The sequence below is a fragment of the Cricetulus griseus genome, chromosome 4 (genome assembly GCF_003668045.3).
Source record: "Cricetulus griseus strain 17A/GY chromosome 4, alternate assembly CriGri-PICRH-1.0, whole genome shotgun sequence".
Lineage (NCBI taxonomy): Eukaryota > Metazoa > Chordata > Mammalia > Rodentia > Cricetidae > Cricetulus > Cricetulus griseus.
Window position 1 is genome coordinate 230552999 of NC_048597.1, and position 135619 is coordinate 230688617.

Genomic DNA, 135619 nt, shown 5'->3' on the forward strand with positions numbered 1-135619 from the left:
TTGGCTTCATCCCAGAATGCAGGGATGGTTCAACATCCATCAATGTAATCCACCATATAAACAAACTGAAAAAGAAAAACCACATGATCATCTCACTAGATGCTGAAAAAGCCTTTGACAAAATCCAACATCCCTTCATGATAAAGGTCTTGGAGAGATCAGGAATAACAGGAACATACCTAAACATGATAAAAGCAATATACAGCAAACCAACAGCCAACATCAAACTAAATGGAGAAAAACTCAAAGCGATTCCTCTAAAATCAGGAACAAGACAAGGCTGTCCACTCTCTCCATATCTCTTCAATATTGTCCTTGAAGTTCTAGCTAGAGCAATAAGACAACAAAAGGAGATCAAGGAGATACAAATCAGAAAGGAAGAAGTCAAACTTTCACTATTTGCAGATGATATGATAGTTTACGTAAGTGACCCAAAAAACTCTACCAGGGAACTCCTACAGCTGATAAACACCTTCAGCAAAGTGGCAGGATACAAGATTAACTCAAAAAAATCAGTAGCCCTGCTACATACAGATGATAAATGTGCTGAGAAAGAAGTCAGAGAAATATCACCCTTTACAATATCAACTAATAACATAAAATATCTTGGGGTAACACTAACCAAAAATGAGAAAGGCCTGTATAGTAAGAACTTTGAGTTTTTAAAGAAAGAAATTAAATAATATACAAGAAAATGGAAGGCTCTCCCATGTTCTTGGATAGGTAGGATCAACATAGTAAAAATGGCAATCTTGCCAAAAGCAATCTATAGATTCAATGCAATTCTCATCAAAATCCCAACACAATTCTTCACAGACCTTGAAAGAACAGTACTCAACTTCATATGGAAAAACAGAAAACCCAGGATAGCCAAAACAACCCTCTAAAATAAAGGAACTTCTGGAGGCATCACCATCCCTGACTTCAAGCTGTATTATAGAGCCATAGTCCTCAACTTGGTAATTGGCACAAAAATAGACAGATTGACCAATGGAATTGAATTGAAAACCCTGATATTAACCCACACACCTATGAACACCTGATTTTTGGCAAACAATCCAAATTTATACAATGGACAAAAGAAAGCATCTTCAACAAATGGTGTTGACATAACTGGATTCGGACATGTAGAAGATTGCAGATTGATCAATATCTATTGACATGCACAAAACTTAGGTCCAAATGGATCAAAGGCCTCAACATAAATTCAGCCACACTGAATCTCCTAGAAGAGAAAGTAGGTGGTACCCTTGAACAAATTGGTATAGGAAACCACTTTCTGAACATAACACCAGTGGCACAAACAGAGATCCACAATTAATAAATGGGACCCCCTGAAACTGAGAAGCTTCTGTAAGGCAAAGGGCACACTCAGCAAGACAAAATGCCAGTTCACAGAATGGGAAAAGATATTCACCAATCCCGCATCTGACAGAGGGCTGATCACCAAAATAACAATGAACTCAAGAAGCTAGCCACCAAAACACCAAACAATGAAATTAAAAAGTAGAGTGCAGAATTAAATAGAGAATTCTCAACAGAGGAATCTAAAATGGCTGAAAGACACTTGAGAAAGTGCTCAACATCTTTAGCCATCAGGGAAATGCAGCTCAAAACCACTCTGAGATACCATCTTACTCCTGCCAGAATGGCTAAAGTCAATAACACCAATGACAATCTATGCTGGAGAGGGTGTGGAGAAAGAGGAACACTCCTCCATTGCTGGTGGGAGTGCAAAACTTGTGCAACCACTTTGGAAATCAGTATTTTCTCAGGAAAATGGCAACCAGTCTACCTCAAGATCCAGCAATTCCTCTCTTGGGCATATACCCAAAGAATGCACATTCATATAATAAGGACATATGTTCAATCAACTATGTTCATAGCAGCATTATTTGTAATAGCCAGAACCTGGAAGCAACCTAGATGCCCCTCAAATGGATAGAGAAAATGTGGTACATTTACACAATGGAATACTACTCAGCAGAAAAAAAAAAAAAAAAACAATGGAATCTTGAAATTCACAGGCAAATGGATGGAACTAGAAGAAACCATCCTGAGTGAGGTAACCCAGTCACAAAAAGATAAAAATGGTATGTACTCATTCATTTTTGATTTTTAGACATCGAGAAAAGTATTACCAGTCTAAATCCACATTGCCAGAGGAGCTAGGAAACAAGGAGGACCCCAAGAGAAGATTGCATAGTCCCTCAAAGAAGGGGAGGGGGACAAGAACCCCTGAACAAAGTGGGAGTGGGGGGACGCAGGGGTGGAGAGGAAGGAGGTGGGAAGGGAAGAAGGGGAGAGGGGAGGATAACAAGAGGACTGAGACAGGGGAGGAATAGAGGAGAGCAAGAAAGGAGATGCCTTGATAGAGGGAGACAGTACAGGTATGAAGAGAGGTCTCGCATGGGGGAAATGTTCGGGGATCCATAGGGATGACCCCAACTAAGAATCCAAACAGTGGTGGAGAAAATGCCATTGATGCCTTTCCCCTATAATGAGAGTGGTGTCTACCTTGGTTACCATTCCTAGAGCCTTCATCCAGTAGCTGTTGTAAGCAGAAACAGGCACCTACAGTTAAGAACTGAACTATACTAGTGGAATCCAGTTGTGGAGAGGGAGGAGGGATGAGCAAAAGAGCCAAGATGGTGCTGCAGAAACCCGCAGAAACAATTGACCTGACCTACTGATAGCATGGAGACCCTAGTCATAACACTTCGGAAACAGCATTGGACCAAACCAAGCCCTCTGAATGTGGGTGCCAGCTAGGAGGCCAAGACAGTCTATGGGACCTCCAACAGTGGAGCCAATCTTTAACCCTAGAGCACAAATGGACTTTGGGAGCCCATTCCCTATGGAGGGATGCTATTGCAGCCCAGATACAGTAAGGAGGGCCTAGGCACTCCCCCAAATGATATGATAGACTTTGAAGGTCCCTGGTGGAGGGCCTCACTGTCCATGGGAAGGAGTTGGGGGATGGGTTGTGGGGTTGGTAGGGAACATGGGAGGATGTGAGGGCGAGGGAATGGGGGTGGGATGGATATGTAAATGAGTAGTAATTAAATAATTTAAATAAAAATTTAAATTAAAAAAAGAAATTTCTCAAAGTCATATTTTGGCATGAAATACCTGTGTACCAGGTATTCTCATTGGTCAGTGCTGAGAGGGAACATTCTGTGGTTTCTATGGCTTTGTCTTGTTACTTGCAGGTGGCCTGTTGTTCATAGATACCAATAGTTTTCAGAACTGTATTCTGGAGACCATAGAGGAGGTTTTGGTCTCCCCTGGAGTTTCTTTTGTGGCCAAACAGTTCCCAGGAACCAAGTACCTAGGAGGCTGGTGGGGGGAGGTAGGGGAGGGGTTGGGGGTGGCATCGGGAGTTTCTTTGTGTTCAGTTTTGGCCCTAGGCTCCCAGAGACCAGAGGATCTAGAGTTTCCTTGTGTTACAGGCCTATGTGTCTTTTCTGTAGCCTGTCATGGCTTCTAAAGCAGGGGCTGAGTAAGGGTCTGGTCCCTTCATTTCAAGAAGTGAAGCTTTTTAGTTTAGTCTACCCCTTTCAAAGCACAGTGATCATTCTGAAATCAGGCATAAAGAAAAGAATGGAAGTGTTGATAAGTTGACATCTAAGATAGTGAAAGATTGTAAGTTACAGTCCTATATTAAAGATGCACTGTTGGAAAGACATTATCACTACCTTTTTTGATACATATATTATTTTAATTTCTGTGTATGTGTTTTGTGTATGTGTGTGCATATTCATATTGGTGAAAACAAGGATAGAAAAGGATGTTGGATCCTCTGGAACTGGAATTATCAGACATTGTAGGCTTCCCAACATAGATGCTGGGAACCTAACTTTGGTTCTCTGCAAATGTAGCAAGCATTTAGCCAGAAAATTTTTTCTTTACTGCCACCACATGTCACACCAAAGACCTTTCTAGTGTCTACTTTTGGCATTGGGGAAAAGAGAGAGAAATAAAAGACATCTCTGGTTGATGTTCCAAGTGAAGTCTAAGTGTCTTCAAAGGTGTCTGCACAGATGGACCCAAAGAAGTTCTTCAATTCCATGAGCTCAGCAGAGCAAAGATTGTTAGTACAGGAAGGACTCTCAGTCTGGATAACTGAGAGTTGATCCACTTTATTAAGATAAAAAAAGAAAACAGACAAATTCACATGATGGATGAATAATGGCCATAAATACAGAGTGTTTTCAGCTACACACTGCTCTGTGTGACTTATATACCTTTTAGAAAACATGATTATGTAGAGGTGAATGAAGGTGGTTGTAAGTGATGTTTGTAGGAAAGTTACAATTACTTGCATTCTATGGATGCATCTGACACTGAAACCCCAGCGATGTCTGCTCAGATTCCTTGTACAGTCTAGGGTTGTCATGGCTCACTGTGAGGAACCTTAGATGCTGAGAAAGAATGATCTCCTTTGGAGCTACTAAATCCAGGTAGTACTTATAGTGTAGTCAGAGAACACAAAAATTACATACTCACTGTGGCTTTAAAGAAAAGAGTTCTAATCTGTCACGTTAGGTGCTTCAAAACTTTCTGACACTGGTTGAGAAGCAATTACCCTCTAGTATTTTGTTTTCTTTTAAGAAAAAAAAAACCAAAAACAACAACAAAAAACAAACAAACAAAAACAAAACAAAACTGAAGAGCCTATTCGGCTCCTCAGAGTTACAGTCAAGTTTCTAATGACAGTTTACCTTAAATTCTAGGACTTTCTAGAGTCAAGAAAACAATGATCTTCAGTACTAGCCTTATCCCCTGATGACAAGGAGGCTACAAGGTATAGGCTTCAGATGGCAAAGAATGGAGGGCCTCTCCTAAAGGATGTGGTCCCCTTCCCAAGGCAACCTTCTTTTTCTAAGCTCCCGAATCCCCTTTACAGACTCAGGAGGCCCCAGACCAGCACTCCAGCCAAGGAGTTCCCACCAGCAGGCAGCAACTGTGAAACAGAGGGCGGCTGACTTCAGTCTCTGGGAGGTCCATTCTTAGGCCACTGGGGAGGAGCCTCCCCTCTTGAGGCGATTCCTGATGAAAGTCCCCAAAGCCACCAGGGGGATACACATGGTAGATGAAGCCACCAGCAAACCGATGACAGCTAGCGCATGTGGGGGGTAATCCTTGGTCACCAGCTGCCCCTGGGAGAAGAGACTGAGAGTTAGGGGACGGTCCCTCCCATCAAGTCCAAGAGAACCGTTCAACTGAGCTTTCTATGAAGGGGAAGACACTGGAGTGAGAGGAGGACTGTGTGCTCCACTACCCTGCAATTCACAGCAAGCCTTCAGAGAGACCATGCCCATTTTCTCTGTATTCCACGAAGAAAGATAATTCTGACCTTTTCAAGCATATATGAAAGATCACATATGAAGCTCTCCAAGAAAACAATTTTCTAGTACCTTATTCTGAGGCCTTAAATGTTATGTAACAGTTAGCCCAGACTAGTACTTTCTGTGGTGGTAGAAATGTTCTGTATAAATATGGCTAGTGTAGCATGCCAGAGGAACGGGTACTTCTGGGAAAAGGTCCAGTGGGATGCTGTGGGGTGACTCTTGCTCTCTTCATGCATCATGGTTAAGAAACTCACAGCCCAGCTCTGCTGCACTAGACTGAGCATCTGGGAAACATCTCGATGAAGTTCCCATGCTATCACCTGTGACCTTCTCACACCACAGCAACGGTTCCCTGTGTTCTGAAGTGACCTTGTGGGCTCTGCCCTGCAGGAGCATCGGGTACCTGAGTGGCGTCCCAGGCTTGGTACTGTAGCGTTCCTGTGAGGATGTAGTCGCTCAGGTAGAAGACAAAGAGGCTAATGATGAGCACTGGGCTCACAAACGCCCACATGGCCTTCCAGTACCAGTTGAGGCTCCGGCCAGTCATGGCCTGAAGGTCACTTTCAAATCTGTTGGGGCCAAAGGAGAGAGCCTAGGTTTATTCATGTTCTGGAGGGAGGGGCTCCAGTTTGCATACCCTCTGCCCTTAGGAAGATGCTCTTCTGGTCGTTAATGATGTTTGCACATGCTCACAACCCATCTGATCCTTTCCTGGTGTGTGTGGGGGGGTTTGTTGAGGTGAAGGGACAAGGGCCGAGGCTGCCTGAGGGAAGGTGACCAATACAGATTGGGTCATGGGACATCATCTTCCTGGTGTTGGCCTTCAGAGGTCCCCAGGTGTGGACCAGAGGCTATTTCCCAGAGAAGGTGGGAGCAGGGTACATGGGGGAGGGGAATGCCAGTCCCCTCAGTCCACAGGGCTAGGGTGGCATTCCCTCTCTGCCCACCCCACTCTGTACACTAGTGATGGTTCCAAGTATTCTTTACTGCTTCTTAGAGATGGTCTCAGAACAGTCACTCTGTGCTTGGAAGGGCCTGGCCTTGGTATGGAAGAGCAGGTAGAGTGGAGCAAGAGCAAAGCTTCTAGGCTGAAACTCAAAGGGCACCCTCTGTGTTCTCATCGTGGCCATATTCCAGCTTTCTCCCTTTTTCTTACTTGGTTCTCTTGCCTACACAGCAACAGTCAGTCCTATAGGTTATGATACTCATGTGTAAGTATAAAAGTACTTCAGCACTTAAGGAGCCTCAGCAACCTCTCTATTTCTCAGGACAGAGGCTAGAGGCCAGGGCTCTGATGGGATTTGATGGGGCCTCTCAGAGACCAGGGCCTTGAAATCTGCTCACTGGGAGGGTGGGCAGGGGCCAGATAAGATGCCATTGTCGGCAGCTGCAGCACCGATACCTGCCTCCAGGTCTGTTTTACTGTGTCCATGTATGGTTCTGTACTTTCTACTGCTGGCTGAGCTGGCCTCTGGCTCCCCACCATGAATGTGCAATGAGAACACTAGGACAAAGGTCAGAAAGTGCCATATTTACCTCTTGTTCCTCCCCTGTTCACTTGGAATAGAGAAAGATGGGAGTTAGCTGGCTGCTGCAGTGTGGAGGATTCTGGGGGCCACTAGATGGCGATGTCTCCTGAATGAGCAAAAGCTTCCTCCTGGCCCTTGTCTGGATCACCAACAGAACTGCCAGGCTCCTTTTGTTTCTCCCTCCTTCCCATCACTTTCCACCACTTCTGGGATATAACTGTGTCCCCTCTTTAGTCACCCTAGGGAGTTGAGGTTCAGGTCTCTCTTTAACTTTCTTCTACTCTGAAACATCTACTTCCTGACCAGTCTCTTTCTCCCTGAAAATCAGTGTTTTCTAGATGATCATTTAAACCTCTTCACATTGGGTAATCCAGAAATTGGTCACGTGATCTTTACTGTCATAAGCTGAGGGAGTGCATAAGAGTAAAGGATTAAAAAAGTCAGTTTGTGAATGCCACAAATTATAATCCCTCTTTTAGGTTCCGAAGCATTTTCAAGACTGAGTTCTTGGGGAAAGCCACTAACTCATCTAATAAACAGCTGGCCACTGGAGATGCTTCAGTATGTCATGAGACCCTGGCTCTTCAAGAGACAGTGGGGAACGTTTCTCAATGGACAGCCTGCCATTTAGAATGTCATGGCTGGTTTTACCTAAGCTCAAACCAGTTTAGATCATCAGAAAAATCCAAGGAAGAGGAAGAGATGGCACAGCACAGCTCTTTGACCCAGATCACATCCAAACAGCACTTGTAGTGTGCCTCTGAATGCCTTATATGACCTCACTCAGCAGGGTTGGGTGACTGGAGGGTCTGAGTTTCCCAAAGATTCCTTGTTGCTGTTGCCTGATGGAAAACTGGGAAATCCTCCACTAGTTGGTCTCAACATTGTAGTCCTAGACCACCAAGGAATATCTGAGTTCTTGGACCTCAACCCAGATCTCCTCAATCAGAATCTCTTGCAGGCAGTAGTCCAGTTTTCACAAGACCCCCCAAATGATGTGATAATGCCCAGGCTTGAAGGCTTCCTAATTAGTAATATTGGCCCCATATTGGCATTTTCTAGATAATCATTTAAACCTCTTCACAACGGATAATCCAGAAACTGGAATGAATATGTATATTCATTCCATCACCTGGGAGGCCAAACATCCCAGTGCTGGCCAGGACACCAAGGTAGAAATCTGACACATCCATAGGCTGAGTTTTCAAACTGAACTCTGGTCAGGGTTCTTGAGAAGCTCTGATGTTGGTGGAAGATCACAGAATCTAGTCCTGGAGACTAAGTCCCCACCCAGAAAGCCATGAGTATAGCAGGGCCAACAGGGAAACATGACAGGAAACAAAACAAAAAACAGGAAAAGGAAAGAAACTTTTGGATGCAGGTAAACTGAGGAAGCCAGAGATAGCTGAGATCTGAGGGCAAAGAACAAACTGACAATGCTGGCATCTAAAACAGGCATGCCCATCGGGTGAAGATGGTTTTCTTATGAGTGTGGTCCTACAGCTTATCTGCCCCATGTAGAACAGGATCTGGAAGTCTCCTTACCTCTTTAGCCCATATACATAGCACACAGCTATGGTCTCCACCAGCACAATGAGCAGGAGGGACAACGTGGCTGCATAGTCATTGAAGATGTCAAACCAGTAGTTCCCAGCTTCCATGGTGAACACCATGCCAATGGCACAGTTGATGAGGCACACCAGACCTGGAACACAAGATCACTGCTCATCTCTCTGAGTCTCCCTGCCTTTCATCCCACATTCGATGTCAACAAGAGCCACCGATCCCTAGGTGTGCTTTGGAGGGTGAGTTCAGCTGTAGGAGCTGCTTTGCAGGGGATTTCAGAGCAGGAAAAAAACCAACAGTCAGGGTGTTGCTCTTTGGGGGACATCATGATGGCTGAAAGTCTGGGGACGCTGAAGATACCAACAACTTAGCCCCAGAGACTGTGGGAAGTGGACCAAGAGGAAGGTTTAACTGTGGTGTGGGGCCCCAGATAAGGATTAGTTTGGGAAGAAACTACAGTTTACATAGGTCCTATCACATGCTGGGCTCTGGTCATGTATCAGACCAGATTAAGCCTCCAAGGTAGCAGCCAGGAATCCCTTGTATACCAGGATGGGTTTAGTGATGTCAAGTAACTCCCTATAGTACAACATGGCAGAGTCAACATTTGAGCTCTGGCCTTTAACTGCCAATCTTTCCAAGTTTTCCTCTGACTCCATAGGGTATCCATGATGTGTTTGAAAGTATAGTGGCCCTGCCCTTTCCACTGCCACACCATACAGAGTCAGACACTGAATGCCCTGAGAGGCTTACTTCGGGAGAGGATTCAAGTACTGCACTGGGAGCTGTATGCACATGTACTGTGGACCACAGAAACCCGATTTCAGAAAAGATACCAAGTGCTAGGAGGCTCTGAAGAAAGGGGAAGAGGGCACTTCCCGCTGGATGGCCAGAACATGTGATCAGATGTGGCACTTTTTCAACTATCCTGGACATAGAACTATCAGAGGCAGAGGTGGCTGGATACAGGGTTCTCATGATCCTGCCTGAGAGGGATGGTGGTGAAATTAAAAATGGGTCTCTGCGGTCCACATTACATATGCATACAGCTCCTAGACCAGCTTACCCAAGTGAGGCTGTGGTGAGTTCTTAGTCCAGCTCCCAGGGCTAAGGTATCACACTGTAGCAGGAGCACAGCTTCACTCCTACAGTCCTTCTGGAGTTGCCTTAGAAGCACGGGGCTCCTAATTAAACCCTCCAATGCTTGTCTTGCGTTTCCCCACCCACCCATGCCCCGCCTCCAATGCCTGGTGTCCTGACCTGAAATGGCCTCCTTGGGCAGGTAGCTGGAGATGACCTTGCTGTCAGTCAGAGGGGTGAGGATGGCCGCTGTGTTTCCAAGCATGCTTCCCATCCCCAGCATCAGTAGCATGAAGAAGTAGAGCACTGACCACAGCTGGGACACTTCCATGTTTTTAATGGCCTCAGTGTAGACAATGAAGGCCAGGCCTGTGCCCTGGACAGCCTGAGAGTAAAAGACACCAGTTATGCACCTGAGTCAGAGGGCACAAGGGGTGGAATGTCATAGTTTGAATGTGAAATATCCTCTACAGGCTCATGTGTTTGAACAGTATGTCCCCAGGTGCTGTACTCTTGGAGGTGTGCATAACTGTAACACCAAAAGTAAAAACCCAGAGAAAGATATTGCGGTTTAAGCTTCAAGCTGGAGGTCAGAAAGGCAAATCAGCCAGCCCCTAACTCTTACTTCTACCTCAGTCCAAAAGGGGTGACTCTATTTCCACAAGGTCTCCACCAAGCCTCACAATGCTGCCTCTCCTCAAGGTGGCTGGAGACTAAATCTCATAATGCAGCCTGAGACACTGGGTTACTATCTTTTATATACCTTACTAGAGCTGGGATTAAAGGCATGAGCTCTGTTAGTCTTTTAGACTGATTCACTCTAATGTAGCCCTGGGTGGCCTTGAACACCTGTCCTCAGAGGCTTTTCTTAACTACAGAGGAAGATTCCACAACTCCTTTACTCCTGTTTCCTTCAGAAACCATCTGGCCAATGCTGCCAAGTTCTGCCTTTTGAGTTGGAGCCTGTTCCCTGTCTTGAATTATATTTGCATAACATTTTTCCCCTTGCAGATTTTTAGAATTTTTAAAATTCCTTAAGCAATTTCCTTTTTACAAATTGTAGGATTAACTGGGTGGGGTCTTGCCCCGAAGATAACACTCCCTTTATTCCATTTCACATCAGGCATCTCCTTATCTCTTTGTATTTCTTTTTGCCTCACTTAATTGTTTTTCATTGTAGCCCCACATAAAAGTGATTACTAATAACCATGCAATAGAGTTAATATTAGGCTGTTTTGAAATCTCCTCTGCCAATAAAATTAGTCTAAATGTTTCAATTCAGGCAGAAAACATGCACATTCTTTGCCAAAGCATCAGAAGAATGGTCTCCAACACTGTCAGTAATATTTTTGCCCTCTGATTGAGCCTGAGCATCCATAACCCTCATTGATCTCAGCACTGCTGTCCTCCAAGTTCGTATTATGATGATCTATTCAGCCCTACTTACAGCATTCAACACCTTTGCTAATCCGATGTCCCAAAGTCTTCCATATTCCTTCAAAAGGCAGCATGGCCAGCCTGTCACAGAAATAGCCCACTCCTTAGTACCAACTTTTGTCTTACTTACTTTTCTGTTGTCACAAGAAAACACTATGACCTAGGCAACTTATGAAAAAGAAAGAGTTGAATTTGGGACTCATGGTTGCAGAGGGTTAGAGTCCATGATGATCATGGGGGAAGTGTGTCAGCAGACAGGCAGGAGGCAGGAGGCAGGAGGCAGCAGGCAGCAGGCAGCAGGCAGCAGGCAGCAGGCAGCAGGCAGCAGACAGCAGGCAGCAGGCAGGAAGAAGGCAGGCAGCAGACAGCAGACAGCAGGCAGGAGGCAGGAGGCAGTAGACAGCAGGCAGCAGGCAGCAGGCAGCAGACAGCAGCCAGCAGGCAGCAGCCAGCAGGCAGCCAGCAGGCAGGAAGAAGGCAGGAGGCAGCAGGCAGGAAGAAGGCAGGAGGCAGTAGGCAGGCAGCAGGCAGCAGGCAGCAGGCAGACAGAAGACAGCAGGCAGCAGGCAGGAAGAAGGCAGCAGGCAGCAGGCATGATGCTGGGAGAGCAGCTGAGACCTTACATCCTTATTCTTAAGTAGGAAGCAGAAAGAGATAACCACCCCCAGTAACACACCTTCTCCAACAAGGGCCATACCTCTTAGTCCTTGCTGGGGACCAAGTATTTAAACATACGAGATTATGGGGACATTCTCATTAAACCATCACAGATTCTCCCCACCCCCCTTTTTCATTTTTTATATTTATTTATTTATTTATTTATTTATTTATTTATTTATTTATTGGTTTTTCAAGACAGGGTTTCTCTGTGGCTTTGGAGCCTGTCCTGGAACTAGCTCTTGTAGACCAGGCTGGTCTTGAACTCACAGAGATCCTCTGCCTCTGCCTCTGCCTCTGCCTCTGCCTCTGCCTCCCGAGTGCTGGGATTAAAGGCGTGTGCCCAGCCACAGATTCCTTTTTAGCAACATAGAAGGAAGTAGAAAGAAAATGAGCCAACCAGCCAGTCATACAAATAAAGTGATGCCATGGAGATGGTAATGTGCAAACATAAAGTTATGAGACCTGTGGAATAGGAGGGGAAGATTAACATAGATCTAAATGAAGATCTTCAAGGAGAAAAGACAGAAACAGAGGCAACAATTAAGAAATAATACATATGAACTTGCCAAAACTGAGAAGAAATCACGGATTCATAAATCTAGCAGGTTTAATATTACTTAGACTCAGGCCTGGATTAGGTAATAAAAACACATCTATGCTAAATTCACTAAAGATGCCAAAGACAAAGGGACATATTTAGTGAAACCAGAGAAAGGACTGCTCATTTACAAGAATGAACTGGGGCAGACAAGACAGTTTAGCAGTAAAGGTTTTTGCAGGGCAGGTCTGAATTTATGTTTCATCTCTAGAACCCAGGTAAAAGTAGGAGGAGAGAGAATTGGTTCCTCAAAGTTGTCCTCCACACAAGTGCTGTAGCATACATACACACACACACACACACACACACACACACGCACGCACGCACGCACGCACGCACACGCACGCACGCACGCACGCACGCACGCACGCACTTAACTTAAAACAAAATAATAAAAGATTCACCAGTAACAATTGAAATCAGAATTATAAGGGAAATATTATCAAAGTGTTGAGAGAAAATAACTGTTAGCATAAGAAACCCTACTCTTGGGACAAGTTCTTTAAGAAATGGGGCCAGGGGCTGGAGAAGTGGCTGAGTGGTTAAGACCACTCACTGGCTGTTCTTCCAAAGGACCTGGGTTCAATTCCCAGCACCCACATGGCTCACACAGTGGCTCACACAGTGGCTTACACAGTAGCTTACAGAGTGGCTCACACAGTAGCTAACTCTAACTCTGGTCCCAGAGATTTGACAGTCTTTTCTGACTTCTCTGGGTACTTAGAATGCACATGGTGCATGTAGACAAAATACACATAAAACATTTTTTTAAAAGACTATGATAATATATTGCCAGGCAGTGGCAGAACACACCTTTAATCCCAGCACTTGGGAGGTAGAGGCAGGCGGATCTGAGTTTGAGGCCAGCCTGGTCTACAAAGTGAGTTCCAGGAGAGCTAAGACTACACAGAGAAACCCTGTTTTGAAAAACAAACAAATAAAAAACAAAACAAAACAAAAAGAGTGAAAGAAAGAAACAAATACATGGGGCCAAATATGGATGTTTATATGGAAGCAAAATCTAACAAAGTTTACTGTTCTTAAAACTTGCCCTGACAGGCATGATGGCACACACTTTTAATCCCAGCACTCAGAAGGCAGAGGCAGGCAGGTCTCTGTGAGTTCAAGGCCAGCTTTGTCTACAAAGTGAGTTCCAGGACAGCCAGGACTGTTACACAGAGAATCTGTGTATTGAGCACACCCCCCAATAAACAAACAAACTTGCCTTATAGGACAATATTTTTAAAGAAGATTTAGTTATGTTTATATGTACATGTGTATTTGTGTGTCATGTCTGTGCAGGTTCCCACAAGCCCAGAAGAAAACATGGGATTCTCTGGAGGTGACTTGGAACTACTTGACAATGTGAGTGTTGGGAACTAAACTCAGGTCTTCTGGAAGAACACCAAGCTTTTCTAACTGCCGAACCATGTCTTCAGCCCCACAGCAAGGTATTTTAAAGTTAGCCTTCTCTCCCAAAGACAGCTGGAATGCAAGAAAGAATACACACACACACACACACACACACACACACACACACACACACACACACATCCATCCCTGGGGACAGGGACTTATCTCAGGGCCTTGTCATCCTATGTTTGCAGTGTTTAGAAAGTTATGGGCTTAAAAGGCCTGAACTGCATAGCAATCATATTTAAAAAGGAAGAGTGGAGCCAGGTCTGGCATTCATCTGTAATCTCAGCACTCAGGAGGCAGAGGTGGGAAGATCAGAAATTTCATATCATTCCTCTGTCTTTAAAAAAGCAAAAAGGAAAGACAGGAGAAAGCAATCTAAAATTCTTACATTATTTGAAAGGGAAGTAAAAATACTCTCCAACATTAAGCTGTGTTAAGTTAAAGATTAATTGAGAGATTTCAGGAAGAAGACATAAAAGTCCAAATTTCAAACAGCAGAGAATATAGTAGAAAGGAAAGAAAATAACAAAGAGAGAATGGAAGGGACAGGGGAAAGAAAGTGTAAGAAAATCAGCAATTATAACATCTTAGACATAGAGCCAATCTCAAAAATAAGTGAGGAAAAACCAAGTGTCAGAACCCAAAGAAGGGAACTGAATACCAAAGCAAGTTTAGAACAGGTGTCATAGATGCCCAAGTGGGGTCTAGATCTTGAGGCCTGGATGTTAGCATCTTGGTGTCTGAGTTGTACAGGGATGGATGGTCAGGCCATAGACCCTGTAAGCAGGGATCAGGGTTAAACAACTGTGCTGGTTAAGTTTGACACAACTTGACACAAGCTTGTCCTCAACTTAGAAAATGCCTCCATAAGCTACAGGGCATTTTCTTAATTAGTGATGGGTGGCGGTAGCCCATTGTGGGTGGTGCCATCCTTGGCCTGGTGGTCCTGAGTTCTATAAGAAAGCAGGCCGACAAGCAGCACCCCTCCATGGCCTCTGCCTAAGTTCTTGTCTACAGGATTCTATCTTGTTTGAGTTCCTGACTTCCTTCAGGGATTAACAGCAACATGGAAGTGTAAACCAATTAAACCTTTTCCTCCCCTGCTTGCTTTGGGTCATGGTATTTCATCATAGCAATTATAACCCTAACTAGAACAATAAGCAACAGGAGGAAAGTGTTGATTTTCCATGGACTGACATAAAATGGTTAAACCCATAAAACAAAATACCCAAACCAAACAACTACTCCCCAACCTCACCAATAAGCCAGGGCCATGGAACCTCTATCCTAGTCTTGAAAGTATTCTCTAGAAGTAGTCCACAAAAATAGTAAATCTAAGAACTAGTCAGTGTGTTCAACTAATACTTTGAATTTCACGGAGTTCAAAGTACAGGAAAACAATTGTGCTTGAGACTCCAATAAAAACAATAATAATAGTGAAACAACAATAAAAAGGGCTGAAATACAGATATTGAAAAGAAATGTGCAAAATTGTATCTGCAGGTAATAGGGTAGTTTATAGAGAAAATAGAAGCAATCTATAGTTGTGAGAATTGATTAGGAATTTCATCAAGATTTCTAGCTATAAGATTAACATACAAAAATTTTTATGTTTCTCTTGCAACCAACATAAACAATGATAGAAATAAGGAAAAAGACACTATTCACAAAAGCAATGTAACAGAAGATATAGGTGAATGAGAGAAAGTGTGTTACTAAATCAAAATTCAATTCCAAAGAACTGAAGATGGAGGGAGAGGCAACATTCTTCCATATCCCCACAAAGTTTAAAGAAAATCCTGATCTATACCTGAAGAGTGAGGTGGCAAGAGAAGGCCACAGTTAACAGAGAGTAAGAAAATATAAAAATCTAGAAATATTGAATGTTAGATTTACAAAAGAAATGACAGACTCTAACTCAGAGGACTGTCCAGAATAGCAGGAAAAGAATGGGGAGTCTTGCCCCAGGGCCAGAAAAGGAAGACATGAAGATTATAGGAACTAACAACAAAACCTAAGCAAACAAAAAACCTGAGAGCTGATTTGTGTTGCTTTGTGAGGCAGCTGTTTGGTTTGCCACTGGCTGAGCCTCCTCCAGGGATGGGACCATGAATGGAACCATTCCTTGAAGAGAGCCCACTGCCAGAAGAACAGAAAATTCAGAACGGTTAAATCTCTAAGCCCCAGGGATCCCACCACCAATGTGGCAAGCAATGGCCCTGGAAACTACAAAGAACACCAGGACTGAACCGAAGCTGACTCAGACTCAGAGGCAAATATGCTCAGGTAGAACTGTGGGTCATGTGCAGAAAATCAGTCAGCAGTGTCCCCAGCAGGAAAGACAAATTAAGTGTTGCCCCCCATCCCTCGTCTCCACTCCTCAGAGACTAGAACACTGAACACCATATGTAGAAAATGTGATCCCAATCAGAGACAGGGCTTATAGCTAGCAGTGGGGGCAACCTCCAGGGAATACAATCTGGTCTGACCTGTTTTGAGCTACAAAAACTCCTCCTCCCACACACCTATAGAGTCAGCCACAAAACACAGCTTAGAGCTTGGGGAAAAATCACATTCATCCCAGAAGGAAGGTGGATTTGCTGATGACATATTTTTAAAAAGATTTTTATATCTATCAGTGTTTACTGCATGTATGAATTTATGTGCACCACATGTGTGTCTGGGCCCATGGAGGTCAGATACCTTGGAACTGGTGTTATGGATGGTTGTGAGCTGCCACGTGGGTGGGAACAGAACTTGAGTCTTGTGAAAGAATAGCAAGCGCTCGTAGCCACCCCTGACATAATATATTTTATTCTGTTTTATTTCATATGTACTTTTCAGTCTTACTTTTGTCTTTTACTATTGGTTTTGTTTTAGCCTTCATCTGTGGTGATATATTATTTATGATCTAATAAAGCCACTGTAGATCAGAATACAAAGCTAGCCATAGCCATAGAAGCTGGGCAGTAGTGGTGCACACCTTTAATCCCAGGACTCAGGAGACAGAGGCAGATGGATCTCTGTGAGTTCAAGGCTACCCAGGGCTACATGAGAAGTGAATCAGTCTACAAGAGAAACAGAGCTCACACCTTTAATCCCAGCACTAGAGAGGTATATAAAATAGGAGCAGGCATTAAGTATTCAGTCTTTGGCCCTTAGTCTCCAACCACATTGAGAATAGGATCTCCCCAGACTTGGTAGAGGTAAGAGGTCTTTGGCAGCTTGGATGCTTTGCTTCTCTGATTCATTAACTAACAAAGCCCATCAGTGCCATAGATAAATGTATAAACATACAAACAAACAAAAGGTATGCTTCTAAAGTGAAAATTAGAAAAATACCCAGAAGGCTATTAGCAGGGGACAAACAAAATAGCTGTATATAAATTTTGTGATGAAATAAATACAGCACTTAAAATGAGTGGTTGAAGTTCCACATGTATTATGATGGACAGGTCTCAAAGAAATTCTTGAATGGGAAACATTATCTTCCAGGAATACTCATTCCTATGGACAACTGCTAACAAAACAATATTATGTATTTAAGTCTTCCCCTTACTCTGTGAATGTGTGTGTGTGTTCCTAAATATTTTCTTTGTGCTATTGACTGTTTCTTTTATTGCACAGAAAGTTCTTTCTTTGATATAATCGTACTTGTTTTTACTTTTGTTGCCAGTTTTGGGGTCTTATCCCAAAACATACTTACACAAACCTGTGTCTTCAAGTGTTTTCCCTGATTCCTCTTAGACTTTTCATACTTTTGGATTTTTGTACAGCATGAAAGATGGGGACCTAGCACCAGTAATTGGTAAGACAGTTTTCCAATGCATTCTCTTGGTGTCTTTGACAGAAATCATGTGATTTTCTGGGTTCCCTAGTATGTTCTACTTGTCTCCTTATCTTTTCTCAAGCCAATACCAGAAACTTTGTACATGGCCTTAAAAATCAGGTATTAATATGACCCAGTTTTGTTCTTTTTACTTAGTTTCTTTGGCTATTCTGAGCCTTCCATAGTTTCATGTAGATTTTAGGATTTTTTTCTGTTTCTATGAATAATATTGTTGGTAAGGATTGCATTGAATCTGTAAACTGCCTTGGGTAGTATAGACACTTAAATAACAATAATAATTATTATTCTGTGGTGGTTTGAATGAGAATAGTCCTCATAGGCTCATGTATCTGAATCTTTCTTTCACAGTTGTTGAAGGGAGTATGTCACTGAGGTAGCCCAGACTAGACCCAATCTTTCTCTTCTCCCATCTCCCACACCCTTTTACTTCCCCCCTACCCTTCCCCTCTCTCTGCCTCTTGCCTGTGGTCAGATATAAGCTCCCAGCCACTTCTCCAGCACTCTGCCTGCCTGTCTGCTGCCATGCTGATAGTCATAGACTCACTTTTGAAACTGTAGACAAACCCTCAATTAAATGCTTTCTTTGATAAGTTGCTTTGTATACATAGCATCTCTTCACAGGGACAGAAAATTAACTAAGGTGTCTTCTATCCCATGAGCACAGGGTATCTTTCCTTTCCTGGTGTCATCCTGAACTTCTTTCATTAGCATTTCACATTTTTACTGCCAATATCTCTCATTTCCTTAATTCTATTTATTTAGACCTCAAACAATTGAATAGCAAAGAGTCCAACTTAAAAATGGATAAATAAATGGCCTATACAGACATTTCTTTAAAAAGATACAAGGGGATTGCAGAGATGGCTCAGTGGTTAGGAGTGCCTGCCACTCTTGCAGAGGACCTGGGTTCAGTTCCCAGAACCCACATGGCAACTCACAACCACTGGTCATAGCCCTCTCCTTACCTATGTGAGCACCAGACATACATGTGGTATACATATATACATGCAAGCAAAATACTCATACATGTCAAACCAAATAAATACATCTAAAAATTTAAGACACAAATAGCCAGCAAATATATGAACAAAAAGTCAGCATTATTACTCTTCAAGGAAATACAAATAAAAATCACAATTAGATATTATTGCAAAGGAAATGAAAAAAAATCATTGTGTCAAGGATATTGCAGCACTCTCATATTTACTGCAATATTCCTTTAAAAAAATCCAGGATATGACAACAACCATGGAAGAGTGAACATACAGGGAGAACATATGGTATATATCCACAAAGGAGTACTACTTAACCATAAAAAGAATGAAATATTGTCATGTGTCAAGGTAGAGAGAAGTGCAGGTGTTGTGTTAAAACAAATCAGACACAGACAAATACTGCATTTTTGCACTCATTTGTAGAAACTGATAGATGAACTTCAAAGAAGATGGGAAAGGCAGGGAGTGAAGACAGAGGTTAGACAAGAGTCACTGAAATATAGGAATTAGAAGCAGAAATCACTGTGCTGTGCCCAGTATTGTAGGCAACTCTAATCTACAAAAATCCATGTGATATGGCCAGGTGTTAGTGGCCCATGCCTTTAATCCCAGCACTCAGGAGGCAGAGGCAGGTGGATCTCTGTGAGTTTGAGGTCTCCAGAGTGAGTGCCAGGATAGGCTCCAAAGCTACATAGAGAAACCCTGTCTCGAAAAACCAAAAACAAAAAAAAATCCATGATACGTAAAAATAACTAGAAGAGTTGCCATGTGTTTCATACTTATATTAAGTCACCAGGCCCATCATAACAGATTTATGTTAATAAATATATTTTAAAATCAATGTATCATGGGCATAAAAATGTAAGGATTTTTTTCTACAATGAGTAAAGAAAACTTGTTATTAATTTCAGGGACCTTTAATTGTGTGTCATTAAAAAATTTGTTTGTTCTATATAAAAAATCTATACATTAAATAACATAAGTTTACAGTGTTAATTTGAGAAATGGAAATATTGGTGTTTGTGTGCTGGATAGTTTTATGTCAACTTTACACATTCTAGAGTTATCTGAAAGGAAGGAACATCACTTGAGAAAATGCCTCCATAAGATCTGGCTGTAGGGCATTTTCTTGATAATGATTGCTGGGGGAGGGCTCAGTCCATTGTGGGTGGTGCCATCCATCCCTAGGCTGGTGGTTCTGGGTTCAATAAATAAAGCAGGTTTAGCAAGCAATAAGCAGCACCCCTCCATGGTCTCTGCATCAGCTCCTGCCTCCACGTTTCTACCCTGTTTGAATTCCTGTCCTGATTTCCTTCAAAGATGAATAACAATATGAAAGTGTAAGCCAAATAAACCCTTTCCTCTTCAAGTTGCTAGCAATAGTAACCCTAACTGAGACAGTGTGTTACCTTATCCTTTTCCTTTCCCAAGTTTTTGAAATTTCAAAAAGAGATGAGGAAAAGGAGGGAAAGCTCAGACTTTAGGAGAACTTTCAGATGAAAAGGATTCCCAGTAGCAGCTGGGAGAGCAGGAGTCCAGTCTCTCTGATCACTGTTGCAGGGGAAACAATCCAGTTTCCTGTCTTCATGGACTGGAGGAGAGAGGCAGTCCCCACCCTTTCCAGGCCTCTTACCGTGTTCAGCTCTGACTCCAAGCTGCAGTTTCTAATGTGCGGGAACACGTCACTGTACTTGCTTGGGTAGGTAGATGCCAGGTAGTCCTTCACTTCCTCCAGGTTGTTGGCTGTCAGAAAGCCATCTTCAAGGTCGAAAGAATTGGTCAGCAGCAGAATCACCCTGCAGAGCAGACCATCATCTTGACATTCATGACTAAAAGGCCATTGGCTCTAAAACCTGGGAGGAAATGTGGGCAGCCTCTTCCCTCTGCCCTCTTCCCTCTGCCCTCTGCCCAGGGAGGGAAGTTGACAGGAAGGGCAACTCTGGATGTCTGTGCAGAAGAGATGAGGACAAAAACTCCCTCCCAACAGGCTACTTGACATCTGGATAAGTGGCCTCTGATGAGACTGGGTGGAATGCTGGAAGTATTCAATACTTTATAACCAGATTAGTACCCATTGTTGGTGACAGCACTTGAATGTAGCTAATGCTATTGAGGAACTGCTTAGAAAGAAAGTTAGAATCACTTAAATATACTTACTTATTTTGACACAAGGTCTCAACTATGCCACCTTGGCTGTCTTGGAATTTGTTATGTAGACCAGGCTAGCCTCAAACTTAGAGATTCACTTCCCTCTGCCTCCAGAATGGTGAGATTAAAGGCATGCACCACTACATTTGGCTTAGAATTATTAAACTTAATTTTATATCACAGTGCAAACTAAATGATTTGCATGTATACTGACTTCCATTAATTTCAGTTCTGGTTTAGAGATGGCTACTTATGTAAGTGACCTCCCTACTGGACATCTTAGCATCTGAGAGATTGTCCTCTGTTTTGAGAGACGCCAAAGACAGTAAACTGTAGTCTCTGAGACTTGACTAGAGAGGTCTTGCTTACACTTGAGATGAGGAATGTGACCAAGGACATTGGCATTTCTTTTTTTTTTTTTTTTTTTTTTTTGAATGCCCCTTTCTGCTAAGTGCAATGCCTACCTTAAACTGCCTGTTCCCTGTAAGGCAGGACTTAACTTTTTGGACCGTCAGAGTCTAGTTCTGGTAGAAAGCAGCAATTAGATAGTTGAGGAAAGAGAACTGAACCATACATTGTAGACCTCAATACTGGTGTCTTACGTCTACCCCTTGACTTCTGAGAACCCAGTCCTTCCCAGTCACCCTTCCAGCTCAGAGCTTTGGAGCCTTGCCTTCCCTCTCAAGGCCCAAGGTTCTGAGGGAAAACTTAGACTCACTTGTTTAAGCAGTTTTCATAGTTGAAGGTGGCCTTGAAGCCATAGATGGAGAAGGTCACAATGCTGGCAAATATGGAGGTGGAGCTGTTGATGATGGATACAATGATGGCATGCTTCTGGCAGTTGTTGGAGGGTTCATTGTAGCTGGCAAAAGCAATCAGGCTGCCAAACCCCAAGCCCAGTGAGAAGAAGATCTGCGTGGCTGCATTGATCCAGGCCTTGGGGTTGGCTAGCTGTTCCATCTAGAAGGCCAGTAGGGATAGGGATGAGGAATCCTGGGTTCTAATCCCAAACTCTCCCTCCCAGGGGATGGAGGCTCAGAGATGGAGAAGAAATTACTTCCAACACACAGGCAGTCAGGATGACTTGGGGCTGGAATCTAGGTCCCTGTCCCAGACTGTCTCCAGTGTATTCCCTGGCAGGTAAACTACTCAGCAATCTTCCTCTCATACCCTCTATGGCACCCTACCCATGGAGAGTGCAATTGAATATTGTCTGGTCTAATAGTCCAAAACACATAAAACCTCTAAGTCACCAGCCAGGCAAAGCACTGGTCTTAACGCAGAGAAATTTAGGTGATATGACATGGATGTGGAGTCTATCTAGTCTGAGGTGACTCCAGTACTGGCACTTAAGGCTTATGCAACAAGAGTGTACATTTTAAAGGTAAAGTCATCTGATTCCAGCCACAAGATTTTTTAAAGCAAAGAATATGCCCTACTCCAAATACAATAGCATTCCCACTGAAGAACACTGGTTAGGGTAACTGGAAAGAAAAAGTTAAAGAGGAGATCATGGCAGCCTAGAGGGAAAGGGTATAGATGACTGGAGAGATGTCCATGGTCCCTAGCTCAGTGGAGAGTCTGGACAGGCTTTGGGTGAGAACTGGAGCAGGAAGACCAGAAGGAAGGCACAGGCCTTGGTAATCAGGAGCAGTGAGAGCAGCAGGAGGGGGTGCAGAGAATTTAACTTCCAGAATGTACAGGGCTTGGGATGACCTGTCTGAGGAAGAAGTTCCAGCTTCCAGGATATCCATAGCCTTTAGCCCAGTCTTGGGCTCACACCAGCCCTGCTGATTACAGATCTTACCCCCTTTTGCTTTCCTCCCAGGCATCCCAGAAAGGGACAGTCCCCTTCCCTTGCAGCCCATACCTTAGGTGTAAACATGTACATCAGGCCATTGGTGGCTCCATGGAGTGTAAGGCCACGGACCAGGTAGATAATAAGTACACAGTAAGGCATTGATGCGGTGAAGTAGACCACCTGTGGGCATCCAGGAACACAGTAAGACTGCTGGAGAGGTAGGGATGGCAGGGCAAACAACCATCCCCACAAACACCTTACTTCTTTGGTGTTTAGGCTGTATCCACAGCTGCTGAGAGCTGCAGGTGGCACTGATCCTGAGTAGGACACAGGGTCTGAGTATGGTCTGGAGAAATGCAGGATGGGATGTAGCTGCCATATCTGTTGCCACCATGAACCTTCTTCTTCAGTGAATGAGAGGCAACAGGTACCCAGTTTCTCCTTTCCACACTCCTCCAGCCCCTCTGTCTCTAAGAAAGGCAGGAGGAGCCCACACAATGTGTGAGTCTCTCTGTTCAGTATTTGAGCCAAATTTGACCCTGAGCTTTCTGAGGTCCCAAGAAAAGCAGGAAGACCAATCACTTACAATTTCTATGTTATCTCTGAAGGAAAATTAGCTCAGTGTCTTTTGGGGCAGAACTGGATTTTCAGGATGGGAACTGAGGGAAGCCTGGCTCACATGTCCATAGGCAGAAAGCAGTGCATGGGACAAAGTCCTACAATAAATGCAACAGAAGTACTGATGGGATTTTGTGCATTCTTCATAAATTCTATTTGATTAAGCCAATCTTCTTTCCCTATTGACATGCTTCATAATTTAAGGACATGTTCTTTGTTGCCTTGGCAGGGGAATCTCAGACTCAGGGTCACCCTGACTTCTGAAAAGACTCAAAGTAAGGGCTTTCAGGTGCATGTCTGCCTAGCCTGGGTGGGAAATTTTGGGTAAACCACTTCCTATGTATGCCTGGATAAAGCAAAAAAAATTTTTTTGGGAAGGTTGTTTTTGTTTTATCAATCTTCTTTTAGGTTATATCCACCTCTAAGAAATACAACTAGTGATCCATGTCTTGATATGCTTGAATTAAGCTCAGTCTTCCATTTCCTCCTTGGCATAGCATGATTCTTCATGAATTTCTAAGGCTGTCAGAGGACACTGAGTAGAATGTAGGATATGTGTTTACCATGGCTTCTTACACATTTAGGAGACTAATAAATATACCCAAGAATCTAGTATGTCAAGCCAGATAGAGACACAGATAGATAAGGATCCTTTGACCAGTGATCTGCAAGGAATTCAGGGACATGGGGGAGGGCTGATCCTGGTCCATAACACTGGGCACTTAGAGGACACCCAGGCAAAGCTCTGGAATTTCCCTTCCCCACCCAGTGGACCATGTTTCTTACAGGCTTTCTGGAGTCCTCACAAAATGGCTCCCTTCTTTTTCTTGTGGGAAGGATGGTTGGGCATGTGATCTAGCTTAACCTATCAGGAGAAATAACTTCTGACCAATAAGTAAAAATCCAGAGGAGAATAAAAGAGATTTCGACAGAAAAGGAAAAGGCAACATCTTTCCCTATACATGGAACTGCTGGGGCATTTCTGTCACAGCATCAGCAGAGAAAATAGTGAGGACTGATGTGGTATCATGTCCTGGCTCTACTTAATTCCACAATTATAAAAGGCTTGGAGAGAAAAGGACTTTTTAATATCCAAGGGTATACACAGGGCAGATGCTGCAAGGTCTGAGCTCAGTTGAGAAAGAACACCCTGATTTTTCTGCTCATCTGTGAGGCTAAGATGATGGCCATCATGGGGACTTAGAAACCAATGTAAAATGTCATACCAGGCACAACACTGGGGTTGTCACGCAATATCTTAATGACATAGGTTATTCTAAGCTTGATGCCTCATGAAAAAACAAATAAACACGTCAGTGCTGGAGAAGGCAGTCAGGTGATCAGAAGAGTGAGATCTAAGGGATTCTCAGAAGAAAAGAAACTGGAAGTGACTAAGTTACAAAAGACATTAAGATAACATTTATGGTGCATGTCACCAATAGGATGGGAAGACCTTGGAGTTAATCTGGGCTATGTCCTGATTCTGCTATCCCTGTGATCTTGGGAAGACCAGTTCACCTATCTAAGCCTTTTCAGAGTGTCATCATGTATCTACTCTGAGGGGCTGTTACAAGAATAAGACACTATGGTCAACTATGGGTTTACTTTGCAGAGTAGCTGAGTATGGACCAGTCACCCCAGCTTGAGACAGGTGCAGGTGATGGAAATACAGCAGATATATCAGCCCCAGGAGGAATGGAAACCTGGGCATCCAAAAGGAAAAAAGGACTTAGGCAGATAAAAGGCCTAAGCTGGGTATTGTGACACATGTGTAGCCTATAATCCCAACACTCAGAAGGCTGAGTCAGGAGGATTGCTGTGAGTTTGAGGCCAGTTTGAGCTGTACAGTGAGTTTCAGGCCAGCCTGAACTTATAAGGAGACACTTTCAAAATAAAAGCCAGAACAAAAACTAAAACCCCAAACCACAAAACAATAATTCAAAACAAAAAAACAAACCGAGGAAGAACCCAACCGTTCTGGTTGCCATTAAGTCCCTGAAAGCACTTTGAAATGGGACCCCAATTCCAACTATACAATAAAGTCACCAGAAAGTGGCCCATCTGTCCATGTTGAGGTCCCTCCCCAGAACAATAGCTCTGGCATTTGAGGGGGAAGGACTAAATAAGCAGATGTTTGAAGATCTCCAAGAAATGCCCTGGTATGGCTAGGGCTTCTCATTTCAGATTCTGTGTCACAACTTTAACCACTTCTGACAGCCTTCACTGTCAACTAGCAGAGGGAATGCCAATAACACCAGCCATGCTTTCTGACCCACTGAGCCTTGACTCTAGACTGCAAGAGACAGCCCCTGGCATCGACCAAGGCCAGGGCTGAGGTGCTACTCATCCACCCACCCATTTGCAGCCCCATCACACTCCACAGCCCACCTTGCCAGTTGACTCGGTGCCTCTCAGGATGCACAGGTACACCACCAGCCAGGCCAGGGTGAGGCACAGGGCTGGCTCCCACTGCACCCCTCCATTCTCCTGGATAGATGGTGAGATGTTGAGTGTTTTCCTGTACCAGAAGTACTGTGTTGATGAAGCCTTTTCACACTCCTCATCATAGCCTGTGCGGTTACCATTCAGTGGGCAGACAGACCATGGCAGGGGATCCTTTGGAATGAGAACCAATGGTGACGTAAGGGAAATGGGTGATAGGAAGTGGCTTTGACAGGAGGCTTTACACCATGTCCTGTACATACTGGCTAGCCTGACTTGCTTGAAGCAACAGAGTACAGAGTAAGGCTTCCTGGCCTTAACTTTCCAGATCCTTGTAGCTACCTTTTGTCCCTGTTCAAAACCAGTTGTAGGGCTAGAGAGATGGCTCACTAGTTCAGAGTAGTGGGTGTTCTTCCAGAAGACCCAGGTTAGAGTCCTAACACCCAGATGATGGCTCACAACCATGTGTAACTCCAGTCCTGGGGGATTTGACATCCTCTCCCAGGCTCTGTAGACACAAGGCATGCACGTGGTACACAGATATGCAGGCAGAACACCCATACACATAAAATAAATAAGATAAAATTTAAAAACAGGCAAAACCCCCCCCCAAAATCTGTGAAGGTACTTGAATTAGAATCTTGGAACAGTGAGTCCATTTGGATGGAGAGGCCACAGGAGGAAGGCATTGGTGCCTGATGAAATCCAGCAGCAGGTCCCAGCCAAGAAAGAGAAGTCCTCTAAGTTCAGTTGCCTTGCCTAGCCAACATTCTCTGGACCCTCTGTTGAGGTCACTCTAACTCACTCTGTTTCACATATTTGGCTGCAAATCTGAGGATATCTTGGCTGTACCCAGGACCTCTGGGATCTTTTGCTTGAGATGAGCTGGACATCAGTTTTTTAAATGTCCCTGCCAACGTACATGCTGTATGAAGAAGCTCTAGGACATGTAAGAACTGGTGCAATGGAACAACTGAGAAATTTTCAGTTCTCTTCTCCCTTCATCTGCATCAGAAGGTAAAGATAGAGTCTGTACTGAGAGATCTACCAGACGCACCTGTGGTGATGACCAAGCCCAAACGGCTATACCACAGCACAGCAGGTACATCTGGTAGATCTCTCACTACAAGGGTCCCTGCATTTGCTTGGCTAAAGGCACCTGCTGAGAAGAACCCCTACCCCCACCCCATGAAGGAGACTCCTGTAGAGTCACTTGTGGCTTGTGGAATTGGACAAAAGCTCTCATGTGGTGTGTATGACCATGCCAGGGTAGAGTTACATGTTCCAGGGACATGCCTGGCCCATAGAAGTGAAAGTGAAGGTCTGCTTGTCATTATCCTGTGACCTTGGAAGAGGATTTAATGCAGGGGTAAGGGGAAGTCCATCAATCTGTGAAGAGTGGAATGCATGAATATTAAAGTGGTACTTCGTAGGTCCTTCTCCTCTTTTTCCACCTGTAAAGAGGCTGAGATGGAGGCAGCTGCTAGAAGGGGAGTGGAGGCAGTGGGATTAGAGTTTCTGAGAGGGAAAAGGCTGAAGATGGTGGTGGAAAGAAGATTCCTTAGCTTTGCACCAAAACCAGCTCTCAGTGTGGAATTGTGGTTCTTCCATTTATTTTCCACAATACCTAGACCCTTCCAGAATATCAGTAACAAGAATTTGGGCAATGCGCTGTTTAAAATGTATGCCATTGAAAATAGCTCCTATAGTGTTAAAGAGTGGCATTGCTCCTTCTAGGTGAACTTTTGGGATTTCAGGATCAGCCTAGAGCCAGAAATATGTCAATGGCAAGTGGGAAGAGGTAGAAACAGGATGGGAGGAGAAATAACCATTTCAGACTTGCTTGTAAGTCCTTGCCACAAATTTTTCCTGAGTCTGTCATGAGATGGTTTGTAATATTTGCAGGGCACTTCCTGTAGATATGAATGCTATGGACCTTGTGGACCTGCTCCTCAAAAATGTGCAGAGAGAAAGAGAGAGAGAGAGAGAGAGAGAGAGAGAGAGAGAGAGAGAGAGAGCTACATTGCATGGTTTACATTGTGACAAGTAGTGGATCCAGATTCTGATGTCCCCACTTGCCTTGAGATGTGTGACTTCCCTCACCCTCTCCCCTCACTGAGGCTGGTGTTCTCTTTCTCCACCAGCTCCCCACTTGGTGAGTGGCCCTGCATCTTCTACCCTTTTTGCTTTTGCTCTGGCCAGAGGTTGGCTCACCTGGAAGGAGTGAAAGAGGTACCAGAAGCCCCAGGCATTGATGACGTTGTAGTACATGGAGAGGAAGAAGGAGACGACCACACTAGCAACACCTGTGAGCAAGCAGAGGGCCACTCTGAGGATCAGATGGTTGTGATTCAACCAGTGGCACTTGAATGACAGAACTATGGTGACATCCCAGAGCAGGAACACCTTTCCATCAGGTTTTCTTTCTTTTTTTCTTTTTTCTTTTGGTTTTTCGAGACAGGGTCTCTCTTTGGCTTTGGAGCCTGTCCTGGAACTAGCTCTTGTAGACCAGGCTGGTCTCGAACTCACAGAGATCCACCTGCCTCTACCTCCCGAATGCTGGGATTAAAGGCATGCACCACCAACGCCTGGATCAGGTTTTCATTAGACCTGATACCATACCTATGACCTCTTCCTGGGGGTTATTCCCCCAACCTCTGATCATCTGAGATGGGAGACTAATGATAGTTTTTGACATCTAAGAGTCAGGTCCTGGGCTCAGTATTTCATGTGCCATTAGTTCTCACAACAGTATTGTCCTCCTTTAAAAGAGCAAACTGAAGCTCAGAGCTTGCCCAAAACTACCCAGGGGAGCTATGGAGAAGTGCCAATCACATGCTTAATATGACACTTGCTCCTTTTGGAGGTTGCGTTACTGGAACCAACCCCATCCATGTGGCTGGGTGTGAGATGTGAATCAGACAGACAACCCTACCTCCAGACTGGTCTGGCCTATGAGGTCCAACAGTAGCACTGTGTAAAAGGGCGAGTTTGCCATCAGGTTGCTCTAAAAGAATACTCACACTGGCCCTCGGGGGTACTGCCAACCATTGTCATTCCACATGCAACCAGCAGAGCTGTGAGTTGTTGACCTTGGGTGTGGTGGACTATACCAGTATCAATATCATTACAGAGCAGCTCTTTCCACACCACTGGGAATTCATTCCAGTAAGTGGGTGTCAGTGCCCAAGAGGCCAGGCAGCCTCCCCTGTCTTTCCAATGTACAGTGTACATTGCTGCCTCAGCACACTCTGACAGCCTTCAGAGCTCTTCACAGTGAGGAGGCAGTTTGAAGATGACTCCTAATGGCCCTGGCACATTTTTTCTAAAGATGCACCAGGTCACATAAAATTGACCCTTCTTCATTTCTGAACAATGGCTCACCCTTCCTGACTGCTCCCCTTTCTCGTGCATGAAAGCTGCATAGAACATGTATGGTCACTGATGGCCCTGAATCCTGTACTTTTACAAAGCAGGAGAATCACATCCTTGAGGTGCCAGGGGACAATGACTGAAGTCACTCTGGAAGGGTGCAGTGGGCCACACCTGGTCTGCATGGACACCTTGGCTTCTGCACACAGGCATCACTATGGTGTCCCAGAGCCCCTAAGTGGTGTGGTGAAGATGAGACGACCTCACACACTTGCATGCCATGGTCAGCATCAGGCACACGTTAAGCAGGGGGCAGTTGTGTACATCCCCAGAGGGTAGGTGGCTGGGACTGAATGAATGCTTCTGTGCCAGGAGGCTATGACCAGCCATTCACAGAATCTCAAGCTGAGGTCCAGAGTGGTGATGCCCTGAGGTGGGAGTTTCCCTGGGGGGTGGGGCTACACATGAGGTGACGAATCCAGGGCCCTCTCTGCCCAAGTTCCATGGTAGCCCTCCCTGGACTGTCAGTTCACCCAGTTCACCCAGGTCCTGCTCATGGACAGCCACCTGCACACCTGTAATGCCCAGGAACACACAAGTCTCTGTCAGAGGCACTGAAAAGGATCTCACATACCGACACCACTGAGGTAGGGGCTGATGGTCCTCCAGGCACCGATGCTGCCCTGCCGCATGCGCTGCCCCACGGCCAGCTCCAGGTACAAGAGTGGCATCCCCTCTACAATGAGCATGATGACATAGGGGACCAGGAAACTCCCTGTGGGAGGCCAGAGCTGAGCATCAGGTCAGTGTGGAGAGATGGGTTTACCCTGCCTTGCCTCTATGCGACTGTGCTTCTTTCCCCTGCCTTTCCCCAACCAGTCCCTCCTTCCACCCCATCCTTCCACCCTCAGACCTTTCCCCCGAGCTGCCATTTTCTGCCCATGTTTCTTCCTCCTTCTACAGTTTCTCTCACCATACATCAGCTCACTCATCTATCTGACCATCCATATATCCATCTTTCTTTTCTCCCTTCTGTCCCTATCTATTTATAGTAAAGGCTATGTCCCTACAAGCTGTATGGAGTGGTAGTCCATGCCTCATAGGTTATAAAATAATCTCTCTCTCTCTCTCTCTCTCTCTCTCTCTCTCTCTCTCTCTCTCTCTCTCTCTAATCCAAAGTGTCAAACAGTAACCACAGCAGGCCTAGTGAGTCCCATGGTCAGCTTTTCTCTGTGACAAGGCCTACTTACTTGACTACTGTTTGGGGTCAGGTGGAAACCCAAGGCCTGGTGCCAAGTAGGAATGTGAACATTTTTAGCAATGCCCAGTAAGCATTTGCATCACTTTCCCAACCCCTAAAACAATTGAAAATGTATGTACAGATAAATTAAATGTATTCATATTACAAGTTTTACATAAAACTATGAAAATAGACCATAGCCCTATATTTACTATCTAGAGATTAAAATTTAAAGAAGCAACAGGGAAAATCTTTAAAACTTCAGATTAGGCAAAGATGTCTTAGACACAAAAGCAAAAGCACAATCTATGGAAGAAAATGTTGATAAATTGAGCAATAGTACATTTCCCCCTCGAATAGCACTTAACAGAACAAAAGGAACAACTGCATCATATATATATATATATATATATATATATATATATATATATATATCCTGAGAAAGTGTGACATGAGGCGTTTATAGTGGAATCTCAAAACCAACGGACATTCCATAAGTAGCATGTCTTAGTGCACTATGTTGCATCTCAGAATAAATGAGATCGGGTCTGTTATAAAGAATGGAGGCCGGGCGTTGGTGGCACAGGCCGGGCATTGGTGGCACACGCCTTTAATCCCAGCACTCAGGAGGCAGAGGCAGGCGGATCTCTGTGAGTTTGAGGCCAGCCTGGTCTCCAGAGTGAGTGCCAGGATAGGTTCCAAAGCTACACAGAGAAACCCTGTCTCGAAAAACAAAAAACAAACAACAACAAAAACAACAAAAAGAATGGAAATGCACTGGCTCCTGGGTCTGGAGGAGGCGCCATGCAGAGCACACTGACAGCTTTTGACTGAGTCCTTTCTTACTGAAGACAAGAGCAGTAGAGGGCAAGAGTGAGAAAAGGCAAGAGTGAGATGGGAACTCCATTTTTAAAACCAACTTCACTTCTGTGATTACCACAATCTATCCTCGAGGCCAAAACCCTCATAACGGAATCACTTTTGACATACCCTTCCTCTAAACATTATGGAGTGGGGACCAAATTTCTAAGACATGAGCAGAACAGTATCTGTAAGTAGTAGTCTCATCAAAAGATACTTAAAACTGGAACTCATTAGGAAAGTGTACATTTATACAACAATGAGATAAGAGAAATGTGCTGTATATTAATATAAAAATATTTTGCAATTAGTTTGAAAACAAGTCTCCTAACCAACCCTCTTCCAACTGAACTACTCCCATGCCTCTTTGATTTAAAAAATTCTAATGTACAAGGAGACCTTGACATCAGAGGGAAAGGGCCAGCAAGGAGCATACTTGGTGAATTAAATATAGTCACTACTCTTCAGTGATTCTCGTACAAAAAGGGAATTCTGCCCCCTACCCTATGAGTCTGGTCTGGCCTTGGGAAGAGCTTTGTTCATCAGGATGTGGGAGGAAACTTGATGGCATGTGTATTCCCGAGGCTTGCAGCGTTTTCATCCTCAAGGAGTACAGCCAGGGAACATCATGTATGGAACCCTTCTAGGCTCCCCAGGATGCGGAGCTACATGTTGGACAATTTGGGTGTGTAGGGCCTGTAGCCACATGAGCGGGGCCAGATGAAGCTGCCAAGCCTCTGTTAGGTACCCACAGAGCTGTATGAGGTGATTTTTGTTGCTGTAAACCATTACTTTCCTCTCTTCTCAGTACTTCCACTTGGGTTCCATAAAAGCAAAGTTCTCTGAAAGACTCCCAATGCAGAAACAAAACAAAACAAAACAAGACGTTTGCTATACAGAGCTATTGAAATTTTACCAGTTTCCCAGAGTAGGATTCAGCATACAGTCAGATCTTCAGTTCTGGTCTTAATGTTTCCTCAAGGGTGTTTTTTTGGTTTGTTTGTATTTTGTTTTGTTTTCCACTTTAGAAGTTTACCAGCAAGTTGTTTTGTGGAATGTCTCTCTCTCCTTTGAGGTTCTGGCAGAAACACTAAAGTGACCTGCTTTCCTCTTCCAGAGGGACAAGATGTCCATTTGCCCCTTCTTGGCAATGTCGACTTTGCTCACATGGCTTAGGTGGTGTCTGCTAGATTTCTCTGCTAAAACTTAACTCTTTCCTTTGAAGCAATAAAGTAATTTGGAGGGGATGCTTTTTGTTTGTTTGTTTGTTTAGAACATGGTCTCATTTATATGGCTATGGCTGGCAATCTTCCTGCCTCAGCCTCCCAAATGCTGCATTGCAGGCATGCATTAGATTTGGAGAATTTGATCCCTTTTCTATTGTGTGGTCATTTTACACGAACCAATAATTCTTACCTAATCCAGTGACAGCTGCATGTATCAGCCTGTAACATGCTCTATCATTTTCAACGTTGTCATTTTCAGCTGTTGTCATGCACAATTGGTAAGCAGAGCATACATGAGCATTGTTTGGTAGCACCCCTGCCACCTGTGTGTCCTGTTAGCTCGGGTGGATGGAACACTCAGTCAAAGGGTGGCTGGGAGGAAGTGGCATGGTTATTATTTCTTAGGTTCCCTGAAACCTGCCAATGTGTCTCTACCTGCATTGCACACACACCATTACATCTCCACACTGGTCTTGGGGCTCCCAGTTTGTAAGTGTTTCCCCGGCTCTGTCAGAGACCGTGGCACTCTGCCTACTTTAGCCCTCAGTCTCTGACCTGGTCAAACCCTCTTTTCTTGCTCCTTCCACTTGAGATAAAATTTACACTCCCTCCTTGATCTCCAAGGACTTCTTTCCCTCTGTGGCCACTGTTCCCTGTCAAGGAGCCCTTGGCACCTTCACTTCTGTCTCCCCCTGTCCATTTCATTTTCTGCACACATTTGGCTTCCTTAGAGGCTTCCCTCTCTGCCCTCTAATCTGTATGACTTTTTGAAGAATAAGCTATGTGAAAATGCAGTAACCGCCATTTTCTCCTGGTAACTGTCTCTTACCATTGAGGAAGCTTTTGCCCCTTACTCAGCTCTGCATGGCACTGGGCAAAGCTGGAGCCCACGGTGACTGCAGGTTAGTATCTTTCAGGAATTACTGGACCTTTTACACATACCCTCACCACCCTTCAACTTCAAATACTAAGGTGGAGTCTTCGTCATCTTTGGTCTGATGGTTCCTGCTCTTGAGGCAATTGCTACCACCACACTTGTAAGTCACTCACTGAGGACAGAGGAAGACTATCTGGCTCACCACTGCCCTTTAGTTCTGTCAAGGAGCAGGCCCTCCACAAACTGTTGGTAATAATGGTTCTACAGTAATGGTTCTATTTAGGAGGGTAGGTGATAGAGATCTTACTGGAGGATAATGATGGAAATGTTTTGAAAGTCACTCATGTTGCTAAGAACAAAGTATCTAAAAATTCACACAGGGCCCAGTAAGATGGTTTAGCAGGTGTGGGTGCTCTCCACCAAGCTTGATGATCATAGTTTGATTCCTGGGACACACATGTGGGAGGGGAGAACTGACTCTCAAAAGTTGTCCTCTGACTGCTACACAAACAAAATAGATTTTTAAAAAGCAGCCTAATTGTCTCGAAAAACCAAATAAATAAATAAATAAATAAATAAATAAATAAATAAAATAAAAAGCAGCCTAAGTATACAAACAGAACTATTTTAACTTCTTTGACTTTACTTGTGTGTGCATTAGATAAGACAGGGGAAAGTCTATCCATAAAGATGGGCAATGATAAGTATTCTTTGAACTTATGATAAGACACTGTAGATCAAAACGCACGCGTGTGCACACACACACACACACACAAAAAAAAAAACCACACACACACACACACAACAACAACAACAACAACAAATGTAGAGTATTAGAACAAATGTCTTCCTCTGAAATAGACTTGCTGTGGGCAAGAGAAGATGCAGAGAGGAATTGTGTTTGTCCATCAAGCAATGATGATAAACAGTGCAAAAGAAAACATGTTTCTGAAAGATGAAAAAATATAATTGTTGAATTTAAAGCCCAGTGGAGCAAATAGTACAGCATAGTCACAATGATAAGTTCAGCTCACAGAAAAATAATCAAGAGGTGGACATCATAAGAACAGACAGAAGGCATGGCCAGCAAGCTTAAGCCCTTACACTATCTAGAACTGAGGGGGATAGAACACCACAGACACAACAGTTGGAACATGTGCAATAGTGAGATTTGTAAGACAATTTCGGATAGCGTAGTTGAGATTATTGAGCATCACATATATTTCTGTGATACTTTAAGTGCCTAGAGTACCTAAGAATTAATAAAATTAGTCACAGAATTCTCCTTCACAGAATTAAATATCTGAAAACAATAGAAAAAATCTACAAATTTTGAGCATAGGAAATTGCAACCCATTCATGGTGCTACAAAGCAAAGATAGTCTCAGAAATTAAGTCTTTTATTTTCTGTTCCTGAAAGAATTACTTGTTGATGAGCTGCAGCGTGGGATCAGAAGAAAGAACTCAAGTATGGAGTTGTGTTATAAAATAAGTAATCAATAGTAAATAAATAAGCAAAACAATGAAGGGTAAAAATAATGCTGTTGGTTTCACTGGAAGAAGTACTGTAAAAGAGAAAAGGAATCCATGAATAGGGAAACATGATATTAATAGTAAAATAATCATTGTCACATATATGAAACCCCAGATTATATTTTAAAGATGTGCTATGTAGATTGGGGTAAGGAGAGAAGCAAGAAGTAAAAGTCTGCTGTGATTTGAAGGTGTCCCACAAATTTCATGTGTTGGAAACGTTAAGTTCTTAATTCATATGGTAATGATATGTGTAGGTGGGACCTATGAGAGATAGTTAGATTTGGAGCTTCTGGATTAATGAATTAGTGGAACAAATGGATGGAGTGGCTTTGGAATAAAAGTTTTTCTGGGCAGAGCTGCTCTGTTTCAGCATGTACAGTCATCTGTTGTGTTATAACACGGATAATGAAGAGCAGATACTGGCACTCTGATGAGCAATCTTCACTGTTAACTTGACTAGATTTAGAATCACAATAGGAACACACCTCTGGATCTGTTGGTGATTTCCAGGAAGATTTAATTGAAAAGGCAAGACTTACCTTAAATATGGATGGTACCATTCAATAGGCTAGGGTTATGAACTGAATAAAAAGGACAATGAAGGATTGGGGAGATTGTTCAGTCTGTAAAAGCCTTGCCCTATAAATGTAAAGACCTGAGTTTTGATTCCCAACACCCACAGAAAAAATTGGTTATGCCTTTCATCCCAGCACTGAGGAGTCAGAGATAATAAGTGCTGGTATTCAGGCATTATGCTGGCCTGCCCCTGTCACCTGGCAGAATGCACTCAGGCAGTACCCTGGTCAGCCCAGAGTTCCAAGAGTACTACTCTGCACGCTGGTACAAAGGACTCCTTTAAAAGACAGACCTTTGCCCACTTTCACTCTCATTCCGGCTCTTCTCCCTCTCTTTTCTCACTTCTGTTTGGGCTCTTTTCCAGTTCTCTTCCTGCTCCCCACTGTTCCCCTGGGGCAGACAGGACTTTTCCCATCTCCCTCTTCTCTTCTGTTCTCTCTCTGCCTCTGTGTCTCTTCACCTCTTTTCTCTTTCCTTCCCCCTCCCTCCCCTTTCTAATAAAACTCCTCACTTAAGCTCTCTCTGGCTGCCTGGTGTGTTTGCCCCTCTGCCTCGGTCCCCCTCGCCTGCCAAGGAATCTTCCATGGTCCCCCACCCAAGGTCCCCTCCTCAAGCTTTATCCTACCAATAAGTACTTGGGGCTTGCTGGCCAGCTAGTCTAGCAGAATTGGTGAGTTCAGTCTCAAAAGGGCTGGAGATATGACTCAGTGGTTAAGAGCACTTGCAGCTCTTGCAGACTCAATTCCCAGCACCTACATGGTAGCTAATATCTATCTATAACTCCTGTTCCAGGGGATCTAACACCCTCTCTGGCCTTCATGAGCGCCAGGCATGTACATGGTATACAGATATATACATGTAGACAAAACTCTCATAGACATAAAATAAAAATAAATGTTTTTAAATTTTTAAAAATAAGGTAGAGAGTAATCAAGTAAGACACAATGTTGACCTCTTGGCCTCTACACACTTGTATAAATAACACGTGAACACCTGGGTGTGCGCACGTGTGTATAGACATCAAACAGACACGAGAGTGCTGGTGATGGTAGGGAAAACAGCAGCATCCTGTTGCCATTACTTCCTTGCTAGCATGGTTTGTACCCTAAGCTGTGAGCCAAATTCTTTCCTTAAGTTGCCTTTGTCAGGGAAAAGTAGCCTATACAGGCATCATACTCTCAGACTGTGCAGCCTTCAGATTTATGAGCTAAACACATGCCTATGCTTTATAAATTCTCACTTGGTGCAATTCAGTTATAACAACATAAAATGGAATGCGAATGTGTTAAAAGTTTCAACTCCATGGGGTGATATCAAAGATAATATCTCATTTGTGATACTGATGAAGAAAATAAACATTTTTCAAAAATATGAATTAATTATTGGTAGAGTAAAATCAGAACTTAAAACCTGTAATCATTTGAGAGAAAAAGCAAATATATTTTATATTATAAGAGATCAAAATGCAACAAGCAAATAGCAAAAACATAAAATGGCCAATAGCTAGTAGGTGGTAGTAACCACCTTTAATCCCAGCACTCGGGAGGAAGAGGCAGGCAGATCTAAGTTTGAGGCCAGTCTGGTCTATAGAGAGAGTTCCAGGACAGCCAAGGCTACACAGAGAAACCCTGCCTTTAATAATCATCATTATTATCATTATCAGCAGCAGCAAAATGTAGTCTGATAATGATTATAAATGGATCCAACTCTTTCACTAGAAGTTTATAATTATGCGATAATAAAGGGTCAAACTTTAAAGCAATTAGGTTCCACAACTAGAAAATGGTTAAATGTGTTGTTACCTCTATAAATGGAATGCTATAGCCATTTAAGTTTATATTTTTAAAGAATATGACTTTGAAAATGATTACAAAAGTCCCCCCCCCATTTTATTGTCTCTGCTTTTTTTTTTTCTTTTTTTTGAAACAGGATTTCACTACATACCACAGACTGCTCTTGAACTCAAAATCTCTCTGCCTCAGCTACCTGAGTGCTATTAGTCATCATGCCTGACCAGGTGTTTTATCACATATGCCAGGTCATATGTACAGAAGTCAAATGTAAAGGTCAGAGGACAATGTGCAGGAGTTGGTTCTCTCTTTCTATCTTGTGTTCTCGGGATTGAACTCAAGTCATCAGGTTTGGAAGCAAGAGCCTTTTTGCTGAGCCATTTTACTCACTGAGCCATTTTGCTGGCCCCTTAGGCTAGGTTAATTTTAAGAGCAAAGCATCGAATCACATGTAAAATGTAGTTCTAACTTTTTAAATAAGAAATAGGAACTGTTATTATCTCTGGGAATTTCAGGTTTGTTGTTGTTGTTGTTGTAGTTGTTGTTTGTGTGGGTTCTAAGGATTCAACCTAGGGCCTCATTCATGCTAGTCTCACTACTAAACCTCATCTCTAGACTCTGAGTTTGTATTTTATTCTTCATGTATTTCTCTATTTTCCAGAATTCCTACTCATACAATCAGTTATTTGGAGCACACAATTACTCATCTTTATAACTACCACAGCAGTACCCTGTTTGCTGAACCCAAGGATCTCATTGGAAGGTAGATTCATTGTGCACACACGCATTTATGAAAGCTGCTAGTGTGTGTATGTTTTCACACATTTGTATTCAGCACATTTGCAGTCTAGAAGTAATTAATGCCTTGGACTTTGGCCTGCTGACTCTTTTGAAAATGGGATTTTGTAGAGTTCCTTCAACATCCTTGTTGGTTTCTTTCTTTTCTTTTTTTTTTTTTTTGTCTTTGGTGTATGGGTTGGATTGATAAGAGTTGTGCAGAGAAGAGGGACACCTGGGACATAATCCTTAGAATTAACAACCTTTGTTCAGGGCTGGTTGAAGGGAGCAGTTACAATCTGTTTGATTTCCGGAGGTTTTTTTGCAGTTTATAAACATGCTCCTTGTTGACTGGCATGACTGCATCTGTGTCAGGAGGCATTTTACATTCCTTCTTTATACTCAAGAGCATGGTTCTCAACCTTCCTACAATGTTGTAGTGATCCCCAACCATAAATTATTTTCATTGCTACCTCATAGCTGTAATTTTGTTACTGTTATGAATCATAATGCAAATGTTTTTGGAGATAGAGGTTTGCCAAAGGGCTTGTGACCCACAGGTTGAGAACCACTATTCTAGAGTCTATAGTTTTTTGTTTGTTTTTCATGTTGTAGCTGGTCCATCCTTACCATGGAGGCTGAGTGAGTTAAAATAACCTGGGTTTCAGATGATGTTAATAACTTGTTGGTAGTTGACTACTATGGACCTAGAGCGGGCTGGGAGTGCCACCAGCATCTCTCATTGTTGACTTTACGTGTGTGTGTGTGTGTGTGTGTGTGTGTGTGTGTGTGTGTACATGTGCATATGTTTAGTGTAAGTCTGAAGTTGATGGTGGGTGTCTTCCTTCATCAGTCTCCACTTTGTTTACTGAGCTAAGTCTCTTTATTGAACTCAGAGTTTTCTGATGGGCTAGTCTAGCTACACAGCTTGGTCTAAGAATCTTGTTTCTGCTTCCCGAGTGCAGACTCTTACATCTGCCAGATGTTTACCTGGGTTCTGGGTATCCAAACTTTGATCGCCATGATTGCACCACAAGTGCTTTAATCCACTGAGCCATCTTCTCAGCCTGAATTTATAGCTTTTCATTGCAGGTCTTGCTTATTCATTCAGGGGTACTGCCTCTGGCTTCACTGCACTGGGGGATTGGATGAGCAGGGTGAGAGAAACATTCTAAAGCTCCCAGTGTTCATGACCAAGTGCTCATCTGACTTTACAGGTCAGGAGAGTCAGAAAGACAAGCAGGGGAGGGTAACAAGGAAGTTCTCCAAGTAAAGAACAGCCAAGGTAGGGAGGAGCTACATAGTAGGTAGCTGGATACCCAACTTGTGGGTAGTTGAGGCAGGGAAGAGCTTAGGAACTGAAGATGCACAGTGTGAAGTGAAAATATCAGGCAAGAGATGGTCAAGTGTCTATGGTGCCAGGGCAAACAGTTTAGTTTTTATTCTGGATGAATTTGTTTTCTGTCTAATCTACAATTACCTCCTCTCACCTGCTCCACACTGATCCATTCATCTACCCCACCTTCCGTTCCAGCAAAACATCCACGGCAGCCGCCTATAATTCCTTCTGCTTTCCTCTTGCAGTATCCTGAAGGTCTTCACATACATATTCAAAAACCATTTAGCATCACTGTAGCCACCTGAAGACTGTTCAGGTGATGGTGTCACTTTAAACAGGAAATTAAGCCGTCGTGTGACAGTGTGGTTTACCTGGCCTGGTGGCTGGGAACTATGGACCCAGGCAAAGGCATTCATGCAGGTGTACTAAAGATATGAAAATCTGCTTCTGAAAATAATGATTTCCAAAGCCAATTATGAAGCATTAGAAGTGTGTGATGGCATGTGTCCTCTACAGATGCAGCATCTGCACACTTCAAATTATAATAAAGGAGCCAGAGAATTAAGAAAAGATGCACTTTTTAAAAAAATCTATAGATTAACCTTTTTTGAGTTGGTTTTGATCTGGCTAGAGTGACAGGAGGGTTAGATTTTCTTAAACAGGTTAAATTTTGTAACACTAATTTAGCATCTTTCACTGTTCTGAGGGTGAGAAAAAGAGTGCCGATTAATCCCCCACGTGCACACACACATGCTATTAGGTAAACAAGGGCCACCCAGAGAACTACTCTAAACACTTGAGAATATTTTTCTTAGTTCTCCTATCTATGCATGGTTTTAGGCACGGCTGCTTTAAAATGTTACAGTTTTGAATCTGACTTCTCCTTCCACTTAGCATATGATAAAATATCAAGAGAAAATTTTATTAAAATTTTACCTTTCTGGCTGTCAAGGGCACCTTTAGGTGAATGTTCCACAATTTATCGAACCAATTCCTTTTCTGAAGGGCTTAAAAAGTTTTTAACGTTTTGATCTTATTAAAAGATGGTGACCACGTTATTTTCTGCCTCAGTACGCTGAGTTTTCCTTTAAGACAAGGTCTTAGAAAATGGAATTAAAGAGGATTTTTTTAAAAAAAAAATATATATGCTGAGACTTACTCCCTTCGTGTCATAATGACTCCAGAAAGGTACTTGGCCTTTGGAAGGTCCAGGTCTCAGTCCCAGGAGTTCCCAACTCTTCGTTCCACTAAGGGAATGCAGGGTGAGGGTGCGGCTATCTATTCTGCCCCTCACCCCGTCCGACCCCCGTCAGAGGAAACATTATAAAAACAAAGCAACAGCAGAACCAAGAAACAAATTAAACGGGTATGGATTTATTTGTTTTTTCTGCTTTCTGTGATTCCAAGCCCAAACCAGGTCTCCACATACACAAACCAATCTTTTTTATTAATAAAAATTAAAGAAGTAACTCAGGATCCTTTTCATTTGTGTTTCAACTTGTGGTCGGGGACTTAAATTTCGGATCTGCAGGTTGCATGGCAAGTTCCTGTTAAACAATTTACTGCTCACGTTTACATCTCAGTAGAGGGGTGACGCACCTGTTCTGCCACAGGACAACAGGTTCCCCGCCTAACCCTGCCCGGCACCTGCTGCTCTAGGACCGCTAGGCTCAGTATCTTAGGGCGAAAGTCCCTGCACCTTGAAACCCGTGGGACCAAATACTTTCCTGAGCTGAGGTGTTCGGGACAGAATGCCACCCCGAGCTGGGGCGCGCGGGATTGAACGCCACCGCCACCGGCGTCCTGCGTGTCCGCACTCACCTCCGCCGTACATCTGGCACAAGTAGGGGAAGCGCCACACGTTGCCCAAGCCCACGGCGTAGGAGATGCAGGCGAACACGAACTGCAGCGGGTTGCCCCACTGAGGCCGTGCCTTCTCCATGTCCCAAGCTCGCTCTCCGTCAGGGCCTGGTCTCTGGCCGCTGCTCGCCCGCCTTTTAATTGCTAATCTCATTAACGCGCGCAAGAGGGGCGAGGCCGGTAAGCGGGGAGCGGCGAGCCCCACCCCGCCGGGGAAGGCGCCCCTCCTTGGCACCGGGTGTGGACTTCAGAGCGTGGGGAAAGGATCACATTTCCTCAACCTCTTACTGATTCATCGATGGCAATACTATATGCCAGGCGCTGCTGTGCAACAGGGAAACACAGCACTCTCACGCCAGAGCTGACATTCAGATGGCGGGAACATTTAAAAGCCGAGGGATGACTTGTTCTTGGCTTCTTTTGACTTACTGGGGCAGTTTCTTTTGGTTCATACCACCTAGTTCACCTAAATCGGAGTTGCAGGGACAATTTAAAGGGATGACTCCCAGAACCAGATAGACAGGGACCCAGGGCGTTCCAGAGGAGAAATGAGTTTTGCATAGAGAGGTTGGCTGTGGAGGCTCAGTGGCAGAGCACTGACTGCCCTAGCACTTTTGAGGCCCTCAGTTTGATCCTAGCACAGAGACCTAAGCGTCTCCATTTACTTGCCCTTCCCTACACCTGTAGTGTGGCAGAATCAGGTTTTGAACAACTGCTGTGAGGCCTATGGGAGCTAGAGACTCTCATTCCATAGGCTAGGTGGAAACCTAAGATTTTTCATGCTTTTGTCGGTCCAACAAGGAAATGTAGTTGAACCTGACTCCACAAAGTTTAGTGCAGTGACCTCGGGTCTGTTTGTCTCCACTCCACCACTGGCTAAGTTCCGTGGCTTGGGCAAGTCATTTAACACCTTTGACTCTGTTTCATCTGTAATAGAAAACAAAACAAATCCCTGCTCCCCCACCCCCACCCCAACAAGCTTAAACTACCTATCCTAGAACTTTTGACCTTAAAATAGTAAAGAATAAAGCAGTCACAATACAGCAGAAGGACTCTGGCTTCAGATTATAGATTTTTACCCCCCTCTTCAGCTTCCTCCCACGCCTAGTTCCAGTCTATTGCTGATGGACATTTGTGTTATTCCAGTTTGTGGCTACTATTCTGACATATTCCTCTGATGGATGCACTCACTGTAGGGAGTTTGGGGATTATGGACAGCATTAGGAAATACCAGTTCAGTCTCATTAGCCTCAGCTGCTTTGAATCCTCGCTATCACTCGACATTTAAAAAAACAAAACAAAACAAAACAAAAACAAGCGTTTATTGGGGGCAGGTGCCACAGCACGAGTGGAGGTCAGAGAACCATTTGTGGGTAGCCAGGCAAGTGATCTTACCACTCACTGGCCCTGCCATCCTGTTTTTAAAGTTCTGTCTAGACTTATGACTGTGCACTGATGGTTCAATTTGCCTTTTGATTTCCCTGACATCTGACAAGTCTGCAACCTTTCCGTGTACTCACTGGGCCATCAAAAGAGCCCCGGGATTCTGAAATGTCTGCCTGAGCCTTTGGTTAGTTTTTATTGGGCTGTCTTTTTCTACTGACTTGCATTTGTTTGCCTACTCTGACTATGGGGCCCTATATCTGCTTAATATACCAACAGTTTCATTTCCTACTCTGTGTTGCCTTTCTAGTCCATCATAAGTGTCTTCTAAGAATTGAATTCTTAACTTCAAGAAAGTCTTATTTGGGCTGGAGATGTATATAGCTCAGTTTGTTAGAGTTTGCCTAACATACATGAGATCCTGGGCTCTATTCCTTGCTCTCTGTAAACTGGGTATGTATGGGGAGGTACACCTGTAATCCTGGAACTTGGGAGGTAGAGGCAGGTAGATCAGAAATTCAAAGTCATCCTCAGCGACATAGCAAGTTCAAGGCTAGCCTGCTATAGGTGACCCTATCTCAAAAAATAAACAAGTGGGCTGGAGGACTGAGTTCAGTATCCAGCACCCACATGGCTATCTCACTACTACCTGTAACTCCAGCTCTAGGGGATCCAATGCCTTCTTTTGTTGTTTGAGGGCATCTGTATGCATCTGCATGTACACACACACAGACACATATGCACATAAAATGAAAATAAATATTACAAAACAAACAAAATCTCGGCAGGATGTTGGTGGCGCACGCCTTTAATCCCAGCACTCGGGAAGCAGAGGCAGGCGGATCTCTGTGAGTTTGAGGCCAGCCTGGTCTCCAGAGCGAGTGCCAGGATAGGCTCCAAAGCTACACAGAGAAACCCTGTCTCAAAAAACCAAAAAAACCAAAACAAAACAAATCTATCCAACTTTTTTAAAAAGTTGTTTTCATGGTCCCCCCTCCCCCCCCCCCCCCCCCGCCCCATGTCTTACTTTACACAATCTTTTCCTGCCAGGAGTGTGGTGCATGCCTTTAATCCTAGTACTTGAGAGACGGGAGGATCTGAGAGTTCAAGGCCAGCCTGGTTTAACATGGTGACTCCAGGACTACATAGAGACCCTATCTCTAAAACAAACAAACAAAAAACAAAAATAACAATAATAACAAAAAGCCCGACTTCTTCCTTATCAAGTCCAAAGTCATGAAGATATCCCTGAGCAGTCAATGCCTTAGCAAAGCTAATCTCAGCAGTGAATGAGTTATGGCCTAGAGACCTTAGTTCACTGATCCTCTAGGAGTCTGCTAGGCTGGCTGGTTAATGCACTCCAGGGACCCTCCAGTTTCCATATTCTCTCCTCAGTATTTGGAGAAGTAGTCATGTGCCACTGTCCCTGGCTTTTTATGTGGGTGCCGGAGATTGAAACTCAAATCCTCATGCCTATAGGCAGACCCTTTACCCAATGAGCCATCTCCAGCCCCAGCAGCCTGGTAAGGGGTCCTGGAAAGGTGGTGAATAGTTTGGACAAAACAATTGTTGCTGCCTCCAGCTATGTATTTATGTTTTGGGTATCACAAATTAGTTTTTCTATGGGATTCTTAGCCACATAGTGACATTTAGGAACTGGGCACCTCAGAAAGATACCCAGAACAGTTACCAGCCTCATGGAATGCCCTTCTTTTAGTCCTTACTCCAGGGACCAGACCAGCATCTGGTCTTAGCTGCCTTGGGAAGCTAGCCCAATATGTGAGGCTCAGTAAGTGAGAATCTCTGTGTTTGTCTCTCTGTGGGGTGTGTGCGTTAGTGTGTGTGTGTGTGTGTGTGTGTGTGTGTGTGTGTGTGTGTGTGTATAGCATAAAGAATCACCCAGGCTGAGTAAATGCAAATAAAGTAGTCAGATCACCATGCCACCCCAAAAATGCATTTGATAACTCTAATCTGGGATGATCTGTGGAGAGATGGGCTGCTACAATCACAAAGAGCGTGGTGGTGGTGGGGCTCTACATGGAGAGAATACTGCAGTGCGTGGACATTAATGACAGTGTGACAAATGTCTATAGACTTTTTGCAGAAAAATTTCTCATCTGTTTGTTAATTTCTGTGCAAATGCCTCAACTTTAGGCTATTCCGAGCTTCTAACATATCACTGGGGTTGGGGAGAAGACCTTCAGCAGTGTTCTCACCATGTATGTAAGTGACACAGGTAGCCAGCCATAAGAGCTTAGCTGATAGTGAAGAATAGTAAATAGTTGCAAATGGTGATTTTTAACTATTACTTCTTCTTTAGATGATTTATACAGTAACTCAGTCCTCAGTAAGGACTGTATTTAATAAAACATGTTCTCAAAATTCCTCTACATGCCCCAGTTGGTCACTCAGAGCTCCACAGAGTATTGGGCAGTAGAGTGAGCTCAGCTCTTTGAGGTATTTCTCTTTGGGGTGTTTGGTGTCCTACAAGCAGAGAACGCTTTCTTCAGATTTTACCTCCACGGCATCAATGGCAATCAGGACACAATGGCCTGAAGTTCACATTGTGCACTTCCCTAAAGAGGAGGAGTAGAGGGAGACATGGCTTGAGTGCATGGGTGTGGACCACTAAGTGCATCTGGATTCCATATCATTACCCTATTAATATGAAGGTTATGTAGCTTTCAATCATTTGCTCATCTTGGTGATTTCCATTGTTACCTAACTACCATCTAAAGCTTCCAGTTCCCCACAAGATAAAGTCCAAACTCCTTAGCTTTGTTTGCAAAGCTTTGAGGATTTTTAAAAATTGAGTCCTTAGGAATTTGACCCTTGCATACCTGGGTTCTAGAAAACAGAGTTTAACTCATAAGTATAAAAATACACAGCATTTTTCTGCAGGTGAAAAACCTACCTTTTAAGGATGAATAGGATATATCAGCCACAGCCCAGAAGGGACAAATACAATTCACTTTTCAGAACAAACCAGGAGCTGGTTCACTGGTTAAATGCACTTAGAGGACCCAGATTCAATTCTTAGCACCCACAACAGTGGTTCACAACTATCTGTAATTCCTTTAACAGGGGATCTGATACCCTCTTCTGAATTCTGAGGGCTCCTGCCACTCAGGAACAAACACATACACATTTAATAAATATTTTTAAAAGTAAAAATGAAACTTTATGATACTATGATGTATACAAAGCTATTGTTTTTCTAGTGTATTTTTAGATAGATACTAAAATTTTTAAAATGACTCTTCCTCCTCCTGTATTTTCAGGGTCATATGTTTCACACTAGGTACTAAATGATCTTTTCAGGAACTGCCCACAGCCTTAGAATCTCCAGGATTTTGATATTATGCCCAGGGTAACCTTACTACAGTGATCAGTGTACATTGCATTTCCATGTAGAATTTAATTTGCCAAGTATTAAGGTTCCTCAATACCAGAAACTTGCAGCTAAGCCTATTCTTGTAAAGCAAGAGCCTGGAATTTACTGTCCATTATGACAACCATTTAGCCACTTGTGGCTGGTGGCTTCTGTGTGGAGACTGGAAAGACAGAACATCATTGCACAACTTCCACTAGGCAGTCCTGGCTTGGGAGTTTAGTGATAATGCCTGCGATGCAGCAACCCTCTCTACTTAGACTGTAGGCAGCTGTGTGGGAAAGAGCTGTGTGTTGCATGCTGCACTGTTTCCTCAGGAAAGGATGTGACTTTCTTCTTGCCCCTGCTCCCTCTTTGGGTGCTGATCAAGGGCATCTCAGGCTTCTCCAGAGTTATTGCTAGTCATCCTCTGGCAGGAAGGTCACATGTACCAAAGGTGATTCCATCCCTTGAGGCAATGATCACTCCAGGATGGGAAATTCCCGTGCCCTCATCCAGACCTGCACCCCTGTTCTGCCTTTCTGTCTCATGGGCTCCAGATTCTGCTGTCTCACCAAACCCTGACTCTGGCCCTGACTGTTTTTCCAAAGTTCCCCCTCTGCCTAGACCTCACAGGTAGTTGATCAGTTTACACATCTTGCTCCTACCCACATTTCCCCCATTCCTTTTGTTTTTTACTCCTGTGCAGTACAAACCCCAAGAGTCCTGGATCTTTGGGCACTGTTAGGAGCTTCTGGAATCGTTTCGCAAGGTTGTGGCTGCATATGTGGTAAGCACAGATGTCAGCAGGGCCCTGCTTCTTTAATTAATCATCTCTGGTTGAGGTGTTGACCTGTGGCTCTGGGTCGTATTATCTCTGTGTGCCTCAAATCTTTCTTCCTACATCTCTTATCCTACTGAATGCTTAACAAAGTTCCAAAATAATTACATAGATAGCTAAGGGGAAACCCTTTCCTATCTGAAGTTCACTTTCCTTTCTAGTTGCCTTCAGCATGGGTTCTTGGGCTTCAGGAACTCCCTAACAGTCACCTTTCTCTTCATGGCATTTATAGATCTCCTCCTCCTCCTCCACCACTTTCCCTCCCTTCCTCTGCTTACAAATATCCTCAAGGACTACTAATAACTTTTAAAACCTTTTAGGCCTTCAGGTCACCAATTCTTTATATAAATTTGTAGCTTCTGTTCATCACTCCATTTATGACTTTACCTTTTACAAAGGAGTACAGTGGCAGTGATGTCTAGGCCAAAATTACAATGAATCTACTTTCAAATATACTCAGAAACAAAGTATACCCTTCTTTTTTCCTTCTGTTTACACAGGAAGGGTAGAGGAGTGCCCTTCTTCCCAACTAAGCCTCCTCTCATGCCAGAACCACAGTGTATCCTCAACTTCTTTTATATACCCTCACTGTTACCAGTAGATGTACACTAATTTCTAAATAAAGACAAGATGACTTAACCAAGGATGATTTCCTTTGTCTTAGGAAAGAGTTGCCAGCACTCCTTCCTGTCCTGCCTTCTACCTTCCAGATACCAGTCTTTTCCCTGAAAGTGACCTCTCTACAGACCCTTTCCTACTTCTCTGCATCTTCACTGAGCAGAAATCCCTGAAAACTGCTTAATTTTATCTATGTTCAAACTTCATATTATCGGAAAATAGTGGTTTTTCTTTGGCAACTGACTTCTGCCTCACACTTACATTGGTATTATAGCTATAGTTTTAGGGTGTTTTCTTTTTTGCTGGTACTTATACAATTATAAATTACTTAAATACTTCGCTGTTGTTAAATTAGGTTACTTACAGTTTCATGCTGCTATGAAATATGCTGCTATCTACCTTGTGGTACTTGTGTTCTGGTAGATATGTATTAATTCAAGTAGTTCCATGGGCAGAAACGAAACATACCAAAACCTTACAGATGATTCATGCAGTGGTTATAAAAACTCACATATATGAATAACCATGTATTTGTGTAACAGTACTCTCATATTTACCTTAGAATTGAGTTGCTCATATCCTTACATAGTCTGGTGAAGGAAAACATTGTTAAAAATTCATCACCAATACAAAGAACAAAGAAAGGTCAAGTGTGATGGAATTCCTGTAATCCCAGCACTCAGCAAGGCAAAGGAACAAGGATCATTCCAAATTTGAGGCCAGCCTAGGATCTGATTGTTTCATTGTGAGATCATATCATTATTTCTATATTTTCCTCTGGTTATTTGTAGTGAATTGCTTAACTTAATCTTTATATGACACACATATGTGCAGACAGTGACAGAATAGATAGAATTCACTTAAATAATAGTGGTATTTGTTATTGATAGAATTTTTGGGAAATGCATACTTTTTGAAAAATATATAACCTTTCTCAGTCTACATTTTGCACCTTTAAAATGGGAGACAGTCCTGACTTTTCACTGAACACTTCTAAGAAGTTTAGATTATGTAACAAATTTAACAAGAGGCAGACAGCCCCCAGGATAGCAAGAAATTGCTGGCCAGAACTGAAGACAAGGTGGCAATCACAGAATTGTGTCTGGGATGACAGCTACAGGCTCTGGCTGTTTTCTGCTCTGTTTTCTACTGTGAGACTGACAAAGATGAGAAACGAAAATTAAACAAGTGTCAGGTCTGAAAGCAAAGAGGCCTTAATCTAAAAACAATGTGGGGAAAATGCTACAATAAATGTCTATTTTTATTAACATATAATGATAAAAATTCAGGGCTTCCTAAGACTTCAACTAAGATAAATTCAGCATAGTGTGTTCCTTTGTGCATATATCCACCTCTAAAGGACAACTGGGTCAAGAGCATAAGTAACCTGGATCATTTTCTGTGAATTGATGCTGTGGAATCTGAAATAATTAGGTGGTGTACACAACACAAAGTGGACATTGTTTGCTCAGAAAGGCCCAAATGGAACAAATACATTTTTCAGGTCAGTTCAAACCGATGCAGAAATAAGCTTATTTAGAAAACACTCTGGCTTCTCACCATGGCCACTCAGCTGATCACGGCAGGTTAAGCAAGACCCAGCCACGTGTTATGGAAACAGGGGACTGAGAGAACAGTGGTGAAGCCTTCAGAGATTTTGTTGGTCTTGGCTAAATTTACTCTTTCACCTCAAATATTTTTGATGGGAACAAGAATCAAGACTAACTAGAAGGCATAATCTGGTGGGGAAAACAGCTGGAACACTGTGGAAATATTTTCCAGGGTCAAAATGTGGTTGGGGCCATGCTGTCTCCACTAGTGACCCCTAAGGAATCTCACTGTGTCCTGCTGGGCTGTTGTGTGTTTGTTCTTTCATCTCACAACGGCAGAAGCTCTATGAGTCCCACGTTGCCAGGAAATACATATGCTTTGTTTCACAAGCTCAGGGTTCAAAGTATATTTGATTTCTTTCACCTCTGGATCCTCAAAATGTGGTCTGTCATAGAATGTGGGCATCATGGGGGGAGGGGGACTTGTACAGACTCTCAGGTCCACTTTAAAGAATACCAGGAGTTTTGTAGGCATGTTGAGATCTTAAAAACATAGTGACCTAAAAAAAAAACAACCTTTTATTTTTTGAGATTACAATATATTTACAACATTTTCCCCTTTCCCTTTCCTCCCTCCAAGCCCTCCCATATACCCCTCCTTTAGCTTTAAAATTCATGGCCTGTTTTTCATCAATTGTTGCTACATGCACACACATACACACACAAATAAATATGCACATACATTATACATTTTAAAATACAGCCTGCTTAGTCTGTATGTTACTTGTATGTTTTCAGTGCTGATCATTCAGTATTGAATAACCAATTGGTGTGCTCTTCCCTGGGGAAGACTATTCCATTCTCAGTATTCCTTAGTTGCCTGGAGTTGTATAGGATTGAAGCTTTCTGAGTGTCCTCCCATCCACTGTAGCATGTCAACTGTTGATGTCCTTGTTCCGTTCATGCTTAGGAGTCATACTGGTGACAATTTATAGGGGTAGCTTCTGACATTACTAGGAGACACAATTCTCACAGCAAACTCTCAAGTACAATCTTTCCACCCCTACTTCTGAAATTTACCCTAAAGCCCTACTTTCAGGAATAGTTTTGTAGCTGTATCCCTTGGTATTGGGTTCTACAATTCAGCATTTTGATTAGCTGTTGTTTTCTGTAGTGGTTTCTGTTTATTGCAGAAAGAGGTTTCTTTGATGAGGGTGAGGACTTATATGTGAGTATAAGGACAAATGTTTATAATGTAGTTAGGTATTATGTTGTTTGAGTAGAGTGGTGGTTGTAGTTTATCTTCCAAGATCCATAACTTAACTAGCCGTGGGCAGTTGGCTAGGTTTCTAGAGCCAAGCATGCTTTCTCTCTTGTTGAGCAGGTCCTAAGTTCAATGAGAAAGCTTTTGGCTACTGCCAAGGTATGTGCCAAGGGCTGTTTTTGCACCTTAGGGTGATTGTATGATGCCAGTTTTTTTTTTTCTTTTGTGTGTGTGTGTGTGTGTGTGTGTGTGTGTGTGTGTGTGTGTGTGTATGTGTCTGTGTGTCTGTGTGTGTTTCATAGGCACCACAACTGGGCATGTTGGATTTTATACTTGACTGTACATCAGAATCATTTGTGAGACTTTGAGAAAACAAAAGCAAGCCAGGTGTGATGGCATACACCTGCTATCCCAGCACTCAGGAAGCTAAGGTAGGAGAATCGAGAGATCACATGTAAATGGAGTTCTTAATTGGTCTAAGTAATAAAAACCTGGAGTTAGATATAGAGGAAAATACTGATCGAGAGAAGGAGCAAACCACCGCCATACCTTACCTCCTTAGTGTCTCAGCAGACAAGAGAGAATTTCTGTTTCTCCCGGCTTATATCCTGTTTCTGCCCAGCTGCTTCACTTCCTGTCTGTCTGTACAGACCTCCAGACCTCTATGGTTAACTAGTGGCAAGCTCCATTCTTTGACCTTCAGACAGGCTTTATTTGTACAAGCAAGATTTCACCATAAATCACATCCAAATGGGATTAAACAGCAAAGTCTTGCCTAAAAAATAAAACAATAACCTCAATATTCCAAATCTATAGATGCTTGTCTCCAGGGGAAAAAATGAGGTTGATAGGTTGTCCCTAAGTAAGGGTGTCATGGCAACTGGTATATACTGCCCTTTTCAGGGAGCAAGAGTCCTATCAGTACTTCCTTGTCACTCATTTTATTTTATTTATTTTGGTTTTTAGAGACAGGGTTTCTCTGTGTAGCCTTGGCTGTCCCGGAACTCACTCTGTAGACAGAGATCTGCCTGCCTCTCTGTGCCGGGATTAAAGATGTGTGCCACCCCCTGGCATCATTCATTTTATTAACCTTTATATATATATCATTGAACTTTCCTTCTGAACCCCCTCCTCCATTTTCCATTCTCCCCAGTACCATCATTGCCATCATTTACTGTCAACTTCTGATTTTTCTCCTTTTAAATTTCTTTTGTAAAATAAATTCAGATTAAGTAAGTGGGGAAGGAGGGAGGGAGGGGGAAGGAGAGAGAGAGAGGAGAGAGAGAGAGAGAGAGAGAGAGAGAGAGGAGAGAAAGAGAAGAGAGGGATTGCATATCTTGCCTCTCCTGGGAGTACTGGGATGATAGCTGTGCACCATCACTTCTAGCTACGTTGAAGATAGTTTTGTCATACATGCCACACAAAATTTCTTCTCATGCATTCAAGGAGCCCAAAACTTTCCCCTGCTTGCTGAGATGCTGCATTGCTTAGAAATAGCTCAAAAACTACCTAGGGGCAGTTTTGCTAAATCCATTTCCTGCAGTATTATAAGGAATGACACTCTTCCACAATTTCTCTTCTGATTTTTGTTTCCGTTTCTTAGTATATAACCTACAGTTTCATATTTTTATTGATGTCTACAGTTTTGTTTTCATTTATGCGGTACTTTTTGTTGTGGCATGCTACAACCTCTGAAAAGTCACATAAAGGTGAATAGCTTAACAAAGCAAGTGTCCACATAGTTACTACATAGGTAACAAAATACAAAAGCTCCAAGGGTCAAGAATACACCCTGTCCACTTCAACTTTCCACCCTTCCCCCAGATTAGATAATCTAACTTTTTAAAATACAGATTTTGTAATTTATTACCTTTCTTCATGATTTTTATACTGTTGTGGTTTGAATGTAAACTGTTCCCCCATAGACTCATGTGATGAACAGTTTGGCCCTCAGTACTCTGTTTTGTAAGGTTGTTGAACCCCTAGGAGGTGGAGTCTTGCTAGAGGAAGAGGCTCACCAGGGTCAGGCTTTGAAGTTTTATACTCTGGCCACACTTGCTTCCTGGCTACAGAGGCAATGAAAAGGCTTTACACTGCTGCTGCCGGGCCTTTCTTATCAAGGCAGACTATATCCAGAATAAACTCTTTTTCCCCTTAGTGTTTTTCTGTTGTTGCTTTTGGTTTGCTTTGTCAGGTATTTGGTCACAGGAACAAGGCAAGGAACTACTATACCTTCCCACATAATCTGAAGAAGACATCCCTTTGATTTGTGTAGATTTGAACTTTTTCATGTTTTACCTTCTTTACTGCCCAGACATGCTATATGTAGCTATACCCTGTACATTTTCACTATGGATATAGCATTTGTGGATTTTCTAAAACTAGTCTCTTTTAGAACCACCTGTTGGGTTTTGAGACAGAACAGTGTAAGGCTGATTTTCACAATACGCCAATGCTGTGCTGAGGAAGAAAGTGGGGTACAGAACAAAGAGGGATATGCCCGCTCTATTTAGGGATATGCCCGCTCTATTTACTGGGTCTAATGTGTTACTTCCCTCACTGTTCCTATGTTCCACTCTCTTGCTCTTTTGTTAGTTTGATCTATCTGTCACAGAGAGAAGTGTGTATCACCTCTGATGACTTTGGGCTTCTTTCAGTTGTGTCAACTGCTGCTGTATAGATCTTGAAGCTATAAAGGCCACTCAAATTAAATTGTTGTATTTTTCTTAAAGAGGAAAACTTTAAGAAAAATGTGGTATGGTAGGTCCAGCAGCCTCAAGTTCTCCTTTCATAATTGCGCAGAGTGCTGTCTTCAACATGCACAATCATATCATCTCCTAGCCATATCATCTATTAACACTGACCATTTTGTTTTCTACCTTTGTTTTGGTTTAGACCTCCAGCACAATGTTATGACTTAGGGGTAACAGGAGAATCCACTGTGTTCTGGAGATTAAAGTATAAGCATGTGGCATATCACTGTTAATCATGATGTTGAAGCTTATCATAGTAAGACAAACTATGTTACTCCTTGGCTCTCAACTTCTGAGTAGCTTCTCCGTTTCAGCACAAAAGACAAAGTACTTGTAATGACCTCTGAGGGATCATGTGACCTGACCCTTCACTGCTTCTGTGGCCAACTTTCCCACTATTTTCCCTGTTCAAGGTTCCAGGCACAGCATGCCACCTGCTGTTCCATCAATACTTCATCTCTACACTGCTGTGTCTTCTCCCCAGACACCCCATGGTGAGCTTCCCTTACTTCTTTCACGTTCTTGCTTAGATCACATTCTCATGTGTCCCTAGTGGCAGCCCTATTTCTCTTAATACTTCCTCTAGTTACTCAGGCCAATTCTCACTGGCAAAAATGGATAGGAAAACTAGTATGGTCTCAAACAATGTCTGCCAACATGCCTAATGGACATAGCACCTTGTCAGTCTTCTTCTGGACCTATGTGACCCAGACAAATCTCTCCTTCCTGATGTGCTTTCCTGAGCCTGCCTTTAAGGACACTCGAGGTTTCCCCGTGGCCTTACAGGCTTCTGTTTCCTTGTTAATGCTCTCTTCTCCCAGATTTCATGGTGATAGGGCTTCCTGTGTTCTCATCTATACTTTCTTCCTTGGTAGAACTGCCTCTGTCACGGCTTAAAACTACCTCCATGGATACTTGTATCGCTTTGTTTCTAAATCCAGACCAAGTTGTTGAGGTTGGGACTTGAATGTCTACCCCTTTGTTGATACCTCATTTGGCATCTCAGGGTTATATAAAACAAAATTGCCACCTTTCTATTCTTTTCACCTACACTCCCAAATCCCCACTTCTGATCCAGCTGATACCAAGCCTTACCTAGCAGTGGCCCAGCTGCAAACACCTGGGGTTAACTCTAGTTCTCTCCTGTTCATCTTCTGTGAATCAGGGCTGATACGCTGTTTTACCTCCAAAACATATCCAGGACCAAGCTCTTCTACAGTGTTGGCAACCTGGAGAGACTCCGAGCAATATCACTACTGTTGAATATTCACACTTTGCTCTATTCCACACTGGAAACCTCCAGATGTGTATCAGTAGTAAAACAGATGATTAAATAATAGGCTACTCACGTAAGATAATGTTATATAGCAATGAGCAAGCTATATAACAAGCAAATGATTGCTCTATATTGTTATGATAAATCTTTCCGCCAAAAGCCGCCGAGCCCCACCGCCATGTGTGCACTTAACGCCAGCCACCCGCCGGAGTTAGGGCCCAAATTAATATACAGAAACTTGTATTAGGTTCAAATGCTGCTTGGTCAATGACTAGCATTCTCATCTGTTAGCTCAGTCTTAATTATCATACATCTATATATTTTACAAAACTTATCTTATAGAGGATGCCTTTCGCTGACACCCTCTCTTGCCGGTGGCTCACATCCTGCCACTGGAGGATGCGAAGGGGAAAAAGGGGACCCTTCCTGTTTCTCCTTGCTTAAATATGAGTATCCTTGCTATGTCACTTCTGGCCTGGATCACCACTTCTCTACTACATTTCCTAGAATCCTCTTTGACTCCTAGTCCTGTCTAACTTGCTTTCTCATTGGCCACACAGAACTTTATTCAACAACCAATAAGATAAACATACACAGAAGTACTTCCCCCATCACTATGTAATAACAGAGATGAATCCTCTGAAATCTCACTCCCTCCCCCTGCCCGATGGAGCAGGACTCAGTGGAGTATACAGGGTGTATGATCCCATTATATAGTTAAAAACAACAACAAAAGCTAACAGCCCAGATGAAGCACAATACTAGAAGTCAAGAGAGTGCTTTTGGAGAAAGAAAGTATGTGGGAGAGAGTGTGGGGGCTCTGTAGGTGCAGATAATGGGTGATTCTTTGTCTGGGCTCTAGAAGAATGGTGTGGCAGGGTCTCTGAACTATATGCTGTGATCTGTGTTCTCTGCAGTCTGCTGAGTCTCAGACACTCGTCCCACCTGAACACTTCTGGTCTAACCGCCACTTCTTACCTGCATTACCCTGCTCTCAAATAGCTCTTCTAATGTTATTGTCAGGTTTTCATTATTCTAAGGTTAACTACCTTGCAAAAGTTTTCCATGTTCTTAAGCATAAAATCCTGAATCCATGGCTCAGTAGTTACGAGCACTTGCTCTTACAGAGGACCTGGATTCTGTTCCCAGCACCCACAGGGCAGCTCACAGCTATCTGTTACTTCAGTTCCAGAGGACTCAACACTCGCTTCTGGCCCCTGAAAGTACCAAGCATGCATCCAATACACAAAAACATGTAGGTAAAATACTCATACATGGGGCTGGAGAGATGGCTCAGGGGTTAAGAGCACTGACTGCTCTTCCAGAGGTCCTGAGTTCAATTCCCAGCAACCACATGGTGGCTCACAAGAGATTTGGTGCCCTCTTCTGGCGTGTAGATGCCAGAACACTGTATACATAACAAAATCTTAAAACAATACATACATATAAAATAAGTAACAAATATCACTCTTTATAATCCCAGCACTTTGGAGACAGAGGCAAATGGATATCTGTGAGTTTAAGGTCAGCCTGGTCAATAGAGCAGGCTCCCAGATAGCCAGGGCTACCCAGTGAGACCCTGTTCCAAATCAATCAATAAGTCTTGAATACTTACACGAGTCCTACCAGCATGCTTCAGCCACATGATGCTTCACTGTCTTTTTGTGCATGAGGGTCATTCCCAGGCAGTGCCTGCAATTTTCTGTTCTCTTGACTTTAGATAGTTTTACCAGCTGACTTTTCACTGGCATGTCCTGATCACATTACTAAAGTTACATCTATAGTCCTTCAGCACTCTGCCTCTAATTATTCTACTTCTCTGTTATCACTGTTTAACATGTCCACCTAAAGGTGTTTTTTTCTCACATGTAATTAAGGGTCTCAAGATGAGACCATATTGGATTAGTATGGACACCAAATCCAATTACAAGTGTCCTTACAAAAGAAAACACAGACAAGAAGGTGATGTGAGGGCAAAGCGAAGCTCCCAGTGACGTGTTTCTAAGTCACTGAACAGATGGGTACCCAGCAACCAACAGAAGCCCCAAGAAAGGCTCACAGGCGCATCTTTCTCACAGCACACAGCAGGACCCAGCTTATCAAATCCTGACTTAGGCATTCTGGCTTCCATAATTAAGAACAAGTTTCTGTTATCTTAAGCCACCAACTGTGCAACTTGTTAGAGGAGCCATAAGGAACTAATGCATATAATTGTATAATTTAGTTACTACCATTTATTTTTTTGGTTCCTCTTTAAGCTCCATGAAGGCACACATTATTTTGTTCATGCTGCCTCTCAAATAACACACAACAGGCACTCAAGCAAAAAAAAGTTTTTATATATGAAATTTAGTAAATATTGCTGAAAAAACTCTTGAGATTTGGTTGGATAAACAAGCTATGATAGACCACACACTGGGTACTTCTCAACAATGAAAAGAGTTTTTCTAGCATCCACTCAGACATGGGCAGATCTTAAATATTAAATATACTTTGTTGAGTAAAAGACTCCTCATTTAACAATTAACTTATGATTCTTTCATATGAATCCTAAAAAAGGTACATTAAGCTGTCAAGAGAAAAAGGAGATCAGTGGCTGCTAAGGACCCAGGATCAGGAAGAGTGACACAAGGGGCAGGGAGGTAAATCTGCAGATTCCCAATTGTGTAGTGGTTATGTGGGGATTCACATTTGCCAGAACTCATCAGACAGTTACTTAAAATGGATACACATACATTACTTAAACGAGCTGATAAAATAAAGCAATTAAAAACTTAGGGTGATGTATAATCATCTAAAGAAAACACTATGGTCCTTAGAATAAGCCTAAGATGTTATTTTGAGATACAAAAATATGTGGTAAGAATATCCAGCACAAGAAAAATGAAGATATAAAACCAAAACAGCAACAGACAGTTGCTGACTATAAGGAACTTTACCCACAAGACAACTCAGATAACTGAATCCACACTGTAGACTTTGAAGACACTCCTCCTTTGCTATACAGAGACCCAGCACAAACAGCAGCAAGCCTAGTCATGCAACCTCTGCTGGGCTGATGGGTGCTGTTCTGAGAGGTACAGATAGTTGTTCATTTTTCTCACTACCTCACTCCCACCCTTTCCTCTCTACTGTCCTTTTCTTCAAAATGGGCTTAAGATCACTGTTTGCCCTTATAAACACTGGTTGAAGTATTCAAGGGTTTTGCTGAATATGATCAGAGATCAAGCATTTTTTTTTTCTCTCTTTTTAAAGTTAATTTATGGGTTCAGAAACATTGTTGGCAGCTTTCAAGTAACAGATGTTTACCAAGGAAGGAAAATTCCAGACCAGTTTTGATGTGAATATTGTTAAAACTTCTCAATACTGCGTCCGCTGATAAGACCCAGCAATATATAAAAGGAGAACATGTCACAACTGAAGTCATAACCCAGGGGGAGGCAGGCTGAGGCACAGATATGGTGGCATCACCTATGGAGTAGCCTGAGGGCGAACGGAAGGGAATCAAAAGGACCCTCAGGGGCAACAGAGCAGCTATAGACCCTGGGAAGACAAGATCACTGAGCCTGAAAGCAACATTTTTGTATTTCAGATGACTGCTGTTAGGCACAGCCCTCTTTCCTTGCCTCCTGAAGGGCGCACAAACTTGGGTGAGGCTGCACAGCCCTCAAAGTGCAGATGGCAGAGGGTTGGCTGTGAGTTGCTTTGACAGCAGTTACAGGTTGTAGTCCTTGATTCCTGAGAGGTAACCAGGTACACTGCAGCAGACTAAGACATAGGTATGATGAGCTCTTTTTAGATTCAGGCAGTTTATTACTTACATAAATAACAAAAGAGAGTAGGCCAAAGGTGCCAGCTTCTTGGGTCTTCTTCCCACAAATCAAGAAGGACCACAGCTCATCAAAACAGGCAGGATAACAGCAACAAGAGTTGTGAGACACTATTATTGGAAAGTCAAGTCTAGACCCCCAGTAATTATTTTTGTACTATGCATGTCAATCTATTCTGAGCTCGCAGTAAGCGTCCCAAGGGAGAAGGGTGTGAGTGGGAGATGGCTTCAGATGGCTTCCCATACTCCTGTGTTCTGGGAGAATCAGAAGGCATCCTGCCCAGTCTAAGATCAGCAACATTAACACTTGCCTGTAAGAGCCACTCTCCTACAGCATCCGCCCACTGCCACTGCTGAGAGAACTATGAAAAATGGGGTAGTTTAACATAAAAAATAAAAGCACCCAGGAAACAAGGCACTAAGATCAAGATTTCAAGGCCAGTTAGGGCTACATAGCAAGACCCCGTCTTTAAAAAATAAATGAAACCTTTAGCCAGTCCGTGGTGATGCATGCCTTTAGTCCCAGTCAGTACTCAGGAGGCAGAGGCAAGTGGATCTCTGAGAGTTTGAGGCCAGCTGAGTCTACAAAGTGTGGTACAGGGCAGCCAGGGACACACAGAGGAAACCCTGTAAATAACAACAACAAAAAAAGGCCATGTGTAATGAATGGGCTTGACACTGAATCACAAAGACAGGCTATTTCAGGTACCTAGTCCAGGAATGTTTGTTTTTGTTTTTTGTTTTTTCAGATTTTTTTTATTTGAAATAGAAACAAGATTGTTTTACATGGCAATCCCAGTTCCCTTCTCCCTCCCGTCCTCCCCCACCCCCTCCCCCCCACCGGCCCCACTAAAACCCTACCTATCACATATCTTTTCTGCTACCCCTGGATGGTGAGGCCTTCCATAGGGTGCCATCAGAGCTTATCATATCCTTTGGGATAGGGCCTAGGACTACCCCTGTATGTCTTGGCTCAGGGAGTATTCCTCTATGTGGAATGGGCTCCCAAAGTCCACTCCTATGCTAGGGATAAGTACTGAACTACTACAGGAGGTCCTGTAGATTTTTGAGGTTTCCTCAATGAAATGCATGTTCCTGTGGTCTGGATCAGTCCCATGCTGCTATCCCAGCTATCAGTCTGGGGAGCAAGAGTTCCCGATGTTCAGGTCAGCTGTTTCTGTGGGTTTCAACAGCCTGGTCTGAACCCCTTTACTCTTCACTCATCCTTCTCTGCATCTGGATTCCAGTTCAGTTTAGTTGTGGATGTCAGCTTCTACCAGCTACTGTATGAGGGCTATTGGGTGGCATATAAGTCAGTCATCAATCTCATTATGAGGGGAGGGCATTTAAGGTAGTCTCTCCTCTGTTGCTTAGATTGTTAGCTGGTGTCATCTTTGTAGATCTCCAGACATTTCCATAGTGCCTGATTTCTCTGTAAACCTAAAATGTCTCCCTCTACTATGGTATCTCCATTCTTGTTATCTTCTATTCTTCCCCTGACTCAACCTTTCTGCTCCCTCATGTCCTCTGCATCTCTCTTCTTCTTTTCTCATTCTCATAGCTCCCTCCCCCTTCTTCCCATGCTCTCAATTTGCTCAGGGAATCTTGACCCTTTCCCCTTCTCCAGGGGACCATGTATGTCTCTCTTAGGGTCCTCCTTGTTTACTAGCTTCTCTGGCAGTGTGGATTGTAGGCTGGTAATCCTTTACTCTATGTCTAAAATCCACATATGAGTGAGTACATATCATGTTTGTCTTTTTGTGATTGGGTTACCTCGCTCAGAATGGTTTCTTCTAGTTCCATCCATTTTCCTGCAAATTTCAAGATTCCATTGTTTTTTTCTGCTGAGTAGTACTCCATTGTGTAAATGTACCACATTTTCTCTATCCATTTTTCAGTTGAGGGGCATCTAGGCTGCTTCCAGTTTCTGGCTATTATAAATAGTGCTGCTATGAACATCGTTGAACAGATGTCCTTGTTGTATGAATGTGCATCTTTTGGGTAAATGCCTAAGGATGGAGTTGCTGGATTACTGATTCCCATTTTCTTGAGGAGTCGCCATACTGATTTCCAAAGTGGCTGTACAAGTTGACACTCCCACCAGTAGTGGAGGAGTGTTTCTCTTTCTCCACATCCTCTCCAGCATAAAGTGTCATTGGTGTTTTTGATTTTGGCCATTCTGACAGGAATAAGATTGTATCTCAGAGTTGTTTTGATTTTGCATTTCCCTGATGGCTAAGGATGTTGAATACTTTATGTGTCTTTCAGCCGTTTTAGATTCCTCTATTGAGAATTGTCTACTTAGTTCTGTACCCAACTTTTTAATTGGATTGTTTGGTGTTTTGGAGACTAGCTTCTTGAGTGCTTTGTATATTTTGGAGATCAGCCCTCTGTCAGATTTGGGGTTGGTGAATATCTTTTCACATTCTGTTGGCTGGTGGTTTGTCTTGCTGACTGTGTCCTTTGCCTTACAGAAGCTTCTCAGTTTCAGGAGGTCCCATTTATTAATTGTCAATCTCAATGTTTGTGCTACTGGTGTTATGTTCAGAAAGCAGTCTCTTGTACCAATATGTTTGAGGGTATTTCCCACTTTGTCTTCTTTTTTTTTTTTTTATTAATTCAAGTTAGGGAACAAGCTTGTTTCACATGTAAGTCCCTTCTCCCTCTCCCTCCCCTCATCCCCTCCCTCCTCCTCCACCCCCAACCTACCCCCACCCCATCCACCCACCACTCCCCAGGCAGGGTAGGGCCCTCAACAGGGGCTCTGCAAAGTCCACCAAATCTTCCTGTGCTGGGCCTGGGCCCTTCCCCATGTGTCCAGGGCCAGAGTGTATCCCTTCATGTGGGATGGGCTCTCAAAGTCCCTTCTTACACTAGGGAAAAATGCTAATCCACTTCCAGAGGCTCCCTGGAGTGCAGAGGCCTCTTTATTGGCATCTATGTTCAGGGGTTTGGATCAGTCTTGTACTGGTCTCCCAGATAGCATCTGGGGTCGATGTGCTCTCCCTTGTTCAGGCCAACTGTTTCTGTGGGTTTCTCCAACCTGGTACAGACCCCTTCGATCTTCATTCCTCCCTCTCTTTAACTAAATTCCAGATTTCAGCTCAGTGTATTTCTGTGGATGTCTGTCTCTGCTTCCATCAGCCACTGGATGAAGGCTCTAGGATGGCATAAAGAGTAGTCATCAATCTCAATTTAGGGGAAGGGCTTTTAGGTTATCCTCTCCTCCATTGCCTGGATTGTCAGATCGTGTCATCCCTGTAGGTCTCTAGAGATCTCCCTAGTTCCAGATCTCTTCTCGGACCTATAGTGGCTCCCTCTAATATGGTATCTCTCTCATCCTGCTCTCTCTCCTCTATTCTTCCCCCTACTCAATATCTCTGCTCCTCCATTTCCTCTCTTCTACTCCTCTTCTCGTGCTCTTATTGTGGCAGCACCCTCTCCCCTACCCTCATGCTTCCAATTAGCTCCGGAGTTCAAGCCACTTCCCATTCCTGGGGTCTATTTATCCCTTAGAGTCCTTCATGTTTCCTAGTTTCTTTGATGAAGAGGATTATAGGCTGGTAAACCTTTGCTCTATGTCTAAAATTCATATATGAGTGAGTACATACCATGTTTGTCTTTTTGTGACTGGGTTACCTCGCTTAGGATGGTTTCTTCTAGTTCCATCCATTTGCCTGCAAATTTCAAGATTCCATTGCTTTTTTCTGCTGAGTAGTACTCCATTGTATAAATGTACCACATTTTCTCTATCCATTCTTCAGTTGAGGGGCATCTAGGTTGCTTCCAGGTTCTGGCTATTACAAACAATGCTGCTATGAACATGGTTGAACATATGTCCTTGTTGTATGAACATGCACTATTTGGGTATATACCCAAGAGAGGAATGGCTGGATCTTGAGGTAGATTGATTCCCATTTTTCTGAGCAACCGCCATACTGATTTCCAGAGTGGTCTTACAAATTCACACTCCCACCAGCAATGGAGGAGTGTTCCTTCTTCTCCACTTTGTCTTCTAATAGGGTTAGTGTGGCTAGGATTATGTTGAGGTCTTTGATCCATTTTGACTTAAGTTTTGTGCCTGGTGATAGGCTTGGGTCTATCTGTAGTCTTCTACATGTCTGCATCCAGTTGTTGAAGATGTTCTCTTTGTTCCATCGTATAAATATGGATTGTTTACCAAAAATCAGGTGTTCATAGATGTGTGGGTTAATATCAGGATTTTCAACTCTATTCCATTGGTCTACCTGTCTATTTTTGTGCCAATATCAAGCTGTTTTCAGGACTATAGCTCTGTAATAGAGCTTAAAGTTAGGGATGGTGAAGCCTCTAGAAGTTGCTCTATTGTACAGGGTTATTTTGACTATCCTGGGTCTTTTGTTTCTTCATATAAAGTTGAGAATTGTTCTTTCAAGGTCTGTGAAGAATTGTGTTGGGATTTTGATGGGGATTGCATTGAATCTGTAGATTGCTTTTGGCACGATGGCCATTTTTACTATGTTGATACTACCTATCCAAGAACATGGGAGATCTTTCCATTTTCCGGTATCTTCTTTAATTTCTTTCTTTAGAGAGTCAAAATTCTTATGGTACAGGTCTTTCACGTTTTTTTTTTTTTTTTTTTGGTTAGTGTTACCCCAAGGTATTTTATGTTGTTTGTGGCAATCATAAAGGGTGATATTTCTCTGATTTCTTTCTCCACCAATGTGTCATCGGTATATAGTGGGGCTCCAGATTTTTTAATCTTGTATCCTGCCACTTTGCTGAAGGTGTTTATCAGCTGTAGGAGTTCCCTGGTAGAATTTTCTGGGTCACTTATGTAGACTGTCATATCATCTGCAAATAGTGAGAGTTTGACTTCTTCCTTTCTGATTTGTATTCCCTTGATCTCCTTTTGTTGTCTTATTACTCTAGCTAGAACTTCAAGGACAGTATTGAAGACATATGGAGAGAGTGGACAGCCTTGTCTTGTCCCCAATTTTAGAGGAATTTCATTGAGTTTCTCTCCATTTAATTTGATGTTGGCTGTCGGCTTGCTGTATATTGCTTTTATTATGTTGAGGTATGTTCCTATTATCCCTGATGTCTCCAAGACCTTTATCATGAACGGGTGTTGGATTTTGTCAAAGGCTTTTTCGGCATCTAGTGAGATGATCATGTTTTTTTTTTTTTTTTTTTTCCTCAGTCTGTTTATATGGTGGATTACATTGAGGGGTTTTTGTATGTTGAACCATCCTTGCATCTCTGGGATGAAGCCTACTTGATCATGGTGGATGATTTCTCTGATGTGTTTTTGGATTCGATTTGCCAGTATTTTATTGAGAATTTTTGCATCAATGTTCATGAGGGATATTGGTCTGTAGTTCTTTCTTAGCTGTGTTTTTGTGTGGCTTGGGTATCAAGGTTATTGAAGCCTCACAAAAACAGTTTGGCAATGACCCTTCTGCTTCTATTGTGTGGAATACTTTGAAGAGAATTGGTTTTAGCTGTACTTTGAATTTCTGGTAGAATTCTGCACTGAAGCCATCTGGTCCTGGGCTTCTTTTGGTTGGGAGACTTCTGATGACTGCTTTTATTAGATTAGGGGTTATTTAAGTTGCTTATCTGTTCTTGATTTAATTTTGGTAAGTGAAATCTGTGCAGAAAATTGTCCATTTCCTTTAGATTTTCAAATTTTGAGGAATATAGATTTTCAAAGTATGATCTGATGATTGTCTGGATTTCCTCTGTGTCTGTTGTTATGTCCCCCTTTCATTCCTGATTTTATTAATTTGCATGTTCACATGTTCACTCTGCTGTTTGGTAAGTTTGGATAAAGGTTTGTCTATCTTGTTGATTTTCTCGAAGAACGAACTCTTCGTTATATTGATTCTTTGTATTGTTCTTCTAGTTTCCATTTTATTGATTTCAGCCCTCAATTTGATTATTTCCTGGCTTCTGCTCCTCCGGGGTGTATTGGCTTCTTTGTGTTCTAAAGCTTTCAGTTGTGCTGTTAATTCTCTAGTGTGACTATTCTCCTGTTTCTTCATGTGGGCACATAGCGCTATGAACTTTCCTCTTAGCACTGCTTTCAAAGTGTCCCATAGGTTTGGTTATGTTGTGTCCGCATTCTCATTGAATTCTAGGAAATCTTTAATTTCTTTTTTTTTATTTCTTCCTCGACCCAGGAATTGTGCAATTGGGTGTTACTTAATTTCCATGAGTTTGTAGGTTTTTTGTAATTCATGTTCTTGTTGAATTCTAACTTTAAAGCATGGTGGTCTGATAAGATACAGGGGGTTATTTCAATTTTTTTGTACCTGTTAAGGTTTGCTATGTTGCCAAGTATGTGGTCGACTTTAGAGAAGGTTCCATGTGGCGCTGAGAAGAAGGTTAATTGTTTTGTATTTGGATGGAATGTCTATAGATATCTGTTAAGTCCAATTGCACCATAACTTCTATTAGTTCCTTTGTTTCTTTGTTAAGTTTCTGTCTGGTGTTCTTGTCCAGTGGTGAGAGTGGGGTGTTGAAGTCTCCCAGTATAAGTGTGTGTGATTTTATGGGTGATTTGAGCTTTAGTAATGTTTCTTTTACAAACGTGGATGCCTTTGTATTTGGGGCATAAATGTTCAGAATTGAGACTTCATCCTGATGGATTTCTCCTGTGATGAGTAGGAAGTGACCTCCTTCATCTCTTTTGATTTAGTTTAAAGTCCAATTTGTTGGATATTAGGATTGCTACCCCCGCTTGTTTCTTGGGTCCATTTGATTGGAAAATCTTTCCCCAACCTTTAATTCTTAGGTGCCGTCTGTCTTCGAAGTTGAGATGTGTTTTTTGTATGCAGCAGAAGGATGGATTCTGTCTTCTTATCCATTCTGCTAATCTGTGTCTTTTTATAATGGAGTTAAGACCATTAATGTTGATGGATATTAATGACCATTGATTGTTCATTCTTGTTTGTTTTTGATTTGGTGATGGTGGCAAAATTATGTGTGGGATTCTATACCTTTTTCCTTTGGCTGTTGGTAAAGTGGGATTATCTATTGCCTATATTTTTCTGGTTGTAGTTAACTTTCCTTGGGTTGCTGTTTTCCTTCCAGAAGTTTCTGTAGGGCTGGATTGGTGGATATGTATGGCTTGAATCTGGTTTTGTCATGGAATATCTTGTTTTCTCCATCTATAATGATTGAAAGCTTTGCTGGGTATAGTAGTCTGGGCTGGCATCCATGGTCTCTTAGTGTAGGTAGAATATCTATCCAGGACCTTCTGGCTTTCAGAGTTTCCATGGAAAAGTCAGGTGTAATTCTGATAGGTTTGCCTTTATAAGTTACTTGACCTTTTTCCTTTGCTGCTCTTAATATTTTCTCTTTATTCTGTATGTTTGGTGTTTTGATTATTATGTGGCGAGGAGACCTTTTTTTTGGTTCAGTCTATTTGGTGTTCTGTAGGCTTCTTGTATTTTCATTGGCATGTCTTTCTTTAGGTTGGGAAAGTTTTCTTCTATGATTTTGTTGAATATGTTTTTCTGCGCCTCTGAGTTGGATTTCTTCACCTTCTTCTATACCTATTATTCTTATGTTTGGTCTTTTCACGGTATCCCATATTTCCTGGATATTTTGTGTTAGGGATTTGTTGGACTTAAGATTTTCTTTGGTTGATGAGTCTATTTCCACATGTGTCTTCAACTCCTGAGATTCTTTCTTCCATCTCTTGTATTCTGTTGGTTATGCTTACGTCTGTAGTTCTTGATCGTTGACCCAGCTTTTCTATTTCCAGCATTACCTCAGATTGTGCTTTCTTTATTGTCTCTTTCAGTTTTTAGGTCTTGAACTGTTTCCTTGAGAGATTTGTTGATACCTTGTATTTTTTTTTTTTTCTTCATTTCTTCAAGGGATTTTCTCATGTCCTCTTTGAGGTAATCTATCATTTTCATGAAGATGTTTTTAAGGCCATTCTCTTCCGGTTCATCTGCATTGTGATGTTCAGGTCTTGCTGGTGTATGGTTCCTAGTCTCCGGTGGTGTCATATTGGTTTTCTGTTGTTGAATGTGCTTTTACATTGTCCTCTTCTCATCCTTTCTTTTGGTGGGTGTAGCAGGAGTCTCTTCCTCTCCTGGTGGGTATGGGACCAAAATTCCCTTCAGGTAGATGCAAACAGATCCAATACCCCGATGTCTGTCCTCTTCTCGTGGATGGGGGTGGCACTGTTACCGGGGCCTCGGCAGTGTCCAGGTGTGTTGGATCCTGCTACCGAGTTCGGATCTGGTGAGCAGATCCCTGGCATTAGATGTCTCTTAGCAAGGCCACCGAACCAGAACTGGAAACAGCCCCCGGCCTACCTGGGCTGGTGGATGGAGGCAGAACTGTCACCGGGGCCTGGCAGTGTTGGGGTGTGTTGGGTACAGCTGCGGAGTTCGGATCCAGTGAGCAGATCCCGGGCGTCAGATGTCTCTGGGAATGTTTGTTTTTGTTTGGCCTGGGCGCAATTAGTGCTGAGGTTTAGCAATCCAGGCACAATCCTCATCCCCATAAAGAGGGCACATTCACAGTATTCTCACTCCTCAGCAGGACCAAGCATGTTGTTCCCAATGTTAAAATTCTTCTTTCTCACCCCTCATCCTATGCCCTTATCCTTCCTGGAATCACCTCCCAAGTACAAAAAACAAAATCTCAGGGATTTGTAGGAAGTCCAAATAGCAAAGCTGACCCAGAAACATCCCTAAAAAAGAACTCTGTGGGCACCAGCACTCACGATTAAAAAAAAAAAAAAAAAAACTGGGATGAAGAAAAGGCAGATACTGATTAGCCTCTATTACCTCAGATGTCCCAGAAACATTTAGATGCATCCAGTGTACAGGCAGCACAATGTGCTCAGAATCAGATCCAGGGACTGTAAACATTATAAAGGAGACCAAATTCTCAAATGCCATGCCTGGAAGTCCTTGTCTGATCCAGTGCTCTAGTTGGGAAGGAATGAGACCTATCAGGGTAGACCCTGATTTCCCAAATCTACTCTAGGGTCACATTCCCTTCCTACAGGACAGTCACCTCCCATTACCTGGAACATATTCTCTTTCAAAAGAAGCCTAGCAAGGTTTTGTTGGTTGTTCTGGAGACTTGTGTCCACTCACCTCCAAATCAGTATGGAGAGTAGTGTTCCTGGTTCCCTGTGATTCCACTTAATTCAATAGCTGCTGCTCTCCTGCTCTGGACTCTTCAAGTCACTGAACAAGCAGCCCAGGAGAGGAGTGGCCACACCGGAAGAAGGTGACAACTCAAGTATCATGCAGAGCTGGGACTAGTGCTATGTTAGGGGCAAGAAGTATTCAGAGGAATGCTTGGTGATGTATGGGGACAAGGTGAGCAGGGCTGACCAACGGAAGGGCTAGTTGAAGGGGAAATCTAGAATAAATAGAAAAGGAGGGAAGATAAAAAAAATCCCCCGTGGCTTCAGTACAGTTTCCAACAGTAAAGAATATAGCTTGTCCTGCTAACCTTCTAGTTGTTGGTAATTTTTCTTTTGTCTATTTTATTGTTTAAAAAAAAGACTATCAGTCACTGTCCTCAGGCAGAAGAGTCTAACACATGAAAGGACAACTGAGGCTGAATGAATGGGGTATATAGGAGATGCTTACTGGTTGCTTTAACATACCACCCCTTTTACACAAATGTACTTTGAAACATAATTCACACATCAAACCAACCCCTTGAAATGTCTGATTCATAGTATATGAATGTAGTATATATACAACATTGTAAAACTACTGCTACTAATTCCCAAGCACTTAAACTAAAAAATAAACCCATTTAGAGTCACTTCATCTCCCCTTAGATTTGCTTAGTCAGTGTCAACATGTAGCTTCCTGACTGTATCTGCATGCATTCTGACTAGAGGGAAAACTTGATCCTCATTTATAGCAGGTTGGACATAGCAAGGAATTAGTTTCTCAGATTTGTCACACTTTAGTAGAAGTACTCAGGGTTGTTTCTGTAAGTGTCTCAGGGTTCCAGCAGGATAGACTCTTGGCTGTTTCTATGGTAACTGAACATACCTCAATACCTGCCTCCTGCAGGAATACCTATATAAGCCACCTGCACCCAAACCCTGAACCAGCTAAGGCTTTCCTCAATAAGGTTATCGTGGGAACTTTGTCAAGTGCTTTGCTCAATCCTGATTTAACATGTCTCTTACCTTAAAAGCCACAAGGGGCCAGGGAAATGGCTCAGCAGATAAAGGTGCTTGCTGCTGTCTAGTTCCAAGAAATCCCTTTCCCCAGTGTCTGACATTTAGACAAAGCCAACATCCCCTCAGGGACTTGAGAAAAATAGTCCCTATATGCTAATGGTCCCTATAAGAATGCTAAAGGAAGCATTCTTATCTCTGGCAAAAGGGACCCCTGACTCTTCCATGAACATATTCTTGTGGTGCCTATTAGCCTATCAAGGTCTGTGCTAGCTTCTAAGTTCCTTCAATCCTTAATCACAAGTACCCTTTATACACTTCAAGATCCTTCACTCCAGTTTACAGGTCCCCCTCCTTCCAGGTACTTGTTCCCTTAAAACCCTGGAAATCCCATCCATTAATCCCCTCAGCTCCCCACTCCCATTTTCCAAAGAGACAGCCTTGGTGATTTGGAATAAACTTTACCTTTTACCCATGGAGCCGCTATTTTGGTTTCTTTACTGCACCATTTCATTCATCTGGTGCCCAAAACCTGACCAATCATTTCCTTCCTTCCCTCCTTTCCTTCCCTCCCTCCTTCCCTCCCTCTCTCCCATCATTTCTTTCATCTGCCGAGTCTGATGACCTGAGTTAGATCCCTGGAATCATGTGGAGAGAGCCAACCCCACAGGCTGTCCTCTGACTTTGATATAAACACCCCCATACAGAGAATAAATACACATTAAAAAATCCCATGCCAGGCGGTGGTGGTACACACCTTTAGTCCCAGTACTCGGGAGGCAGAGGCAGGTGGAGGATCTCTGAATTTGAGGCCAGCCTGGGCTACAAAGCAAGTTCTGGGACAGCCAGGGCCACACAGAAAAGACCTTGTCTCAAAAAACCAAACTAAACCAAAACCCCCACAAATTTACTATTTCTCAATTTCTTAACCCCCCCCATAAGGATTATTTACTTTATGTATACACATGTGCACCATGTACATTCAGGTGCCTGTGGAGGCCAGAAGAAAGCATCAGATCTCCTGGAATTGGAGTTATAGTTTGCTGTAAGCCACCTCATGGGTGCTGGGAACTGAACCTTTGTCTCCTGCAAGAATAAGTGATTTTAACAGCTGAGTTATCTCTGTAGTCTCTAAAGAGTGTATTGTTATTTATATGCATGGATGAGGGTCAGTATGTACAACATGTTTGTGGAGGTACCTGCAGAGGCCAGAATAGGTGGCTGGATGTTCTAGAGCTGGAGTTATAGGCAACTGTGAGCAGCCTAGTGTAGGTGCTGGGCAAATTTGGGTCCTCTGAAAGAGCTGCAAGCACTTATAACTGCTGAGTCATCTCTCCAGGTCCCTTTATTTTTCTATTTTCGTTTTCCTCTTTCAGTATTGAAAGGTGAACCCAGGGCCTTGTACATGCTAGCAAAATGCTCTATCACTTAATTATATCACTAGCCCTCTATTTACTTTTTATTTTGAGGTAGCGTCTTGCTAAATGGCTCAGACTGGACTTGAACTCACTCTGTAACCCTTCATAATGAGTTTATTGCTACATTTAAAAATTACAAAGGATGGGGATAGAGAGGTAGCTCAGTGGGTAAAGTGATTGCTGTGCAAGCATGAAAACCTGTGTTCTAGTCTCCAGAACTCCTTTACATTGGCACAGTAGCATGGCCTATTATCCCAGTGCTAAGAGGGAGAGATGGAAAAACCTGGGGGCCTGATGGCCAGGTGATAGAGCCTGCCTCAAAAAAATAGAGAATGATAGTGGAAGATGCTCTACATTGGTCTCTGATGTACGCACGCACGCACGCACGCACGCACGCACGCACGCACGCACGCACGCACGCACGCACGCACGCACGCACGCAAACAAGGACATGTACCCACAGACGTGAATAAATGTGTATATCTTAGCAACCCGAGTGCCTGGTGCTCGTAGAAGTCAGAAGAGGGTGTCAGATCCCTTGGAACTAGAGTTACAGATGGTTGTGAGCCATCAAGTACGTGCTGGGCATTGAACCTGGGTCCTCTGCAAGATCAAAAAGTGCTTTTAACTGATGAGCCAGTTCTCCAGCTCTGACTATGTTTTCATTAATTTACTTTCTAAAATAGGTGATTCTGTGGCAAGACACTCTTTTACTGGTTGACCTGATGACAGTATAAAAACATGCTAGGGCCACTCCAATACCTTTCTTTATTTTTGTTTTTGTTTTTTTTTTTTTGTCTGGTTTGATTTTTGATGGCGGTTTAGCTTGCTGAGTTAGAACTATCCTCAAAGACTTGCTTGCAGAGACAAGTTATGTCTTACATTTCTAATGGCAAAGCTAAGAAAATAGGCACTTATGTGTAAGCAGAAGGCAAACAATAGCAAAGTTTTACAATCTAATATATTAAAATGCAAGCATTTAAAATGTAAAGATATATAGGAATCTCAGTTTACCAAAATGAAAATAACAGTAACGGCTTTATCAAATATGATTACATATTTCAGAGAACAAAATATTCTATATAATTAGATTTACAAGACATAAACAAATGATTAAATATTTATTTAGCACAGACATTCAAATGTAAGATAAGAACAAATATTTAACTGTCAAGTTGAAGGTATTAATAACAAATCCCTTTCCTTTTTATTTTTGTTAGTAAAATGTCATAATTTTGAAGGCTTGAATTTTAAAGTTAAGTCAAAGATGCATTTCATTTGTTTTTGTTTTTGTTTTATAATGTGGGGACTGATCCCAGCGCCTCATGTATAGTAGGTTAAATTCGGCATGCTGGGCAGGAGCTTCACTAAGATGGCTTACCAGCTCAGACTTTTCACAGTTACCAGTACACTAACTGCTCACTCAAGGTTGAACTAGGTTCCTAAAGGGCCAAAACGTATAGAGTGAACAGGCTTTGTTCCGTTAAATGAGATAAAACTTAAAACTGTGAAGCCAGGTGAAATAAACATTTAAAACTGCATTTTTCTGGGTGGTATGAGTTTAAAAGCAAAACAGAGCAGTGACAAAACCAGAAGCAGTAAATGGTAAAAGTGAAAGAAGCATCACATTGATTTATGCAGCCTGTTTGTTTATTTTACTGTTGAAGAGATTTTAAGGTTTCAGAAATACTTCTGAATTATTCAACAAGTGGAACACACTACACAGAATATTTTAAAGCCACTACCAACAAAAATAAATAAACAAGCAAACTTCTACCCAGCAATTTATTACAGGTTTCTTAAATCTTTTCTTTCTGGCATTAAACTGAGAAAGGGTGTAGGGAGAATACAACTAAATGGTTTCTCAAAGGAACATTTTCCATTTAGTGAGAAGTTCTGGTTTCTGACTTCTACATAACATTCTGGTCCACAAATGATGGAATGTACTTTTAGAGAGGTAATTATGTTGAGCTGAAGAAATTCAGGGTGAAACAAGAGTCCTCAGTGAAAGCCCTACAAGAAACTGATGAGTGATCCAATGACAAATAAATGGATGAGGAAAAAAATGTGTAGGAAATGTTGGCTTGTTACTGTATTCTTTTTCTTTCTTTTCAGAGTCATTCATCTTCTAAGATTGCCTTCCCTGCTTTTTTAGGGACAAATTACCTCACTATTATTTGTTCATTTAGAATCTTAACAAAGTCTACAAAACCCCACAGTACATTCAAAGCTAATACTAAAAGTTTGAGTGAAAATAACAGAGACATAAGCTCTGATCAGTGCACTCTTTTTCTGGGATTAAGTTCCCTATTTGTGGAGATTGGAAGAACCTCTCTCAGACTATCCACACAGATGTGTGGAAATGTTTGCTTTGAGAAATGGGATCACTTTTTCCATGTTAACATGAGAAGGGTAAATGCTTACTTTCTGAGGGGTAACTGCTTTGTGATCTTTACTCATTTGAATACCACATCACTGCACTACACACTGTGGGTGTGTGTCCTGTTTCTTATACTTTATATATGACCAGCTAAGAAAAAGCACACCAGTAAAAATATTAAAATCTCTTGAAAACACCATTTCTCTACACATATACAAGCCACAACCCAAAGTCCAACCTGGAACCTAGTCACCGACTTTCTGTTGAGTCAAAGTTCAGCGTTCTAATCCATATACAGGCAAAAAGGAATTCTGGAATTAAGTCTAAAGACTGCATGTACTCTGAGTCCATCTGCTTTCTAAACTGTGAAAGCATAGGATGAATATGACTTCTCCGTCCATAACACAAACCCGTGATAAGTCAGGATGTATCTCCTTTGATAAGCAGCACTCATGATAGAGAGATGCACAGTTAACTGAGTCTTCATGGTCACTGAAGCTTACTTTCCCTTAATTGATTAAAAATGTTGACTATAGTTGACAGTAAACATATTTTCCATGAGTTTATACAGTTTGATGATCAAATAGAGTAAATTAATTAGGATCTTATTATTAAAAATAAGAGGTTTATTTGTAAATCTTAGTAACTTTACTATTTATCTTTACATTTAGGAACTGTAGAGTGTTGATGGTACCAGCTTATCTAACATTAAAAGGTTCAATCTTCTTACTAATGCAAAAGGATGGCTCTTCTTCCCACTGTAAACTCTTTCTACAATGAAGAACTCTCACTGTACTTGCACAGAGACTCTGGAGCACTAGACAGACAGGTGTTTGAGACAACAAAAAAGAATATTTCATTTTTTTCCTCTTCTGGATCAGAGAACTTCAAATAAGAATGCTAATTCTAGCATTACAAGCAAACCCTAAACATTAGAAAAAGGAGAGAATATGATAAAATGCTTCAAAGTACATGCCTGAGGTGACTGGAGATAACTTGTATGCTCATGTGTGGCAGGTTCTAGACAAAACCATCAGTCTTTAATCTTCAGATTCATATCTGGAGATAAAATTAAGAAGTTAAGTCATGATCTTTTTGTTCTTGTTGCTATCATAAGTGAAATACCTCCAGTAAGTAGCCCAGAATACCATTACTGCTCACTTTCTAGCCCCATTGTAGCAGAAGTCAGTTATCCGTGAGACTAGTGTTATTTTGGTGACTTGGAGTCTACGCCTTCAGACTCCAGACCTGCATTTAGCAGTTAGATCCATGATAGATTAGTATAATTATGAAACTCCTCAGATCATCATGAACAGTTGACATGATTATGAGTTAAGGGTTAACCAACCCCCTCCCATTACAATTCTGGGTTTCTATGAAAAGCCATTGTTGACAAAAATGGCCCAACAAACAAAGGACATTAGTACCCAGACGACATTATGAAGAATAAATACCTAGTGCTCCCTTGCTAGCTGCTATTTCTATGCTATTACCCGCTAATGGATCTGCTGCTAAGAGCAACTTAGTACAGTGTGGTGAGGGGGGAATGTCTGGCTGAGCCTAAAAGCAACCCTGTGGACTAAACAATGGGCCTACAAAGGGCTTGACTTATTGGTACCATCAGGCAAGTGGGGAGAGGAACCCCAAGGAAGGATTAGCCAGCTTACTTTGCCAGTCTTTTCCGTAGATCCTTGATTTGGTCATTCTTTTTGGTGAGAATCTCTTTCATGTTTCGATAAGCTGCTGTTTGTTGAAATTTCTTCTCTAACTCCTGCTTTGTGAAAAATGTCAGCCCATTACTAAGAAATGTTAAGGAAAGAATAACAAATTTGATAAAAATGCACAGTTTGCTAATTTTCTTATTTCCTTAAAAATATACTTGCATAAAACTAAAACCACCTGAACTTTAAAAATATTTTAAATTAGAAGCTAATAAAACAGTACTATTTTCCAAGGTAATACCATGTTAGCAAGTAGCAAGTATACTATGCTCTAATATGGGAATCTGTATAACACAGAAACTAAACTTTCATGAAAAATATGTATAAAATTTTTTCTAAACTTTCAAGTTCTAAAAACCCAAGGAGGTGGGTTTTTAATTTGAATGTCTTAAAAAATATCCATTTCTTTTTATTCATGCGTATGTGTGTATGACAGTGTGAGTTTATATAAACTACATTCATGCAGAGAACAGGAATCTGAGGTGGGTGCTAGAAGCCAAACCCAAATCCTCTCCAAGAGCCTTAACCACTAAACCTTATTTCTAGCCCTTAATTTGAGGATTTTTAATTTTAGTTCCCAGGACTGTTGCACAACTGATAGAACATTTACCTAGCATGCACAAGTCCTAGATTCCATTCCTAGCACCCATAACCCTTTTTAAAAAATAGATATGTATGATTGAAAAAAAATAGATTTACTTATTTATTTTATGCATATGAGTGTTTCACATGCAAGTATGTATGTATACCACATGAATGCCTGGTGCCCATGGAAGTCAGAAGAGGGCACTGGATCCCCTTGGAACTGGAGTGACAGGGGGCTATGAGCCACAATGTGTGTGCTGGGAACTAAACTTGGGTCCTCTGTAAAAATGGCATGTGCTCTTACCTGCTGAGCCATCTCTCAAGCCCCACACCCACATTTTAAAGTCTCTAAACCCTAAAGAATTCACTCTCTATGTATTTCCCATATATAAAACATTTTGAAAAAGTCTCAAAAAAAAAAAAAAAAAAAGCCATCCAGGTCTCTGTCAGGCTGTAGGAAGAACCAGCAGAGAGCAGTGCAAGGGTGTAGAGTGGCGGCAGCATGTGGAGGAAGAAGAGAGCCGTTTGTTTATTATCACAAAGATAGAAGAACCTAAGTGCCCAGAAATGTAGCTCTTCAGAACACACACTGACTAAGACTGAGAATCTGGGCTGGAGAGATGGCTCAGCGGTTAAGAGCATTGGCTGCTTTCCTATGGGTCCTGAGTTCAATTCCCAGCAACCACATGGTGGCTCACAGCCATCTGTAATGAGATCTGGTGCCCTCTTCTGATGTGCAGGCAGAATTCTGTATACATAATAAATAAATCTTAAAAAACAAAAACAAAAAACAAAACTAAGAATAAAGATGATCTGACCCTGCAATTGGCTCGCATTATCTACTCACATTTGCTCCTCTCTACTGTATGCATTAGATAATCAGACATGAGTCGGTGAAGCCCTTCCGTATGTGTCTCCTGACCTTTTCAGCCAAGCTCAGCTGCTCCTGTACTCTGAGGAGGTCATGTTTGGCTGCTGCTAGGTTCTGCTCCAAAGACTTTTGGTTTTCTGTCTGGTCATTAAGTGTTTTCTGAAATTCATCCCTAAGAGCTGCAACTGTGTTTTCCAAGTCATCCAAGTCATGGGCCTTTATAAAATCCTACGAAAAATAAAGACATGAGTGAAACTTCCCTTGACATTCCAAATAAGCTGTTTTAAAATAGTAATCCTCCATCCAAGGAGAAAGAGTAATGCCGTGTTGTGTGTGCACATAGCTTTTCTCACCTGATGGGTAAGTGCCAGTCCCACAGGATTGTCGGCAGGCTCATTCCAGCCTCAGCCTAGATATACACACAACAAATACTCAGTAGTCACTGCATTCCAAATATAGAAAGTAGGATTTCTGAACTACTAGAATTTCAGTCAAAAATGAGCAAGAGAGAAGTAAGATCTTAATTTGACAAAGCTGTGTGTACCGGGGTCAGAATGTCAAATCATTTGGAGAAGGGTGTGGGGGACAGAGTTTCTTATAAATGAAGCTGGCTTCAAACTTGCATTGTAACCAAAGATGACCCCGAACACCTACCCTCCCGATTTCACCCTCCCAAGTGCTGGGATTACAGGCATGCACCAACATGCCTGGTCTATGTGGTGACAGGGTTCAAATACAGGGCTTTGTGCTCTCTAAGCAAGCATTTAGTTAACTGAGCTATATCCTAGGCCACTGACAAATTAAAAAACAAACAAGACAACGCTTTTCTTTTTTTAATCTCCATTCCAAGCTCTCTAGAATTATTCTCTATTCTGTTGCAGCCTGCTTGCATGTGTCTCCCACCACAGCTATATTTCTTGATGTAGACCCCAGTCTCCCTAGTTCTTTCACACTGTCCTTTTCAGCCTTTCTTCCTGGTCCATCTCCATTCCTTTGTGTTACTCTCAACCTACAGAAACACGCTCTACCAGGGACTCCACTTGCCTAGGACCCAGAGTGAGCAACAACACCCACCCAACAAAGACACACCAGATATCTTTACCAAGTAACACTTTAAACACCTTAACTCCAGATGCCTAAATCTCAGCACAAAAACACAAACATGAACAGCCAATACAATATGTCTCCTCCAGAAGCCAGGAACCCTGTGGTAATCAGACTTGAGAAATGCAATCTAGCTGAAGCACAAGAAAAGGACCTTTTGCCGGGCATTGGTGGCACACGCCTTTAATCACAGCACTCGGGAGGCAGAGGCAGGTGGATCTCTGTGAGTTCGAGGCCAGCCTGGTCTCCAGAGTGAGTGCCAGGATAGGCTCCAAAGCTACACAGAGAAATTCTGTCTCAAAGAAAAGAAAAGAAAAGGACCTTGAAATAGCAATTATGAATATGTTCAAGGACCTTAAAGAGAGTATAACAAATGTCTTAATGAAGATGGTGAAAACACAAACAATTGAATGAAATAATGAAACTATTTCAAGGCATGAAAGTAGAAATAAAATCATTAAAAAAAACCCAAACTAAAAATCTCAGAAGTCCCACTTACAAAACATGGAAGACAGAATTTCAGGTCTTGAAGACTAGATAGAAGAAATGGATAGCTCAGTCCAAGAAAATGTTAAATCTTAAAAAAAAAAAAAAAATCCATGCACAAAAATATACAGGAAATTAAGAGCAGATCTGCAATAAGATTAGAGTAAAAGAATAAACAAAGGCTGGAGAGATGGCTCAGCAGGTAAGAACACTGACTGCTCTTCTAGAGGACCTGGGTCCCAGCACGCTCATAGCCACTCACACAAGGGCATTCAAGCTCATAAAAAAAACCAAACCAAAACAAAACAAAAAACCCCCACAATTATAGCCAAAATACATACTAACCCTCACAATGTGATAGTAGATGACTTCAATACCACTAAGCCCACTCTTGCCAATAGACAGTCATTTGAACAAAAAAAAAAAAAAATAGAGAAATTCTAGAGTTAAATTATATCACAAATCATATGTACCTAGTAGACACCTACCGAAACACTAAAGAAAATACTTTCTTCTCAGCAGCTCATGGAACTTTCTTCAAAATTGACAACATATTCAGACACAAAACAAGTCTCAATTATAAGAAAATTAACACCCTGCATCCTATCTGACCAACATGGATTAAAGCTGAATATCAACAACAACAGAAACAGCAGAAAGTATACAAACTCATGGGAACTACACAGCTCACTCCTGAATGAAAAATGAATCAAGAAAGAAATCAAGAAGGAAATTAAAAACCTTAAAATTGAGTGAAATGAAAACATAACATACCCAAACCTATAGAATACAATTAAGGCAGTTCTATGGGCAAGTTCATAATACTAAATGCCTACATCAAACAGACAAAACTGGAGAGATCTCATATTAGTAACTTATTAAAACATTTTAAAGCTCTAGAACAAGAAATACTAGAAAAAGAATTGATGGCAAGAAATAAACTCATCCCTGAAATCAAGGAATAGAAATGAAACAAAGAGTTGGTTCTTTGAGAAACTCATTAAGACTGACAAATCCTTAGCCAAATTAACTAAAAAACAGAGAGAAAATACCAAATTAATAAAATTTTAGATGAAAAGGGTAACGTTACAACTAATACCAAGGAAATTCAACCAAAACAGCCCAGGGTCAGACAGACTCAGTATAGAAACCAGACCTTCAAAGAAGAATTAATGCACTATTCCTCAAACTATTTTGCAAAAATAGAAACTGAGGAACAATTTCCTAATTCTTTTCAGAAAGCTGCTATTACCGTGACACCAAAACAAAACAAAACAAAACAATGACCCAACAACAAAAAAGAAAATTATAGACCACTATCACTTATGAACATAGATGCACAAGTTCTCAATAAAATACTTGTAAACTCAATCCATAAACATATCAAAAGATTATCCACCATGATCACTTTGGCTTCATTCCAGAGATTCAGAGATGGTTTAACATTTGTAAATCAAGAAATATAATCTACCACATAAACAGACTGAAAGATAAAAAACACATGATCATCTCAGTAGGTGAAAAAAAAGATCTTTGACAAAATCCAACACCGCTTCCTTCATGATAAAAGTCCTAGTGAAACTAGGGATACAAGCAACATATCTCAACATAATAAAAACATTTTACAGCAAGCCCACAGCCAACACCAACCTAAATGGATATAAACTCAAAGTATTTCCATTAAAAGCAGGAACAAGACAAAGATGTCCACTCTTTCAAATATACCTATTTAAATACAGAACTTGAAGTCTTAGCTAGAACAATAAGACAACTGAGGGAGAGCACGGGGATATAAATAGGGAAGGAAGAAGTGAAAAGTATCTTTATTTGCAGATGATATGATTTCCTATATATAAGAACTTTAAATTCCACAAGGAAAATTTACAGCTAATAACCTTCTTTTTAAAATTTGCAAAATAGCAGGATACAAAATTAGCACAAAATCCAGTAGCCTTCCTACAAACAAATGATAACCAGCCACGAAAGAAATCAGGGAAACGGTCCCTTTCCCAACAGTCTCATAAAATATCTTGGGATAACTCTAACCCAGCAAGTGAAAGAAAATCTTTAAGACACTGAATAAAAATATTGAATAAGCAGACACTAAAAGATGGAAAGATATCCTATAGTCATGGATTGCTAGGACTAACCCTGAAAATGACCATTCTACCAAAAGCAATCTACAGTTCAATGCAATCTCCATCAAAATTCCACCATAGCTCTTTACAGAAAATGGAAAAAGAATACTCAAACTTCTTATGGAAACACACACACACACACACACACACACACACACACACACACACACACACACGATAGCTAAAACAATCTTGAATAATAACAAGAACTGCTAGAGGCATTACCATCTCAGATTTCAAGTTTTATTACAGAGCTATAATAATAAAAACAGCATGGAATGGTAACGAACATGCTCATCAGTGGAATCAAATTGAAGACCCAGACATAAGTCCACCTATGGATACCTGATTTTTGACAAGTCAAAAATCCACACCAGCACCAGAAAAAAAAGACAGCCTCATCAACAAATAGTGCTGGTCATGCATGTAAAAATGTGTAAAAGAAACTCATTTTGGTTCTGACACCAGACCCAACTCTGCTCCTGACCAACTCCAACAGGAAACCAACCAATCCCTGAGCAGGAAACCAACAAATCCCCTATTACTTTGCCTCTGAACCCAGAGCCAGTGAAAGAAACACACCCAGGATCTGAAACCTGAGCCAGTGAAGGAAACACTTTATCCTTGAACCCAGAACCAAAGAAAAACACCCTGACTTTGAAACCAGTGCCAAAGAAACACACTTCATCCCTGGAATCAGAGCCACTGAAAGAAATATTCCCTGGCTGCAAATTAGAGCGAAAAGGCTAAAAAAGGCCAATGAAAAAACAGTTTGGACCTGACAGGACACCTTTCTCTCCAGGGCTGAGCTGTCTTGTTGCAGCTGCACTTCTAGAACTGTGCTATTGTGGCCCTAGACAGCCTGGCTTCCCCATAAGTCAGGACACGTTTGCAGCTCCAGAGTTGTAACATTCACTCATATTTTGGTGCCAAAAGCCAGCACTCACATTTGCTTACAGGTCAAACTGGATGGCTTTGTTTAGAATATAAATAGAACTCTACGTATCATCCTGCACAAAACTCAACCCCAAATGAATCAATGGCTTCAACATAAGGGCAGATACACTGAATCTGATAGAAGAGTAAGCAGGGAATAGGCTTGAACTCACTGGCACAAGAGACTTTGTGAACAGGATACTGATTGCACAGGCACTAAGACCAACAATTGACAAATGAGACTTCATAAAACTGAAAAGCTTCTATAAGCAAAGGAAACCATCATTTGTGCAAAATGACAGACTACAGAATGGGAAAAGATTTTTATGAATTATAAGAATTAGTATCCAAAATATAAAAAGAACTAAAAACAAAAACAATTGGACAGCAAAAAAACAACTAAGGCATTTAAAAGAAATGAGGTACACAACTAAGTTCTCAAAAGATGAAACACAAATGACTGAGGAGCATGTAAAGAAATGTTAAACATGCTTAGCCATCAGAGAAATACAAATTAAAATTACTTGCAGATTTCATATTACCAGTCAGAATGGCCAAAATCAAAGCACAAATGACAGCATATGGCAGAGATGTGGGAACATTTATTCATTGCTGGGGGGAATATGAACTTGTATGACCACAATGGAAATCAGTGTGTTAGTTCTTCAGGAAGCTAGAAATAGATCTACCTCAAGATCTAGTTATACCACTCTTTGTTGTGATATATTACTTATGATTTATTAAAGCTTGCCTGAGGGTTCAGAAAGCAAAGCTAGCCATAAGCCATAGAGCCAGGCAATGTTGTTAATCCCAGCAGCCATACTAGCTAGCTAGCTATAGAGCTAAAGGCACACACCTTTAATCCCAGGACTCAGGGACAAAGAGATGGACCTCTGTTAGTTCAAGGTCACACTGAGCTACATGAAACTGATCCAGTCCTAAAGAGAAACAGCTCACACAAAGGTGATCTCAGCACCCAGGATATGAGAGATATAAAAGGAAGAGGCAGCAGTCTGGGATTGCAGTCTGAGGATTGGTGGAGACAGGACTGCAGTCTGAATTTTGGTGGAGAGATTTATCCTCCAGGCACAGTGAGAAGAGGATAGCCCTTTCAGCCTGAGGTAAAGCTAAGAGTTAGTGGCTGGCTGCTTTGATTTTCTGTTCCATCTTGAAGCTTGAACCCCAATATCTGTCTCTGGGTTTTTATTTTTCAAGTTACAACTCTTGGGCATATGCCCAAAGCAGTCTTCATGCTACTACAAAAATACTTGCTTTTCCATGCTCATTGTTGCTCTATTCATAATAGCCAGAAACTGGAAAAAGCCTACATGTCCATCAATTGATGAATGGATAAGGAAAATATGGTACATGTACATAATGGAATATTATTCAGCTATAAAAAATTATGAAATGAACCAGGTAAATGGGTAGAGATAGGGAAAAAAAATCCCGAATAAAGTAATCTAAACCCCAAAAGACAAACATTGTGTGTTTTTTCTCCTATGTGGATGTTAGCTTTTAAACTTTTGGTATTGGTGCTATAGTAAGAATAATCCGGTTAGATATCTAGTATAGGACTATAAGGGAAGTGAGGATCTCTCAAAGAAGGGAAGTAGAATACAGTATTATGGAGAGGAAAAGGGAAACTAGAGTAGGAGAATTCAACAGGGAGAGATGTGGGAGAGAAGAGTAAAGGAGGGAATATGGGGAGGGAACACTGACAGTAAAGGCCATTTAAAAACCATATGGAAACCTACCACTGTAGAAGCTTTCTAAAACATACACATACATAAAAGGAATCTAAATGGAGTCAACAAATAATAGGGGAGACAGTGCCCCAACTAGACTGTAGCATACTTTTTTGTTGGCCATCAGTTCACAAATAACAACATGGAAGATTATTAATTATAAAAGCTTGGCCTTTACTTTAGACTTGTCTCAAATAACTCTTACAACTTAAATTAACCCATTTATATTAATCTACATTTGGCCATGTGGCATTACCCTCTTCTATCTTGCCACTCCTGTTTCCTCTCCATGTCTTGCTGGACACCCTACCTTTCTTCCCGGGGTCCTCTGTGTCCCTAATCCTGTCTAACCTCTTACTGCCTAGCCATTTATTGGCCATTCAGCTCCTTATTACACCAATCACAGCAATACATCTTCACACAACGTACAAATATCCCACAACACTAGACATCTTATGCATGCTACCAAATAAAACCTCCAGTGCCAGGAATAAGTTACATCTTGTTGAGTTGTTGGCTAAAGCAGCCCCATGGAAACTCAAGCACCATAGGCTACTGCTCAAGCTCTTAATTACTCTCCAGAATGTAATGGTAAGACCCTATTGATGAGGACAACATTTATGTCATTGAACATAGTGAAGTTGAGATGATGCTTAACTAGAAGCTTCACCCCTACTGACTAGCACTCATAGTATTGGAAGATACTTTACACCCTACTGGAGGAGAAAAACAGTCATCAGTATGACCCAGGTATAAACCCTGTGACCTGTAACAGTGACCTGGTTGCAAGACATATAGGTGCCAAAGTCAGACAATGGTTGATTACTTTTCGATTAGACATAAGGCCCACTCCATGTAATGGATCCTAATCAAGACACTGCTAAAGTGGCCAAGAACCCAAGACTAGCTAGATCACAGGACTAGGGAAAACCTACTAGTATTATTCTGCTAAAGGAACATAGCAATAAAATGACATTCTGCTATACCCATAGATCAGTGCTTTGCTCAACCCAAATCAGAGAAGCTTCTAGCAGTAGATGGGAATTAACACAGAGACCCACAATTGGGCAATGTGCAAAGAGAGAGACTTTGGAGCTCTCTGTACTAAATAATGTTTTCATCAAAACCCATCCCCTCAAAGCTCAGACAGTCATGTAGAAGATTGTATAAGCCAGAAGTGAGGAATGACTCCAAGGAAAGTATCTTCCAGACACAACAAACTTGACACACATATCAGTTCACAGAGATTATGGCATCATATATAAGACCTGTATAGGTTCAAGCTGGGCAGAGTCCCAGCACTGAGAGGGGTAAGTGGACATGGGGTCTGACCTAGAACCAAGGAGGGCAAAAGGAAAATCAGTTTTCTCACTGGCACGCTCTCTCTCTCTCTCTCTCTCTCTCTCTCTCTCTGTATATATGTATGGATATATGTATGTATATTTACATATATATATTTTTTTCTTTTTTCAACCATACACTTCAGAGCAGGCCCCATGCCCAGGAGCAATAGTATTTTTGTGGACTTTTTGTCTCATTTTGGCTTTTTTTTTTTTTTTTTTTTTGGTCTTACTGTTCTTTTGCTTTTTTACTTGATTCTCCTTTTTGTGTTTTGTGGGAGGGTTTTTTTTTTTTTTTGCTGTATATGTTTTTGTTTTGAAAGAAAGAGAAAACAAAGTCAAGTAAGTGGGGTGGAGTTAGGAGGAATTGGGGGAAGAGAAACAATAAAAATATATTGTCTGGATTATTATTTTTTAATTGAAAACAAACAAAAAATTGGACAATGGGGGAAAACATAGTAAATATTTTGAATTCTTCAAATTGATATATGTGTAGATATCTCAATTCTTCAAATGATATAACTGGGCTACACATAGCAAGTTCCAAGCCAAGCTGGAAACAATGAGATTTTTCTTTCAAAAGAACAAATGGTGTAAGTGTAAAAATTAGTCACATTCATGAAAAACTTAATTAGGATTCAAGAAACTATGGAGAACATTATTAATAATTACTGATTATAAGAGTCCCTAAATTCACAAGGTTTTATGTTTTTTTTTCTGTTGAGTTAATACACTTCTGTAGAATTTGACAACTGCAGCACCAATCTTACATCTGAATCTTGCTTTTAAGTACCACTTTTGATAGAAAAAAGATCTGCATTGATGCAACAGAAAATGATCTACAATTGCCCGATATGAGGATGATGCAGCATCTTCAACAAAATGAAACAACACTTGAATTTTAAAATATTTTGTCTTTAAAAAGACCTTTCAACTAGTAAAAACATGTATCCATTTTGCTTTTGAATCAAATAGTGAATATGTCCTAAATGGTTTTTAAATAAATTTATCACCAAAAAATGTTTATAAATGTTTAACTTTTAAGAAGTTATAAAGGGGTTCTGGAACAGTCTGTCTCCCCCCAACCACCTCCCCCACCTCTCTCTCTCTCTCTCTCTCTCTCTCTCTCTCTCTCTCACACACACACACACACACACACACACACACACACACACACACACACACTTTTTCTGCTATCCATATAAGAAATATCATGTCAATAAGTTGAAGTAGGAATGAAATCAAACTGGCCATGCCTGATGATTGTAAAGCTGAGTAGTGGGTTCATGGGGGTTTATTATACTACTCTGCATTTTTACATGTTTGAATTTTTTCAGAGAATAAAGTTTAACAAAATCTAATGAAGTCAGGATACAGCTCAGTATGGGAGTGCTGGCCCCATGTATAGGCTGTGTGCACAATACTCATTCCATAAAATGAAAAAAAATTATGTTAGAAATGAAAAAAAGAAAAACATACAGAGGTAGATTTGAAGATTGTTCTTTTTTAAATAATTTATTTAATTTTTTATGTGCATCGGTTTGAGGGTGTCCGATCCCCTGGAACTGACAGACAGTTGTGAGCTGCTATGTGGTGCTGGGAATTGAACTCGGGTCCTCCGGAAGGGCAGCCAGTGCTTTTAACCACTGAGCCATCTCTCCAGCCCCCACCCCTTTTTAATAATTTATTTAATTTTTTATTTTATGTTTGAAGATTGTTTAGCAGACATTTACAATGACAACCATAGAAAAGACAGTTCTACACTGAAAATTCACACAGTCTTGCTCATGTAAAATCACAATACCATGTCACACTCAGTGAGAAGACCACAGAGAGCAATGGTATACTAATGGACTCCCAGCAGGTAGGGCAATACTCAGTTACAATTCTCAGGCAGGCTTGCAGAGCTACCACTCTGGATGCTGCTGTATCCCACAGCATGCTGAATATAAATTAAGCCTGTAACCAATAAATTCCTATAACTGTAATCTCATTCATGGAAAACTCAAGTAACATTCAGAATAATAAAACCCTGGTAGAATTTTTAGGGTCACTTATGTAGACTATCATATCATCTGCAAATAGTGAAAGTTTACCCCAATGTAAATTTTCCTCCGACCCCCCCCCCATTTTAACTGGATACAGGAGGGAAAGGAGAAAAAAAATTAACAATAATAAATTTAAGAACATCTTGTTTGTCATTAAAATCTCTACTGTATGCTAGTCCTGAGAGCTGTCAATCAGTTTCTGACCCGGGCATCTCAATGTAAGACAGTAACAGCATTCAGCAGAGAATGGCAGGGGTAGACAGAGCATGAGGAACAGTGATCATGACTGAAATCTCTAATTTTATTTTTTAGAAGATGTTGAAAAGATAAAATTGTTTTACCTGTTGATTTTCTTGATCAATTTGTAAATCCTGAAGTGTTCTTTCCAATTTTGACTTCTCATCCAAAGCATTTGTAGTCTATAGTCAAATGTAAACAGGATACATTCAACTTTTACTCTCTAGGTTAATTCTTCAATAATGTATTGAAGGATTTCTCAGTTACCTGTATTTCAATGGTCTTCAGCCTTGACTTTAATTTCTCATTCTCTTGTTGAAGTCTTAAAATTTCCTTTGTGAGTAAATTCAAATATTATTATTATTTTAAAGATTTATTTTTGTCTTATGTCCATGAGTGTTTTGCTTATATGTATGTATATATACAATGTGTGCACCAGTGTAGACCAGATGAGGGCATCAGATACCCTGGAAATGGAGTTACAGATGGCTATGAGTTACCATGTGGGTGTTAGGAACTGAGCCTGGGTTCTCAGCATGTGCTCTTAACTACTGGACCTTTTCTCCAGCCCCCAAATTTTATTATTTTAACCAAAATATGTTTAGCACTTGAAATGACCACTACTTGTTTCACTTTAAAAAATAATCAAAATTATGCGATGGCTCAAAAATCCAAATGCCCCGTTAGGAGTAAAATGCTGTTTTCACAATTCCTGTGCCAACCCCATAGCAGTAAGTCAAATTTAGCTCTAAGATTCACAGTTGCTCTTCTCTCAGAAATACCTTTTCTCCTGTTCTGTTTTCAGCCATTCTCCTCTCTCCTCTAGCTTTCTGATACTGCAGCTTGGGCCTGTTCTACCCTGTTGCCACTTAACCCTGAAAACACACTACCCTCATCATTTTAGTGCCCAGTACTCCAGCTTCTGCATGGCTGAGGGGAGGCCAAACACCTTTATTCTTATGCAGTTTTGATATGAGATGTACCCACCCATCTACCAGTCTGATTTTGCATTTTACTCCATTTTACATGCTGGACTGCTCAGAGGGCCCTGCACTGTTATTCTAAGTCATGACAAACTTCTGTCTGCATGTGGCCAGTAGCCATCTGCTCCTTTGCCCAGCAAGCCCCCTTCAACTTAACCTGTCTTCCCCAGCGTAGAGGCTACCTCATTCAAACGCCTGTTCTTATCTCCTCCCATCCACACAGAACTATCCACCCACAGAACCCTTTAGCTCTCTCACCTCTGTTTCTGGAAATGTTAGTTCCTACTTCCCAATGAAATGGTAACAGTTTTGAGACTGTACGAGGTACTGTATTGCTTTTTAAGTATAACAAAATCTGACATGTGTAATGCCAAGATTATGGGAGTTGAGAAGAATTTATTTTTATGCTGGTGAGTTGTCTAAGCATTAAAAACATACATTTTTGGGGATCACAAATTTCAAACGCACACCAGAAAAACACAGTCCAAAATTCCATGCTCTACACTTTACTGTGATAAGATTTATCAGTCACTTCAGACTCTACAAAGTAAGCATGCCCTCTTCTGGTTACTGGGTTTCATTCCAGTAAAACTGTGACAGACTATTTCTCTTACCATAGCACTGTTCAGGGAATTAGGGTGGGAAGGGGCAGAACCAAGGTTTTCCCATTTCTTTTTTTTTAAGATTGTTCTCTCCTGTTAGATTTTTTTTGTTTTTAAAGATTTATTTATTATGTATACAGTGTTCTGCCTGCACACCAGAAGAGGGCACCAGATCTCATTACAGATGGTTGTGAGCCACCACGTGGTTGCTGGGAATTAAACTCAGGACCTCTGGAAGAGCAGCCAGTGCTCTTAACCTCTGAGCCATCTCTGCAGCCCCAGGTTTTCCCATTTCTGAAAATGATGAGACTATTACCTTGTTTAGAAGTTCTGTTGTTCCACCTTCATTAATTGGAACAAGTTTAGGCTTTGTGATATCTATGATGGGCTGTAAGAAAATAAAGAAACCAATTTAAAATTACCATAGAGTAAAGCAAGAATCATTAAACACTTGCACTTTCTAAGTGGAAGACAATTTATAAACAATCTACCAGGACTTCAAGCTCCACAGACATAATGATTCTTATTGGGCTCATTCTGTTATGTCTAGTGCCTATAATGTGCCACATGAAGCGCAATGATCTGACAGAGAGAAAAATGAAACTCAGCCAGGTGTTGTGATGCACGCCTTTAATCCCAGCACTCAAAATGCAGAAGCAGGAGGATCTCTGTGAGTCCAAGACCAGCCTGGTCTACAAATCAAGTTCCAGGACAGCCAGGGCTGTTACACAGAGAAACCCTGTCTTTAAAAACCAAAAACAGTTGGGCGGTGGTGGCAGACGCCTTTAGTCCCAGCACTCGGGAGGCAGAGGCAGGCAGATCTCTGTGAGTTCAAGACCAGCCTGGTCTACAAGAGCTAGTTCCAGGACAGCCTCAAAGCCACAGAGAAACCCTGTCTTGAAAACAAAACAAAACAAAACAAAAAACAAGAACAACAAAACAGAAACAAACAAACAACACCCCCACAAAGAAACCCAACCTCCCTGCCCTGTACCTTTTTATTAATAAAGACAGAAAGGAGGAAGACAAGGAGCTCATAACCAGACTTGATAAAAATATCTAGTCTCTAGGTCTGGAATTTTCATCTGTGGTAGCTGAAAATAATTTCTCCATGAACCTTATACCATGAGGCTGTAATGGCTGAGGAACGACAGATGAATAATAACTTAGTGCAAATATTTGGGTATCTTAATAGCCCTGTGACCCAAAAAATTCTTAGAAGAATATGTTCCCAAGAGTTATTAGAAAATGTTTCCTGTATGTCTATACATGTATTCATCTCAGTAGTCTCTTATCTTTCTGACAAGAGGGACTATTCATAATTTATGGTGTATCTAGTAAGTGACAACACAGCATATAATAGTTTAGAAAGACAACCAGGCTGTCTCCACCTGCTGTATTAGGTAACTTGCCTATGGCACACAGTTAAGAAGCAGAGTCAGGATATAACTAACTACAGGTCTGACTACCATAAAGTATATGTAAATCAGCTGAATGAAGGGTTTATAAGGCCTGGGATTCAGACTGGACTTTTGGGGAGGGAGGAGAGAGGAGAGAGAGAGAGAGAGAGAGAGAGAGAGAGAGAGAGAGAGAGAGTGTTTTTCAGTTACTCTAAATTTTTCATCTTTGGTTTGCAAATATGAATAGCAATTAAATTGAATGCTTTTCCTTTAAGGGCCTCACTTTCACCTCCACTAGTTATATCTCGAGGATTTTAGAGACCAGCTATTAAGAAATATGGGATGCTGAGGAAATGCCTCAATGGATTTAAGTTTGGATTCTCAGTACCATGGTGATCTACCTGTAATCTCTGGGCTCAGTAGGCAGAGACAAGGGATTCCTAGGGAAAGCTGACAGCTGATAAGTTGGTGAACTTTAAGTTTAGTAAAAGTCTCTGCATCTGGTCTTCATATGCAAGCACAAACATGTGCACATGCAGTTGTACATAGGTGCACCCATATAAACACAAACATGCATGATCACACATGCAAAAATAAATACGGATTAGAAATAATAAACATTACCTTTTTGCTTGAAGATGTAAATTCTGCCTTCTCAAATTCAGCAATTTGTTCTAGTAATTCTCTGGAGAATAAAAGAAAATTTAAGAGACAATAAACTTCTAGCACACAAAAGAATTAAAAAGAAATCACAAGAAGCAACCTATCACATGCTCATGAGAAGAGCATTAAGATTCTACAAAGCTGATATTTAATCACAAATGGTTGGGGAGCTCACACCCCTGTATACAAATCTGAGTCATCTATGGCTCTTAGTACTTTGTACTTGGTTGGTATATGATGTATGATAAACAGCAATGCCAATACATACATGAATGACAATTGTATTCTCTGTATTTCTGAGGTGCAGCATGATTTCTTTATTGCATAATATTCACTGTTACCTAAGAAAAGAGTCTAATTTGTAATAGAGTTGCCTTGGATATGAAATTAGTCCACAGCATCTACTGAGTAAGAATACCAGCATAGTCCATGGAAATATAGACAGTGTGAACAAGCCCCTGATGACCTACCGCAATAGATGTGCTGGCTATACACTTGCTTAGGGACCACTCTTCTATCTTCTTCAAACATTAGCATTCAGCATGTTCTCACCAGTCACTGACAGTTGCAGAAACCAAATGAGTTTTCTTCCTTGCTTGAGGACTGTCATTAGCGTTTGCTCATCATTTTCCTCTTGAGGAGAGATTGTTTTGAGAACAATTTCCAAGGCTTGGCAGTGAGTCCTTCTTGAATTCTGGCTTTTTTTTTTTTTTTTTTTTTTTGAGACAGGGTCTTACTCTATAGTCTTGAACTAGAGACTGCCTGCCTCTGCCTCTCAAGTGTGGGAATTAAAGGTGTGAACCATGGTGCCCAACTGGCATGCTATTTCTCAGGACAAGCTTCAACTTCATTGATCTTCCTACAGGTTTTGAATTTATGAGCTTTTCAATATTGCAAAACTTTTAAAGCCTTTTATAGTTTACATTTCCTAAGGTAAGTATATGATTTTTGCAATGGCTATATTCTGAATAAATGGAAATGATACTCCAATACATTTTCAACAGTTACAGTCTTCATTTCTTAGCAAATATGTATATCAAGACTACTGTAATACTAATTATGCTACTAAAGATGCTGTGAGGAATCATTACTTTAAACAGATTGAAAACCAGTTTCATGTAGCTCAAATGCTTTTTAGTACCTAAGAATGGTGGAAACAGAGTATCTTTAAAAGGACTTTGAGTGCTACTCAAGGGATCATCTAGTGACTGTGCCTTACTGCCACCCTACCCACATTGTCTCACACCCCAGCCTAAGGAAAGCACTAGCAAAGTTATTTGCTAAATTTTAAGATCATGCTTGGGTGTCTAAATATCAACTATAGGTCCAAATTTTACCTGTTTTCAAGTTCAGAGATGTCTGTCTGTAGCTTTAGGTACCACTTCTCAGCTTGTGAGAACAGCTGCCGTAGGAGTAGCACGTTGGTGTAGGCTGTATTAATGAGCTCAGACTCCACCTCACTGTGAACCACAGACTGCAACCCGTTCAGGACTTCCATGACTTCATCCATGGTGAAAGTCTCCTCTACCAACCTGAAAACAGTATGACTCCAATGGCTAGCTAATCACAGGAGCAACTTACAAAATACAACCAAAGTCAAGAAACCCACATCATAGCATTTAAAGGATCAAAGATTACAGGAAAAACTCTGGGAGAGATTTATTAAAACAATTAGATTGTGGATAATTATTCAAATGTGTTCTTTTTAAAATATAACTACATGCTGAGAAACACCCCCTAAACCTTGATCTAGTCTTTTGACTTTTCCATTATTTTTTTTTTACTTTATACGTCTCTAAATTAGTCTTACCACATTTAGAAACTTAAAAAGTCACCTAGGTCACATAGCATCTCCATTTTCTGTCACTTCTCTAGCATTTTAGTAATAGTGAACTGCAGTTGTATATTAAATTTTCTTAGCAGTTTAGAGACACAAAATAAAATCTAACACCGTAAGGTATCACTATGATACCACAAAAATTAATGTCTATCAATAGCAGCATTAAAAACTACTCTCCTTGGAGATACCTGGGTTGGAAAGGAACTTCAGGGGATGGGCCATCATCTTGAATCCCCTAACTGAACACTGGGCTGCATGGTGGAAGAGATTTACCTGTGGATTCACTGTGGGTGGCTAAGCCCAACAATTTCAGCAACACGACCAAGAGTTGGAGCCCTTAACACACCCTGTGCACACCTCCTACTCTCAATGACATTGTCACAGTAACAGAACTGTCTCTCCTAGCTTTATCCCTTCAGTATCTCACCCTCAGACTCTTGGCTCACTTTTGTCTTTTTCCTCTCTTCCAAACAGACAAAAATGAATCAAGAGTCAGTCAAACTTAGTGTTGGCAAAATTATGTTCAAATTAATAGTAAACAGTTTTAGTAGTATATTCCACTAAGTAGTATTTAGTGTGTAATTCTGTAATGGCATTTAACTAGAAGAATATAGCCATTTAAAAAATATAACTAAATTTTATAGTCTATTTAAATACTAGTGTTTTCTTTTTTTTTTCTTTCTTTCTTTTGTTTTGGTTTTTTGAGACAGGGTTTCTCTGTGTAGCTTTGGAGCCTATTCTGGCCCTTGCTCTGGAGACCAGGCTGGCCTCGAACTCACAGAGATCCACTACCTCAGTCTCCCGAGTGCTGGGATTAAAGGCGTGTGCCACCAATGCCCGGCTTTCCTTAATTTCTTAATCAGCATTTAACTTTATCTACTCAGGAGCCTGTCTTTTTTGAGAAATTTTCACATGACCAGGTACACAAATATACAAACTAAGTATACAGAGAAAACATTTACTAGTTAAAAATCATAAAATTCTTTCTTAAAACAAACCAGGTGTGATGGCACATGCTTTTAATCCCAGCACTTGGGGAGGCAGAAGCAGAACTCTTTTATGAGTTTGAGGCCAGCCTGGTCTACAAAGTGAGTTCCTGGACAGCCAGGGCTGTTACACAGAGAAACCCTATCTTGAAAAACTGAAAAAAAAAATTGTTTTCTTAAAACAATTCTTTGGTATACATAAAATTTGCCATTTACTAAAGCTGAAAGCTAATTTTTCATATAATGAGATGAATGTGCTTATTTTTAAAACAACAATTAAATCTTATTTGAGTATTTGATAATACAGGAAAAAGCACACCTTCAACATTTTTCAGAATTGATTGGTAATTTGATTTTATAATCATCAATGTTGAGAACACTGCTCTGCATAAATGCATAGTACAAAATAGCAAAAAATATATATTTATGGCCCTTTAAGAAATGTTTGGAAATTCTATCTTAATCCCAAATGAAAATTCACTTTATGGTTTTTTAATGAAACTCAACAACTCAAATAATAATTTGCCCCCAGGAGAAAGCTCAAACACAGTCCCCCACTACCACAAATTATGTAGTCGAGTTTCCCAAATTTGGAGAAATAGTAGGGGTCAGCACATCTGGAGTGCTCACCCTGGGAAAACCACCTTCGTGATCGTGGTATCTCCCCTGCCAAGTAAGTATTCAAATAACCATTTTTAAAATCAAAGACTCTAATACAATAGACTCCAGAGACACACTAATTTGATTCTTACATGCTACGGAAGTACGGTAAGAAAATACTGTCTTGGTCATAATTAAGACATTATGTTTCCATAGGAGCAGAATACTTATATGTACAGTAAAATCACTGTAATTCAAAGCATACAATAATCTAAGCCAAAGAGTTCCAGGCAGCTTGCATTTGTGCTGGGTGGCTTGATGGTCTGGGCAATGCAATATGTGCCTGTCGTGTGTTCAGAACCAAGGCTGCAGTGAATCATCACATGATAAAACACTGGCAAATGCTGTCAGAACACTTCAGATTCATCATGAATTTAATTATGAACTAATTTTTAGTGATTGCATTTTCAGAAACCTTTAACTACTGCCAAAATATCATTCAATTATATGACCCACAGTTTTAAGAAGTAAGGCTTAAAGTCACTTGATACCTGCTCTCCTTGAGGTCTTGAAAGCAGGCATCTACTGTTTTAAGTCTCAAGCCTCTTTTTGAACGAGCAAAACGCATGTAATTAATAACCTCATTTTGATGGTGCTCATTTAGGCCCAACTCTGCCTGAAAAAGAGAGAATTTGTTAGTCCTGAGGATCAGACAAAAGAACTAACAATAAAAACAAACAAGATACTTTGTTGGGCCAGGTGGGGTGGCACACACTTTTAATCTCAGCACTTGGGAGGCAGAAGGGGCATCTCAGAGTCTGGGACCAGTCTGATCTACATATTAAGCTTCATACAAGCCAGAGCTACACAAAAAGACCCTGTTTCAAAAAATTTTTAAAAAAAGAAAGAAGGGAAGGAAAGAAGGAAAGAAGGAAAGAAGGAAAGAAAGAAAGAAAGAAAGAAAGAAAGAAAGAAAGAAAGAAAGAAAGGAAGAAAGAAAGAAAGAAAGAAAGGATGATACTGTGTATCAGTAACTGCTAGATGTATATCTGGTTGTCTTCTCTTTCTCCTACATACCCAACCAACCCAGCTAGAACTTCCTTGAAGTCAAATATAGCAATCCAAAGAGGTATGGGGTATTTTCAAAGGCTTAAGATATGGGGTATACCTTAAACCTTTGTCATCTCCAATTTCTCTGAAAGTTGGCAGAGTGGGTGACTAGGATGAGCCAAGCTAGTCACTTTTATGACCCAGGGCTGAAAGAACAGAAAGATAAAGACCTCGACCCTTACCTCATGGAGCAGTACTGACCCACTCACTAATCTAAATAAGAGACTGTAGCAGGGTCTCTTTTGGACCAACCACCAGCCGGCTCCCAAATCATGACAACTTAGTATTATCTTATGGTTGTCCCACTAGTTCTTAGAACTTAATTTAGCCTGTTTCTCTTCATCTACGTTTTACCTCATGGCTTTTAACCTTATATTCTGTATGCCCTACTTTCTTGCTTTCTTCCATGTCCACCCAGCTGGCTGGCAGCTGCCTGCCTGGCTGCCCTCAGGCATCTACTTCTTTTCCTCCCTCGTTCTCTTCTCTCCTCTCAAGCCTAGATTCCTCCTCCAATTTAGTCTCTCTGCCTGCCAGCTCCAACTATCACTCTACGGCCTAGCTATTGGCCTTTTATTAGACCAATCAGGTGCCTTAGGCAGGCAAGGTGAAACATATGCAACACACTTTTGCCCAGTTAAATAAATGCAGCATAAACAAATGTGACACTCTTTTACATAGTTAAAGTAATATCCCATAACATAAACAAATGTAACATCTTTACATAAAGCAATACTCCCTAAACAGAGATGACCGCTGTGTGAGAGGGAATTAAACATCTGCATTCTTTAATACAATGATTTTCAGATTTCTAACACAGAAACTTCATCTTACCAAATAATAGCCTTAAAGTTATATTTGGAGCCAGGTGGTGGTGGTGCATGCTTTTAATCCCAGCACTCAGGAGGCAAAGGTAGGCAAATCTCTGTGAGTTCCCAAGCAGCCTGGTCTACAAAGCTACACAGAAAAACTCTGTCTTGAAAAACAAAAACACAACAAAACAAAATTATGTTTGGTTTGAAAATACCCACTAGTCTTTGTTAAAACCAGACTGTTGCTGGTTTTTATGTTGCTGTTTAAAAATAACCAACCCAAGAAGCTGCACAGGTAAATGCAGCTCTCAAACCTGATCATAGAAGTTTCTTTGTGCAATGGATGGTGGTTAACGCAAACACTCACACACTGGTCAGAGTGCAGAGAATAAGTAGTCTTAACACACGGGGCTATCTCTATATCACACCCCTCCTCCAAGGCACAGAAACTATCTCTGAAGAGGAAGCAAAAAGACTAAGAGACAGATCAGTAGGATCAGATCAAAACAGTGTCTTCACACCTGTGGTTGCCTGCACACAGTAGTCAGGCAACACAACCTAGCATAGAGGCAGGGGTAGTTCATGAGACCTCGCTCCTAACTGATGACTTATGGAGGGTGGAGAGTCAGTTTCCTTTAAGAGTGTGGCCCATGGCAGGTTGATGATGCTCCAATGATGGTCCCACGTCCATGTGTATAAGGGCAGCTATCCTAGGTAGGCTTTAAAAAAAAAAATGACAGGAAGTGCAAGATGAATCTTGGGGAAGCTGGAGCAGGAGTAAATATGATTTTTAAATACATTGTATGCATGTATACAATCTTTAAAGGGTATATATTTTTTTGAGACAGGGTTTCTTTGTGTAGGCCTGGCTGTCTTAGAACTTGCTCTGTAGACCAAGCTGGGCCTCAAACTCAGAGATCTACCTGCCTCTGACTCTCCAACCCAATCCTCTCCCCACACACACCTCCCACCTTTTTTTGAGACATGGTTTCTCTGTATAACCACCATAGATGTCCTGGAACTTGACCTGTAGACCAGACTGGCCTCAAACTCTTAGAGATCCACCGGAATACTGGGATTAAAGCTGTGTGCCACCACCATCTGGTGATAAAAATATAAAAAACAAACTAACAAACAAAAATAGGACAGTGGGCCTATTGCTAAAAAATTTTGAATTTTATTTGATGAGTCATTTTACCAACCCTTGTAAACTTTCAATTTATTAACATATCATCTAGGCCCGAGTCCCAAGTGCTAGTTGTCAAACTGACAGAAAAGACTAAGAACACAGACAAGAACTGAAGGGACTCTAGTCAGCTCAAGTATGGGAAGCATGACTATGGCAGGCCTTGCTAAAAACCATTAGACTGCTTTCCTAAAGGTAGCCACCAAGGTCTATTCCCTTATTTGACCACTGCCTCCTCATGAGGCTGTCTACCAAGATCCAAATATCAAAATATTAAAGTCCAGCAATCAGGGGGCTGGAGAGATGGCTCATAGATTAAGAGCACTGACTGCTCTTTCAGAGGTCCTGAGTTCAATTCCCAGCAACCACATTGTGGCTCACAACCATCTCTAGTGAATTTGATGCCTTCTTCTGGTGTGCAGAAATACATGCAGACAGAACATTGTATTTATAACAAATAGATTTTTTTAAATGTCACAAAACAAAAAGGAACTCCAACAATCAAAAGCCCCTTCATCTAACTAACATGCCCAATCAAAATAGACCACCGCATCCCAGCCTATTCTAAAAGACCTCCCCTTCTTCTCTTCTTAAAAATAACACCTGCAAACGTCATTTGCTGGTGTTTTTCTGCCTGAGTCAGGAAGCAGCCACTTTAACTTTTCGTCCCTGATTAATAATAGAGGATCTCTCTGTGAAAACAGGTGTCTGGGTGTGGTTTGTGCCTAACCCGGGGTCCGGGAGGGAACCTGCGCTGTACTGGGGTCTCCTTCAAGCCTTTTTTTTTTTTTTTTGAAACCACTAGCATTATTTTCTCGTTTTTGAAGTGAAGAGAAGCAGGCCTAGTTGTAGGCTCGGAATCGGTTAAGGAGTGGTCTGTTTTGTTTAGATGGATACAGAGAGAGGGCTCACCGGGGATGCCGATTGCTGGGACACGCCATGGCAGCGCATCTGAGCAGCACTGCCTTCACCCTCACTTTCGTGCTTTTATCCACAAACAACCACTTCAACAAGGGGAAAGCTGTTGAATGAATGAACGGTGTGTGTATTCCTTCCTCCCAGTCTTGCCTGCTTCACGCTAAGCCCCAGCTCTAGCCTAAAGGTACAAGTCCGCGTTTAGCCGGCTGTAAAAGAGGGCGCTGCTTCGGAGAGCGGGACGCAGCCGAGCTCACTCGGGGAGTCACGCCGCGGCCGGCCGCCCTCCCCACCGAGCCCCGGCCGGCTCGGCCCCGCTCCCCGTCCGGTCCCCTAGCCCGGCCTCTCCCGAGGCCGATACTCACCATGGCGGCGGCCGGACCCGACAGGAAGCAGAGAGGCCGGCGCCGGGGCCTGAGGAAGGTGGATTGTTTAGAAGCCGCGGGTTGCCAATGGGAACGGGGGCACGTGGGCCCTCGCCTTACGCGGTCATTGGCCCTTTGTGTCACGTGACCGGAGGGTGCTTCGTAACTGGCTGATTTCCGCACGCACCTCGGCTTCGAGGCCCGGAAGTCCCACCTTTTCCTGCCACGCCACCGTGGGGCGGTGCCTGCCGTTGCCAATGGTCACGGAGGGGCGGGGCGCGTTGGAGAAGTTGGGGTTGGCTGGTTTGTGCCTTGTCACCGGGATCCTGCGTGGTCCCCAGCTTCCTCCGCTTCTGAGAACACCGGGCACGGTGACCTGGGCTTCAGCGTGGCTGCATCGGGCTGGCGATGATGCGCACCCTGCCTCCATCTGCGTTATTTTATACTGCTAGCAGAAGCATTATGTTATACTCCTGGCAGAAGTGACCACTTAAACTCTGCCTTTAAAAATGTGCAAACACATAGGTGTACAGACAGCAGTTTATTAGACAGAGACGGACACTAGATTCGCCGGAAGGTTGTGGAATAACGTCCTGATCTCTCCGTCGGAAATATTCACTTATGAAGTCTAGCATGAGTCATTAGAATCTGCAAGTTTCACCGATGTTCCAAAGCGATGACCAAGTCTAATTAAGACACTGTCCTTGGCCAGCACGCTGGCGCTTGCCTTTGATCCCAGCACTTGTAAAGCAGGGGCAGAAGGATCTCTGATCTGTGAGTTCAAGGCCATCCAGGACTACTTACTGAGACTCTGTCTTTAAAAACAACAGCAAAAAACCCCACTGTCCTATGAAAGGCAGGTATAGGAAGAGATTATCACAAATATTGGGTACCCATTAGGTGGACACACAACCAACTATAAACCAGTGCCATATCCTAACAGATGAATCCTTTTGAATAAAGCTAATTTATAAAGACATGATATCATTAGGAAAAGGTACAACAATGAAAACATACTCATTAGTTAAGTGGTCAGGACATAAAAAAATAAATAAGTGGATAAAAGTTAGACGGAAACTATTTTCAGATGAGAAAATGTGTTCAGAAAAGCCACATGCCATGGGTGGTTAGGAGAGGCAGAGCTGGAATAGAACCGTGTGATCGCTGCAAGAGTTTTAAGACTCATTTTAGTACAGCTAACTGGACTTCTTGCAGAAATGCTCCCTAAAGATCTGACTTTAGATAGTCTCCCAAGACTTTAAGAAGGAAAGGTCCAGGACAGAGGGCATTCCAGTTTTTGCTGTCACTTTGACACAATCGACCATACCAGAGAAGAGGAAGTCTCAATTGAGGGATTTCCTAGATCATATTGGCCTGTGGGAAATTGTCCTAACCGTCCCCCTCTTCCCCCTGACAGAGTTTCTCTGTGAAACAGCCCTGGCTGTCTTAGAACTTGTTTTGTAGACCAAACAGGCCTCAAACTCATAGAGACCTGCTTGCCTCTGTCTCCTGAGTGCCAGGATTAAAGGTGTGTGCCACCGTGGCTGGTTTGTCTTATTTTTTTTTAATTGATGTGGGAAGGTCCATCCCACTGTGGGTGATGTCACTCCTGGGAAGGTGGTCCTTGAATGTATAAGAAAACTGGCTGAGCGTGAGCGAAGGCCAGAATGAGTCAGTAAGCAGTTTTCCACCACGGTTCCTGCCTCAGCTTTTGCTTGAGTTCTACCCGGATTTTCTTCCACGATGGACGGTTACCTGGAAGTGTAAGCTGAAACAACTCCTTTCCAAATTTTGTTTGATCAAAATGTTGTATCCCAGCAACATAAGGAAGATACATATAGAAGGGCTCTCTGAGGAGCCTTGGCACTTCTCTGCTCTCCTGGTTGCAGGAGGCTATTGTCAGTTTCAGAATTTGCTAGGGACAGGCAGAGTACAGAAGAGTGCTGACGAATTAGATTAATGAAATATGTATTACATGCATTAAAGATCAGGCAAGGAAGTGGTTCACCATAAAATACAACTCCCTTTCAGATTGTGAGGATGGTGGCAAGGCTTAGCGCAAACTATAGATTAGTTTCACTGATAAATCTCCGTATGTTGACAACACCCCTAAAAGGAAATAAATACCAAAACCATCAAATAGTGAAGCTCATCTTAAGAAAAACTTCAAAAATTAGCTATAGGGAACACTTTTTGGGAGAAGTAAAGGAAAACTTTCCTGCAAAGACTATCTCTAGCAAATTCTTATGTCATACCTCATATACACATATTCATCTGGTTAACCTGCCTTGTGCTAGCTACACAAAACTAGATTCAGGAAAAACACTGTGGGGAGAGGGACGGCAAGTAAGATGGGATCAATCCCTTTCAAAACTGACCCTGGAATGAAGTCAAGGGGAAATGTGATCTTAAAAAACAATCTCAAAGCAGACAAGTCTTAAGACAGCTTAGAAGAGAGCATGAATGGCTGTTTTTATCATCTGGGAAAGGAGAATTTTAGAAATGTATCCCAGAAGGCAGTGGAATTCTGATGAGGTCTCAGAAGTGAGGGAGATTGATGACTGTGGATGAGAGGGTTGTCCCAAATAAGGAATTAGATTTTCGCCAGGTCCAGGGACATACATTTATATCTCTTAAATCGTTCCAGGAATAAAATTGGGAGAAAACAAATTTTGAATGAATCCCCCTCATTCAGGAATATGGGCCTTCTCAGGGCTATGGTTCCCTCTTTTCCAGGATTATTGACAAACCAGTTGATCTCATCTCAGAAAATGGAGTAGAACACTTCCGTTGGCTAAGAGAGTTTTGCCTACAAAGGCAAGGTTATGTGATCTGAAGAGCCCTGTACCAACTGTGTTCATAAATGGGAGTTTATGAACAAATGGGGGTGGGAGAGCTAAAATATGATGACGGTAAAAAGGAAATTGCATTCTTGGTCAGTTGACACAGGGTGTCTTCCCCTCTATCACAATTTAAGTTGGTTGAGAGAAAGCATCTTTATTTCATGGCCATCCTGAGCATCCCAACCAGGGCCGGTTTGTACTCAGCTACAAGCAATGCTTGCAGAATTGGATATAAAAGAAGCAGGGACAGTAAACATTTGTGATTTTCTTCTGTTCCTAAAAACTATGTCTGTGGGTTGTTTTTTGATCCTGAGCAAACCCTGCCATCTCTTGAAAAGCATATTCTATCATTTCAAACATACCCAGTGATTCCTATTTCCTATGGCAAATGATAATTTGAGCTGATTTATATAACATTTTTTGCAATTATGTTTGATATGATTTATTTATTACCAATCCTCTGAGCCCCACTCGAAATTTCTCAATCCCCTAAACCTGGACCCTGACATCACTGTACCCTACTTGTGATCTTTGACCCTTTTGTTTTCTTCTGGTTCATCTGCCCTTGTCCTTCACTTACTTCACTTGGTCTCAAGCCAAGAGGTTCATGAAATCATTTAACCACTGGCTGTTTCAGTTTTTTACTGAATGACCCTGCTATAATGTCAGGTTGATGGAATCCAACCTTAAGTTCTTCCAAGGACGTTTTTGTTTGTTTTGGCTTCATAGAACCATTTGACACTTATTTTCCATTTTCTTCTGGACTTTGTAACACTTTTTATACATTATTGGTCAACCATGTTCCACTCTAACCCCAGTGGCTATCTTCTAAAGTTTTTTCTGGTCCCCAAACACTGAATGTCCTTCTTAATCCCAGCACAATTCTACTTTTCTAGAAAGCTAAGCTCCCTCGGCTGCTCTTTAAAACCAATTGTTTTAAGTCAGGAAATATTTAAAGGTTTTCAACACTTAGTACTGGAATTTGCTTAATGGCAAAATGTACTTTAAGAACCCTGATAATACATAAACACACAATTTCTTTTAAAGAATCCTGATAAGGCCAGGTGGTGGTGATGCTCACCTTTAGTCTTAGCACTTGGGAAGCAGAGTCAGGAGGATCTCTGTGAGATAGGGGCCAGCCTGGTCTACATTGTGAGTTCCAGGACAGTCAGGGCTAACACAGAGAAACCCTTTTCTTAACTAGGTGTGTGGCTAACTAGTGGCTTAGCTCTGCATTTTGATCTTCCGGCAAGCTTTATTTGTTAGATTACAAACAAAATATTACTACATGTGTGTTTTTCTCTTTTTTGCCAGCCCCAGAGAGTTAAGTTTTACCCACCTCTCTGGCCCCAGAAAATTAAGCTTTACTCCCTCAGATAGAAAAGTTGAGTGATTAATTTGGCAACTCCATGGCTCCCCCTCCAACCCTGAGTTTCTTGAGGCGAGTCCTCAGGGCGGTGGTAAGTGTATCCAGTTTTATGTTGAGGCCTTTGATCTACTTGGACTGGAGTTTTTGTTGTGCAGGGCGCTAGATATGGCCTAGCACCATTTGTCAAATACTCTTTCTTTTTTCCTTTGTTTATTTCTGGCTTATTTATAAAAAATATCAGGTGTTCAGAGGTGTGTGGATTTATGTCTGGGTCTTCAATTTGGCTCCAAGACTTTTATCATTAATCAATTTGTCTGTTTTATTCCAGTTACATAAGGTTTTTATTGTTATAGCTTTGTAGCACAGCTTGAAATCAAGGATGGTGGTGATACCTGTGTACGTTCTTTTATTGTATAGAATTGTTTTAGCTCTCCTGGTTTTCTATTTTCCCTATGAATTTGAATATTGTTCTTTCAAAGTCTGTAAAGAATTGTGTTGGAGTTTTGTTGGATATTGAGTTGCATCTATAGATTACTTTTGGTAAGATGGCCATTTTTACTATGTTAATCCTACTACTCCATGATCAGGAGAGAACTTTCCATCTTTTGATACCTTCTTCAGTTTCTTTCTTTAAAGACGTGAAGTTTTTCACACAAGTATTTCACTTGTTTGGTTAGAATTACCCCAATCTATTTTATATTATTTGTGGCTATTTGTTAAGGTGTTATTTTCCTGATTTCTTTCTCTGCCCATTTGTCATTTGTGTATAGGAGAGTTACTGATTTTTTTCCAGTCAATCTTGTATCCATCCACTTCAGTAAAGGTGTTTATCAGCTGTAGAAATTCCCTGGTAGAAATTTTGGGGTCTCTTATGTATACTATTATATCATTTGTGAATAATGATACTTTGACTTCTTCCTTTCTGATTTGTATCCCCTTGATCTTCTTTAGTTGTCATACAGCTCTAGGTAGAAATTTAAGTACTATATTGAATATATATGGAGAGAGTGGAAAGCCTTGTCTTGTTCCTGATTTTAGTGTAATTGCTTTGAGTATCTTGACATTTAATTTGATGTTGGCTGTTGGCTCGCTGTAAATTACATATATTATGTTTAGGTATATCCCTCGTATCCCTAATCTCTCCAAGACTTTTATCATGAAAGGGTGGTGGATTTTGTCAAAGACCTTTCCTGCATCTAATGAGGTGATCAGGTGTTTTTTTTTATTTCTTTCAGTTTGTTTAGATGGCAGGTTACATTGACTGATTTTCATATGTTGAACCTCCCTGTATCTCTGGGATGAAGCCTACTTGTTCATGGTAGGTGGTCTTTTTTTATATATTCTTGGATTTGGCTTGTGATTATTTTATTGAGGATTTTTGCAACTATGTTTATAAGAGAAATTGGTCTGTACTTCTCTTTGTTGAATCTTTGTGTGGTTGGGTATCAGGGTGACTGTGACCTCACAAAATGAATTTGGCAATGTTCCTTCTGTTTCTATTTTGTGGAATAATTTGAGGAGTATTGGCATTAGCTCTTCTATGAAATTCTGGTAGAGGGGGCTGGAGAGATGACTCAGCAGTTAAGAGCAGTGACTGCTCTTCCTGAGGTCCTGAGCTCAATCTCAGCACCCACATGGCAGCTCACAATCTGATGCTGTCTTCTAGTCTGTGGGCCTAAGCTCTTGTATACATTAAATACATAAATAAATCTTGAAATTCTAGTAGAATTCAGTGCTAACACTGTCTGGCCCTGGGCTTTTGTTGGTTGGGAGACTTTTAATAACGGCTTCTATTTCTTAGGGGTTACAGGTCTATTTTGATTATTTATCTGAACTTGATTTAACTTTGGTAAGTGGTATCTATTGAGAAAATTATCTATTTCCTTTTGATTTTTCAATTTTGTGGAGTATAGTTTCTTAAAATATGACCTAATAATTCTTTAGATTCCTCTGTTGTTATGTCCATTGTCCTTCCTGATTTTGTTAACTTGGATATTTTCTCTCTGTCTTTTGGTTAGTTTGGATAAGGGTTTGTCTATCTTGTTGATTTTCTCAACCAACTCTTTGTTTCATTTATTCGTTGTATTATTCTCTTTGTTTCTAGTTTATTGATTTCAGCCCAAAGTTTGATTATTTCCTGCCATCTACTACTCTTCGGTGTGCTTACTTCTTTTTGTTCTAGAGCTTTCAGTTGTGCTGTTAATTTACTGGTATAAGATATCTCCATTTTTTAAATGTAGGCACTTAGTGTTATGAACTTTCCTCTTAGCACTTCTTTCGTTGTGTCCCTTAAGTTTGGGGATGTTGTGTATTCATTTTCATTGAATTCTAGAAAGTCTTTAATTTCTTTTTTTATTTCTGACTTGACACAGTTATTATTCAGTAGAGTTTGTTCAGCTTCTATGATTTTGTAGGCTTTCTGTTATTTCTGTTGTTGTTGAAATACAGCTTTAATCCATGGTGGTCTGATAGGATACAGGGGGTTATTTCAATTTCTTTGTATCTGTTAAGACTTTCTTTGTGACTGAGTATGTTGTCAACTTTGGAGAAAGTTCTGTGAGGTGCTGAGAAAAATGTATACTCTTTTGTATTAGGGTGAAATGTCCTGTAGATATCTGTTAGGTCCATTTGGTTTATAATGTCTGTTAGTTCTAGTACTTGTCTATTTAATTTTTGTTTGGATTACCTGTTCATTGTTAAGAGTGGGATATTTAAATCTCCCGTTCTCAATGTGTGAAGCTCAATGTATGAAGTATATGTTTCACTCATTTTATTAAGCTTATTATTAGGTTTCTTTTACAAATGTTAGTGCCCTTGTGTTTGGGGCATAGATGTTAAGAATTGAAATGTCATCTTTGGTAGATTTTTCCTTTGATGAGTGGGAAGTGTTTTTCCCTGGCTCTTTTGATTAATTTTTGGTTTGAAGTCTATTTTGTTAGCTATTAGAATGTCTATACCAGCTTGTGTTTTAGTTCCATTTGCTTGGAAAATCTTTTCCAACCCTTTATTCTGAGATAATATCTATCTTTGACGTTGAAGTGTGTGGTGATATTTTGTTTATGATCTAACAAATAAATCTTGCCTGAAGATCAGAATGTAAAGCTAGCCACACTAGTAGTTAGCAGTAGAGGTCATTGAGATTTCAGCTGTAATTCTAATAGGTCTGCCTTTATATGTTACTTGCTTTTTTTCCTCCTGGAAGCTTTTAGTTTAATGTTTTGATTATTATGTGGCCAGGGGATTTTCTTTTCTGGTCCAATCTACTTGGTGTTCTCTATGCTTCTTGTACTTTCATAGGCATCTCTTTCTTTAGGTAAGGAAATTTTTCTTTCATGATTTTATTGAAAATATTTTCTGGGCATTTGAGCTGTGATTCTTGATTCTTCTCCTTCTTCTATTCCTATCATTCTTAGGTTTGATCTTTTCATAGTGTCCCAGATTTCCTGGGTGTTTTGTGTCAGGAATTTTTTGTGTCAGAAATTTTTTTAGATTTAACATTTTTTTGACCAGTGTATCTATTTCTTCTATTGAATCTTCAATGCCTGAGATTCTCTCTTCCATCTCTTGTATTCTGTTGGTGAAGCTTGCCTCTGTAGTTCCTGCTTGGTTAACAAGATTTTTCATTTCCAGAATTCCCTCAGTTTGTGCTTTCTTTATTGTTTCTATATTTCCATTTTTAGGTCTTGAACAGTTTTACTCATTTCCTTCAATTGTTCATTTGTATTTTCTGGGCTTTCTTTAAAGGATTTATTCATTTCCCCTAATTTTTTGTCTTTTCCTTGATTTCTTTAAAGGATCTATCTATTTACTCCCTCTTCAAGGACCTCTACCATCTTAGTAAAGTTGGTTTTAAGATCTTTTTCTTGTGCTTCAGCAGTGATGGAATATTTGGGACTTGCTATAGTTGTATGCTTACTCTTTGGTGGTGATATGTTGCCTGGCTATTCTTTTTTTTTTTTTCCTTTTTTATTTAAATTAGGAACAAGCTTGTTTTACATGTCAATCCCAGTTCCCTCTCCCTCCCCTCCTCCACTGCCCTCCATGGGGGGAGTAGGGGGTGATATCCCATCCCCTTTCTGCTCCCCAGGGAGGGTGAGGCCTTTCATGGGGGATCTTCAAAGTATGTCATATCATTTGGAGCAGGGCCTAGACCCTCCCTCATGTGCCTAGGCTGAGAGAGTATCCCTCTATGTGAAGTGGGCTCCCAAAGTCCATTCATGTACTAGGGATAAATACTGATGCCTGGCTGTTCTTATGCTGGTGTCTAAGCATCTGTGTTTGGTGTGATTATAGGCCTAGGTGCCAATTTCTGAGTTTGTCTTTGTTGGGTGGCTGTTTCGTTCCTTGGTCTTCTGGTCTGTGTGGCCTCTTATTGAGCAGGGGTTCTCCACCCAATTTGGGGGCTGAGACATGGCAATGCTGTAGGATGGAGTATCGGGGTGGGGGTACAATGATGGGGGAGGTCTACCTGTCAGCAGTCTACCTGGACTTCTGGGATCTGGCATGAACTTTGGTTGAACAGGGAGTCTCTGCCTGAGTTGTGGGCTTGGGCAAGGCAACTAGTGTGGGGTTGGGGACTGAGAGAGTAGAGGAAATCCATGCTTGGGGCCCTTATCTGGAGCTCTGGAAGCTGGTGTATCCTCAGGTCTAGCAAGGAGTGTCTGCCTTAATTCACCTACCTGTTCTTCTGGCTGGTGTGTCCTGCACTTGTGCAGGAGATGTCTGCCTGAGCTGGGGGCTAGTAGTGGGGACTGGGGATGGAAGGAGTGGTTTGGATTGGGTCTGTGGGGATAGAACTCAGAGAATGGGAAAGTTCCAGGGGGGGCCCAGCCTACCTGTTCTTCCATCTGGCATGGTCTGTGCTTGAGCAGGGGATTGATGATTAGGTTGTTGTTGTTGTTTTGTTTTTTGGTTTTCTTAAAACTTAATCTGTAGTTTTATTTTAGAGACAATTCATAGGACATCATAAACTTACATAGATGCAGTCACTAAGCTGTATATCTGTAAGAATCTCAAGGTTAATTAAGTTCAAATATTTGTAAAATTGTTCTCTATTTATAATAGTCCATGGACAAGGCGTGAACTCTTGTTTAATCCCCTGCTACCTGAAAGGAGGCAAATAAAAACATAGTGATGATTCATCATTTTGTTCCTAGCTGAACACATCCATGCAATTTTAAAAATGAGCTTTGATCTCTAATTCTGAATGAGGTTTTATTTTAACTTGTTTTATTGAGGTATACATTTTTCCCACTCCCCTTCCCTCCTCCCCTCCCCCTGCCCCCCATGCTCCCAATTTACTCAGGAGGTCTTGTCTATTTCCTCTTCCTAGGTGGATCCATGTATGTCGTGTTCTCTTTGTTACCTAGGTTCCCTGGGGCTGTCGACTATATGCTGGTTGTCCTTTGCTTTATGTCTAATACCCACTTATGAGTGATGATTCGTTTTTAAAGGAAATGTTGTTTTAATGACTACTGCTTTTGGTCCCCTCCCTCAAGAAATGTAATGTGTCAATGTTCCAAAGCTTTTACTTAAATTCTTTTCAGGGAATCTCATACTTTTACACACTTAGTTTTCAGGAACAAAAGAAACACTGGCTGATTTACATCCATTTCCAAGAGCAGCAAACAAGTAATAGATAACAGATTTAAAGTAACTACTGCCATATGTGGCTCTGTTTAACAAAAGTCAGAGTGTATTGCCAAGAAAAACACAACAAAACAAAATCTTGCTAATTCACAACAGGAAGGTTTCGAATTTCTCTATTTTATTTATTTATATTCACACTCACACTCAGTATTTATCCCTAGTACATGAATGGACTTTGGGAGCCCACTCCACATAGAGGGATACTCTCTCAGCCTAGGCACATGAAGGGGAGGAGGGGGAGGAGATAGGAAAGGAGAGTGGGAAAAAATGTATACCTTAATAAAACAAGTTAAAATAAAACCTCATTCAGAATTAGAGATCAAGGCTCATTTTTAAAATTGCATGGATGTGTTTGGCTAGGAACAAAATGATGAATCATCACTAATTGTGTGTGTGTGTGTGTGTGTGTGTGTGTGTGTGTGTGTGTGTGTTTGTGTGTTTGTGTTTAGAGACAGGGTTTCTCTGTGTAGCCTTGACACTTCCGAACTTGCTCTGTTAACCAGGCTGACCTCGAACTCACAGAGATCTGCCTGCCTTTGCTTCCAAAATGCTGGGATTAAAGGCATGCACCACCACCGCTTGGGGCTCTTCTTCTTCTTTTTTTTTAAGATTCTGTAAGGCTATTACTTTGTAAATGCTTTTCCTCAGATGGGAAATAGTCTCCTAACCTAACCTCTAAGTCACAGAAGATTTGGGGGAATGCCTTAGTACCGACGGCTGCAGTAAGTATTATGACAGAGAAGCATTCAAAGTGACAGATGCTAAGATACAAAATTTGCTTGCTTACATATTTGCCTAGCATCATGGATATACTTTACCAGTGCCCCTAATACATTTTTATTTCTTGTTAAAGTTAAAGTCATATGCCAGATTTTATAAACTGTACCTACATGCTTCTACATGCTATGGAGTCTACAAACACAAAATCTGAAAGTGAGTGAACACTCACCTTAATCTTTTTGTTAATACCATGTAGCAGCTCTGGGATAGTCTATTTGGGATCCTGCAAAAAAGGTGAACAAAAGCAACAGAAAAAGAGATTGGGTCTGCTTTTTTTAAAAAAAAGATATGAAAAGTGTAATGTTAGCATTTAAAAAATAATTCTAAGAATTGTTGTCATGAATCCTGAGGTCACAAATGTTTGATTATGCTTACCACAGAAGCTGGTGTTTGTTCACTTAAAGTTGTAAATTGTGGTTTTTTTTTCAGAGGAGGCCAATTCAGTGTTTGGTGACTATGCACGCACTGTCCTCTGAGCTCCCTAAGAAGTTGGGAAACCCTTGCAGGTATTGCTCCATGTAAATATTATTTTATAGGTAAAGTCTCTCTCTCTCTCTCTCTCTCTCTCTCTCTCTCTCTCTCTCTCTCTCTCTCAGGATTTAAAGCTAAGTTGTAGGTTCTTAATTACCCTGAATATAACTCTACAATGATGTACGTGAGGCTGTTGTAGGAAGCAACCCCTTCCTGCTTTGCTACTGCTGTTGAAGCTCTGCAGAGATAATGTATTGTATTCTAGTTACATAAAAGTCTAGTAAAAAAATTCTAATCTATTAATACTAATCAAAAGTGGCACCCTACTTTCCCTAGGCCTCTCATTTATGCCAATAGTATTGTTTTTAATCAAGTTGAAAGTTGTCAGATTCAAAATGGAGCAACCTGTGTCAAATCCTGCCATGGAGACTATGAAGGAAAGGCTGTCAGCATGTTTCACTAGCTGAAACTATCCCAGGACAGCAAGCAGAACAAAGACAGCTAAACTGCTTATATGAGAACACTGTTTGACTGTCTCTCAAGCTCCATCCAGGGAGACAGCAAGCCATGGCAAGACTGATTCTACCTTGTTACTACAATTTTGGCCCGCCAGAACTTCTGGCTCCCCAGAAAACTGCAAGAGCCAATGGGCTTTCTTTTAAAACGCTGTAAGCAACTTTTCCTTTTCCTTAATAAATTCCTTGTGTATAAGAGGAGTTACTTAGACTGTATGTGCCACTGTTTTAATCCTTTGTTGTTGTTTTGCCAAAGAAAACCTCTTTGCCTTGACTGTTGTCTCTTAATTTTTGTTTACTTTGATAAAAATCAATGGACAAGTTTTCTCATTTACAGATGACAAAAAAAAACAAGGAATGAATATGGACCTTATAGAGAGAACATTACACAGAATACATAAAATCCTGTAAAGAGCTGAAAAAGAATTTCATAAATTTGAAATAGAACGACATTCATTATAAAATAATCATAAAATATGGCTCTGAAATGCTCTAATAATCACAATATCATCAAGAATTTTGTTTTGATGGGTAGTGCTAGAAATTAAATCCAGGGCTTTGTGTATGCTAAGCATGTACTCTACCTCTGCACTACACTCCTGGTCCTTGGCTGCTGTTATTCTAATAGAGAGAAGATAAAGGTTTGTTGTAGAGTCTAAAATTTGTAACTTGATAGTAAAAGTTTTTATGAGAAATTATAACAAGAAAATGGATGAAGAATGTTTATATGCACATATAGTGTGCACATACACATATATGCATATATGTGTGTGTGTGTGTGTAATGAAAAAATATACACAGCTCTCTGAATATATGGACTACCCAATTTCAAATCAAACATGTATGAAAAATTATGTCTCTAGTGAACTAACACAGACTTTTCTCCCAATTGTTATCCCCTAAGCAATGCAGTACAATGACTATTTCCCATGGCATTTATGCTTTCTTAGGTACTGTGCAAATGCTATGGAAAGAGTTAGGTATTGTGGGTAGTATAAATAATCTGGAGAGTATTTAAAGTGTTCAAAGAACAATGTGTATGCTTTATGCAACTGTTACATAATTTAGAGGAGGGATTTAAGAGCTTGCTGATCTGGGTATCCAAGAGAGACTCTGGATCCAATTCCCACAGATATAAAAGGAAAGTTGTATATGTATGTGTGCAAGTGTGTAAGTGTGTATGTGTGAAAGTATCTGTGGGTATGTATGTGAATGTGTGGGAGAGTGTGAGAATGTTAGTGCCTTGTGTAAGAGCATGTGTTAGTAGGAAGAGCATAAATTAAAAAATCTTGGATTCCTATGGTAATTCAGCCCATCTTAATGGATTTTTTTCCCTTTGGCTTTTGAGATAGGGTTTCTCTGTGTATCCATCCCTGGATGCCTTGTAGCTAGCTTTGTAGACCAGGCTGGCCTCAGAGATTCACCTGCCTCTGCTTGCCAAGTGTTGGGATTAAAGGTGAGCACCACCACTGGCTATTTCTGGTTTTTTTTTTTTTTTTTTTTTTTTTTTTGGTTTTTCGAGACAGGGTTTCTCTGTATTGTTTTGGAGACTGTCCTGGAACTTGCTCTGTAGACTAGGTTGGCCTTGAATCACAGAGATTCGCCTGTCTCTGCCTCCCGAGTGCTGGGATTAAAGGCATGAGCCACCAACGCCTGGCTCTTGTTTTTTTTCTTTTATGATTGTACATTCACCACACAAAATGAAGGGTTTCGCAGTGATATGTAGTACACTTACTTGATCATGGCCCTCTTTCTCCTTTCCTATCTTCTTTTCTTCCTTTAATATTTTCTACTGCAATGTCTGTTTTAAAGTCTGTTCTGCTTATGAGAGAAAATAAGATGAAGGTCTCTGTGAGTCTGCTGTGTTTTGATGATCTGCAGTTCTACAAACAACACATATGATTCTGTTCTTATTCTTTAGGGTAGGGGTTGACACAAGATCTTGCTATGTAGTTTACATTGATATGTGAATGAAATGGGTGCAGTAAAGAAACCCAAATAGCACTCCTTGAATAAAATGGAAAAGTTTATTCCAAACCACCAAGGCTATTGCTCAGGAAAGCAGAGTCAGCAAAGCAGAGAGAAGCCAGGGTGTGGGGTGTGGGGTATGGGGTATGGGGTGTGGGTTGTGAGTTGTGGGGGTCCCAGGGATTTAAGGGAAATGGGTATCTGGGAGAAGGGGAATCTGTAAGCTAGGTTGGAGGACTTTGAAGGGTATAACAGGCACTCAAGTAGAGACTGAAGGAGCCTAGCAGGTAGCATAGACCTTGATAGACTAAATAGGTATCATAGGTATATGTTAATGAAAGGGCCAGAGGTCCCTTTTGCCAGAGATAAAAAGAATTCTTCCTTTTAGCAGGTAGGGTGTATTTTTTCCTAAGTCTCCAAGCAGACTTTGGGAAAATGGATTTCTTAGGACAAGACACGGTGGAGCTCACTATGCAGCACAAGTTGGCCTTGAATTCTCAGCATTTCTTCTTCTTCAGCCTTTCTAGTGCTGAGACCACAAACCTGGGCCACCAAACCTGACTTTGTTGTTTATGGCTGAATATAACGCCACTGTGGGTACACATTTTGTTTATCCATTTATCTTTGATGGAATAAATGCTTCTGTCATAGGTAATGGAAATAATACCATCAGGAAATGGGAAAACATATTTTACTATTAATAAGGTTGTGATGTTTTCTTCATAAGGACTTTTTTTCTCCGCCTGACAATAGTCTTTTATTACTTTATATTTTGTCAGAACAATTAGGCCAGAATCAGACATTTCAGTGAAAGATCCCACTGTTATTTTCAGAGCACGTAAAACACAGTCTCCTCAGAGTGGGTTCCATGTTCTACTGGGTCAAGCTCCGCTTGAAGGAAATGCTGTCCTTACCAGGTCTCCTGCCATGGCACTCAGTTCTCAGGGTTTGCAAATAAACACGGGGTGGCTAAATAGGAACTTCATAGGAACCAGTGACACTTTTTGTACCTTAATCTTGAAAATCACATTTTAAAATTTCTGCTGATGGAGAGATTTTCAGTTTAGGTCTCCCTAACCAATTCCAGAGGAGTCCCTCACCAGCAAGTTTCCGCTTGACTCTTTGAACTTATTTCTTCTGTGCTTTTACTGGAGATTATTTTTTGAGACAAGCTATGAAAGAAGGTGACAAATCTGAACAGAGTCCAGCACATAGCAGTGTGTGAAGTATTCTCAGCGTGGAGGCAGGGGCAGCTTCCAGGAAATGAGAGCAGACTTGGGGAGCGGGGCTTACCCCTGGCCTAAAGTCAGCACTGACACTGCTTGTGGGTGCTGTCGTTATTTTGAAAGAAACAAAATGAAAGGACAAAACCCATATCAGAGACAAAAGCTTCAGAGGGCAAAAGTTTAAAAAGGGATTTATTTTTAATGTTAAGAGAGAGGGTGAATTATGAGTAAAACTGAAAACGATGGTTCAGATATAAACCTCCAAGAAGCCCCAAAGTGCTCTTTGTTTTGCTGCATGTTTGTATTTTCTGGGTCAGAAGCCAGGCAAGTCTACCTGGCCGATTCCTAAAAGGTGTTCTGTTAGCCTAAGGGGAAGATCATTTAATGTGTGCAGAGAAAAGGTGAAGGGTAGATTGGAAATTTTAAAGTCTGATGAGAATGTGGTTGTTTATGGAGTTTATATGAATGTTACTGTCATACAAAGGCATGTTTATGCATATGTTTGCAAGGTGCAAAAATCACAGTTCAGTAGGAACACTGCTGATAACAAATACTCTCACCTTGGTTTTTAGTACAAACTAAAACAGACAACTGGTTTGAGGTTCATGACTTTCTAAGGCTTTGTGAATCTCATCTTTCTGTATAACAAACTGAAAAAATTTACTCATCTTGTACCTAAAACAGAAACATACTCACAGAAGCTGAGGTGCTGTACCATTGTCAAAATACCTCTTAATTTATTTTTATTGCTTTCACATGAGTGTTTGCCTGCATGTATGTGTTTGCACTACATGTCTGCCTGGTACCCTTGGAGGCGAGAAGAGGACACTGGATACTGTGAAATTGGAGTTACATATGGTTGTATATATTGCTATTTGGGTTCTGGTAACCAAATCTAGACCCTCTGCTGATCCATCTTGCCAGCCCCTGTCAAAATATTTTATTATCTTTGTTATGGAGCTCACTTTTTGACTGAAGAAATGAAATTAAAAAAAAAAACCTGCACATGGCTGGTTAATTTGTCCCCCAAATGTACATTGCATACTTGATATGCATGCCAAGCACCATTTGAGGCTTGATGTCACAATGGTGAGACAGATGGGTGCCTGCTCTCGAGAGGAAAAGTGAGTTATAATTCTAAGCACACTGATCTACAATTTTCCTCTGAAGGAACTCACAAATTCATTTGGCCAGAAACATATGGAAGAGCCAGAGAATGCTTCAACCTTGCTTCAGGATGACAGAAGAACAGACCTGAACTGTGCACAAAGTGAGATGCTGTGGTGCTGTGGCCTCTCTTTGGCACACCTCTTTAGAGAAGGGAACAGGGGTGACACAAGACAGTCAAACTGAAACCTATCAGGGCATGCAGGGTGTGGAAGAGACAGGATTCTGGTATCTTAATGACAATGTTGGATCTCTGTAGTGTTTTTCCCTCAAGCCACAGGGAGAAAACAATGTCTTACTAGAGGAGTCATATGGAAGGGATGCTGTTTCTCTGCTTCTACTGTTTGTTATATAGGAAAGAAGAAGGACAAGGCTGGGTCAAACTGCAACTTAGAAAAAATGGTTTTGTGGCTTGGAAACTTCTTAAAGTATGGGGGAACCAATTACCTTTGAACTTGGGCTTCAGTTTCTCTACTCGCTGTCTGTACAGTCACTGGCGGTTAGGGAAGATCCAGCATGGTTTGCAGCCTTCCTTCAGATGGAGAATTCTTTTGTATCTTGATGCAAGCAGAACAGAGTAAAAGTAATGATAACCCTCAGGGCTGTTCGACCCTTTGGCTTCTCTAGTCCACATTGATGTAAGAAGAATTTTATTGAGGCACACATGAAATTCACAAACAGTACTGAAATATATTTGTATATAAATATATTTCATATATTTGTATATAAATTTTTTATGATTTCTGTGACCAGAGATAACAAAAAATGTCCTCACAAAATAAGGGTTGGATACTGTGCTAGATGATTTGACTACTGTCCTCTGAGAAAGGCGTGCTTCCTCTTTCTAGAACGCCTCCTGTTGTACTTGGAACCTCTCTTGTTGTGAAACTTGGTTTTACATGAACTCAATTTTGTCCGCACTGGCTTCTGGTGAGAAAAGTATCATCATGAGAGCCAACAATAATTCAATAAAAGGATATTCATTGAGCATATAATTCATAAGTCCACAATGATACTCATAAAAGAAAAAGAAACTCATTTGAGGCAGCTCATATCAACTCTGACAGCATATAATGTACATGAAAGTGTATTTAATGCCTTTATAGTGGGAACTACATTTCAAGGTAATCAAAAAGCCCCAGTGGACAAGATCAAGCTATATTCTGACAGAACACCAGCTAAAACAGAAGGGTAACTAACCAAGAGCATTGGGAGCTTGTACTGGCTCATAGAAAGGTAGACCCAGGCAAGGACTATCAGATTGGTTGGGACCTGGACATACATGTGATGCCAAAGTAACACAGCATGACATGAAACAGAATTATACAACAGGTGGACCAGGGTACACTCATCCTACTGAAGTGTACGTTCTGTGCTAAACATTACCTGTGATTCAGTTTCATTAAAGATGCATAACTAGGGGATAATTAACCTGTAGGTGAAACATCTAGGAAATATAGGGAGAGAGAAATATACTAAAGGACACCATCAGCCAGCGAAGCATGGCCTCTATAGCTACTGGCTGCAGTAAAGATATAGGAATTTTAGGAAAAATACTAGAGTCTGAACTAAAGCATGAGAGAGAGGGCCTGGGAATATAGTTTAGTAGTAGAAATTTTGCTTAGCATACACAAGGCCCTGGGTTCAATCTCCACTGCTGAAAAAGAGAATAAAATGAAAGGAAGGAAGGAAGGAAGGAAGGAAGGAAGGAAGGAAGGAAGGAAAAGATAAAGAACAGACAAAACAGCCAGGTGCAATGGGTTGGGGATTGGTTCCTAGTTTGAACAAAGAGGCTAGAAAGGACATTTGGAAGATATCTGGAGACTCTGAATAATATGCTGTTAGATAATTATTAAATATAATTATTAATTTTACATGTGAAAGTTATTTTGCTAAATAATGAAATTGTTTTTATAAATGCATTTAAAACATTAGACTGTAATAACAACACCTCTAGGTTAATTTTTGCATACATCACATGGCTAGACATTATATGTGAAATGGACGGTGACATCCAAGCCACCTTGGGAATGAGCTGTGCACCAATATTCAATCTTCTAAAGTTTTCAGGTACTAGCAGACTATGAGTTTAAGTACCAAGCACAAAGTCTGTATGTTTTCTGAAGGTTGAACTCTGAGAGTAAGAGCGAAACGAGAATGGCAAGTTCAAAATAGCAAGAAAGATGTTATTGTAGGGAGATAAGTTACAGGGAGGGCACAGTGCATGACTGTGTTGTAATGTTGCCATCAGAACCTAGTTTCCACTTATAACCATCAATGGTTTATGGAAATAACTTTTTCCACTAGTGCTCCACCAAATCTTCTTTGACTAGTATAAATCTGTCACCAAGAGGAAATGGTTAAACAAATCATATGTCCCTGTGAAGTACTGTGAGCCACTGGCAGTTAAAATTTAGGTTGAAGTTATCATTTGAGTTCCTATTCAGCAATGCAAAGCCACGTTCATGAAAAATGTTCAATGTGGGACATACAAGTCCTATCACAGTTCCAGGTTTATGGGAGGCAGGTGATTTAGCCCTGGGACTTGCTGAGGGTGGAGTGCCATTTACTGTGGCCCTAGGAGCATTGTTAATTTTTAAAAAATAAGAAAAAATGAATATGGAGAGAAGACAAAAAACCTGTTGAGCTGAGTGGGGTGATATTGTTGTCAGTTTGACATAAGACCTGAGTCTCTCACCACATTGGCACATGTGGTGAATGTTCTGACACAATGGTAAGGCTTTTAAGTTTACTCATCTTCAAAGCTGAAAGTTGAAGAGTTGAAGCCCTTTTGCCCTTTTCAGGATGACTAATCCTCCAAGAGCCTCCTCCTTACCAAGTAAGGGACTTACAGTTGGCCTGAAAAGGTGATTTTGTTCTCACTGATGGGACTTGCAGAATGAAGCCCAGCCCTCAGGCAGAGTGTCTAGCTGTTTTCTGTGGTTTACCCAGCAGAGGCTCCTGATTACATGAACACACACACACACACACACACACACACACACACACACACAGGCAGTGGCTATAGCATACAAAGAAAAGGGACACACACACACACACACACACACACACACACACACACACACACACACACACACACCAAACTTTAAAGAATATGAGGAACTAGAAGGGAGATGGAATAAAAGGGACTTAACATTTTTCTTACTGTATATTTCTACATTTTTTTTTTTGAGACAGGGTTTCTGTGTGTAGCTTTGGAGCCTATCCTGGCACTCGCTCTGGAGACCAGGCTGGCCTCAAACTCACAGAGATCTGCCTGCCTCTGCCTCCCAAGTGCTGGGATTAAAGGCGTGCACCACCAACGCCCGGCCATTGGGGTTTTTTTGTTTTTTGTTTTATTTTACAATAGTATGTATTCATTTAGTCCTTATGCAAAAAAATAAAAGCAGAAAGAAATCCATCCACTCCTGGTAGAAATATAAAAATGATAGTTATTTGAAAAAAGTAGTTTTTCAAAGAGTTAAGCAAGGTCACCATAGGGCCTACTTTTTTTTTTAACCTGAGAGAGAAACATATGTCCACACAAAGACCTGAACTGAATGCCAGATATATAGTGAGAACTGTTTCAAAAAAAAACAAAAAACCAAAAACAAAAATAGTAAAAGATCAATGAAAGTCAGACAACAAAAAATAAACAATAGGGGAAACTGAGCTATTGTAGAAAGAAATCGGTGCTTAAATGGAGTGGTTGGAGCACAGCGAGAGTGATACATAATTACTATAGAAAAGTCTGAAATAATATGAGAATGAATAAAAATAAAAAGACTCCTTACTTCCTTGAAAAGGCAGCTGGTAACAATCCCTCTAAAAAGACCCTATTCAAGATTGTCCCTCTGGGAACCTGCTGTGTCAGTTTGTCTATCAGCTGTGACTGAAGAATCACCCAGAAAGGTTGAAATTAAATGATAAGATTTGAAGGTTAGTATTGTTCAGATTGCTTTAAAAAACATAGCCAAAGACAAATGCCGTCTCTAAGAATGGACTGAACACAGTGCCCTGGAGAGCTGTGGTGATGGAGGCTCTGGAGGGGCAGTTTTTTCTAAGTGGATTTTCCCCAGCTTTCTGCTGAAGTTGAAAGCTGCACAAGTGAAACTTGCTAGAAACCACTATCTTCACAGCGTGGTGATGGCAAACCATAAATCATTCTGGTTCCCTGAGACGTTCTTGACAGCCTTAGAAAACATCTGAATTAGTAGCCAAGTTCCGATTCTCATACTTACCAGAAATGTCTTGTGAGACATACACACACACACACACACACACACACACACACACACGCACACACACACACACACACACACAGAGAGAGAGAGAGAGAGAGAGAGAGAGAGAGAGAGAGAGACGGTGGGGCGGGAGGGAGAGACAGAGAGAGACAGAGGAACAGAGGTGAGGAGAACCTTTGTTCATTAACAAGGAGAAAGATGAATTGGATATATAATTATATGCATAGATTCAGAAAACCTCCAAATTTGGCTTTACTTAAATGGTAAAATTCCCCTTTACAGCTAAACAAAAGAGCAACTTGCCCAAACCCCTAGTTAGTTATTGGTGAGAAGAGTACACATGCTTCTCTCTAATTCCACAGTACGTAATTGTGGTGGTATATCATTTATGATTATTAAAACTTGCCTGAGGATTCAGAAAGCAAAGTCAGCCTCAAGCTATAGAGATCAGACAGTGTTGACACACACCTTTAATCCCAGGATTTGGGATTAAGAGGTAGGCAGATCTCTGTTAGTTCAAGGCCACACTTAGCTACAAGAAATCTATCCAGGCCTAAAGAGAAACAGCTTAGGCAAAGATGATCTCAGCAATGGGATCACCCACCTTTAATCCCAGGACTCATGAGAGGTGTTTAAAACAGGAGCAGAGGGTCTCAGAGCTGCATTCATTCTCTGGCCACATTGAGGATAGGAAGGCACTGAAGTCTCAGGATTCTCTAGACTCGTTGAGGAGAGCCTAACAGCCTGGTGTTGCAGTCTGAGGACCCAGGATTGACTATCAGTAGAGGCGAGAGCTAGTGGCCACTGCTTTGCTTTTCTCATCTTCAGCTTGAAGCTTGAACTCCAATATCTGTCTCGGGGCCTTTCATTTTCTGTATTACACATAATCCATACAACATAAATAATACTAACATTTCCTTGTGCACTACGGATCAGCAGGACATTTCTTTTTGGTCTCATGAAGTCCTTATAACCCCTCTCTGTTTAGGAGGGCTGTACAGAGGGAGGCCTCATTCCCACACCCCTAGCTGTCTTGCTGATCAGTATGGTATGGTTCTAGTTCAGCATCATGGACATTGCCTGGATTGAAAAGGGAGACTCAGGTTCCACCCAACACTGGTCTTTTCAGAATTTTGTTTTGTTTTGTTTTGTTTTGTTTGTTTTTTCAAGACAGGGTTTTGTTGTGTAGCCCTGGAAATCCTGGAACTCACTCTGTAGACCAGGCTGGCCTTGAACTCACAGAGATCCTCCTATCTCTGCCTCCTGAGTGCTGGGGTTAAAGGCGTGAGCCACCATGCCTAACTAGAATTTATAATTTAATAAGATCCTCCCATTAAAGTTTCATCAGTCATCAAATGCACAGGAGACCAGGGCAGAGACACAGCTGCTGAGAAGAGACAGAGGGCTCAGGCTAGCAGGTCTTGTGTCAAAGAGCAAAGAAAGTATGTGGCAAGAGGGATATTTGGGAAGTGGGAACTGGACACAGAGGCCACAGTTGGTGGGCAATGCTGACTCTCTACTACTTAGGACGGAGGATGTTGGTCAAACCATCCTGTGGTTCACCAGGCCTCCAGGCATCTCACAGCATATTTGTCCTGGGGAGCTTTCTCTCAATAATGTGATATGTACATTGTCACTCATCTGTCTTTTTGGGGCTTCTTGACGTTTCTTGAGAATAGGATTTGGAGGAAACCATGTCTGCCATGCTAGACCCAAAGGGCCTCTGGGTCCTTGTTTTTGTACTCTTCTGTTCCTCTTAGAAAGTGCAGTCAATGTCTCAATAAAGTAAGTGGTTGTATGCTATCCTGGGCTTCTGAGTTCTGCCTGGCCAGCCTCCACTTTTGACATTTATTAGAAATGCAACTTGTGTGAGTCGGCAATTGCCTAATCTTTGATAAACACTTCTTTTGGAGAAGGTGCCAGAAAGCAATGTGGGTAAAGTCTGGGGATAGCTTGGTAGAGAATATGTAATTTCTCTCACTTAGAAGCCTCAAAGTCTCCTTCTTATTGAAAAAAAAAAAGTCTATCCCAGAGAAAAGAGATCACTCTGAGGGTCTGGGAGAACTCGAGGTGACATTTAAGTCATCATGTAACCAGTGACTGAGGCCATTTCCTCCAGGGTTGTTATCTGGTTCTTCCCCAACTCATTGAGAGTAAGGTTATGCCAACAATTCTCCAATCCTCCTAGCCCTGGTTTTGTGCTTTCCTTCAAATCTCCCTGTCTTTGCAGCAAGCAGTAGTGGGGTGCAAGAATTAGGAAGCTATAACAAATATGTCCCTTAAAATGGCTTCTACTGGATCAGCTTTCCTCTGGGTGCTCCGCTGGTTACCAGCACCTGCTCTGAAACAGCCTGGCAGCGGTGATAAGATGGCATGTGACTAGGATACTCACAACGCCACACAGAAGCTGTGTGGTTTGGGGTCAGGAAGCCAAGTTCCTGGATGTCAGGTGACACCCACAGTCCAGGCCTCACCATCAAATCAGGTGTCTCTAGGTTTCATCAGCTCTAAAATTATGAGTTGACAGTCGGGTGGCACGGAAGTTTGGAAACTGAGCTATCAGCAAATCATCCAGGCCTGCTTGGATGTGGTTTAGACACCCTGAAAGGCAGCACAGTGGGGCAGCAGGTGGAAAGCACATCACCAGGATGAGTTATGGTCCCTGAGTCATGTGCATGTGTGAGAGTGTGTCTATGGTTGGGTGCAGAGAACCAATCTTTGTTCTTAAGCAGCAGATGAATAAGGACAGATTAACAAACATGATGATTTTTATAACAACATTCTAAATAACAAACTCTACTTAATATTCAAAACAATTCCAAATTTTGTGATATTGCCCAGCAGATAGAAAAATTATTAGAATCTTATTTATTAGAATCTTAAAATGCTCAGTGTTATTGTGTTGAACACCCCATACTGTAACATAATTATGCAATTTACTTCTCAGAATACTCTCATAATAAAATACCAATGATTGCAAAGACAAACTCTTCATTACTGCCTCTCACCACCACCCTGACTTCTTAGTGGTGAGCATTGTAGCTATTTGGTTTGAAGCCTTCTCAAAGCCTTTTGTGAACCATTATAAACAAACATATTATTGTGGTTTGTATTAATGTGAACTTGACAATATCTAGAATCACCTGTGAGATTGTCCTCTGAACACACCTGTATGTTTGGGGTGGGTATATTAACTGGTATGAGAAGACGTGTCTGAATGCTGGATGGGACCATCCCCTGAGTAGGGAATTCTGGGCCTTATAAATGAGGAAAATGACCTGCTCATTAGCATAGCATTTTACATTCATTACTGTGTGCTATTAAAGTGGGTATGACGTGACCAGAAGCTCTGAGTTCCACCACAATGAGTTCACCTTAAACTGTGAACCAGAAAAACAAAACAAAACAAAACAAAACCCTTCTCTTTTAAGTGGCCTTTGTCAGGGTATTTCATTACAGTAAGAGGAAAAGAAACCCCAACACATATATTCCCAGACAGGTTGATTTTGCTACTGAGAATGCCAGTACATTGAGCATTTGATAGACATGTTGCTTTGCTCATTCAGAACCATAGGGATCTTTCTACATTGGTACAAGCTGACTCACATCACCGTGTTACTGCTGCATGGTATTCCATAGAATGAATGTACTATGACTTATGTAATCCTCTCCTGGTGATTTTCCATCATCAACAACATGTGCAAGGTTGCTGCCATACATGTGATGTTAGTAGAATGCTGTGAACCAAGTGTAGACAACTTTACATTTTAACAGATGTTGCTGTCATGGTCCTTTCCAATGTGGCAGGGCTAATTTTCACATTCTCGGGAGCTGGAAAGTGTACTTGACTCCCTACCCCCAATGTTTGCTACTAAACTCCAAGCAAGTTACCTATTTGAAAGATGAAAATACTATCCTCATTGACCATGCATTCTACTTTCATGGTTACTACTTCTCTGTGTGTGTGTGGTGCGTGCATGCTCATATATGTGTGTACAGTTGAGCACATATATGTGTTCGTGTAGTTATGGAAGCCAGAAATTGACATGAATGTCTTCCTTGATCACTCTTCACCTTATATATTGAGGCAGGGTCCCTTATTTGAACCCAGAACTTGCCGATTCAACTAACCAGCTAGCCAGCTTGCCCTGGGGATCCTGTCTCTGACTCCTGAGTACAGAGATTATAGGAGAGCCACCACACCTCTGCCATTTACATTGGTGCTAGGATTTGATCTCAGGTTCACTTGCTTGTAAAGTAGTTTACTCATTAATCCATCCCCCACCAGAATCACAATTACTACTTTTCAGATCTTTTTCTTTTCTTACTCAAAAACTGTTCATATTTTTTCACATTTTAAAATTTAGGTATTCTTCTATTTTGGGTTGGTGGGAATTGAGTTTCTTTTCTAATATACATTGCAAAAAGCAGACATGGACCTACAGAACTAGAAAATCACAAAAACATTGCTCACATAGAAGGATAAAAGAAAAAGCTGTGGTGTGTGCTTGTGCGTATTTTGTTTCCATAGCGTGACTTTAACACCCACGCACCTTTAGCAAGTGGAATGAAGCCCCCAAGACTGCAAAGACAAAGATGAAAGAGGGAAGTCAGTAAGTCTACCACTTGCTTGAGTAGCAGCAGACAGGTTCATACCTCTGATAGCTACCCTCATGGCCTACACAAAGCTTTGTTCAGTCTAAGGGGACTCTTCCCTAGGAATCTTATCGTATCTGGAGTTTGGAATTTGGGCTGGTGTTTATTTGTTGCCCATCTCAGGAAATGATGTAAGCTCATTGCCTTCCCCCGCCCGGAGTTATCTGAGGGGCTCATCGTGCTCTGGCACAGAGCAGAAAAGCAGCAGGTGGTAGCGGGGGCCCAGGGCCAGGGCTAACCATGCTCAACCACAGTACAACTTATCTGAGCATCACATCTCTCAGGAAGAAGATGAAGGCTGGGGGCTTGAGAGAATTGTGGCATATAATGCTGAGGGGCCAGGAGAAAGGATAACTGTGACAGGAGAGAAATTACTTCAGTGATAGTTCTGGGTGTGTGGACAGGGCCCCGAAGCCAAGAGGGATATAAAACGGATAAAAGAGATCCATATGTGACATAGCCAATCTAAAATTCTGTTTTATATGATTTCAGAGACTGGCTGAAGGAGGATCCAGCTAGTTTAGGAAAAAGCTCTGGCTTAGGTGATGTCTGCACCTTCATGGAAGCAACTAGCAGGCTGAACCTATCCCTGAGGAGGGACAGGTGAGACCTATACCACACCCACTTAGTGATAACAAAGGGACAGACTTTCGGGCATCACTTTCCTGCAGGGTTTGTGAAAGCCTTGGCCACCAGCATCTGATTGGGTAGGTGTGAGGCATCACTGCTCTGGCAAGTTTCTGGGTGATGTTTATTTGGTTGTTGCTGTCCCAGGGAACATGTTTTGAGGACTGTTGGGTGAGTGATAACTTGCCCGAGAAACTTTTAATTTAGGAGAAAAAAAAGATGGTGGGGGCTCATGAAGGCAGCTGTAGCCATGGTCTCTTCTCTCCTGCTGTTGAGAGAGGGAAACAGGCTCAGAACAAACCCTTTGACAGCTGCATTTGCAGATGAGATGGAGAGCAAAGACTGTGCTGCTCTAAAAGCAAGCACAACTGAAGAAAAGTTGGGACACCCTTGAAAGGCCTCCTGCACCTAAGCTAAAGCCCACTGAGGAAAAGTAGACATGGAGGCATCAGTGGCCCACGCTTTATATTAATTACAGCAGAAAGCTTTGGGTCATTTTTAGACATTTTTTGAGATGGAATCACATTCCCAGGCTTATCTTGAACTCCAGGACTCAGATGACCCTTCTACTTCAGCCTCCCAAAGACATGGTACTACAGATAGGTACCTCTAAGCCTGGCTCAATTTTAGACAGTTATCAGTTACTTCCTGCGATAACAAAAGAGGATCTCATTCCTAACCTAACCTCGCTTCTCATCTTTACAATGTAGTTTTAGCATTTTTGATAATACTAATAGTTTATAGTGACTGCAAAGTTATTTACTGCAGAGCTATGTCACATTACCCAATAAGCTACACTAATGTCATTAATGACTCCAATTAGTAGCTTTCTTATTGTTAGAACATAATTGAACAAACTCTGCCAGACTTTGATCAAGGCCCTATATTGAAGCTCAAGCCCCTTACCCTTCATTGCCATTGCCAAACATAGTGACTCAAAATGACCCACATCCTGATAGCCCAGACAAGGCAGTTTCTAAAGATAAAATGGCCTTTTCTGGACAAACAACTCTAGGTGGGAGAAACTGCAGACTTGCATGTAGTCCTAGCAGTTGCATTCCTCAAACTTCTTCTATAAACCCTAAGTATCACTTCCCTTCTCCTTCAGTGACACCCTCACTGCCTGCTGTGTCTGTCTTTCTCTGTTTGAAATAAACAGTCCCTTCTGCTGAAATCCTACTACTCTTCCTTTCTGCTTTCTGTTCCTTTAAGCTGCCTCAGAAATCCAATGTCATGTTGCCTCACAGATCTAACACTTATATATAAACTCTTTAGCTTACAATTTTCCTCTTGAAATGTAGTCACTTCATTTCAAGAGATACAGAAAAAAAAAAGTAATCATTTCCCTATCCTTGAATCTGGACTAATCTTGTGGCTTGCATTGACCAATAGCATCTGACAAAAGTGATGGTGTACCAGTTCAGAGACCAGATGTTGAGGTTTTGTTTTTTGTTGTTTGTTGTTTTGTATTTCTACCCCCTCCAGAACCTACGTATCAGTATGTGTACAAGCACAGGCTAGCAAGCTCTCAGATAAGAGGCAGGCTGAACCAGAGTAAAGGCTGTCTTAAACAGTTATCATTAGTCAGCTTTGTAGCTGACCCTAAACACCTGGGATAGCAAGACCAAAAGAGCTGCCAGTTGAGCTCAGCTTAGGTTTCAGTCACTTACAGGACTGTGAGTGAAATAAGTATTATTTTAAGTGAGTTGTTTTGCTTTTGGAGTAGTTGTTATGCAGCAAGAACTGACTGATATACTGTGCTTCCTTCTGTTAGAGCCCCTGTCACCATGGTATTTTGCTTTTTCCCCCTTTCCCATCACTTCTTTGAATGAGAACTGTATTAGGATATGCTCTTGTCATTTTTGTTCCTATGTTCTCAGAGTTTACAATAGAGACTAGGCATAGTAATTTCTCAACCAGTCTCGGGTAAATTAATGAATGCACTTATGAATGCTAATGAGTTGCTGTGTGTTGGGAAGGGGTGGGATCTGACATCAAGGTGACAAAGGAGGAGCGGGGTTTTGAATCAGGTCTAGATTCAAACCCTGGCTCTGTCACTTACTATCTAAATGAACTTGGACAGAGCCCTTCACTTCTTCAAGTGTCAATTTCATTATCATTAGGGTGCAAGCACAAGATATCTACTTTCCATGGCTGTTATGAAGATTACATACATGTGAAGACTGTGCGATGTGGCACTAATGTTTCTTGCTGTTTTTAGTTTAGCCTAGAGAAGAAGGCTTTTTCTCTTTGGGTCAGTGGGTGAAGAAATTCCCTAACATAAGCATCTAAACTTGTGGAACAATCTTTTTGAGGGGTCTGAATTATGAATAGGAAGGAAAGAGGGAAAGACGGGACTTTTAAAATTAGTCACACTTAGATTTGAATCCAAGTTGCCACTGTTGTGAATTTAGGAAACTCTGAGCTGCTCAGAGACTCCTGCCCTCAATCCTGTCGATAGAACTCAGTTTAGGACGTCTGCTTGAGGTTTTCATGGTATAGTTATTCCAAATGTAGTTAATATGAAAACTGGGCTATTTTTAACCCATGAGCAAGATGAATGACAAACAATAATAGTAGGCATTTGTGAGGTGAAGGTGATGCTTAAATATATGAAAGCATTACATACATGCAAAGACCAAATCCACTAGTTAAATGCCTTACCTACTCTGGTGTGTGTGTGTGTGTGTGTGTGTGTGTGTGTGTGTGTGTGTGTGTGTGGTGAGAGCAGTTAAAATCTGCTCAGCAATTTTGAAATGTAGAGACATTGTCATCAGCTATGGTCCCCGGCAGTGTGATGACCCAAAGACTAGGGTCTGAGTTCTGCATGTTGTCACCTACCAGGAAGATGCTTTTGGTACTGTGGGCTTAGCAGCCGTGGGACTGAGAGAGGATGTCCCAGCATCAGCCTCAGCCTTCAGTCCCCCACCAAGAAGCTCCACTTTGGGTTTTCTTTGCAGGCCTGGAGGTCTTTATGTGGCTGCTTTGATGTGGCCATTTTGAAACTGAGGACATTTTGACAAAGCTGTTTTGATGCTGTGGAAATTTTCTGACTTTTAAAAACCAGTAGCCATTGAACTTTTAACTTTTGAACAAATGATCAAGTATCAGACAGAATAAGGTTGGGCAGAGATACAAATATTGGTGTAGAGGGCATGACGTCCTTGTGCTCACAAAAAAACACTATGAAAACCAAAATGTTAAACTAAGAGGCTGTCTCTTCAAAGGAAGGAAATATTTACCTGTTCTCCCCCAGGCAAGCTGGGAGTAAGTATAGTTTATAACCCATCTTTGTGACCTGTGGGGCCGGGTCTCACCCCAATTCCCCTGACTTTTATGTTTGCTTATCCCAGACTCTTCCTCCCTAGGTCTTGAGCATTGCTTTTCGTAACCCCCCCACCCCCCCGTCCTTGTGGGAGATGTCTTACACTTGATATAAGCCTAGGTAATTTCTGTTGTCTGTAGGGCTAGACCAATCCTGACTCCCACAGGCTACTATGTTTACCCGGGTTGTTCTCTCTAGACCCTTATCTTGAGCATTGTTTCTGAGTCAACAGGACCCACCTTAATGAAGAGGCCATATGTACTTAGTAAAGAGTTTCGATGCAAACACGCCTTAAGCTTTATTTTATACATGGTACGAAGTTAATTATTATCAGAAAACTTTCCCCCCAAAATTGTGCTGTGCTTAAATATAGCTAAAATAAACTGATCAGTGTCAGACTTTAAAAGTTTGAAACAACACCAGCAAATTAAGTCATATCGAACCATATTTCCTCTGTGCCTCATGCAGCCTGGTGGCAGAGATCCCTACAGGCTGGCACCATGGGAAAGAGGCTGAGGCTGTGGGAAGAGAACGGGTATCTAGTTTTTATTTATAGAAGGTAAATAAGTATCTAATAATTTAAAAAACCTCCTGAGTTTTAAAAGCCTGGCAAATATTTTTTAAGTACATTTTAAATAATCAAGGCAGTATGATGATGGCAAAAGGACAGAAATGTAGCTCAAGGGAAAGGAAACCGAGAGCACAGTGAGACATGCAGAAATAAAGCCCACTGGTCTCTGACAAAGGACCAAAACACCTGGTGTTAATTAAGTGCATATTCATACCCATGCTGAGTTCAGACATGGAAATTGGACCCTTCTCAAGAGTTAAAATGGGCCAGGCAGTGGTGGCATACACCTTTAATCTCAGCACTTGGGAGGCAAAGGCAGGCAGATCTCTGTGAGTTCAGGGCCAGCCTGGTCTATAAAGCCAGTGTCAGCACAAGGTCTAAAGCTACCCAGAGAAACCCTGTCTTGAACCGCACCCCCCAAAAAAAGTTAAAATGGACCATAAATGTAAGTGTAAAATGGAAAACTATAAAACTCCTTTGATAACACTGTATAAACTCCCATGGCCTTGTGATTGAAACAACTTTTGTCACTACAACACCAAAGGTGCTGAAATCACTGAGAAATTGGATCTCATTAAAATAAAAACAAACAAACAAAAACGAAACAACAACCACAACAAAAAAACCTGGCATCACTGGGAAACTGAGTGTGAACTTCCCAAAATTTGACAGTGGCCAAGAACAAATTTAAATGGCAGAAGTCCAGGAATGTATTTCAGATACATAGCCAAAAACAAAAAACAAATAAATAAAAAAAAACCCAAAACTCCAAGGTTAAAAAAAAAAAGGCAAAACAAGTTACTACTAATCTTAAGAAGATAAACATTATAAGAGATGAAAAAGTCAACAGAATTAACAGGGCTTTTGTAAATATACAGAAGGAATTTGCAAACTTTTCAAAAAGCCTTTCTCTTAAATCTATGCAGAAAGAGCCACAGCATCATGAAAATGAACCAGCTAACGCCGGTAAAGCAACAAGACTGATTGTAATAAGGGCACTTCTCACATTGCAGGGCAGTGTTTGGTGGGAAGATGATGTCTATTTGGGGGAAAGACACACCAGCACTTTCTGATTCTTTGGCAAATTTTGGCTATTAACTAAAAATTACTGTATAAATAACACTATTTACCATCCCCAGATCTCACTGCACTATTAGCTTCCTTATTGTGGATGAATGTTCTTAGCTTCTCTTGCAGAGGGATTCCAGCCTCTGAATCCATCCCTGCCTCTCTGCAGGTTCAGTGAAGGGACAGCTGCAGCCTGGGCTGCCAGGGGCTTCTGAGGTGGTCTTGCTTTTAGGTAGCCACAAAGAGCTATAATTCACCTTCTTGCTTCTAGTGTCTGCAGTGAAACCTGGGGGTTGCATTTTTTTTCTGTTGCTTTAGATGCAGCTGCCAGTGATCTACTGAAAATGGAACTCAGTGTTGGGTGTGGTGGCCCACACCAGCAATCCCTGGGGAGGGGGGAAGGAGCACAGTGAGTTTAAGACCATTTGGGCTGTATAGTAAGACCCTGACTCAAAAGGTGAAAAGAAAGAAGGAAAGAAGAAAGGAAGGATGGAAGGGGGAGAGAGAAAGAGAGGGAGAGAGAGAGAGAGAGAAAGGAGAAAAGAAATATGATTTATATAAACTCTTCATTGCCTTTCCATGTAACTGATTTTGAACAAAATCATTTCCCAAGGTAGCTGACCTCATATCCTGAAGTAGCCAGCTCCTCCTGTTTCTCTGGCTACTCTTTCCCCTCTCTACCCCACATTGGTCTTTCTTATCTAGGACTTGCCAAGTTTGTCCTTCTGTTGGGAGTGTTTACCTCACTTTCCCATTAATCAGAAATTAATGTAATAGAGGTACTAAATGTCACCTGTTAGGACTGAGTTTATCATCCTCAGAGGAGGCACTAGGCTTACAATTCACCTACTCCCAGCACAACCCCACAGTCGGCTAGGCTGGCACTCTTTCCCCTTGTCGATAGCTTGTGCATTCACACACCATCCGCTCAGTTGAACTCTTAACCTTTCTCTGTCTGATGACGTGTTAAACACTTCCAACACCCTCAGGGCCTCCAACACCTCGGCTAGGCCACATCCAATGCTGAGAGCGCCACTGTCTGCTACCCAACTTCCCCTCATGCTCATGTGTGAGTATACTCATACTCATACCAACCCTACCTACACCTCTCTGCCTGCAGCCTCCCAACAACCTTGCTGTCTCTGATAGAGCACCTGCCATCTCCTGGCTGGCTTAGCCATGGGTTTCCCATCCTTTCAGGTCCCACAGGTCCCAATGTTGATGTCCACGTGGTTACTGCCTTTGTCTCTGACCATTGCTTCCAGTCTGGCTTCCCAACCAGTGGCTAGGTAGAGTGACTAAAGCACTCTTTTGTTGTTGTTTCCTTTTGTTTTCCAGTTAACCACAGAACATGAGGATTTTGAAGAGTCCAGGTATTCTAGGAATGCTAACTGTTAGTGAGAGCCAGATGTGGCTCTGACCTTTATAGGGAAAGGGGTGCTCCCTTTAATTTCTCTGTTCCCAGAAAGAGGAGTCCTGGTTGGCTGGCACCCTAACCCCATTGAGGCTGTTGCTAAGGTGAGCACATTAGTGTCTGCAAACATATCAGCTAGGCCTATATGATCTATCTGAGTGGTCACGAGCCACATTTAAATTTAAACCAACTGCAATTACTTTATTTATTTATTTATTTATTTATTTATATCGTTTCAAGACAGGGTTTCTCTGTGTAGTCCTGGCTGTCCTGGAACTCCCTCTGTAAATCAGGCTGGCCTTGGACTCAGAGATCTGTCTGCCTCTGTCTCCTCAGTGCTGGGATTAAAGGCTTGTACCACCATGCCTGGCTTAAAGACAGCATTTAAAAGACCAGTTTCTCAGTCCCACTAGTTTCAGAGTTATTTTTTGCAACTCTATGTGGCTGCATGCTGGACAGTGTGGCTTTGAGGCGTCTCCACTACTTTTTAGGACTTGCACTTGGCTCCTTCTGGTTCCCCTAATTTATACAGAAAATGTTTAATGAAGTCCTGCCATGTAATTCTGGGCCACAACTATGGCCAAGGGTCCACCTGATCCTTGTCCACTATGATCAGTAGGGACAGAAGGGTGTCCCAGAAATTTGAACTTGGGACTCATTATGTTACACCAAGCAGAGCCTTACCACCAAGCTGCTCTTTGCTGACTCATGTTACCTTGTCTTTCAGGTCAGGCAAAGACCTTAATCAGTGAAAAGGAGACAGGACACATCGTCCTTCCAAAGGCCTCTATGTGGCTGCTTCTGCAATGTGGCTTTCCTAACACATGTAAATACTGAAGGAGGAAGAGAGTAAGACTGTCGATGCACCTGGAGAGCAAAGAACTGAAGCAGAGTTTTCTTTTCTGCCAGAGATAATTCTAGAACATGGTTTGTGAGAAGGAGCAAAGGGGGGTCAGATGGATCCATTGGCTTCAGCAGCTTGAGTTTCTGTTACAGGGACTTGTAGACTGCAATTCTGGATTCCAGTTATTCCCTAGAGACCATCAGTGATTGATACAAGAGCTGGCCTGAGTGTCTAAGGACACAGTGTCCTGCTTTCTAGAATCCACCATAAACAGGGTGAAAATACAGAGAACCTTTGAAAAGAGAATCATCAACCTCTGTCACCCAGTTCTGAATTCTAACAGTCAGTGCACAAGTCCAGCAAAGATGACATGGGGCTTTCCTTGCAAGGGATGACCCAAACTAGGCAACCAAAAAGGCACCTCAGAGGCCCTGGGCTCCTTTGAGAATCCAGAAGCTCTCTCTGGGATGTCCTTGTCTTTTCCTGACTCCCTAGCCTCCTCCATATGTCCCAAAGAAGGATACTTGTGAGAGCAGGACCTCTTCCAGACTTGATCGCTCCTGCACCACGGTGTCCACGTGGATGAAGGAATCTGGCTGCAGGACATGTTGACTTTTATTTTTCACTGCTTTCATCACTTTTTGTCTTTTAACCAGCTCTCTGGCTTTTTGATGCACAAGCCCTGGCTCCCTGGGATACTCTTACCTGGTGAAGAGACAGGTGCCAGAGAAGGAAGTCCATTAGTTCTAGTCTTCTTCCTCCGGTAGGCTTTCCAGGCACAAGACAAATACAGCAAGTTTACTGCTGTCTCTGCCTAGAGGTGGCCAGAGGATCAGGGCCTGCAGCATTCTCTTCTGGCTGCTCCCTCATCTCCTGTCAGTATTGGACACTGTCAGAGCCTGGTAGTACCATTGTAGACACGATTTGTGCTCATGAATGTGGGACGAAGGAAGGGAATTTCTTAGCTCACTCACACCACGGTTCTCTGCAGGCTGATGAATCAATTGCATCTTTCATTTTTACTGCTGGTGTTTCTCTCTCGTATGTTTAATGGCCTTTCCCCCACTGAGATATAAATTAGGACAAGTTTTTTCCGTACAAGCTGGTGGTGATTACTGGGCTGTGTGACTGGGAGTAACACTGCACTCAGTCCACAGGATGTTAAATATACCAAGAGGAAATTAGTCTTCTTGAATGAGCTGTGATTTGTATATGTTAAATATAAAAAAGGAGTTTTTAAAAGTAATGACAACAGGGAATCTTCAACATAACTCTGGCCTTTTGAGAAGATATCATCTGTGAGCTTCTATTAAAAATGTAATTTTTCATGCTGAGATTTTTCAAAATTTCTTCAAGACACCTGTGATTCATAAAGACAGAACTCTCAATGTTAACATATATGATGTGCACAACCCTGCATTTAAGGTGTCCCTGGTCCGCCATACTCTGTTCGCAGCTGCCCATCACATACACAGCTTTCTAAGGTAACACCATCTGCAGAGTGCTCTGCCATGTCATAAATGTCAGGTGTCTGCACTGTCCCCTGTGGCAGCTACTAGTGCATGTGTTGCGTGTCACTGAGGAACTACTTCGAATTGTAGTTTCCATTGCAGTGGGAACATCTGGCCAGTAGCTATAGGATTGGGTAACACAGTTCCTCAAGGACACATCTGGATGGAGGGCATTGAGGTGGCACCTCACACAAGCCTGTTCAGGCAGTTTCACCCAAAGAAATCTTATAAATGGGTGCCTCTGGCCAGGACTCCTCATGTCTCCTGCCCCTGTATCAGGGACCTATAAAGATTATCTGCTTTTGGACTCTGTATAAACAATGTCCACACTAAAGATGGTTTTCCTTAATCCCAGTGGTTCTCAGCTGTGCATTTCTGGCTGCAAATGATTGATGTGTTTTGCTGGAAGTTGCAGCAGGTGGCTCCCCACCCTTTTGGGTTACTCCACCAGTGACAACACAGGCAGAGTTGGCCCGGCTTCCTTTTTGGTGTTTTGTATCGGATAGCTGCCTGCTCAGAACCCACAGAAGCCTACTCCTCATCCCAGACAGCTGCAGTGCCCTCTCCCCACAGACCCAGACCAGGCTCTGAGCTTCCCCTCTTGGTGAGTAGCACCCTTCCCTTCCTCTATGCCCCAGCTGTCATCTGTGTACTTGGATATGCTGCCACTGAGGCAACATGACCTTTTCTATAAGCTTACAGCATGGTCCAGGCTTCTTGTAGGGGGAATAATGAGGCTCCCTCCTGACACACAGTGAAGGTCAGGTTCAAGGCTACTGTTTGTGATTTGTAGCTCAAAGGGAGGAGAAACAGTCTTGGGACAGATAGCAGGAGGATTTCCAGAAGTCTGAGAGGGTGACACCCTTGGGTTTGACAGGCTGACCATGGAAAGGATGTATCTTGCAGAGAAAACTTGGGAACAAAAAACTTGACACCAGGAACTGAGTAGTGGGGTGGACGATGGCGCATCAGACAATGAAGTGCTCAGTTGTTTTAGCCCCTGTGCAATAACTGTGCAGTGCATGAAGAGTGTTCCAGGAAAGACTGACTAAAAATACATATAAAACTATGTGCAGGGTGACCACCTTCCCAATGAGTGTGTGTGTATGTGTGGTGTTAAAGAGAAAGAAGAAAATATGTCTCAGAAATTTAACACTGGCTAAATTGAAAAGTATGCTTGATATTTTAATTTTTCAATCATTTATATATAAGGTGTGTGTGCATTTGTGGTTTTGGATCTTTTTGTGCATTGTGGAAGTATTCCTCTATGATCAGAAAGGAAGCCGTTATTTTAAATGACCCATCTATAGAAAATAGGTGTGTTCTTTCTTTTTCAGTATGTCTACCTTCTTCAGTTCTAAAAAAAAAACTTAAGGATTTATTTTACTTTTAATTATGTGCACATGTGAGGAGAACAGGTGTTTGAAACACTGGCAGTTGGTCGTGAGCCACCTGACATGGTGGAATCCATACTCTGATCTCTGCAAGAGGAATATCTGCTCTTAACTGCTGAGCCATCTCTCCATGACCCCCAACTCTGTTCTTTAGTTCTTAATTAGTCAGCTCTATAGCCAGCCAACAGGTCGGAGCAGCTGTTTCTGTGCTGTTCTGGACCTGCAAGCAACCACCATCTGAGGGAATCTGTCCCGTTATTCCCTTTGCCAAACAACCCCCAAATCATGGTCATTCCAGCACCTGGAGTTTCAGAGCCCTCTTCTTCCAATTTCTATCTACTCTTGCCTATACTCCAAGCTTATGTTTACAGGTCTCAGGGAAGTGAACTCCTGGCCCAGGCTTGGTGAATGGGCTCTGTGGTAAACGGATCAGAGTCTCTGATCCAATGTAGGAAGGGGGGAAAAAAAGCAGAGCTGTGTGAGTACATTCACAAGCTCACGCACACCACACACACAAAATGTAAGAGATGATTCAACTCATGAGTAGCAAATAGGACAAAGGTCAAAGTGTAGGCCTACATCGTAACTCCTTTTCACAGTAGCTCCTGTGAATGTCTGTAGCATTGGATGTGGGAGGCGACAAGGTACCTATACCTGATTTTTCTGTCAGTTCCCTAAGGAAAACAGAGGATAGGAAAACAATGGCAGGGTAAGCATGGTTTCAGATTGGCCTACCTTTTCCACTTCTGTAGAACAAGGAGCTTTCCTCTGACTCCTGAACACTATGCTTTCAATATTAAGTCTTAGTTGATGTATTTTTTTCCTGCCACAGAGCAATGTTCCCTCACCTTATCCTATGATTCTATGCCCTTTAAACCCCCAGGGTCATCAAGAGTCACCTCCTCAGTGAAGCCTTCCTGGATATTCCCTGGTGCTGAAACCAGAATTCCCTCTCCCTCATTCCTACAACATCTCAGGACATTACCATTGTACCATTTTCAGCCTTAACTTACCCACCAAACTTGAAAGTGGGCTTCTTGAGGATGTTAATTATCACACATCTTGCTTATGCACAGCTAGTGTCCAGCACACCTGGCCGTTGACCATGAGATGAAAATTATCTCAGTTCCCACAAGCTTATATTCTGACCAGAGATTTTGCATAGCCTGCTACTTGACTGTCCACCAAGTCCTGGGATCAGGTAGGACTGTCATTGCCCTCGTTTCCCAGATGAGGAATCCAGGCTCTGTGAGGGCATGTCACTTGTTGCCACGCCCCAAAGGCAAAGGAGCTATGATTTCTGGTCCAGTGCTACTCATTCGGTCCACCATGTAGACTCAGCTGCTAGGGTGTCCACAAGAAGGCCATAAGGAGAGTGAAGGACAGGTCAGTGGTGAGTTGAAGCCTTCTAACTCCCAGGAGACAGTTGAGTTCCTTCCCTCTGTGTGTTTTTGTCATATGTGGGCTCTTCTTCTTCTTCTTCTTCTTCTTCTTCTTCTTCTTCTTCTTCTTCTTCTTCTTCTTCTTCTTCTTCTTCTCCTTCTTCTTCTTCTCCTTCTTCCTTTTTCCTTCTTATCCTTCTTCCTTCTCAAGGCAAGAAGAAAATGAAAGCAAGCTCTGAGGGTGGCTATATAGTAATGCATTTGACAAGTATCTGGACAAAGATTAAAAAGAAATCAACTTAAAACCCCAAGGCTGCCTGTGGTCTTCACACACTACTTCAGGAAGGACTGTGTGTTTGTTTTCTCCTTTGGTTCCCATGTACCAGAGGCAGATTTATAATGGAAGAAAGGTCGACCTTCGTAAGAAGCTGGAGCAGGATTTCAGTCCCAAATAGTGGCACCTGGGTGAGGACTGGCAGGCATGGCTCTTGTGAGCTCTGCTTTCCACCACAGCTGGAACAGGCTTGTAAGCAGGTGTTCAGAACAGAAGATCACTGACTGCTACTTCTTTTCCTTTCTTTCTCTATTTGAAAAAAAAAAAAGCTGACAGGTTATTTTTAGGATGGCTCTTACAATTTTACACACTTGGTAAATATTCTAATGCATTGCAAAACTTAAAAGAAAAAAATCAAGTCTCATTTTTCACCAGTGATAATGGATCAGGCTTTTGCAGGAGAGCTTTTGTTCCAAGCAGCAGCAAAGGGTACAAGCTTTTGTATCTAAAAGATTAAAAGTCTTGCACATTTTACATTTTAATGTAACAGTTTTAGTGGCCTCTTTTTTATTAGCTTGAAGCATCTCTTCCTCTTTTTAATTGGCTATGTGTAGCTTTTGATCTGCAAGAAAACACTCCAGCATTGAGAGAATAGGGCAGGTTCTTAGCAGAGCATCCACTGAGCAGAGGTGTCCCTCTCTATAAATTTTGATACTGTTTACCCTCCAAAAAGGCTAATACATACCCATACCCAAAGCTACACACCCTGTACTATGAAGATTTCTTGATACTTGTACCGACATCACCACTATATATTTCTGTCCTCACCCTAAAAATTGCTGTAACCAAAATCACCTTCCTTTTCTGGCTTCTTCCTTCTGATATCTTTTCTCCGATGTCATGTGATCACTGTTCAAATTCTTCATACAAAGAAAAGTCAGATGATGTAAGCCACAACTAGTACTAGAAATATATATGGAATGATTTCTGACTCATGCTTCCAGGTCTCTGCCCTCCAAAGACATTTATTTAGTTAGGGGTACTTTTCATTTAGTGGAAAAGTAATTTTCATTCTCAAAGGTTGTTTTTTTTTCTTTTGTAGTATGAATTTCCTATCTTAACATAGGCTTAGTGATGTCTTGATGACACCTGGAATGTGACTGAATAGAAATCCATCAACCCCCCAAAGCCAATGATACCAAAATAATTTAGAAATGCAACTTGGGGTAAATTTATGATTCTCAAAGTTAGGAAGAAAAGAGAACAGTATAATTTTCCTGAAGAAAAAAATGCATGTTGCATTTCTATTGATCCAGAAGTATTTCAAAGTAATTATAAACAGAAATTGGAAACAGGTTTTAAGACTCCGAGAGAGTGTTTAAGTAACATATAGCCAGCCCCTGTTAGAAGGCTGGGGAATAATGTTTACTGATGGATAAAATATCATAATTGTTTTGATGAAAATAAAAAGAGAAAAAAATAGAAGTGCATACATGCATAGGGACAAGTCTGGGGAGGAAAATAAGAAGTTGATATCAGGTATTTGGAGATGTAAATGTTTGGATATTTTGACTTTTTTCTCTCGACTTTTGTGTATTTGCCAAAAATGTAAAATTTTTAAAAGATTTCTTTTTTGGTGCTTTTGTGTCTGTGTGGGAGTGCATGCCTGTGAGTACAGATTCTTGTAGAAGCCAGAGGTATTGGCTCCTCCTGGAGCTGGAGTTATTAATGGTTGTGAGTTCCCTGATGTGGGTGCTGGGAACTGAACTCCAGTCCTCTGTAAGAGCATTATATACTCTTAACTGCTGAGCTATTTCTCTAGCTTTGTTTTTAAGTAAAAAAAAAAAAAAAAA

At 41.6% G+C, this 135619-nt stretch overlaps 2 protein-coding genes and 2 pseudogenes across 8 annotated transcripts; 1 reads left to right on the forward strand and 3 right to left on the reverse strand.

Moving 5' to 3' along the window:
• Nucleotides 1-4181: 4181 nt before the first annotated feature.
• On the reverse strand, nt 4182-41889 carry LOC100760123 (sodium- and chloride-dependent transporter XTRP3A). Of its 2 annotated transcripts, XM_027415523.2 has the most exons (11): nt 40913-41889; nt 29504-29644; nt 27712-27803; nt 25444-25671; nt 22507-22617; nt 21355-21596; nt 20122-20284; nt 9710-9914; nt 8429-8588; nt 5758-5923; nt 4182-5162 (listed from the first exon to the last, which is right to left on the reverse strand). In XM_027415523.2, the coding sequence occupies exons 1-11, from the start codon at nt 41103-41105 to the stop codon at nt 5013-5015; spliced, it is 1851 nt and encodes a 616-aa protein (XP_027271324.1). In that variant the 5' UTR covers nt 41106-41889; the 3' UTR covers nt 4182-5012. The 2 variants fall into 2 exon arrangements, with proteins under 2 accessions (XP_027271324.1, XP_035299986.1); XM_035444095.1 differs by lacking the exon at nt 22507-22617.
• An 8718-nt stretch (nt 41890-50607) lies between these two features.
• Nucleotides 50608-96576, reverse strand: Lztfl1 (leucine zipper transcription factor like 1). Of its 6 annotated transcripts, none has more exons than XR_004769800.1 (11): nt 94524-94721; nt 92635-92759; nt 89995-90189; nt 88619-88679; nt 86911-86982; nt 85277-85342; nt 85114-85191; nt 75024-75200; nt 73463-73566; nt 72772-72854; nt 50608-50752 (listed from the first exon to the last, which is right to left on the reverse strand). XR_004769800.1 is itself a non-coding variant. In XM_027415527.2 (10 exons), exons 1-10 carry the CDS (start codon nt 96469-96471, stop codon nt 72836-72838), a joined length of 900 nt encoding a protein of 299 aa, XP_027271328.1. In that variant the 5' UTR covers nt 96472-96576; the 3' UTR covers nt 70437-72835. The 6 variants fall into 6 exon arrangements, 4 of the variants coding, with proteins under 4 accessions (XP_027271328.1, XP_027271327.1, XP_035299987.1 ...); XR_004769801.1 differs by lacking the exon at nt 50608-50752 and adding an exon at nt 96469-96565 and having other exon boundaries at nt 70437-72854; nt 74949-75200; XM_027415527.2 differs by lacking the exons at nt 50608-50752; nt 94524-94721 and adding an exon at nt 96469-96576 and having other exon boundaries at nt 70437-72854.
• On the reverse strand, nt 92013-92164 carry LOC113835629 (annotated as a pseudogene).
• Nucleotides 96577-126311: 29735 nt separating the features above from the next.
• On the forward strand, nt 126312-126952 carry LOC113835619 (annotated as a pseudogene).
• Nucleotides 126953-135619: the final 8667 nt, after the last annotated feature.

What these genes read in the sequence shown, in the direction of transcription:
- Lztfl1 (XM_035444096.1), bottom strand. Translation starts at nt 94,586, where the DNA reads ATGAACTACCCCTGCCTCTATGCTAGGTTGTGTTGCCTGACTACTGTG. An exon ending in ATCTCTGAACTTGAAAACAG is followed by an intron (nt 88,680 to 89,994) that starts GTAAAATTTGGA and finishes TTTATTCTCCAG; the next exon opens with AGAATTACTAGAACAAATTG. An exon ending in TTACATCTTCAAGCAAAAAG is followed by an intron (nt 86,983 to 88,618) that starts GTAATGTTTATT and finishes ATTTTCTTACAG; the next exon opens with CCCATCATAGATATCACAAA.
- LOC100760123 (XM_027415523.2), bottom strand. Translation starts at nt 41,105, where the DNA reads ATGAGATTAGCAATTAAAAGGCGGGCGAGCAGCGGCCAGAGACCAGGC. An exon ending in GCACCGAGTCAACTGGCAAG is followed by an intron (nt 22,618 to 25,443) that starts GTGGGCTGTGGA and finishes GGATGCCCACAG; the next exon opens with GTGGTCTACTTCACCGCATC. An exon ending in TGTACATGTTTACACCTAAG is followed by an intron (nt 21,597 to 22,506) that starts GTATGGGCTGCA and finishes CTGGCCTTCTAG; the next exon opens with ATGGAACAGCTAGCCAACCC.